At 39.4% G+C, this 144,179-nt stretch overlaps 4 protein-coding genes, 1 long non-coding RNA gene and 1 other non-coding gene across 11 annotated transcripts in view; 3 read left to right on the top strand and 3 right to left on the bottom strand.

Annotated features, from left to right (window-relative positions):
• mctp2b (multiple C2 domains, transmembrane 2b) overlaps nt 1–19,658 on the top strand; it is a 56,610-nt gene extending 36,952 nt beyond the window's left edge. For all 5 annotated transcript variants that reach the window (XM_088333867.1, XM_088333866.1, XM_088333865.1 and 2 more), the window contains 13 exons: nt 171–357; nt 3,401–3,494; nt 3,581–3,683; nt 5,248–5,350; nt 5,483–5,584; nt 5,666–5,740; nt 10,129–10,248; nt 15,745–15,858; nt 15,992–16,033; nt 16,096–16,205; nt 17,852–17,961; nt 18,069–18,166; nt 19,370–19,658. In XM_088333867.1, coding sequence (XP_088189993.1) covers nt 171–357; nt 3,401–3,494; nt 3,581–3,683; nt 5,248–5,350; nt 5,483–5,584; nt 5,666–5,740; nt 10,129–10,248; nt 15,745–15,858; nt 15,992–16,033; nt 16,096–16,205; nt 17,852–17,961; nt 18,069–18,166; nt 19,370–19,417 — 1,306 coding nt within the window. In that variant the 3' untranslated portion in view covers nt 19,418–19,658. The remainder of the gene's footprint in view (nt 1–170; nt 358–3,400; nt 3,495–3,580; nt 3,684–5,247; nt 5,351–5,482; nt 5,585–5,665; nt 5,741–10,128; nt 10,249–15,744; nt 15,859–15,991; nt 16,034–16,095; nt 16,206–17,851; nt 17,962–18,068; nt 18,167–19,369) is intronic.
• An 18,146-nt stretch (nt 19,659–37,804) lies between these two features.
• LOC148367069 (COUP transcription factor 2-like) lies at nt 37,805–57,476 on the bottom strand. The gene is made up of 3 exons (XM_088333873.1): nt 56,829–57,476; nt 48,908–49,420; nt 37,805–40,327 (listed from the first exon to the last, which is right to left on the bottom strand). Exons 1-3 carry the CDS (start codon nt 57,217–57,219, stop codon nt 40,053–40,055), a joined length of 1,179 nt encoding a protein of 392 aa, XP_088189999.1. The 5' UTR covers nt 57,220–57,476; the 3' UTR covers nt 37,805–40,052.
• A 13,402-nt stretch (nt 57,477–70,878) lies between these two features.
• On the bottom strand, nt 70,879–72,426 carry LOC148367068 (uncharacterized). Of its 2 annotated transcripts, none has more exons than XR_015850191.1 (3): nt 71,813–72,426; nt 71,065–71,250; nt 70,879–70,953 (listed from the first exon to the last, which is right to left on the bottom strand). It is a non-coding gene; the product is annotated as an uncharacterized LOC148367068 (long non-coding RNA). The 2 variants fall into 2 exon arrangements; XR_015850190.1 differs by having other exon boundaries at nt 71,065–71,232.
• A 1,833-nt stretch (nt 72,427–74,259) lies between these two features.
• On the bottom strand, nt 74,260–120,932 carry LOC148367066 (solute carrier organic anion transporter family member 3A1-like). Its single transcript, XM_088333862.1, has 10 exons — nt 120,482–120,932; nt 112,219–112,678; nt 97,136–97,234; nt 95,982–96,248; nt 94,303–94,467; nt 90,712–90,910; nt 87,477–87,612; nt 87,240–87,412; nt 84,318–84,382; nt 74,260–82,829 (listed from the first exon to the last, which is right to left on the bottom strand). The coding sequence occupies exons 1-10, from the start codon at nt 120,641–120,643 to the stop codon at nt 82,450–82,452; spliced, it is 2,106 nt and encodes a 701-aa protein (XP_088189988.1). The 5' UTR covers nt 120,644–120,932; the 3' UTR covers nt 74,260–82,449.
• Nucleotides 92,702–92,774, top strand: trnat-ugu (transfer RNA threonine (anticodon UGU)). Its single transcript has one exon. It is a non-coding gene; the product is annotated as a tRNA-Thr (tRNA).
• A 14,153-nt stretch (nt 120,933–135,085) lies between the features above and the next one.
• Nucleotides 135,086–140,948, top strand: LOC148367065 (guanylyl cyclase-activating protein 2-like). The gene is made up of 4 exons (XM_088333861.1): nt 135,086–135,377; nt 135,456–135,605; nt 139,793–139,901; nt 140,523–140,948. Exons 1-4 carry the CDS (start codon nt 135,180–135,182, stop codon nt 140,651–140,653), a joined length of 588 nt encoding a protein of 195 aa, XP_088189987.1. The 5' UTR covers nt 135,086–135,179; the 3' UTR covers nt 140,654–140,948.
• The last annotated feature ends 3,231 nt before the right edge of the window (nt 140,949–144,179 follow it).

Genomic DNA, 144,179 nt, shown 5'->3' with positions numbered 1-144,179 from the left:
GCCGCGTCCAAGCAACAGGTGAAGGGACCACGATACCAGGTACTGGTGAATTTGGAAAATAAGCTTTGAAACTGCTAAAAAAGTGCTTGAATTTGGCAGTAAAAAACTTTTATGAACCCTGATCGATGCATGCGGCAGCCACGCCTTGATTCCATTTCTCCCCCACACAGGTGTGAAGTGGATCTTTCCCAAGTGGCCCCAGAGGAGAGGCAGCTCTTCACGCTCACGCTAGACACAGGCCGAGGACGTCTCGTCTTCCTGGTCACCATCAGTTCCTGTAGCGGGGTTTCCATTTTGGACCTTTCTGCGGCACCCCTCGATGATACGGATGAGCGTCAGAACCAGCTAGACAACTATGTTAGTACTAATACTACCAGGCTTGTTTTATATCTGAGTGTTCGGACGGGTTCTCGAAATCCTAGAATATGTTTACATTTTATTGTTGCGTTTTCAAGGGTTGAGAAGTGCTTGAGTTTTGGATTTAAGTGCTTGTAAATGCTTAGAATCGTTGTCATGTTTCACATAGTCCGCTTAAAATTGACACACACTGCTATCTAGTAGCTTTGCCATTGCATTTCTACCTCATGATTAATGGCAGCTGGCATTAGTTTGTATGGCATGTCCTATGAAGCGTCATCACAGGTCACGCCCAAAAGAGGACTGGTGCATGCTACACCTAAACAAGGCACTACGAAATATGTATTTGCTAAATTGTTATGGGAAGAACTGCAACTGAAAATATAAGCTTCACATTACTGTCATTTTTACCCATTATACATTTGGGAAGAGTCCATCTATCCATTATTTGCATCGCTTATCTCTTATCCTCAATAGGGTAGCAGGGGTTAGGGTGGTAGGGGTGCCATATTTGAAAGAGTACGTCTCAAAAATATTTACACATCAATTTTCCAGATCCACAAATACTAAATTCACATTTTACTAAAGATTTAAAATTCATTTCTTAAAAAACGCTCACGCAAGATTAAAAATCCTATATGTAAATCACAGATTGATTTCTGGATCTGCAAAATTATAGATTCACACCGGATCTCTTCTTTAAATGGTACTTGAAAAATTTGCTTTGAAAGTCCTTTAAGTGCTTGAATTTGGCTGTATGAACCCTGATGTCTCAGGTTTTCTCCTTCTTGTGGCACATTTTTTTTAATTCCCTGTCTGTATTACATAGAGACCCCTTGTGGTGTAAAAATACTTTCATTCATTCATTATCTGCACCGCTTATCCTCAGTAGGGTCGCAGCTATCTTGGGGCAGGGGACACCCTGAACTGATTGCCAGCCAGTCGCAGGGCACATAGACAGACAACCACTCACTCGTTTTGGACCGGCCAATTAACCTGACATGCATGGTTTTGGAATGTGGGAGGAAACCATAGTGCCCGTAGGAAACCCACGCAAGCACAGGGAGAACATGCAAACTCCACACAGAAGGGTTCGATCTCATGACCTCAGAACTGTGTCGCAGACGCGCTAACCACTGCGCTGCCATGCTGCCAGTAAAAATACTTATTTTTTTTAAATAAAACACTATTTGAATAACAAGCAAAACACATGTACTCTCTTATGAATATAAATTCTTTAACGACTAAAAGACATGTTTGGTCACCATCTTACTACTACGGAAGCCAGAGCGACCAATTTGCAAAAATAGGTGGTGTTGTCAGCAGTTAACAGCCACTTACCTTCCACAGCCGAGCCTGGTATATGATGATCGCTGAGTCTTGTCGTTCAGGCATATTCCTTTTTTCCACTGTTTTATTCTCTAGTCATTTAAGCCCTTTGGATGCAGGCTATGGCTCACTGCTAGCTGTTTTGTTATTGATAGCTTCTCCTGCTTCATCATTTAGTGTCACTCGTTTCCCCCGCATGAGCTCTGCATGTGATGGACGCTGAGTTTTGTCACTCAGGCATCTTTAACGTTTTTCCACTGTTTCATGGCTTGCCACTCGCCACTATTGTTATTTTTTTTAGCCGCTTCTGCTTTGTCCTTCAGTGTCACTCACCTTACACAGACCTGAGCCTGGCATGTGACTGTTTCAGGCATTATTTTACCTTTTTTGCAGTCTTTTCTTCTAAAGATGGCTATGGCTCACCGCTAGCTGCTATTGTTAGCTGCTCCTGATTCTTCCTTCAGTGTCACTCGCCTTCCACAGCTGAGTCCTGGAGATCTGTGATCCAGGGTCTTGACAAAGTTTGCTTTTCATTTTTTCAATGGGCTTTTTTGTAGCTTCTCTCACTACCTACTAAAGTAAGATCAGCTCTGAACAATTCCAGCTATAAGCTCTCTCTAGCTGCTATGTGTCTCTATCACTTTCTCAGTTGATTGTTGTTGGTCACTGGGAACACCAGCTTTCATGTCCTGTAGCTGGCTAAAACTCATTGCAAGAAAATATGGAGGTGGATTTCCTCATTTTGACAAGTAGTTTTCTCGGTCTTCCGTAATGTTTTTATTTTAATGCACACGCTTCAGCGGTGAACTAATCCACATTCAATCTAATTAATGAGCACAATAAAAAAAAAAAAGTAATCTACCAAAAACAAAGACAAGCGCACGTGTTGAATCTTATTACATTCAAGTATTATATATTGTATAGCCCTTTAAACATAAAATGTCTCAAAGGCTATACAAATAAATGTGACTCGACTTTATAAGTTTATTCTAATTTTTTTTACAGAATAATTTCAAGATAATTTTCTACTGGCCATAAATTAATAAGGTCACGTAAAATAAGCCACAATTTCATGAAACTAACAAGAATGCACATAAAACCTCAAATGTAAAGTTTGGCAACGTCAAAGCTTTAATTTATTACAATGCCCGAAAAAATATTCACGTGCTGCCTCTACTCCATTTTTTGTAGGCCACCAGGTGGCAGCATGCTTTTGAAAACAAGGACAATTGGCGTGGCTAGATTTTTTTATCTGGTTAGTGCACAGTAGTTATATGACTCCTAATTTATGAGGATGACCTAAAATCTCGTACCAGGAATTATCCAATGTTTTGCTAAAATGTGCATAATTTCACGTAAAAATCTCCGTACTATATGGCCAATTTGAATGATTAATTTACAAAATGCTCCCTAAAACTTCAAAAAGGTGGTCGGAAAGATCATTAAAATGGCATAGGTATCGCAAATAAATTGATAGGTTATAGGTGTTTTTCAGATGCAAAGAAATAGCATCATTTTCCCAAATTGTATTTTGAAATAAATGCATAAAGTGGAATTATGTCACTAAATAAGGACGTTTTTTTTTAATGTTAACTTAAGAACTGTATAAAATATGGTACGCAAAGCAAAATATTCTTATTGACTTCTATACACAACCTTAACAATGGCTGATAATGTCCTATTCGCACTAGCATTGAGTATGTTGCCATTTCAGAGCCTACAGAGGTCCTTGAAGAATCTTAGCGATGTCGGTTTTCTTCAAGTCAAAGTCATCAAGGCCTGCGACCTGCTTTCCGCTGATCTGAACGGTAACTTTTGAACGTTTGTAGTAAGTGGAAAACTCATTGCTGAGAATTAATATTTTTTTTTTTTTTTTTTTTTTTGCTGTGCGTAGGCAAGAGCGACCCCTTCTGTGTCCTGGAGCTCTGCAATGACAGGCTGCAGTCGCACACTGTCTACAAAAGCCTCCAGCCTGAGTGGAACAAAGTCTTCACTTTGTCAGTGATTTCATTTTCCTACCAACACCATATGTGTTATGACATGTCCTCAAATGAATTACCCGATAGATTTATTTCCAAAAATATTTAGTTGATCCTCAAATACGACATTGATCCTTTCTGAGGGGGGACGGGGGGTTAAAGTGAAATTGCCGTACGGTGGGATAGAATGGTAGTTGTTGAATGCATTCTGAACCCCTGGTACCCCAGATGAAAAACATAAAAATAACTAAATAGTATATTGTAAGTAGTACTTATACATAATACACATGTATATGCTCAGATAACATTAGAAATACATTTTCATGTAAAGGAAACATTTTGTTAACCTTTGGTGTTACGTATGGGACAGCACGGTAGGGCAATGGTTAGCGCGTGTGCAGCACTGTTCTTAGGTCATGAGATCAAATCCAGCTACCAGCCTTCCTGTGTTTGCGTGGGTTCCCTCCCACATTCCAAAAACATGCATGTCAGGTTGATTGGCCGGTCTAAATTGTCCCTAGGTGTGAATGAGCGAGTGAGTTGTCCGTCTCTGTGTGCCCTGCGACTGGCTGGCATCCAATACAGGATGTCCTGATTTGTCACGATTGTTGACAATAGCGATTTTACAAGTTATGCGATTCGCTATCATTGATGATTTTGATTTAATTTTCTTTTCTTTCCTTAAAAACAAGCAACTTAAATCACATACTTTGGGGGCAATAAAGACCATGAATTATGTTGAAAGAGGGTAGGACAAAGAAAGAAAAAGGGGGAGAGGTAGAGAGCGTGAAAAACAAGATAAAAAGTCGTGAGAGGGGGGGGGGGGGGAGGAAGAAAGAAATCCAAAGAGAAATATAAAGACAGAAGGAGAGAAAAGGAAGCACGAAGGGTATGAAGAGAGAAAGAGAAAAAAGAGAAAGAGAAAAATAGAGACACAGAGAGTGAAAGAGACAGAGACAGAATGGGAGAAAGGGGGGAAAAAAGAAAGAATGGAGAAAAAAAAAGAAAGAAAAAGAGAGAGAGAGAAATAAATACAAGTACAGTGTCTTTGTGAGAAGCACCTGGCTTTGGCAACATCAAGTTGACATATTTCAACCTGCAGCTTGTTTTTCTCTTGCGCTTCTCCGAGTGTTGTCTCGAGGGCCGGATTCAATCCCTTAGCGGGCCTGATCTGGCCGCAGGTCGCCTGGTTGACACCTGTGCACTAGGGGATATGGCTCCGGTATATATATATATATATATATATATATATATATATTCAGTTACTTTATATTACACTGCAACCAAAGAACAAACCCATTTTACAAGATCAAGCAAATGAAAGTGCTGTGTAAATAACCACCTTACTAATATACTGTAATATTAAGAAGCGAATAAACTGTTTAGCCAATCAGAATACAAAAACACACAATGCACGATGCAAATCAGTGGTGGAGCGAGAACGTGAACCGCGTTAAAGCGAGGGTTTATTGTGTTAAGCTATAAAAATTGGAAAAAAAAAATGAAGATTTAGACATTGAAAAATGTTAAAAGTAATTTTAAAAGGAACTTCCAGTACAAATAATTTTTTGTGTGCTTTAAGTCCTATCCGAGACATCCACGAGGTCCTTCTGGTGACGGTCTTTGACGAGGATGGCGACAAAGCTCCGGATTTTCTCGGGAAAGTGGCCGTTCCTCTGCTCTCGGTACCGAGCCACCTCCCCGTCGCGTGTCGTGCAGAGACGCGATCCGACCCGACCGGCGGTCCGGTTCACGGCCCGGTCGGTCCGGCGCTCCCCTCCTGACCCTTATTTTTGTGTGATTGGTGCTGGATGTAGATCCGCAGCGGGCAGCAGATCAGCATGCCGTTGAAGAAGGAGGACCTGGGAGGCCTGACCAAAGGAAACATCACACTGGAGCTGGATATCCTTTACAATCCTGTGAGTCCAGCACGGCAACATTGGAAGTGCTTTCCATGGATACCCTCCTCTGAGTTGTTTTTCTTGATTTTTGTCATTTAGATTCGGGCTAGCATAAGAACATTCCAGCCCAGAGAGAGGCAATTCATGGAGGATAATCCCAAATTTTCTAAAAAGGTTTGAGACTCCATCTGAAACTGGCATATTTATAAATACTTGTATGCTTATAAAAGTGAAGACATAAATAACTCACGTAATAGCTTCATATACGACATAGATGCAATCTATTTATTTATGCATTTTATCATGTATCTTATTTTTTTCTGTATTATGTCACAACGAGGAAGCCTGAGCTTTTCACTTAATTGTTGATCCGGGTTGCACAAATCTCATTTAGTTTGACCCCCCCTCATTTTGTTGTGACAAAATACACGTCAAAATACATGACAAAATAAGACAAAGTACACATCAAAATATGCGCCAAAATACATTAAAATTTCAATCACAAAATGGTAAAATGCATGGATATACTCTAAATTAATGAATTCATCTACATATGTGATTTCATAGAAGTTCATTTTTATATAGAATTGTAGGTATTCATACATTTCTACATATGACAGGATGGGTAATTAGTTCTCTCCTGAAACTGTGTTTAGTAAATAAGGCTACATCAATTAATATAACAATATAGACGCTGCCAGACCGACGCACTAATTAGGTTCCGGACGATCGTTGGTAAATTGAATTTGTTCGTAAGTTGCTTCAGTGCTATATTTTGTATGTTTATTGTTTGTATAAGTATGTTTAAGGTTTGTATAAGTAACCTGTATTGTTTTGTACTAAAAAAAAAAACATTTCATAAAATAATATGCTCTATAAAGATTAAAAAAAAGTTACGTTTAACTTACTTTTGGAAGATGGGCTTCAAGAGGTCCTCCTCCGTGGTAAAAAGTGGCCCAAAAAAAGCGATCCGACCATTTTCTCAACCGCATCAAGCTTTCTTATTCCACTTTTGTTTCAAAAGAAGCGGCTCGCCTTTTCTTTACACTTAACACCAACCATATTGAATGGATGCACAAGATATTAAATAAAAACGTCCAAGTTCTTAGTGTGCTAGAGATACAGTGCAGTGTGTATACACACAAACCAGTAAGTAGAAGCCGGATTTCTTCTTCGGATGGACGCTGAGTGACCTCTCACAGCGCCACACGTTGGTAGCGGCGGAGGGAAGCACGACAGTACTGTCCTCTACTCGGAAAAAAGTTCACACAATACAAATTCTAACTAACAGCAATGTCTGGATATTTTTCAACATCCCGTAAAAAATGTTCGAATAGACCGTTTTGCGTAAGTCGAATGTTTGTAAGTAAGGGAGGGTCTGTACAGTAAACCCTCGTTTATTACTGGGGTTCCGTTCCAAAAAGAACCTGTGATACGTGATATCTGTTAAGATTTTTTTTTTTTTTTTTTAACAGTTGTTAAACAATTAAATACTATTAAACATTGAAACCAAAGAACAAACAAATAAAAGTACTGTGTACAGTATCATTAAACATTCATCTATCACCAACACCTTCTCTTTTCGTGACTGTTTAGCCAATTAGAATGTAGAACACAATGCATGATGAAAATCCATGAGCAGTAAGTAACACGTTTATAACATTTCTGTTTGGTTTTGGCCATCTTGTGAGAATGTTCAAGTCGCTAGAGGGCGCTTTGCTTAAAAAATGGCTGTTTTCATCAACAAGGTGTCCCAGAAAAATCGCCATCAAAATAACTTTTTATTCCCCCCCCAAAAAAAATCATCGTGTCAAAGTACAATATAATCATTAGTAAAATATAGTTTATTATGAAATACCTTGAAGTCACAGGATATATCCCTTTAAAAAAGTAGCGGAGCTGTCAAAATAAGGCAATTGTGTAGTTCTAGCTTCCTCTAGTGGCTATTTCTTTTGTGCAGCTTATTTGATTTCATACTGTTTGGCCAATCTTTGTATTTAAGGCTCCCATGAATAAAAATACTAGTATTTTTCATTTTATTACCCGAGTATCCCATGGACTGGTTCTAAAAGTAGCTCCCCATAATGAGTCATTGCGATTTACTTGGAGATTTTACCTATCACTTATTTTGGCCTGTTTTAAACCCACTTCTAAACATTACTACCTGGTAATAACATAATGGTAACATAATTACAAGATTGTAATAATTTATTTTAAAAATCCATATTTAATTGGTAGCTAATCAGTAACAAAACAATAGGTTTCTGGCATTATACTTTGCTCCTGTAGGACCAAAGCCAATTTATATCGGACTTCAAAACACCCAGTACAGTCGTACCTCTTCTTACGGATTGAAAAAGAGTAGCTTCGTAACCTGAAAACTTCGTAAGTGGAGACGTATTTTGAATGTTAATGCGCTAATCCGTTCCAAGCCCCGCAAAAGTACAGTGTGATATTCCGGGTATGAAATACATGTTCAAATTACCACACAATAAACATAAGATAGGCACATAATGTAAAAAAAAAAACAATGAATAGAGGAAATAATAAAATATATTCACTTCTTGTTTTGCCTCGCATTTCTTGAAAAACTGATCCAATGACGACTGCTTTTGCCAGCTAATGACAATCCATCGGAAATGCGCAAGGCAGACGTAGTGATAGCCCGACTTGTCAACACTTCTTCCGGGTGATTCCTTTCCACAAATTCCGAGACTTCATGGAATTTTGCGAAAACATCTTTGATTTGGGCTGCGTCCTCCTCGTCAACTCTGAACTGTGACAGTGACATGGAGAGCATGCTAGGATCATGCATGCGCACTGCATTGCCAGGTAGATTCTAAGTGATAGCCAGTTTGTTTACATTCGGGAAACTGACTTTGCATCCTGATACGCCTTTGTTACTAGAGGCAAGATTATCCCATTCAGATACTTTGTAGTCTGTACCTTTTGTATGTAAAGACATAGGGAGAGGTACCTCTGTATTTTCTTTCTTCATGCATTTCTTTGAACTATATTATGATTGTTATTACTAAATAGTGAGTTTTTTAATGATGAGAACCAATCCACAATATTTGAATGATTATTTTGTGTTATTTATCGTGCCATGATGTCTGAAAATGTTTTGCATCTGTAGAAATAACAATAGTACTTAGTCTGAATGGTCAAGAGCTCCCGAAGTCTCAATCAACTGTATATGAACTGTAAAGGAAAACGATACATTTGATCATAATGGGACATTATGCTCTGAAGGCCCAGTTCCAAAACTCATCAGTCGCCACTTGCTTATCCCAGACGAGTGGACCCGGTCCAAGTTTTTCCGGTACTTTGAATTGAGCATTAATGGTCGCCGACCGTGCCGTGTCCTGCCACGCGAGTTTGATATACAGTATGTTAGACAGGGTGGCGGATGGGGTGCCTGACTGTCTGTGCCCCCCACAAAAGGCTCATTGTTAGCAGACAATACGTCGCCCGCTAACGCCCAAATTGGCTTTCGTTGGACGTGACGTGCCGACCGCTTGTTTTCATGTGGGGAGAAATCAGGTCAGATTTCGGACGTGCATGACCGCGGTGAAGCCCGGATGCCAAAACCGGCTCACAGAAGCAGCTGGATGCTAATTTCCTGGCTTTGATGTTTATTTGGATTTTTTGACAATATTGAGAAAGTTGTTTTCACGTTGTCGTCCACTGTCGGGATATAATGTCTGATATTAAGCACAGGGTTAGTACGGGTGCTTGAAATCCTTGAATTTTAATATTGCCTTTTCAAAGATTGAAAAGTGCTTGAAATATGGGTGAAGTACTTGTAAACGCTTGATATCGATGCCATGCTTCTCAGCAGCCTGACTTGATGGACCAAGCATTAAATATAAGAAAAATTGTTTCTTAAAAAATGACGCTGATAGGACTCTTTCTGGTAGCTTCGCTTTGCCATTCCATTTCTTCTTCCCACATGATTAACGGCAGTTGGCATTAGTTTGAATGGCGTTGGCGCCCAAGAGGACAGGGGAAGAGACCAAGATGCCTGGTACTAGAGGAATTGGAACATTGGATCTAAAAGTGGTAATGAGATTAGGAATAGAAGATGGGAACATGTCATAAAATCCCCTAAACGATCCCTAAAAAGAAAAAAATCAGTAATTACAATACAAAAAAATACAGTATTTCACTCAGAGTTGTGAAGTCCAAGAACCACACGTAATTCTTTGGTGAACAAAGTAAAGGCATTTTGGGAGATGATTCAGCCGATAGCATTTCGGCATAGCTGTGACACAAACCAAAAGGAGGCAAGCATATGATATGAAGCTGCCCAGTTGACAGGCATCATACGTACTAACGCCGCAAAATGTAAAAGTTATACATATTTGGTCGCTCAAAATATTATGTTGTCAAAGAGTGGCCAAAAAATATCCTACTCTACCACCGTAAACCAAAAACGTCTCAAAGCGGGGTCGCTGTATCCCGGGGGTCTACTGTATTCCAATTTTTCCCGGCATTACAAAGCAGAGATTTATCATGGGAACCCTCTGGCAATTTGATGTGGTTTTGAATCTGTCTTCCAGGCGCTGGCCAGGAACGTCCAGCGGGTGCAGTTGCTCTATCGAGCCATCTCGTCCACCCTGCAGTACGTGAAGAGCTGCTTCCAGTGGGAGAGCGTCCAAAGGACCCTGCTGGCCTTTGCGGTCAGTTTGCAACTTTCAAATCAAAGTGAACTTGGAAATTTAGAATTTGCGTTTGGGACAACAAAAATATTCGCCTCGATTAGAGGAATAATGGTCAAGAGGTACTGAGATGCCGTGGAGCTTAGCACAGTGCAGTTAGTATTGAGATGGAATCAAGGTGAAGGAAGCATTTAGCTCCAACCCACGTGATTACCTTTGCACACTGCAAAAACAAATTGTTACCACTCGTTTTGGATATACATTTTAAAATATTGTATCAAATTTCTTCAATAAGATAATTCAAGTCATGTTTATTTGAATAGCCCTTAATCACAAAGAGTCTCAAAGGGCTTGACAATTTTTTTTTCTGTTTCTATTTCTTTCTCTTCATTTTCTCTATATTGTTCTCTCTTTTTACGTTTGCTCTTTTTCTTTTCTCTCTCCCTTTCTCTCATCTTTTTTTCCGTCTTTCTCATGCCATAATTTCACGACTCGCACCAGGTTATAAGGCATACCCCCACAAAAAATTTTTTTGTGTGCTATATTTTTCATACATAAGGCCCACCGGACTATAAGGCGCTACAGTGGGAACGTCAACAAAACAGTCAGATAGGTCAGTCAAACTTATTAACCCCTTAACATTCAGACAGCTCGCAAAGAAATACGTGTCTCAAGACACGGTATCTGTACGATGTCATCAATCACTCAAATGCGTCATTCCACATATCATTAGGAAGGTTAAACTGTTGGGATTCAAGAAACAACAACTATTCTTAGTTTCTATTTACTTTTTTTGCCGGCAACTGTCTGTACAGAAAAGCAAGAATTTCATTGTGCCGGGAAACTTTGTTCTTTATTGTGCATATGACAATAAACGATTTGAATTGAATTTAATAATAGACTGATCATAGAAACATCAAGATCAGTGTAAAACAATATAATGGGAAAATATTAAGCCATGGTAGCCCACCAAAGTCGTCTTGCAGCCATCACGTTCAATAATAATACGCAACCATGGTCCTCTTACATCTGTGAGTATAGTAAATCCAACCGTCTAAAATATGTACACACTCCAAAACATGCAATAATGCCGACAAATAAAAGAAAAAATCTGCAGAGAAGCATCAATGGACGTTGCTCGTTTCTAGCTGTCTGTTTAGCCCCATAATTCCTGTTTACAAATACAGACTAGTAAAAAAAAGTTTAGCAACCAAACGTGAATGACTTGACTTTACATCTTATCGGCCAATTGCAGGCTTTGTTTTGCCCCGCTTTAGCCTATGCGAGCCTGTAAATCCTTTACCTCCGAATAACTTCAGCCAATAGTGACCGATTCAAATGATGATTGACACATAGGTTAGGAAATGAAACGCCGGTATATGTATATCCCAACATACACCGCGGGCTACTTCGCCTATGGGGGGAAAGCTAGCTGGCTGCTGCTTGTCTTTGTTGTGAGACCTTGCGACTCAATATTGATCTATATATAAGGCGCACTGTATTATAAGGCGCATGGTCAGCTTGAAAAAAATTAAGGCTTTAGATGCGCCTTATAGTCGTGAAAATACGGTATTTGCTTCTTTTGCTCTGAAAAAACGTTCATTTTAAATATAACTATTGACAGTCGAATAATTATTGTAGTCATCAATGCGAACTGACTCTTCAGCCAATCAAAACACAGAACATAATGCACAATGCAAACCATTGAGGTGGCAAGAATGTGAAAAGTGAACCTTGTGTAAGCGAGGGTATACTGTACTACACAGGTCACTAGAATCGAGAAGGTAAAATCACCCTTAAAAATTAGCCAATTTAGCAAGAACGTGGTTGATAAATTGGCCAATTTTAAGAATAATTTCTTCCCATGTCAGAGCAAAATACCTAAAACGAGCAAAACTACCGAATGCTGGATAATACAAGGTTGCTTATTTTAAGTATTTGTTGACTCATTTAACTAGAAAACAATATAAAATAACGTTCAATTGAAAAGTTATGCTGAAACGAGCAATTTTAAGTTAAGGATATTAAGGTGAGATTATTATTTGAAAAATTTGAAATAACCTGGCTGTTTTTAAAGCATTGAAGGGAAATCGAAATGTTCCTAAATCATGCGATCTACAATACATATAATGATATTTTTCATTAATAATTTGAAAAAAATGAATATCTGTGAGCATGTTACAAAAAAATCTTGCCACATTGGCACAAGCACTAATTATTCTATTTTCTTTAATTATTCTATTTATAACTTTTCAAGATTAAAGCAAATCCTACCTAATTTTCCTAATAAAAGAGGAAAAATTAACTTAAAAAAAGGAAAACCTTTTTTACCAGCGTATTATGGATTGTTTTGCTCGTTTTAATCGATTTATTTCTTGTCGCTGTAATAATAATTTCTTAAAATTGTTAAATATTCTATAATATGCTGGATGTAATTATTCGTTTTATTTAAAATATTTTTTGGTTTTTATAGGCAAAAAAATACAATAAAGAAAAAAAATACTTAGGCTAAATCTTCTTTTACTTTTTGAATATTTTAATATTTTGTAGTGCAGTCTTGCGACCTTAGTGGTTCAGAGTCAGGATTAGAAATGATGCGGCTTCCTTTTTCATTTATTTTTTATTTTATTTTATAAAAGCTGTACAGAAAATCTAGAATGTTCCCAGATCCATTTTATCTGCACAAACCTTAAGGTGAGGGAATATTTTTTAATAGCCTTAAAATAAGATGCATCGTTTTATATATTACATTATTTTGCTAATTTGAATTAATATTTTCGACCAAAATCTAAAAGAAAAATTGAAACGCGATAAAACAAGCAATGTTAGATAAAAAAAATGTTGCCTGTTTTAAGTAAAAAACGTACTCATTTTACCAGAAAAGCAAGTTCAAATGTCTTAAAACTAGAAAGAATACATTGAAATAGCAAATGTTTCAACCAACAGGGTCGGTTTTGTTTTTCGCAGTTCCAAACAAACGCGGGTGGCCAATGTCAAGTCCGTGGGGATAATAACACACAGACAAGAGCGACCATCTGCTTTTATCTTCTCACACTAAAGGCCTCACCTTTTATTTCCTCCCTTCTTCTTTAATCCCTGGGATTAGCGCCCCGCTATGTCGTGCTTTCCTCCAGCATTAAATTGGGAAATCCCGCTGGTAGCGCCATTCGGTAGCCTCTTTCCTTCATTTTTTTTTCATGCTAGGATTGGGTTTCTAACTCATGAAACACGAGTCAATGATCACAACTTTCATCTGCCGGGATGCCGCAACAAGTGGAAACTATTGTTTGAGCCTGGCCTTCAAGGGGTTGTCAAGTTTTGAGTTGTACACTGCAAAATGAATAAATCTTACCCCAGTAGCACAGAAATATGCTCATTTTAAGTATAATATATTCTTATAAATTTTTATCTGTGTATTTGTGTTAAATGCCTTTGTATTTGTTCATTTTTTATGATTTCAATACATTCTATCTGGTTTCTCAAATCCAATAAAATCATCTTTAAAATAAGCAAAAGTATCTGTTCTTGTCAGAACCAGAACAGGAGGAGGACCCAGATGCGTAAAGTTTTCACACACGCTTTTACGGGAATGGGGCGGTCACGCGCGTGAACACAAACGCCAGTGATTCGGCGATCGCTGGGCGGAAGAAGTAAGACAGAATTCTGGCGTGGGAAAAAAAGGAAGCCAGGGGCAGACGAGATAGATCCCAGATACACTAGCAGATACCGAACAGGACGGGACAGACAGGATCGATACCGGACAGACGGGATTGATACCGAACAGGACGGGACAGACAGGATCGATACTTGAGACTGGAGTCATATCAGACAGGACGAGACAGACGGGATCGATACCGGATTTAGGGCGGCAGTAGCTCAGGAGGTAAAGCGATCGTTTTACATGCCGAAGTGTCCTTGGGTAAGACACTGAACCCCCAATACCCCCAATAAGCAGGTTATCGCCTTACATGGCTGCATAGATCACGGCCGCTATTGGGAAATGTGAAGCACAATGTAAAGCGCTTTGGGAAGTCATTGACTTGAAAAGCGCAATATAAATGCAGATCATTTCATTTCATACTGGAGACTGGAGTCCGATATCAGACAGGACGAGACAGACGGGATCGATACCAGACACTGGAGACTGGAGTCAGATATCAAACAGGACCAGATAGACGAGATCGATACCAGACACTGGAGACTGCAGTCAGATATGAAACAGGACGAGACAGACTGGATCGATACCAGACACTGGGGACTGGAGTCAGATATCAAACAGGACGAGATAGACGGGATCAATACCAGACACTGGAGACTGCATTCAGATATCAAACAAGACGAGACAGACTGGATCGATACCAGACACTGGGGACTGGAGTCAGATATCAAACAGGACGAGATAGACGGGATCGATACCGGACAGGAAACACAAGCAGGATGCCGGACAGAGTCAAAACACACATCTTGCGGGTGCAGAGGTTCATTGACGGACTGACAAGGGGTGAGTGAGAGCACTGAGCTTAAATAGGAGGGAAGCCAATCAGCCGCTGCTGGCGCCAAAAGGGCGGGGCCAAGTGAGGACAATGGGCAACTGTGACAGTTCTAGCACATTATTTTGTTCGTGTTGCTAATTTTAAGACATTTCTAGCAAGATTAGAACAAGTAATTAAACTAAGCAACAACAACAACAAATCTTCCAGCTACTAGCAAAGATCATTTGGTTTATTAAAAAGTTAATAAAAATCTTATTAAACCCAATTAAATATGATCATGTCTTAAAACTAAAATACACTTTACAATGGAGAAAATATTGCAGCATATTTTTTCTATATTATTCTGCTAATTAAAAAAATAGCGAGACTAGAAAAATGGGTATTAGCTACAAGCACAAATATTTTTTAATTTGATTTTATTCTAAGTAAAATAAACTTCTTATTTTACTAAAAAGCGAAGTCTTAAAGCTATACAAAAATACACTTTAGGAATACAGAAACCTTTTTTTCGAGTTATTTTTTTTGAAGATTTTGTTCACTTTAATCACTATTGTAATAGCGATTTTTAAAAGAATTTAAACAAGGAAACTTATATACTAGCTGTACTATAAAGCGTGCCTATTTTAACTACGTATAATTATCTTTACAAAAAAAAGATCTAATACCAAACATTTCTGCCACTGGGGTAGGATTTTTTTTTTTGCATTCTAAACGTTGAAACATTTGATTGAGGTTAGGCTGCCTTTCGGAAAAATCTCTTTTCTTTTAACATAAAGGAAAACAATAAACACAGAAAGATTTACTTGGGGCATGCATCTGATTTGACAAAACACATGTTTGATTAAGCCAATATTTTTTCCAAGGGATAAAGATTGCCAGGGTTTATTTATTTTCAAGTGGACTAGAAACCTGAACATTTCAGGGAATAAAATAACAAGTTCTGTACTTGGTCATCTGTTGCCAGGCAGAAGATTGGTCCATCATTGGTTGATTTCATATCACATATAATATGATGTGTGTGCAGGTTTTCTTATTTATGGTGTGGCACTGGGAGTTCTACATGTTGCCCCTCATCTTGGTCTTGCTCATCTTATGGAACTACGTTCAAATCTCCTCAGGATATGCCTCGCAAGACCTGGTGAGTTATCAAGTTGTTGTTTTTTCGTATTGTTGCTTGTGTTTGAACAAATGAGATGTTCGATGTAGACTGTCCTTCATGTGAACATAACGAATTAATTCACCTACATAACAGTTGCTTGTGTATTTTTCAGAGTAGTATGGATGTAGGCGATGAAGAGGAAGAAGATGAAAAGGTAAAAAATACTCATCTGCGGATGAAGGACCTCTCAATGATTCATTTGTGTCGCGGTATCAGGAGTCAGAGCGTCGCGGCCTAATGGAGAAGATCCACATGGTCCAGGACATCGTCATCAGCCTGCAGAACTTCCTGGATGAGGTGGCCAACTTTGGGGAGAGAATTAAAAAGTAAGAAAAATACAATTTTGGGAATTTATTTTCGAGTCCCTGAGACCGTAGTGAGGATAGTGGATGGATTAGAGTGAAAGTGAGTAATATTTCACCAATCGAAGTTGTTGTAGTGCAGAATGGAGCTAATGCATGTGATTTTGATTACATAAACCCGAATAATGACACAAAATTATGAGACCTTATTCTATATTTTCTCGTGCGAACAAGGATGAATTTCAGCAAGTGACAGGGCATGTAAATGTATGTTTTTCCCCGCAAGCAACAAAAAGACACAATGAGCTGTATTAACCCACACTGGCTAAAAAGAGCAAATACCTGGTGTTGGTCAGGGCTAGGATAAGTAGCTCGCTTAAAAGGCTAGCGGAATAAGTTACTTGAAAGATTTGTAAAAGATTGCAAAAGCATAACTGAATTTGGTAATGTTTATGACCCTGAGTCACAAAATTTAGCAATGTTCACTTTCAAAGACACCGAAAGACAAAGCAAGCTTTACACAGAGCAGCTAACACTAGTAATAGCGGCTTCTTGCAGTCCAAGTGGCTCACGTGAATGGCTAGAAGAGGAAACGGTGGTATAAAGCGCCAAATGCCCGAATCACGGGTCTTGGTGGCGATCACATGCAGGGCTCAGCTGTAGAAGGCAATTGACACTGATGGATAAGGCAGGAGCATCTCACAACATGTTGGCAGCTAATGGCATTCCATAGCCTCCAGCCAAGAGACTAATATGAGGGCTAAAGAAGAAAATGGTTGTTAAAAAAAAGGTAAAATGGAAAATACCCAAATAGCAGCACTGGGCAACCATCACCTGCAGGGCTCAGCAGGGGAAATTGAGTGACACTGAAGGATGAAATAGGAGCAGCTAATCATCACAGCTAGTGGCAAGTCAAACCCTCCAGCCAAGTGTCTAACATGAGTGGCTAGAGAAGTGAACGGAGGAGAAACAATTGCCAGATGGCTAAGATGGAAAACATTGGGGGAAAAAAGGTGAAATTCCCCAAATCATGCAGGGCTCAGCAGTAGAAAACAAGTAAGAGAGTAAGGAAGAAGCAGGAGTAGCTAACAAAAGCAGAGCTTGCAGCAAGCCATAGCCTTCAGCTCTGTGTCTTACATAAATGGCTAGAAAAGGAAACCACGAGGAAGAAAAGCGCCGGATGCCTGAATCGCAGTAATCGGCAATCGTCACATATTATTGTCCCTGTAATGTAAAACAAGGTGAGTGAAGCTGAAGGATGAAGCAGGAGCAGCTAACAATAACAATAGCTGCCATGTATGCTTTAAATGATCCCAGTCGCAAGCCATAGGCACCAGCCAACAGGCTAACTGTGGAGAAAAAAGTTGAAAATCCCGTAATAATAGAACTCTTTGACCATCACATGTAGGCTCAGCTTTAATCGGTACGCTACCATCCCAGGATGGTCATTCGGGCTTCCGTGGTCGAAAAACGGCGGCCAGACATATCAGCTTCTTCAAGTTGTGTGACAATTCCAAATTTCTAAACCTTCAAATTAATGTTTACGGCATTTCACATGTGTTTTGCTTATGACTTGAGTCGGTAGTGTTTTATCTAAACAAAGTATCTTAACACCACTAGGAGTCACTATAAAATGCACACTGAGGCTTTCACGTTCTTTTGTTTTTCAGCACGTTCAACTGGTCCGAGCCCTTCCTGTCCAGCCTGGCTCTGCTTGTGTTTGTCTTCGCCACCGTCATCACTTATTACATCCCGCTACGCTACATTGTCTTAATATGGGGTGAGAAGCACGCAGACGTTAAAAAAAAATACAGTTTGGAAAAAAAAATTACAGACGCCTTCTCGATAGTGATAACAAGCAGTCATTTTGTGTCTCTTTTTATCCAGGGATCAACAAATTCACCAAGCGATTGCGTAAACCTTTCGCCATTGACAACAACGAGCTGTTGGATTTCCTGAGCAGAGTGCCATCAGATGTACAGAAGGTAAACTTGACTTGGTTATTCACTTCATTTTTTAAATGTATATAAATTTCGTATATATTTATTAGTTGGGGCTGCTGATGCCAGGCCAACTCACCTGCCCACAGCTCAATATGCACGGAGACAATGAGTTATGCTTTTGTTGTGTTGTAGAATTATATCTATTATATCTAACTATCTTTCCTACTACTTCTGTTAAAATTTTGTCTCACCACCCTTAGTAGGGTTTTTGCAAAGCCCCAACGATATATATATCATTTGGCTCGACGGAATGAATGGACTCATTCAGAATAAATGGGCTCATTCTTTTTCATTCATTTGTTATTACTGTGTTTTTACAGTGCAGTAAGCGTTAATACAATGTTTTTGCTGAAGTTGTGATTTTGAGACTGTCCCTGAAGGCATTTCCTTATTTGTTTTGCAAGTCAGCATGTGTCCATGAATGCCACACATTGTTTTATTTACCAATAACCTGAATGAATAACTAAATGCTCGGACTAGATGCCTGCGTGAGACAGCCACAGCCCAGCCCCAACTGTCACGATAGCCAGACTTGTCAAACTTCTACGGGGACATTCCTTTCCACATATTTTGAGACTTCATGAAATTTTGCTAAAATGTCTTACATTTGGGCTGATTGAATGATGGCTGCCTTTTGCCAGAAACCCTCATTGTCTGTGAACTCTGAACTGTGACGGTGACACGGAGAGCATGCTGGAAACACGCATGCGCACTGGTTGCCAGGCAGTTTTGAAGCAATAGCAAGTTTGTTTACATTCATGAAACTCAGAGCGGCAAATAGCAGCGTGACCTGTACTGTATTTTGGATCTTATTACTAGAGGCAATATTTTCCTGCTCAGAAACTTTTATATTTATATTTAGAGACATTCGTAAGTAGAGGTACCACTGTACAGTATATATGCCTCATTTTTATGCAGGAAATGTTTTAATTTTCTAAAAACATTAATTCATCTAATTTAGTTCTTATCAAATCATACAATGCAGCTTAAAGTCACTGCAAAATAAACACATCAATTCTCTTCAACCTGCTTTAATTTTGAAAACAGCTCTTCTCTACTCGCTACACATTTTTTACTATAGGGAACAAACTGGATCGATACGTTTTTTTTTTGTCATTGATATTTTGATTTGGATTGTTGTTAAAGTTGTGCAGGGCATAATTATGTTTTTTTTAATGCTTTTAGGTCCAATACAGCGAGCCGAAAACAGTCAAGAAAAAGAAAACGACGTAAACCGACTGAGACTGAGGAGGCCACCACTATTTACTTTTTTAGATGATTTTATACAAATATTTTTATGTCTTTCTACTTTTGAATGTTTTTGAGTTGAGAGAAAAAAAAGATATCAAAGGGCAGACTCATTTTCTTTTCATTTTGTTGATGTTTATATATATATATATATATCTTGACATACTATGCACATTATTTATTATTGTCTGACATTCTTACAGCAATAAATGAACATGCACACTTGTTTTTTCCTTCACTTTTTTGTGGATATTAATGTTGACCTGAAGCAGTCAAAACTGAGCCATAATTTCTGATGCAGTTAAATTGGGCTAGTCTCCTAGCACTACCTTGTAAATATTTTTCCCATTCATCCTGACATTCTTTTCATCTCATTTTATCTTTTAAGTCTTTATTACATGTTTATCCTGAAGTTCCGTGTGTATACAATGCTCAAGTCAAATCTTTTTTTTTTTGGTTTAGTCTTTAATCACAAAAGTACGTCTCAATTACTGTAATGCACTACTCTCCAGTCTCCAAAAGTCCATAATCAAGAGCTTTAGCTGGTACAAAATGCTGCAGCCAGGCTTTTAACTAAGATAAGAAAGTTTGATCACATTACCTTCATTGGCTCCCTGTTAGCTTAAGATGTGATTTTAAGGTTCTGTCGGTAGTATACAAAATCCTGCATGGACTAGCTCCCTCACATCTTTCATATTTAATTTCCCCTTATGTTCCAGTCCGGAGCCTTTGCTCTGAAAATGTTTAAATCTAAGCTTAAAACACACTTCTACTCTATAGAATATGAATAACCTATATTTTTTGTTGACAATACCTGTTTATTATTTGTTATTGCAAGATCCATTGCAGCCTGGTCATCCTGAAAGGGGGATTACCTCATGTGCAGGCCTTTCTCAAGGTTTCTTCATGTTGAGGTTTTAGAGTTTTTCCCTGCCCTCATGCAGGTTTTAGATCAGTGGATGGTGTAAGAATAGTAAGTGGTTTGCAATAATCTGTGGTCTGTGCAGCCCTTTGAGACTCTTTGTGATTAAGAGCTATACAAATAAAGATGACTTGACTGCACAGACCCTGATCTGAAACAGACATGTGGGCAAAGAGAAACTCAAAACCTCAACATGAGGAAAATAAGAGGCCTTGAGAAGGGGGCAAGCAAGTGGTAATCCCCCTTCCAAGACGACAAGGCTGCAATAGATGTTGCATTTGCCAACAATACACAAAACATAGTCAACATCATTTAAAAAAAAAAAAACAGGAAATAGTGTCCAAAAAGTCCATGACAGCAACAACAAAGCTTTAGTTCCAGGTGCTGGTACACTCACTCGTCTTAATTTGTCCTTCTACCTCGTTTCACCACCAGCCGCAAACGACAGGAAAAGATAAGTATGAGGTCTGCATCAATCAAGCTACAGAATAGAAGTGTGGTTTAAGTCCAGATTCCAAAACTTTCACTGACGTAGCAGATCTCATCTCCGGAGGTAGAGCATTCCACAGCACTATGCTATTTGTGACAAACCAATCTTATTTAACGGATTCATCCAAAATACAGGTAGTTGTGAATACAGAGTTACAATATTATCTTCATGAAATCTATAGAGCAGGCTGGGAAAGGCTTCGTTGGTCTAGGCAAGACCGAGAGCCACAAGCCAGGAAACATGGCAAAACGAAGCTATAGTTCTCATTTTCCCTAACCCTCGTCTGAATGATGCGACAAAAAGGGATAGAAAGACTTTTCTGGGGAGGGGTTTATTTTCATTTCTGCCATGCGTTAGCACTACCTGCTGGCCAAATCGGTAACCATTAAATTAGATTCTGTATTAAATAAATGTAATATATATATACATATATATATATATATATATATATATATATATATATATATATACACCAGAGCCATATCGCCCTAGTGGGAGGTGGCTAGAGTCAAGAACACATTCCTGACTCTTTCTGGGAGATTGATACAGAGGAGGGGGTTCCCAGCCCCCCAGCTCAACCCAACTGATGTGTTGAGAGTCATTAGAAGCCCAAACCCTCCAATTCCAACCCCTAATGCCGAGCGCCACGCAGATAGGCAATGAGTACTAATGTTGCAAGTCTAGGTACGACTCGGCCGAGGCTTGAACCAGCAACCTCCCAGTGTTGGGACGGGCGCCCTACCCCGAAGGCCACCGAGCTGGTATAATTTAAAGCAGTTTATCCAACAATTGGTTACCCTAACTAGAGACATCATATTCACAATACAGTGGCATTATTTAAGGCAAATGACAAAAAGTGTGTAAGTGACAAAAAAGTCAACTTAAAAGGTTCATTTCCTGTCAATCATTTGAATCGGTCACTATTGCCGAAAGTTATTTGGAGGTAAGGGAGACGAGTCCTTTTAAGCATTTACAGGCTCGCATATGCTAAAGCTGGGCAAAACAAAGCCTGCAATTGGCCGAATAAAGATGTGAATCACACATTTGGTTGCTCTTCGTTTGGTTGCTCTTTTTTTACTACTGTAGCCTGTATTTGTAGACAGGAATTATGGGGCTAAACAAACAGCTACCAATAAGCAACATCCATCAATGCAGAAGCCTTTTGGCAGAGTTTTTCTTTTATTTGATGGCATTATTGCGCATTGTGGTATAAATATTTTACACGGTGGGATTTACTACACTCAGATGTAAAAGGACCATGGTTGCGCACAATTATTGAACGTGATGGCTGCAAGCAGACTTTGAGCTACCCCGGCTTTATATTTTGCCAGTATCTTGTTTCAGACTCATCTTGATGTTTCCGTGAGGAGTCCATTATTAAATTCAATTCGATTTAATTCAAAGTGCACAATGAAATTCCTACTTTGCTGTCCACACAGTTGCCATCGAAAAAGAAAATAGAAACTGAGAAATGGTTGTCATTTCTTGAATCCTAAGAGTTTAACCTTCCTAATGATATGTGGAATGACGCATTTGAGTGAATGACGACATCATACAGACAACGTATTTGATTCTTTGCGAGCAATCTGAATGTTAAGGAGTTAATAAGTTTGACTGAACTAACGGACTGTTTTGTTAACGTTCCCATTGTAGTGCCTTATAGTCCGGTGCGCCTTAGGTATGGAAAATATAAGACAAAAAACTTTTTGCGGGGTGCGCCTTATAGTAGTGAAAATATGGTACATTAGAAAGGCATCTCTACATACAAATGTTGCAGGTTACAAAGCTACTCCCAAAACCAATTTAATTTGTAAGTAGAGGTACCAGTGTAGACTAGTAGTCTGTGGTCCATACACCCTTGAGAGACTTTTTGTGATTAAGGCCTGTACAAATAAACATGACTTGACATACAAATAAAAACGATGAGTATTTACGATTTTAATTTAGTCTTTCAGTGCTTCAAAATACGTTTATCCTGATACGGCTGTCCGGCCTGAGAGGGTGGGACATTTCGGCACACCACCAGCCGTGTGTCGTTTACCCGATCACCGTTAATGATGCCCCATATACTTCTTAATGAACGAAATTGGGGGTTTTGGAGTCCCACGCAAAGGCACGTCCCGTCACGGTGACATGAAACGTTCCGATTCAAGAGCGCCCGAGGGTGCGAGTGTTTTGATTGACGTGCGTGTGCAAGAGAGAATATGTGAAAGGCTTGCAGCATAAAAGATTTGAAAAAAAGGGACTTGGGCCATCCTGCGGGTAGGCCCTGACCTTTCCCATATTCACGTTTGTTTTAATTGCCAATTGTGGAGGGAGAGGGTTGTTCTGGGTTCCCGTTCCTGCGTCCTTGATCCACTTTTCTGGAGCCGCGTGAAAGCCCTTTCATCTCCTTTCCCTGAGCGGCCATTTTGAGATGAGGGTCAACCACGGTACGGGGGGACGCCGGCTTTTTTTTTTTTCTTCTTTTCTGACACAGAAGCTGCTCCAATTCCCAGAAGAAGGCAAAGACCTCAGACAAAGACGGCCCTCTTTCCTCCCGCAGGATGAGACCGTCACTTGCAAGACCTCAAGGTCATCGTTGACGAGTCTCAGACAGCTTACACCCCCCCCACCCAAAGTGGCATTTGAAAGTGTTTCTCAAAGTACAAAAACAAAATAAAACAATCTCTTCTCACTGTTATTAATAAACAACAGCTTGCACATCCTGGCGTATATTTTGTCATTTCCAGTGACTCAACTATTATCCCTTGTTTATCGAAATTCATGGCGATTAGTCAAATGTGGGTATAGATTGTCTCCTCACAGGTACTGTTCATTTTCGGTGGAAAGAATGAAAAAAAGAAATAAAAAATAGCCACCTCGCGTGACACAAATTGGCTCTTTTGGCTCACACTCGCAGCAATACTTACGGCCATTCGACTTACGAAAACGGTAGATACGTAAAAAAAAATTGTCGAAGAATATCCGGATGTTGCTGTAAGTTATATTTTGTATTGTGTGCACCTTTTTTTGTGTACAGGATGTTTTTTAATATCTTGTGCATCCATTCTATATGTTTGGTATAAACTATAAAGATGAGGTGAACTGTTTCCTTTGAAATGAAAGTGGAATATGGAATCTTGATGCGCTTGAGAAAATGTTTGGAATTTTTTTTTTTTTTTAGTAAACTCTCTACCAAGGAGGAGGACCTCTTGAAGCTCATCTTCCAAAAGTAAGTTAAACTAAAATGTATCGGTCTTTATAGAATAATGTTATTTATTTTATGAAAGGTTTATTTTTGAGTACAAAACAATCCTGGTTACTTATACAAGCATGAAACATACGAAATATAGCACTGAAGCAACCTACGAACAAATTCAACTTACGAACGATCGTCCGGAAACTATTTCGTTCGTATGCAGGGCAGCGTCTGTATTCGACCGGAGATAATGGATCGGGGCTGTCCAGTTTCATAGAACGCAGCCAAAAGGGTGTAGTTCAATTTAGGCAGGCCACAATGTGACACTTCATCATTCCGAAACGCAAAAAAAATAATAATTGTCGACCGGGTATGATGGAACACTGCCACCACCGTGCATTTCATTTTAGGCATACCAGGATGGCAGGCCACCCGAAAATAGTGTTATCAACTAGTCGTCTACGCTCACTGCAAAATGGGATTGGAAATAGTGGAAAACGCCCATCTCTGTGAAATTCATTTTAGCCAGAGAAAAATTCAAGAAGAGACCCCCGGCCTGACTAAAATAAATCTGATCTGCAGGCCCCTGCTTTCAACAGTAGTCGTCTGGAGATAATGGATCACAGACACAACAGTGCATTTCATTTTAGGTGGGCAAGAACGGCATGCCTCTTGACAAAAGTGCCTTCTGGTGGTCACCGTTCCAGCAATATGTGACTGAGGATAATATATTCCAGCTGCACGACTGCAGTTTATTTTAGGCGGAAACTACAGCAAAAAAAAAGGCCCCATTCATGACAAAAGTGCGCTTTCTCCAGTCCCAGCTCGCAGCAATATGTGATCAGGGATAATGATTGTGGCCGCATTAGTGCAGTTCGATCTTAGGTCGAAATAAGGGCAAAATAGACCTGCCAGGCCTGACAAAAAATGCCCTCAAATGGCCCCTGCTTGCAGCAATATGCAATCAGGGATAATGGATCGCAGAATATTTTTCATTCTGTGATAGGCTGAAGCCATGAAATACGAAGCGCGAAGTAGCGAGGAAATACAGTCTTCCTTGAATCCATTTGATACATGGACTGAGCAACCCAAATAAATACATCACTGGACAATGTGACTGAGGAGCTTCTTTTATGTTTCATGTTGGCCCGTGTGATGAAAATTACTTTTAATGTGCAATTGCAATGGAAGCACTCTGTGTGTGCGTGTTTTGGCCTTTTTGTCGGATGAGTTTAGCTTCAGCATTAGTGAGTGCTGCATGGCTCATCAATTAAGTGCCGGTGATAACGTGATCTGATGATGCCGTGTTGGCATGACTCTGCCACACTTTATTTACAAAAGGGGACATGCTGTGAAAAAAATGCCGACTAGCAGGTCCTGTATACTAACCGCCACCTGGTCGTGAGTTGGCTCCAATGGTAGTAGGGGAAAATGCCGGCAGACCCAATCGTGTTGTGAGGTTCTGTTGAGGACATCTAGCAGACCGTTTCCAGTGGGAGTTTGATGCCGCCGAGGCTGTCCTTTGTCACCAATTCTCTTTATAACTTTTACGGAAATAATTTCTAGATGCAGCCTTGTCAGGGAACAGATCTGGTTTGGGAGCCTCATCATTGCATCTCTGCATAGCTTGTGGTGCTGTTGGCTTCCTCAAGCTGTGATCTTAAGCTCCTACTGGAGCGGTTCACAGCCAAGGGTGAAGAGGCCAGGGTGTAAAACAGCACTTCCAAATCCAAGACCATGGTTTTCAGCTGGAAAAGGGTGACCTGCATTTTCCAGGTTGGGGATGAAATCCTGCCCCAAGTGGAGGAGTTCAAGTATCTTGAGCGAGGGACGTTGTACCTGTCCATCATGGTCTAAGAATGAACTGAGCCGAAAGGCAAATCTCTCAATTTACTGATTGATCTATGTTCCCACCCTTACCTATGGTCATGAACTGTAGGTTATAAGCAAAAGAACAAGATCCAGGTTAGAAGTGGCTGAAATGAGTTTCCTCCTCAGAGTGGCTGGGCTATCCCTTAGAGATAGGGTGAGAAGCTCAATCAACCGGAAAGGACTCAGTGTAGAGCCGTTGCTCAACCGCATTAAGAGGGGCCAGTTTGGGTGGCTCGGGCATCTGAGAAGGATACCTGGGACAACCTAGGACACGCTGGAGAGACTAGGTCTCTAGGCTGGTCTGGGAACACCTTGGGATTGAATGAAGCGGCTGGGGAAAGGAAGGCCTGGGATTCCCTGCTGAAGCTGCTGCCCCCGCGACCTGACCCTGTACAAGCAGAAGACAATGGATGGTTGTAAATAAGTTATAAACTAAATTTAGGTTTTTACTTTAAGGCTAAGTTTTCAAAACTTAAATTTAAAATTACAACGTGGGTTCTAGTCTGAAATTAGACTTTCAAATTATAGGCCAAAATTTTGCTGTATCCTTGGACACCTCAGGTTTAAGGCCACAGTTATGGCACTTCCGTGGGTGCAGTACTGGCTCCACATGCAAAAAAACTGTGGTACCTGGGTAAAATGCTTACCCCTCCCCAAATTACACAGCCCAATAAAATTACAGCATCAAATCAGTGTCAGCATCACATGCCAACCCTGCCCATTCCATGGGATTGCAAATTTAAATGGAACTTGAACAAAATGTTGTAGTCTCCCAGTTCAAACCTCCACACCTGACTTTGACCTATACTGGCCAAAGGTCATGTCGTTAGCAATGACTAGCTTTGTTTGGGTTAGCTTTCTTGGTTAGGATTAGTCGATTTCCCTTGTTAATTTTTTTCATCTACATAACTTTCCAGGTTTTCCGTCTTACCACACACACCCAATAGACAACTTAAAGAACACCAAAAACCGGTCCTAGCGTAGTGCCAAACACATACACCTCGCCGTAATCTGTCTAGCACCGTAAAAGAGGGGTGGAAAACACCAGCAGAATTTTGTCGTTGAAAGGTACACCATGCCTGTCAAGATGGATGCCTCTGAGCTGAGCCAAAGGATGCCCCAAAGACCTGCACGACTGGACTTTCGCAGCCTGTGCCAGAAGGATCCACCAGCGACGAGCCACACAGGTGGACTGCAAAGGACCACGCCAGAAGGACGTGCCCAAGATACACCACCTGCAGGGCTGGACTGCCACAAACGGTGCCCAAAGCATGCAAACTGTGGGAATAAACCAGGAGGTCTTTGCCGCAGCTTGCAGAACTTCCTGGGAATTTCTGCAAGCTGTGCCAAAAGACCGTGCTCAACCGAAAGAGCTTCTTTTGCCAAAAAAGGGAGAATATGTAGAGATATTCTCTGACGGGATACATAAAACCCCCTCTTGTTCTTCCTGCTACAGAAACATCTCCCACTTTCATTACGTGCATAGGATCAAGGGCCACACCCTACCCTCATAAGACAACTCATTTTGTCGAACTGGTTGGGTTACTCTTGTTGATTGAATTACTGGACCCGACTGACAAAGTTTTCCCTGTAATTGAAAAAATCTATAGCGGTGTTCTTGTAAGGGAGGGGCGAATGGGGAAGGTCCGCCTTTCCACCCCTCTCCACGCTCTTAGATGGATACAAGTCACGCTATAAAAGGTGGATGCACCTGCCCCTCGTTTGCTTTCTGCTCAACGAGATGCCTGAGGGTCGGCCTTTGAAAACGTTCCACACCCTCTAAGGCTGCAGGGCCCACTTGGCAAAATCTTTAGATCACCTGTGGGCCCCCAAATACTCTGCCGCTGGCCAAGAAGTGACCCACAAACCCCTCATTAATCAGGGTAACTTGGTCACAAAATGGACAATATTCTGTCTGGTTTTGGGGTAGCTGTGAAGCTTAGTACGTTTTGGTCAGGAACATTTCTAAAGTTAGGCACAGCAATTCAAAATCCCTTATTTCAGCTAGGAAACTACAGTATTGCCATTTCTATTCAACCTCAATCACCCTTTTTTACCCACCCAATTCCTCTTTTATTAATTATAAACATGAAAGTTTTTTATTCTTTCGTTTGATTAAACTTTCCTTGTCATGTAAATAAAACATAGTTTGTTAGACTCAAACGCTGTGTGCATTATTTATTTGTGTATGTATATATTATTTTCCAACTGGACTGATCAATCATCATCCATATCTATTCCCTAAAAAAACGACAATTTTAAAGCTAAAATTACTTGCTGGCAAGATCAGCAACCTGCAAATTAGATTCTGAAACAAATATATATTAATTTAAAACAATTGTTTCTACATAGGTTGCAAATGATCATCCAGCTACAATTAGGGTTTTACTTTATGGATAGTGTTGCAAATTTGATTTTTTTTTTTAAACCTAATTTAGAGTTTTACATTAGGGTAAAGGTTTCAAATTTGAGGTTGAGAGTAAAGTTAGAGTTTTACTTCAGGATTAGGGTTATTAATTTTTTTTTTTCAACTAAGGTTAGGGTTTCATTTTAGTGGTAGGGTTGCAAATTGGAGTTTAAACTGAATTTATCGTTTGACATTTAACTTAAAGTTTTCAATAAATCTGGTTTTCAAACTGTGGTTTCAATGTTGGTATATTATAAGTTTGAAAAAACTGAATTCCTAAGTAGGGTTATAAAGTACAATTTTGACCAAGGTTGACAGCGGTCTAAACATGGTTTATGAGATTTTAAATGTTTTTTTCTACTGGATTCTGTTTTTTTTTTTGTGTGCGAGTTTTTACATGAGAGTTTAAATATTTCAAAATAAACCTGTAAATTGGGGTTAGCGAATGAAATTGGGGGTTTGACAAAGACTTTGGATGAACATTTATTTCAATGGAACTCGGTACAGAGATGACACAAATTTTCAGGGGCCACTGAAATATAGGATGATGTTAGGGGGGGTCACGGTGCCAATTGTGCACCTGTCAGCCAGCAGATGAAGTTGTCAGCCTCCTCCCAAAAACCCTCCCCGCCGTACCCTCAAAACTCCCCCAATTTGAAACACGTCGCCTTTCAAAGCGGGTAGGGCGCTCACGGTGTCCCTATAACCTACGCCCTTTCGCGCCTATTCATGCTTGAGGGTCCTCAGGGGCCCCAATCTCACACTCTCGCTGCTTGAGTGTGATGTCGCCCTGTGTTGTGTTTGAAGAAAATTGGATTTTATACTATTGAAAACAAAAATCAGAGACTTGTGGGAAAAAAAAAAAAGATATTAACTTTAAAGTGACGTCACTCAAAAACGGCAAATCCCACAGACGCATATAACCTATGTTATGTGATTTTAAGCAAATATTGAAATGTATTTCGTTTACTGCTTTATACAGGTTGAAGAGGGTATTACAATGCAGATTTATGAATAGGGTCATAAACTTGCCAATTATTATCATTTTGTAACCCGCCACCTGTCATAAAAATGTCAAAAGATAAATAAAAAATAAAATTGATGTCTGAAATTGTATGTATTACCAAAATTCCTGAAAATCCTTTATAAACTACAAATTATTTATGAGGAACAAAATTATGTTTTATGACTGCAATTATTTGCATTTCTGTTATTGTTTCATAAATTAGGGTAGTTTTATGACCCTTCATTTTAGTAATTAGCATAAATACAACGGGTCATACATCAATTACAATTCTGGAATTGTAGGCATTTCAGAAACCAATAGATTTAGTCAAAAATTTCATAACTCATTGGTATAAATGAGGGGTCATAAATCATTCATTATTCCAGAAATGTTAGGAATAACAAGAATGCATGTAATTACATAAATCTCTATTGTTCTTTTGACAGTATTATGACGGGTGGGAGCAGGACCGGCCCAAGCCTTCATAGGGCCCCAAGGAAAATCAGATTTGGGGCCCCCTATTACTTGAAAATTTCTATACTAACTAGAACTCATTCCATGACATGTTATATTGCTTTTTAAAAATATTTTAGAATCAAATTGTTATTTTAAATGACAACAATTAAACCCAAAAAGTAGATTAGGTCCCTGTTTTAAGCATTTCATTTGTTATTTAATTTTGTAGTATGACTGTAGGGTTGTTTTAAATATTTCTGAAGTCAGATTTTTATTGAAGTTCTGTAGTGTTATTGTAGTTTTATTGGTGTACTATTTTGTAGGATTACTGGACTAGTTTTAGGAAGTATTTCCATAGTAGTAGTATTTTAGTATTTCTGTAGTACTTTTGTTGTATTTCGTAAGTACATTTTTTTGTATATCTGTAGTATTTTTGTATTATTGCAGTCGTTTTATAATTTTAGTATTTTTGTAGTATTACTGTAGTATTATTTTTGTACCATTTCTGTTGTATTTCCATATAAAAATGTTTCTTGTACATCTGTAGTACAGTGTTACTGTAGTTTTATTTTTGTAGTATTTTTGTGATATTTCCATATCAGAAATTTTTTAATATCGCTTTGGGTGAAATTTGCAGTATTTCTGTTGTAAACCAATCGTAGTAGTATTATGTAGTAATATTTATCTAGGAGTTTTTTATATTTTAGTATCATGTATTGGTATTTCAGTAAAAGTATAATTGATTTATTTCAAAAGCAGTATTTTAGTAGTATTACATGGCTGCAATACAATGCCGCCATTGGGAAATGTGGAGCACATTGTAAAGCGCTTTGGGAAGTCATTGACTTGAAAAGCGCTATATAAATGCAAATCATTTCATTTCATTTTCATTGTGTAGTATTTTTGATGCATTTCTGTAAAATTATTTTTGAGTGGACACAAAGTGACATTAGGGACTATGTTGGCATCAAAAAAGTGAACAACCCTTGGGGGGCCCCTAGGGGCTGCAGTGCCCTAAGCAGCCGCTTAGCTCCCTTATACTTTGGGTCGGCTCTGGGTGGGAGGTTTTTGAAACAATGAAACTTGCCAGGTTTATGACCCCCTTTGACGAAAGCTGCATTGTTACTCTCCACTTGAATTCATATATGACACTATCGAATATAAACAGACGACTTGGTCACTTGACAACGTGATTGTAGGACTGATTTGCAGGCTTTCACGTCAATCAGACATTTCAATGCAATTAAGCTGTTTTCCCCCCAATTTGGTGTTTTGTGCATTGCAGAATCCAGCAATTTAGCTTGAGCGCGTTTGACTCTTCTTGCCCTGTGTGGTTATATAAGCGATTACACTCTTTCACGTTCTCTCTCCCCTTACATAAGCCGCCCAAATACAGACAGACGTCTCACTTCGCACGCGAGCATGCGACCGCGGACGTGCACACGCGCGCACACATGCAAATGTCATTTCACACTGAGTGAACAAAAAATGTCATTTTAAAAAGCCACAACAATATGATGGCTACATTATAATTTTAACCACTACAGTCAAAGCAATAATGATTATTATACAGAAAAAATATCAGTGTTAACATTTATAAAGGAAATAATAATAATTTAACACTGTATATAAGGACCATATATGGCTAACTCATATATGTTCACGGAGGTAGTTTTTAAATGTAGTGGAAAATTAACAGTATTAACGTGCATACATTAAAATAATAAGCAGTTTATTGTAATCATCTGAATCCATAAACCCAATTGTATGTACTGATACGCAGTAGGTGGTGCTGAAGCTAATGCCCGTCTGCCCTCGCACAAAAAATGTATTCCAGAAAAGTCTTGCATAATACTGTGTCACAATTGATTATATATATATATATATATCATGGATACTATTTACAAAAGTTGCACCCTTAACGCATACAATTTTCAATTTTTGATTTTTTTATTCAAATAATATTTTTAAAATAATCAGTGTTAATGCAATACTTAAAGAGTGCATTTTAACACAACCTCAAGAAAAATAGGGTCCTCGCTTACAGAATGTTAAAATAGGGCAGTTTATTTCATTGTAAATGGTTATATTGGAAAAGGGATTATTTCAATAATATTGCAGTACATGAAAATACAAAATAAATTGAATACATTTTGAGAATTAATTATATTTAAATATTTGGGAAATATAAAACAAAAATATTTATATTATACGAGACCATAACTTCCTCAGGGCTATTACCACCAAAAAAAGAACACAAGACTGTTAATAAAATCTTGCCTGTGTATACAAAAATGTAGAGTTATATTTTATATCTTGGTCTATATCAAAGCTGTTATAATATTTATTTATTTATTTTCAGTAATAATAATAATAAATGAATACAAAATTGATAACCTTTTAACCACAACTAGATTTGAATAATCATAAACTATAAATATACTGTAAATACAATGTTACTGTACAGTAAAAACCCAAAATAATTTTATTATGAGAGATTTTCTATTCCTGGGCCATGACCATCCTAAAAAAGCACACAAAACTGAAAAAAATATAATAAATAATCAAATGTGTATTCAGATTTTATTTCTCTACTTAAAGGTAAATACTTAAAAAACAATAACAATAACTATTATTAAAAGTTATGTGGGGGAAAAATAATGGAGATTTTGAACATAATAAAAATATACAAAAATAATACTTTAAGAGCAGTAAAAACCTTTATAATATTCACACAATATAATTCTAGATCTAGTTAGACAAATATATAAACATTCATTAGATGACAGTTTCTTCACCACCAGACTAAACAGGCACACAAGACTGTAAATATATACATCTAACAGTATATTCACTATGAATAGAATCATTTATAGTAATATTGTTCTCCACATTAGGTCTATATAAGAGCAATAACATTTATTATAATGAATAGTTTCAGTATGAAATTAAAATTTAAATAAAACATCAAAATAAAAAAAAATTATATTTAAACAACACATACAAAGCTAAACATGAATATACAATAAAAACTAAAATATTATTTACAAAAGAATAAGGACCATCGCCTTTATAGATGGCTTGGAAAAAGCAGTACGTCTTGCCTATGTACAGAAAATGTATATTCGCATTTTTGTTTCTCGACTCTTATTTTGAAAATGAAATTGTACAATTGTTATGATGCACTTTTTTAAAATTAATAATATTTACAAAGTATTGATTATAGACTGCCGGGCTATCCTTTATTATTGTATCTTATGAGGTCTTTTATTATGTTTATCCAGGAGTGCCACGTCTACTTTCGTTGCAAACACCGTTAGCTACGTTGTTAGCAATTATTTATCCTTGAGTGCCCAGTTTAATTTCGTCTTACACAACGTTAGCTACATTGTTAGGAATGAAAGAAATAGACAATTGTAACGCTGTAGCGACAATTGTATTAAAAAGAAAATTTACTCACGTTGCTTGGTTTTTGGGGGGATTCCGAGCGGTTAAATTGGAGGAATTCCAAACTTCCGATGCTCACGAGGTTAGAGGTCACTCGAGAGAGCGGGAGGTCGAAGTTCATAGCACAACAACAATATGGCGCCGGCCTGAGAGTGTTCGCACGTGTCACAGATTTCAAATCGTTAACGTCCAATTAAAAACGTGCACATTTCTCAACACCTCAGAAATAAGGGAATGCTTTCAAACTACAAAATGCATTAGTGGCATTTTTTGTCTTTCTTTTCTCAAATGAAATATATATATTTTTTCAAACAAATGAAAAACGGAACAGGTTTTATTATTTTTATGATAAAAATAAACTATATTAATAGTGGGTGTCTTATGCATGCTGTAATTCGAAACGGTGAACAATTCTTTCATTTTCAGTTTGTTATTGAAAAAAACTCTTTGACTTTAAAACATTTTTTAAAAACATTTTAATGATGTTTACTTTATACCTTTTATTCTTTGAAACAAGATAAATAAAGAAATGTTTTCTCCCGTGATATGTTTTCAAGAGGTGCAAATGTTCTCGTATTTTCTTTTTATTATTGAATTTTTTTGGGTCACTTTTTTTTAAAATAAATATTGTTTTACCATTTTTATTGATGTTAAGTATATTCATTTTAAAACCAAAATATGGATATTTGATGTTTTTCAGTGTGATTTATAATTTAATTTTCTTTTAAATATTGAAAATGTAACAATTTTGTTGACTACGTTTTTATACATTATTTTCTAACATTTGTGTCAACTTTTATTGTAATATTTTTTAATTTGAAAACAAAAAAAGGTTTTTCAAATGTGCCGTGTTTCAAGAGGTTCAGAACATTTTTTTTTTAATTTTTGTCGGATCACTTTTTTAAAATAACATATTTTTCAACACATTGATGTTTATTTATTGTTTGTTTATTTTATTACCTATTTATTTAAAACAAAAAAACGGAATCAGATATTTTAAATGTTTCCATGTGCTTTATTTTTCTTTTTTTGTTTTTTATTTTTATTTTCTATTTATTACTTAACTACAACAAAAGACATGTTGATTACTTTTGTATGAATTATTTTTCAACATTTGTATTTACTTTAATTTAAATATTTTCTTGATTTAAAAACCAAACAAAGTTTTTTTTCAGCGTGCTTTATTTTCGATAGGTGCAGAAATTATTCATATTTATTTTTCTTATTACTTTTTTAACAGGCACAATTGCCCAGCGTTGTTGGCTTGGTGTTGCCGGGCATTCTACTTGAGTGAGGTTGTTGGGGCCGTGGTTTGTTGAAAAAGCGGCAGGGAGCCTCCAGAGAGAGTGCCATAGAACAGTATGAATGCATGCAGCCCCGGAGATGCTATTACACGAAAGGAGATGTTTATTGATTTTGTTCGAATCAATTAGGGGTGACTTGACACGAAACCTAACTAAAAACACTCCCAGAGTCCTACTGTGTAAACATTCACAAAAATCGGTTCAGCCATACTACCATAAGTAGTATAGGCTACTTACACACACACACACACACACACACACACACACACACACACACACACACACACACACACACTCTCTCTCTCTCTCAAACACACGCGCGCGCAAATGGGGATTAAGTCACGTCAAGTCAAGTCATTTTTATTTGTATAGCCCTTCATCACAAAGAGTCTCAAAGGGCTGCACAGGTTATTGCAAACCACAGACTATTATTACAGACTATTATTACACTATCATTAACGTAATGGTCTAGATTAATTGATGTTTATTTTATTATTTTTATATTTGACAACAAAATAAATCGAAAACTTTTTTTTCTGTGCGCTTTATTTTCAATCGGTGCCAAATTTATTTCATTTTTCATGTAATATTGAACAAAAACAACATATAGATTAAAATATATATATTTTGATATATTTATTGAATGTACTACTTATATATTAAAACAAGACTAATTATTTTGTGTGTGTACTATATCTTAAGAGGTGTATAATCTATTGTATTTTCTTTTTACTATTAAACACAATTTTTTTTGTCAGATTACTTAAAAAATAGTTTAAATTGATGTCTAAGATTTCGGTTGTTAATTAAAATTTTTTTCTTCACACTTTAAACATTGTAAAACGTTATAGCCATTCACAAACGAGTAGAAGAGTAAATAAATAAACGCAACTTAAAACCTTTAAACTGCAAGAAAGGAATTTCCTTTTTACACTATACTTCGAATGAAAGGTAAATAAATAAATGAAAAACATTCCAAACTATTCATCAAAAGTCTTATGCAAAAAAAGACATACTATATTTATTCATTAATGTGCTGAGAAAAATGAAATATTAATAATCTTTAAGTTTCGAATTCAAATACAAAAGTAAGTCACTGCCTCTCTAACCTTAACTTGAAATAATACCTGTTTACAATGCGTTTCAATTTTCCAAGTTAATTTATTTGAAAAATAACGAAAAGTCAAAATTGAAAACGTATTTGTACTCATAATAAATTTGTAATGCCCCCAATGTGATGTTTTTAGTATAATGAATGTACGAAAAACATTTAAAAAAAAAAACAATACAATCGTAATGTATCCTCTTTCCGGCTTAAAAAAAAATCCAGTTTACTTTTTTTTTTTTTTGAACCAAATAAAAACCTGTTTTCTCCCTTATCCCTAATTTAAACCGTTACTTTAACGAAAACAAATATCTCACAAAATACAAAAACAAGCGGGGCTGACTTATGAGAAACGATCTGTTTGGCTCCGTTTCCTCCCTCCCCTGCCGTTTGATTGGCTGCTGTCAGGTTGATTGACACGTCAGAATGCAGTTCTTTCTCCAGACGTCCCCCTCCTCAGCAGCCGCACTCGTAGGCCCCCTGCGGTGCGTGTTGGCCCCTTTGTACCCGTGTCCTCATCGGGCCCCCACCAAGGCCCCTCCAGCCCCCGTAGTGGTCCCTCTGCGTCATTCTCCTCAGGCTAAGACGGAGTGACAAGGGCCCCCGGGGGGCCCTCATTAAGTTCCTCCAAGCAAAGAAGCAGTGTAACACACACACACACACACATACACACACACATACACACAGACACAAATATTTCTTTATAAATTAGATTTGTCGGAAAATTATTCAACAATTTAGAACATACGTTTCTAATATATGATGGAGCTTAACACACACCCAGAGTCATAGATAGATAGATAGATAGATAGATAGATAGATAGATAGATAGATAGATAGATAGATAGATAGATAGATAGATAGATAGATAGATAGATAGATAGATAGATAGATAGATAGATAGATAGATAGATAGATAGATAGATAGATAGATAGATGGATAGACCTCATAGAATAGTATGTTTTATTTAATTCAGAAATAAGAACATATTTTTTCTGAAGCAGGTTACTGATAAAAATATTAACATAATAATTGTTTTGTTTTAAGCCTTCAAAATGCAAGTAATGACCCAAAAATATTTGGGTATTATTACCTGGCCTGCATACACACATACAATACTTGACAGGTGTCAAAATCAGTCAAATACACTTTATTATCATTATTTGCTGTATAAATCTTCAGGTATAATTTAACACAGGAGAAATATGTTATCAAATGTGTTTTCACAGTACAACAGTGCCCGTTTACAATGTGAGCACACAACACTCGCACGCACATGCATGTAAACATACACACGTAAAGTAATGTCATTACTTTTTTCTTAAACCAATAAATTAGAATGACCAAAGAAAATTAATTTACACTTCAGTGTTTTTTTTCTCATTATTATTGTAGTTACTGTTCAATTTTCGCCCACATAGACTCCCAGGATATAAGGTGATTCTGCCTTATGGTGTTTTCACTCTCACCATGGAATATGTTTTTCTGCCCACTTTATGGTATTTCCCGACTATAACATTCCAATCTTCACAAGTGGAACTTATAAAATCACTTTCATTGATATTCCACCATCTCCCCACTTGGCGTCCGCTGACAAAGGCTACTGTACCTCATCAAATCATGTCATTTCAAATGTCAATACAATTTCATGTTTTCTCTAAATGCATTTTTATTTTGTAATTTTATGCAATCTTACATTAAACATGTACATTATAAACGAGTGGTACTGAGTATATATTGTTTTGTTATGTTAAGGTTTTTACCTGCAGGTACTGATGAGCTAATTACCATAGGTTCCTATACCCCGCTATACAGCAACTTCACTTTGGGATCCCCACCTCAGAGCAGATTAATGTCATATACTGGGGGTCTACTGTATATTTGTTTATGATAAACTCCAGTTCAAATGTTCCTGCACGTTTCTCGTGGATTTGACATCATGCACTCAACGTGTCCGTGGAGAAAAGTGCGTGCAGTTCTACGTTTTGGCCACACGTGGCAGTAGTGACTCATAATTCAATTAGTGTAAAATACAATACTGTATAACTTTTTATTTCATTGCATTTAAATCTATAGCAGGGAAATTTATATCACTTCAACAACACTTGTAAACAATTTAAATACGTTGTTTCTTAATGGTAGTATCACATGTCCTCGGGTCATCATGTAACCAAGACAAAAGACAGTTAAAAATTTGTTTATTTTACACACTGTTGCTGTAAAAATAAATACAAATTAACCTAAAAAAGCAGCATTCAATATATTTTTTTGTATTTTGTAACAAGAGCTTAAAATTACTGAAAACCTTATAAAAGTTGTTATTGCTGTTAGGAAAATACACCAAAGCAAGTTCTTCATCTGGGTATTGTTTTTGCCCTTTTTTTTTAAACAAAAACTACAACAATGTAAATAAAAACACGTTCATAAATAAATTAAAAAATATAAAAGTAATAAATGTGTGGTGATGTGCATTTCATTGCATATTAAAAATAGTAATGACATTACTCATAACTCAGTCGAGCTAATCGCTAACATCAGCATCAAGTTTGTGCGTCCTTTTTTACCTTATATTTGACTTAATAGAAATTGGTTCAGTCCACAACAGAAAAAAGTGCCACTTATGGAAAATAAAACACGAAACCACAAAAAAATTTCATGAAAAAGCCCTGCTGCCTTTTTGAAACGTTTTGAAAAAATGACGTTGAATACAAATATACACAAAAACAGGATGGAGGAGGGGCAATACGAATTTTACAACACTGCAAAAAATTTCCAGGAATCTCAAAAAGGAAAAGTTGAGACCTGATGGCGGATATTTTTCCTGCCCGTTTTCCGTGACTTGCATTAAAATCGCACATTAAATGCTAATTTGTGTTTTTCAAGTTTGTAAATTATGTTCTTGTCTGATATTTGGGAGATAAAACGACTATTTTCTTCTGGCAAGATTAACAGACGATATTGAAATACAGTTCTTTGACTTTTCTAATTTCTAATTTCTATTAACCAAGAGTTCTGACTCCAATTTGGGATTCAGAAAGTAGTCCAAAATCCGCATATAACCGAATATAATATATAATATAATCAGGCGCACCTTAAAACCCCAAATTAGCCAGGAATTTGAAAGTACATTTTTATAATTTGCTTCACCCTAGGTACTGATAAAATTGCAAATGCATCATCACAAATAAATGATACTGCATACGGTAGCTGTTCTGCCTTTGAGAAACATTGTTGTTGCTTTGGACAATAATTGTCAGTAACCACGAAAAGTATTGCGATTACTTATAGTGAAGTTTTGTACAAAATTACATACTCTAGTTGGAATTGTAGTCAAATGATGCTGCATGGTAAATGTTCTGCCTTTGAAAAACAGTGGTCTTTGAGTGACCTCTTGAGGTTAACATTTTAATTGGTTGTTGCTAAATTCATTTTAGCTGCGAAATTATATGTTAATTTATTTTATATGGAATACAATATTTTAATTTAAATGTATTTATTTTTGCAACCCCAATTTACTGTAGTCTCAATTCCATATATATGATAAATATATCACAAAGACCATTTTTGGGGTGGTGCACCTTATAATGTTAAAAATAAGATATGTTTTTAGCAATTAACTCCATTGAACATGTAGATCAGGAGTCACCATCATAGGGCAACATGTAGCCCAATAGCCGAGGAGCCAGTCCACATTCTGAAAATAGCTCAACAGGGATGGATCATTGTGATTTTCTAGAAAATCAGATTTTAACTCAGCATGAGAAATCATCAACATGATCAATGTGTTCAAATCAATTATTAATTCTTCCAAAAATCCTTGGTATTAGCCCATAGTTTATATATGTAAATAACTCAGAAGCCCTTATACAAGCTAGATGTTTTAGCGGTTGACTGAGCCTCTGTTAACCCTAGTCCTTGAGATAACATAAAAACATGGTAATAACATTGTAGTAACCAAGTTATAACTTGAAATTTAAGAATTACATATAAAACTAGTAGCTATTTGTGTTTGACAAAAGACGATTTTTGGAGGTGCGCCTTATAATTGAGTGCACCTTTTAGTGCTCAAAATACTGTACTTTCCTTTTTGCAGGATTCAAAAAGGAAAGTACAGTATTTTGTACTTTCCTACTGCCACCTAGTGATATGGATGACTATTACAGTTCCTCGCTGTCATGTAACATGGTTTCCCATCCAGTCTAGTAACTTTGTCCTCGGCGTGGACTTTATTTTTTTTCACCGTTTGAGTGTTTAACGTAGCGCGTTTCTATGATAAGATACTAATTTAAAAATAACATAAATTACCCTTTTATGGACACAAATTAGCATTTTATGTGCACGTTTTATTTATCCGCCCATATCCCACAAACTGTGCAAGTTAGTCCAGCTGGAACCTTTTTGTTTTTACCCCATGCCACAAGGGGGGGCGCTACTGCACGGGCACGTAAGGCCAGTTGAAACTTCCGCCCGACAGCAGCATGTCGCGAATGAGCGTTTCAATGGGCGTTTTTCCCACAAGACGAACAAAGAAGAGCTGCTCGATGACGGCCGACGATACCGAGCGCAGAGACGGCAAGCGCAGAAGCAGCCGCCCGAAGCGGCTGGGTTGGTTCGGATATTGGCTGCGGACATATTCCTCCAGTGCACATTGAGACTTCTCCTGGAGACCCTCTACGTGGGCTGCGTCCGAAAGCCCGCACGCGTCTGAAAAAGAAAAGGAATAGAGAGAAGAGCTAAAATCTGCCTTAAAAAACATTTTCCTGGGAATGTTGTTTGGAAAAGTTTAAATTCAGGAACTGCACTGCAGGAAAGAGGTCTAAATATAATGGACGCTAGAGCTCTTATTGATGATATATAGGAGTGGAGAGGTGTTGTGAAAGGATAGTGGGATTGTGGACGCGTTCTTAAGGATGGGCTGGGCACCCGTATGATGCAGTAAAGTGGAGTAAACCAGTGAAAGCTGTCGGGCCCTGCTGTTGAACAAAAGAGTGTGTTGTGTCACCCTGACCCGAGTGACATGGCCACTTTCTGATGTCCCATTTCATCTGGAGGGACGAAAGTATGACCAACTTGGGTGCCGAGGTGCCTAACTTGTTGTGGTGTTTGGGCAATTGGGTTGGCCATGGTTCAAAAAAAAATTGTGTGTTTTTTTTTTTTTGCTATCTATTTTACCAGCTCAGTAGCCTAGATGGTAGTGTGCCCGCTTTGAGACTGGGAGGTCGCTGGTTCGCGCCTCGGCCGAGTCATACCTAATTGGTATAATGGCGGCGCCCTCTGTTGGCTGCGGCTGCATCGACTCGCTACAACGGGTCAGGTGTATCGACATTTCGTTCTGTGTACATTGTTACAAAGAATGACAATACAAAGGAAATTATTATTATTATTATTATTTCCCTTTTATTTTTTTTGTTATTGTATGTGTGTGTCTTGCTGTCGGTCACCCCTCTTGAGGGATATGACCAAGGTAGATAGATAGATAAATTCAGGTAAAAATAGTGGTGTGGAATTTGAAGCTTTTTTTACTCTATGCTGCAATCTCCTGGCGGAAGTCATGATTGCAGCCTGATGAAAGGAATATAAAAGCAGATAAACTCAGTGGAAAATAAAACATAAGGGCTCTTTGAACTAATTGGACAATGTTGACACTTACTTAATAGAGAATATCTTTAATCTTCACCCCACGTTTGATGATTATATCTCTAATTTAACTCAAGAAACAAGTGAAAACATACACCCCCCCAAAAAAAAACAAATTGGATCCAACACATATTAACACACACACACACTCACACACACATAAGTTTTTACTTCCTCCCGATTTCATTCTTTGATTCAATTTCCTCCAAAGACTAAAACAGGGCAACGTGATTTCCTCTTTGTCTAGTCGATTTGAAGCGTCCAATCAAAATATGAGATCATCCCCAACTCGCCGCATCGGAGACTGGACGAGCATGTGACTTGTTCAGCGTCTCGCTAGCTGAACGGCGCGTGAGCTAGTGAGACGGCAAATCTGCAAGCTCCCGCCCTGATAAACATCCGGCTCGACCTCGTTTGACCCGTTCGCTCGGCACGCCACCGCCAAGATGGCCGCCGTCAAATGTAGGACACGGCGCCGCAACGTAGCATTACAGAAATGAATTTGAACCACTTCAAGTGCGTCTTAATTCAACAATAACAAGAGATACCATTCAAATATGCATAATAGGCAATAGCATAATAAAAATACATGTAGTGCACCATAAAAACACTCTTACTCTTTAAACAAGCCACAAAATTAGAAAATGTTATATTCAGTAATATTAAAAACATACCTTAGCGCAGACAAATATATCATTTCTAAATATAAACAAATAGTACTGAAAAGTTGCACTGTCCTTTAAGGAACACAGTGCGATATTTGACCATTAGATGCCACTGTGTTTTGTGAAAACTAGTGCTACAAAGCACAAGGAAGAATATAAACTATGAAGACTCAAGGTGTTTATTCAAAATCGATATTGTTTTTATACTTTAAAGAATTGAGTCTGTAATCTCTAGGAGGCACTAAATAATACACAATAATACAACGACCCTTTAACAACTGCATTCAATATCAATTCTCCCAGCACATTATTTGTGTTTTTTAGCATTAACTTGTCAGTTTTGGTATAAAGTATATACATACGTCATTGTAATATAGCAGAACAATGGTGGCCAACTCAAATGATACAAGGTGTAATTCTTACAGTTACTTTCATGCACATGATAAATAGAGTTATTATTTAAACTGCAATATAAAGGGAATTTGATTCAATAAAAATGATAATTTTTTCTTTAAATAATGAAGTTTTATAATACACGCTGTCCCTTTAAAGTAACGGTATGCAATAATTTGACGGTAGACTCTACGAGAGATACAAGCCCTAGCACAAAACTGTGTAGCATCAACCTTTATTCATCTATTTCCTCAGTGCTCATTTCAGTAAAACTCCATTCATCCATTTTGCCAGACAGGGCACATAGGAACAGTCAACTCACTCGCTCATTCATACCTAGGGACAATTTGAACCGGCCAATTAACCTAACATGCATGTTTTTTGGAATGTGGGAGGAAACCGGAGTGCCCGAAGGAAACCCACGCAAATACAGAGAGAACATGCAAACTCCACACAGGAGGTTCGATCTCATGACCTCAGAATTGTGCCGCAAACGCGCTAACCACTGCGTCACTGTGCTGCCCTTGGTAAAACTCCTATTTATTTATTTTTTTCTTGATGTATGATAAAGACGGGTGCACGTGGATGTTGCTTTAAAGTGATAGTATGCAAAAATTAACCACTAGAGGTTATTTAGTTTAGAAAGGAGCTGAAGCACATGCATTCAAAGACGTCACTACGGAAGCACGAAGGATACCACTTTGAAAAATCTGGAAGCCTTCTTACATATTTTCTTGCATGAGCTTGACGTTTAGCCTATGACATTAAAGCTGATGTTAATGCACGTGAGCCACAACAAAAAATGAGCGGGCAGGAAACATCTGGAGAGCCTGGAAAAATAAAATAGCTGAAGTTGGTACAAGCTGGTGTAAGTGGCTAACTTGAGTGTCAAGCAGAAAATGGCTAGTAAAAGAAGTTCGTGAAATGCGGGCAACACTGAGGACAGAAGCAAGCCTCATTCACACAGAGCAGCTGACAATAACAATAGCGGCTAGCGGCGAGCCAAAGCCTGCAGACGAGGGGCTAACATGAATGGTTAGAAAAGGAAAAGGTGGAAAAAAAGCATCACATGCGTGAATTACAGCACTCGGGCACCATCACATACTGGGCTCGGCTGTGGAAGGTGCAGTTATTGACATTGAAGCTTTATTACACAGAGAAGCTATCAAGTTGACGAACTAGTAACAGCTTGCAGCCATTTGACTAGAGAAGGAAACACTGGTAAAAAAGTGTCAGATGACCAAATGATAAGACTCAGCTAGCATCATATGTAGGGTTCAGCTGTGGAAGGTAAGCAGTGCACATGCAGGGCTCAGATAAGGAAGGTAAGAAGCGGTTAAGTGCTAAAAACACCGGGACAAGACACTGTAGCTTGGCAAAAATGGTCATTTGAGCTTCCGTAGTAATAAGTTGGTGTCCAAACATAAAAAATAGAACACGTATGAGACAGTACATGTATTTTTCCTTATTGTTTCAATCAATAGTATTTTATTTGAATGAATGAAGTATTTTTACAATACCAAGGGTTGCGTTTTAATGTATTTAATGCCAAGCCAGTGCTTTTCAACCAGTTTTCCAAGATCAACAATATATGGTCTATCAGTACAACGGATAAAAAAGGGCAAATGTAGAACAGAAATCGTAAAACAACCCACAAACCTAACGTTGTAGTACATCTTTAGCACTTTGTGATTTCAAACAACTTTTTAAAGTGCAATTTAGGAGACCAAAAAATGTAGCAATAATAAAAGACGCTGTATGAGTTAGATTCTCTTCCCACTCTCCATAATTGATGCAGTCGGTTCTGTTTTCCGTGACTGTAAGTGAAAAAAAAATGCGTGTATGTCTCTTTAAGAGCTGCCTCAATCGACCGGGTCAAGTGAGGTGACTGCTCCGACGCGACCTCTTACGTAAAATTCTGCCGCTTGTTGTGGATACCTCCTGTTTACATCGTTTAGTGCTTGCTGGGATTACAAGTCATCACTTTGAAATTTTAAATATATTATATAATAGCATCATCAAACAAAACAGGCATAATCACATTTTAAAGAGCTCTAAAAAAGTATTTGCCCCCTTCCTGATATCTGTGTTTTTTTGCACATTTATCACTCACAAATGTTTCAGATCATCAAACCAATTTTGATACCAAACAGGGACAACCCAAGAAATACAAAATGCAGCTTAGAAATGTCGATTCAATTTATTGAGGGACAAAAAAAAATCAAGACTGATCTGGCTTCATGTGAATAATTGTACCCTGAACTGAAAAGTGACTTGCGTCACCTCTGGAAACAAATTGTCAGAACCCGAACAGACGGAGGACCCAGACGCGTAACGTTTTCACACAAGCTTTATTTTACGGGATTGGGGCAGTCATGCATGCGCGTAAACACAAACGCCGGTGATGCGGCGGTCGCTGGGCAGAAGAAGTGAGACAGAGAAGTCAGAGGCAGACGAGATCGAAACCGGACAGGACGGATGGGATCGATACAGGACACACGAGCAGATACCGGACAGGACAGAATAGACGGGATTGATACTCGAGAGGGATAACTGACAGGACGGGATGGACGGGGCCGATACCAGAGCAAGATACCAGACGGGACAGATGGGATCAATACCAGATACTGGGGCAAGATACCTGACAGGATGAGACAAACAGGATCGATACCAGATACTGAAGACTGGAGCAAGATACCGGACAGGACGAGAGAGGCGGGATCGATACCGGATACTGGAGCAAGATACGAGGCACGTCGAGACAGACGGAATCGATACCGGATGATGGAGAATAGAGCACGGTACCGGACAGGACGAGACAGGCGAGATCGATACCGGATACTGGAGAACGATACCGGACAGGACGAGACAGGGGGGATCGACACAGAATACTGGAGATTGAAGCAAGATACCGGACAGGGCGAGACACGTGGGATCGATGCCAGATACTGGATACACGAGCAGGATACCGGACAGAGTCAAAAGACATGTCTTGCAAGTGCAGAAGTTCGTTGACGGACTGACAAGGAGTGAATGAGTGCACTTTAAATAGTTTAAATAGGAGGGAAGCCAATCAGGCAACGAGCCACAGCTGGGGCCAAACAGGCGGGCCCAAGTGAGGGCAATAGGCAACCGTGACAAATATAAAGTTTATGATAATAGGTAGAGAGTCTTTCACAAAGTTGAGGACGCATTTTAGCCCACTCTTCTTTGCAAAATTGTTTCAAATCAGCCACATTGGAAGGTTTTCTCGCACGGACTGCCAGGATCTCATTTGGATTTAAATCCAGACTTTCACTTGGCAACTCCAGAATCTTCATTTTGTTTTTGTTTATTTTAGCCATTTATAGGGGGGCTTGGTGTTGCGTTTTGATCATTGTCCTGCTGTATGATCCAAGAGTGATTGAGTTTGAGGGCTCAAACTGATGGCCAGAAGTTCTTCAGAATCTCATTGTAAACACGATAATTTATTATACCATCAACGACAGCAAGTTGTCCTGGTCCTGAAGCAGCAGAGCAGCCCCAGACCTTCACAATGCCAAAACTATGCTTTACGTTTGGCATCATGTTCTTTTTTTTCAAAAAACATATTACGCCAGATTTAACAAAAGTTGAATTTTCGACTCATCAGTCCACAGAATGTATTTCCTAAAGTTTTGAGGATAATCAAGATGCTTTATGGCAAATGTAAGACGATTCTTTATGCTCTTTTGTGACAGCAGGGTTTTTCACCTGGGAACCCTCCTATAGATGCCATTTTTGGCCAATGTGTGTGTTATGGTGAAGCCATGAACAGTAAATGGTCTGGTATTGAATGATTTGATGATCTGATTGAACGTTTTTTTTAAAAAGAGAATAATAATAATAAATAAAATAAATGTGTTACTACAATTACTCTGTACTTGAGTATTTTTTTTACCAAGTACTTTTTTACTTTTACTCAAGTAATTATTTGGATGACTACTTTTACTTGAGTAAAATGTTTGGCTCAGTAAACACCTCAGAATTGTAGGGGAAGCATTTCCTCCCCATAAATAAACCTAATGGTTTTTATTTAATTTATTTTTAACTAATGAGATAATTCAAGTATTCTTTGTATAATAAGTTTGATAAATCTATTATATTTATTAAAATAGTTCCAAATCATGCACAAGAATATTAATGTTTACCGTACACTAAAATAATTTCATATACAGAATAAACTGTCATCTCCTAAGCATTTTAAAGCATTAATTTAAGTATTTCAAAGGTAGTGTAAGTAAGGATTAAAAATGACGACTAGTAAATTAAATATTAAAAAAATAATTACTGCACGTTTCCACATTTTTTTCTACGAAATGAACACAAACCTAAATATTTCCAAATCAAATACAATAATGGGACATAAATTAGACATTGTGTAGTATTTAGCGCCTACTAGTGGCAAAAAAACGTATTTCTTAAAAAATAAATCAATATTGATTTAAAAAATAAGCAAAAATACATTAAATATCATGTAAGCGTGCATGTTTTAAAATAGTCCTAGGTTGAGAAATGTAACACAATTGTCAGCCAGCTTGCTGCTATTGGTACCCAAAAACTACAGAACTCGTGAAAGGCTGAGCAAAACAAATGAGAGGAGAAATCGTTCTTCTTGGTCACTTTGAGTGTCCGTACTTTGTATTCTTCCTTTTTGTTTTTACCACACATTTTTAGTTACATTACACAATACAGCGACATCTAGCAATCAAATACTACCCACTATCGCTTTAAGGAATTGTAGAGAGGGGACATAGCCAAGTTGTGCTACTACTACTTCCATAGAAAATCAAAATATATCGTAAGGGGGAACATAAATGCTTGGAATCTTTCTAAGAAATAGTGTCGGCTGATTTAATATTAAGAGTGACCAACTATCGTGTCTTTTTTCTATCGGTCCGATAGCTATCAGTGTCATAAGTATCATGCACCTATTTCAAACACAAGGAGATTTTGTTAGAATGAAAATAAACGCATGCAGTAAAAATTATGTAAAGAAATTAATAAATAAAAGAATCTTTAAGGATATTAGGATGGATTGGCAATACAGTAATCCCTTGCCATATCGCGGTTTACAGTTTTGCTGCCTTGTATTCTGCATTCTGATTGGGTAAAGAGTCGCCTGTCTTTTTTATGCCTGTGTCTGACTGCACGTCAATAACATTGGCGTCTAAGTTGTACATACATGTAAAGCAGCTTGACAAACCTAGCATACGTACGCGCAAATATTTTTCCATTTCGAGTGTAAGTAAAAGTGATTACGTCAACAAAACGCTCTGAAACCACAAAAGCCCAAAAGGCGTGGGAAGATGCTTTCTATTGCCAACAAATGTGGACCTCTGATTATAAAGAAGGTAAAGGCATTCTTATGCCACATTTCTGTGTTCCCACAAACGTCCAGATTAGGTTGAAGAAATGTCATCTGAAGTGAGGATTGATCATTTTTGACACTACAGTGCAATACAGATCATTTTTTAAATAGTGATTTAAATAAATAAACAAATAAATAAATAAATAAATAATAATGATAATAATAATAAATAATTAAAGTATTTAATTTGACAGTACAGAATTTATTTGTAGAGTTATAAAGTACACCTTTATGATTTGTTGGACGGATGCATGGGCCTCTAAACAGGGATTGTTCTTCGGTTCCAATATAAAAGTATTTGATAATAGTGCAAACTACAAGCCACTACTTTTTTCTTGCATTTCAAACACTTAGGCTTTAAATACGGTGATGCTTGTTCTTTTTTTTTTTTTCGGGAGACGAGTGGTTGGAACAGTGATGGTGGCAATTTCGGACAGACGCGGCCCCGGCGGGTTGCCTTGGCTAGCATCTAGCAGCTGGTTTATGACTGGTACGGATTAGAAAAAAAATCCTCACCGCTAATATTTTTCTGTGTACTTAAGACAGCAAGCGTACAAATATGCAGGATAAAGGTTCTTTGAGCTCAGTTGGGCATTGTTTACACATTGAATAGAGAGAATATTTAACTTTCAACTTTTTAAGGACACATCAAATGATGCCTGCCACCTTGAAGCCTGCAGCTTTAAATCCCGTGCAACTCGTACAATGACAAAATTAAGATTCTTTACTAAATTTGCGCATATAGTTTTTAATCAGGTGCGCTCTGTCCACCGGAATTTACCGTAAATATTTCTACTTTGTGAGATTTGACTATAGCAGGTCCTCTTTGGAATATAACCCAAGCGAAAAATGATGGATTATTGTATTCACATTTTATTAATTTAAAATTTTAAAATCTCATCTCATCTCATTAGCTGCACCGCTTTTCCTCAGTAGGGTCGCGGGGGTGCTGGAGCCCATCCCAGCAATCATCGGGCAGTGGGCAGGGGACATCCTGAACTGGTTGCCAGCCAATCGCAGGGCACACAGGGACGACAATTCGCTCGCTCATTCACACCTAAGGACAATTTGGACAGGCCAATACACCTGAAATGCATGTCTTTGGAATGTGAGAGGAAACCGTGCTGCCTAAATTTTAAAATGTTGTTAATTACTGCATTTTGGCACTCTTAGGCTTCCATAGGCGACGATGCAACATACCTGTGGTGAAAAGCACGACAGCCTTGAGGCAGGAGTACTCTGCGGAGTCCACGTGCAAGGCTTTGAGCTTCTCCACCTGCTCCTGGAAGATCCGAATATGGTCCATGAAGGCCACCACGCGCTCTGCCGACATGGGGGCAGCGTGGAGGCCGGCAGCGGCCAGCAGGGGCGCCACGTGGAGCGGCATCGAACACTGCGCCGCGTTGAGCACGAACAGTTCGCTCCAGGTGAGGCGCAGAAGGGCCACCTGGTCGCACACCTGCAGGTCGGGGAAGAAGGGGATATTGCGCGCCCACTCCACCGCGCTGAAGAGCATGCGCGCCGCCAACTCGCAGATGTTCTCGATGCCCACTGCGCCTCCGCCGCTAAAGCGCGAGGCGGCGTAAGGTTCGGCCCGCAGAAGAAGCGAAATGTAGCCCGACAGGTACGAGTGGCATTGCAGGGGTTCCCCGGTGCTCAGGGAGAACTGGCCGTGGAAGGGTTGCGCTACGGGGAGCCGGCCTCTCTGCACCGCTGGCAAGGAAAAAATGGAAAAAACGTCAACGAAATATACGTACCGCATACCTGTCAACCTGTACGTTTTTGCCATACAAAGTACGTTAATTATGCATTTTAAGACGTGTACGACGTATGAGAAAATCTGTACAGAAAAACGCAAATTTGTCAATTATGGGTACCATCCGGTATACACCGACTATCACGAAACGGCAAATCAATCAAGTTAAACGAGTTCGCCGCGGTAGCCTCTATCTCTATGTTTTTTTTCCGTTGCAAACGAAGGGAGCTGTTTGATGCTACTGTGCGCATGCTTCTGCCGCCACGGATTTTATGTGGTAGTTATGTAGTGAAAGGAAGTCCGTCTTTTTTTAGAGAACTGGCTTTTTCGGCTCAACTCATTAAAGAGAGACACAAACGGCTCACTTGCTTTGATGCGTTATATTACGAATTATCATGTTGTAAAAAGAAGTTAAGAAAAAAAAGCAAGTATAAAAGAATAAAAGGAAAAAAGATTGGATTGTGGTTATCCCTTTAATCAGTATATTACTAACAATAATTTAATGCAGAAAATGAATTAATAATTTCAATAAGAAAATGTATTATTCTACTTAATTATATTTGCATTTATTTTTTTCTTCTACAGTGAACGTCCAAGCTACTTAATTTTTGAACTTTTTTTATAATAAACCTCATTCATGTCGGGCAACTCAGTATCTCACAACAAAATGTGAATTAACAATATATATGATATAACGAAACACATGTACAATATAACATGTTAAACTACATAAATAAACACAATTGAAAAAAAATATGGTGTAAGATTATTTTGTATTTTGTAAGGGAAAATACAACATTTTGTAAGGGCATGGAGCCGTGGAGGTTGACAGGTATGGTACCGTCATAAAAAACATAACAGAAAAAAACACATAATCGAAGGGCGTGTGGTATATGAACAATTACACCAGAGGTGTCCAAACTTTAGAACAGAGTTCCTCAATTTGTAGGTCGGGACCAAAAATGTGGTTGCGGGGCTTTGTCTTGGCGAAATGATGCTATTAGATAAGAACGAAATAACTGAGTTTTTTTTAAGTCATTAAAAGTAGATGGTGAAAATTCACTTCAAAGCAGTGGCGTGACATTACATGTACTCAGGAGAGGCATATCAAATGAATGGCGGGGGGAACCATTATTACCCAGGTTTCATTATTTAAAACTATAGAAAGCTAGCTTTTCTATATGCCCTTTTTCCTCTGGTGTTTGGTCAATATGCATTGTTCCCATGGATTCTGTGTTGCTGACTTTAAATATGTTGAGTATATCAAAGGGTTAAATTGTTTTGTATTTTATCACAATTGTTTTGATCGATTTTCAAATATTTTAGTTAATGTTTTCAGTGTTTTTGAGGGATGTGTTTCACGATTAACTTTTTAAAAAACTGTTTAGTTTCTTTTTTTTTGTGGTTTATGTGTTGCTGCACTGAAAAGTCAATACTTTAAATGGACATATTGTTGTTTCACACAGGGATTCTGGTTGCTTGACTTTAAAGTTGCTTGGTATAAATAAAGGTCCAAAGTATGAATTATTTAAAAGTTCACCGGAGAGTGAAAACAATACATTTGATTACAATTTAGTAGAATAATACATTTAAAAAAAAAACATTAACTCATTTTGTGAAAAATATTACATTGCCCTTTGCTTATTTTTTCAGCTTTTTCATTGCTGTCTTTTTTTTCTTTTTCTTTTTTTGTGTGCTTTATTTTCCCTTCATTTTGTGCATATTGTTATTCAGGGTTCGTCTATACACCTTTTTAATAGCCAAATTCAAGCACCTTTTAAGGACTCCATTATCTGCGCCACTTATCCTCAGTAGGGTCGCAGGGTTGCAGGAGCCCATCTCAGCTATCTTTGGGCAGTGGGCAGGGTACACCCTGAACTGGTTGCCAGCCAGTCGCAGGGCACACAGAGACAGAAACCCATCATACGCTCATCATACCTATAGGGACAATTTGGAGTCACTGATTTACCTGCTACGCATGTTTTTGGGATGTGGAAGGATACTGGAGTCCCTAAAGGAAACCCACCCAAGCATGGGGAGAACATGCAAACTCCGCACAGAAAGGCAGGTAGCTGGGTTTACAATAATTCAGCAAGCATGCACAAACATCCATCTCAATATTTTTTGATTGTCTATCTTAATCCATAGAACACAAATAAATGCTTTTTTATACCTCAATTTAACAGGCACAGCAAAAGCTCTCTGTTTTTTATTTTATTTTTTAAATTTTTAAACTTCATCTTAAAGCACAACAGAATCTGTGTTTTTTTACTATAATTTACCGAGCTCGCCAAAATCCATCTTTTGGACTTATTTGTGTGTGAGAGTTGTTTTTATTTACTGCAATATACCTACAAAAATCCATGTTTTTATTATAACCAAAAAATATATAATAATGACAAAATACTCTACTATATTTAATACTGTCACGTTGTTGTTGTATTTTTCTTATTTATATCTTCAAGCACAACAAAATCCATGTTTTTGTTTTTTTAAGCTCATTAATCAAAATACACAAAAATAGTAATTCACCAAGCACACCATTTTTTTTTCAACACAAAAGCAAATTGCTTTGTGTTAGATTTTACTTTGAAAATTAATTGAAAAAAAATATTTTCTATTCGGGTGTCTCACTTTTTTCCCGGTATATGCTGCTAGCCGCTGAATACAATGCTGGGTGAGCTTCAAAGGACCCCTGGACCATATATTGGAGACTTCTGAACTTATGTAAAAGCAGTGAAATCCATTTAATTTGATCAACCTCATTTTGTTGGCTTAAAACGAAATCACAGTAGCTCCCAACAACCAATCACCACTCAGTTTATCACATGACCAAATGCAGGACGTTGGTGTCCTCCTCACGACCCCTGCTTCAACTGGAAGGCCACCAGTATTGCAGGTGAGCCAGCCCACCCATATCATAGCCTCTTCAACCTGCTGCTGTCAGGGACACGACTGTAGAGTCTAAGAAACCAGAACCAGCAGGCTTAAGGACAGCTTCTTCCATCTGGCTGTCAGGACTTTGAACTCTCTCACTGCCCTACTACCCTCCCACCCTTCTGCCTTCTGCCAAATCAATGCAAAACTGCTCTATTTGGGTTCTGGATATACTTTGCACATTTTTAAAATTCTAAGCATTATATATGTTTACATTTGTATATGCATAGTTTTTAGATTGTTGTTATTTGTATTGTGTTATTCAATATTTTCACACAGAAAGAGGAGATAATTTAATCTCTGCTGTATTTATGCACATATCATGAAGCTTAATGGCCTGGCGTTGCCGGGCTTGGCGTTGCCAGGCATTCTACTTGAAAGATGTTGTTGGGGCTGTGGTTTGTTGAAAAAGCGCCACTAGGACGTGCCAAAAAGTAGTATGAGTGCGTGCAGCTCCGGAGCCGCTTGTACACGAAAGTAAATATTTAGCGATTTTGTTGGTATTACATAGGGGTGCCTTGACACAAAACCTAGCTACATACACTCCGAGAGGCCTAATGTACTACTGTGTAAATTTTCACGAAAATTGGTACAGCCGTATCGGAGCTTATGAGACGCATACGAACACACACGAACACAAATCTGGATTTATACAGTAGTTATAGGCAAGACAGGCTATGTGGAACTAGAGTCTAGATTCCAGATAGATTTGACAATAATGATAAATGTTGAAGGACTCAGGTAAACGATAATTGAGGTATAGCGCTCGTCTTGGGATCAAGAGATCACAGGTTCGATTCCCGGCTCCTCCGTGTTATATGTCGAAGTGTCCTAGCATGGCTGCTATTGGTGTGTGAGTGTGTGTGTGAATGGGTAAGTGTGAAGCACATTGTAGAGCGCTTTGGGAAGTCTTCATTGACTTAAAAAGTGCTATTTAAATGCAGATCATTTACCATTTATTTATCCTTAACAGTGACGCCATTTTCAGGCGAGGGCATGTGGTCCCTTACGCTCCATGGGATAAAAATTAATCTGAAGAGTTAAAATTCATATGATAGTTGACAGCTGCCATAAAATCACACTTAATTAAGGAAAGTAGGATTAGCTGGATGTACAAAATAAAATAAAATGGAAATCAACGACTTAAAAGTCATAGATATATAAATATAAATACGCATCATTGTGCCACATACGTCCTCAACAAAGCAGGTATTCGCTATAAACTGACATTGAACTACGCCATAGAAGCCAAGTCCAGACGCGAAAAAGAGTGAGGAGCGGATTAAAGTGGGTTGTGGATCGCGTGCGAGTCTCACCGCCGTCATGCCAGAAGGGTTTTGCGCTTTGGAGAGCTGCTAAATTTAGGACTCTCTTCTGTCGTCCCGGTTGAGTTCAGGCAAATTCTGCCCCCTCACTCCCTCCACGAACGGGGAGACAGACCCACGTTGCCCCTCCTTCAAAAGCCCAAAAGTTTAGCTGCACCCAAACTTATTAAATGTCGTTTATTCTGGATTCGATTCGATTTGGTTTTGCTGATCTATTTGGAGGGCTATTTTGGACTTACACGATCCAGTTTGGATCTATCTATGTTTATTATACTACAATTTACGCACACACATACAAAAATATTTTTTAGATTTTTAATAAAAATGGTTTAATTAATTTACGAAGCAGACCCAATCTTTCTCATTTATAAACTAATTCAAATTCATTAAATTATTTTACCTGAAATTTAACAATTGGTTCGTTTGTGTAATTTACCAAGTACACAAAACCTTTTTTTAAAAGAAACTAGTTCTCTTAAAAATCCCAAAGTCCGTCTTTTTGTGTTTTAAACTGCTAATTACCAAAGTGACTTATTTTATGATGTGTGTGTAGTTTTTTTCTGTAGTTTGCATCCACACTAAAAAATGCTTTTTATTTTTTATTTCAAAAAAGTCAACTGCTCTTGAGCACACTAAAGTCTGCATTGATATCAACTGTAATTTGCCAATTTACGAATTAGTTTGGTGATTTGTTTGCTTTTTTACGTTTTTTATTTGTTTTTTTTCTAATTCACCAATCTTACTAAAGCTTGTTTTTCACGTTTTGATAAAAACGAAACTAGTTTTCTTGAGCACATTTTTAACTGTTATTCACTGAAAACTTTTGTGATTTGAGCTGTGATTTCTTTGGGTTTTTTTTCTTCCTTTTTTAAATTATCTTTTGTAATCTACCACAATTAACGTGTTTTTCATTCAGATTTTTTTAAAAAACCGTCGTTTATTGAGTACACAAAAATGTATTTTTTAAATAATAATTTAACAAACACACCAAAATTCCGTCTTTTTTGTATTCAATAATATGTTAGTGTTGATTAACAAGCACAAAATTATTCATATTTTTGGGTGAGTTTTCAAAAAAAATATTTTTTTGTCTAGCAACTCTTTTATTTCTTTGTTTATGGATTTTTTGATGACTTGTTTACGTTAGTTTGATTTGCATCCATACGATGATTAATGAATAGCGACATTATTAGCACAAACAAAAGCATAGTTGATTTGAGGATTTTTTCTCATGTTTTTTTTCAAATAACAGAGGTAATCATATAAGGTAACTTGTACTTTCAAACTGATGTTTAAACCTGTAAATATCAATGAAACCTACCGTTCATTCTTTCCTAAATTGTAATTTTTCAATACAATTTTCTGATTGCTGTCGCAAATCTCATTGTCCTACAGTTTAACTACTACGTTAGATTTCATAATTTTACCGTGAAATAAACCTGTTTGGTAGTTCAACCTGGAAAAAATAGCATATATGTTTATTTAGAGTGCTGATAAACATAAACGGACATATAAATAATGAACCAATGGTAACCCAATGCATCTATTATCGTCAGTAATTGTCTGCGATCACATGGTCATATTCTTAAGGCCTTCATTTCAACTCTAGAAGAATAGAATAGGCAAATTAAAACCAAATCGAATAAACTTACATTTTTTAATTATGTAAAATTGATTCATTCGTTAATCAAGATATTGTTACAAGTACATTTTGACCGAACTTTATTTGCAAAAAATGAGCCATGCAGGACTATAGTGCAAAAAAACATCTAGAAAAGGTTTTTGATTCAGACGGATTTGATTTGAGCATGTATGGGAGGGAGGTGTGCACAAGTGTGTAGTTTATATTTTTAATTAAAAACAAATAAACAAATAAGGGCACTATAAAGAATGTGAACGTCACAATTGCACACGAGTTTGTACATAACATTTTTTTACCGTTGAATGCAACAGAATATATAGTCCGAATGCCATTTAAAGAAATGTCCCTTTAGCTGCTATCTCAGATTATTTTCTAAATATTTTACAACAGCCGATTAATATGTGTCATAAACATTAGCATGTGTAATAATAGATTAATCGATAAGTGGAACAATAATAAATTCCCGCCAACCTCCAATGATTTTTTTATTTATTTTTGTCCAAAATGTGAACGGTGCACGTCTGAAATGCACATTTAGAGTTTTGGACTGGAGCAAACCGCTGCCTCTAGTAATAGCAAGTGTATTATAGTGTTGATGAGACTCCCTCAGGTCCCTCTCCATCATAGGGATTCACGTTTAGAATTTTGGACCAGACCCGTTGACTCTCATATCCTATACTTACCCTGTTTGTAAATATAAGCAGCATGTTTGAAAATACATTAGGTGATCAGCAAGTACCCACACAGGATGCAATTATTTGGGGGAGTTTTGACCAAAATATGGAAGGTCCGTTGCAGAAATTCACGTTTTGAGTTTGGGACAACCAAATAGTAAAGCTTCGAAAATTAGCATGTTGGGGAAGCAATGACCGACCACTAAATAGGACTATTATAAATTCCTGCAACAAAAAAAGGAGCAATTATGCTATAATGTATCATGTCATATCAGATACACTAAGCTCATAAATGAATGAATGAATGTTGCCCATTTTTTAAGATCAATTGCAGAAATTCACGTTAAATTTTGGACCAGAGCGTTGTCTCTTATCCATACTTTCCCTTGTTTATATTTAGAATTAGCATGTTTATTATTACATTAATCGATCAGTAAAGTATGAGTAGTATAGAAATCCCTGCCAGCATTCATTCATTTTTGAAATTGTGTCCAAAATATTGATAGTGAATTGCGAAAAGTCACGTTCAGAATTTGGGACCGAATAATGCAGTAATAGATCAGACAGTAATCAGGACCATGATAAATCCCTGCTATTGCATAAAATGATTTTGATTTTTTTTTCAAAATCTTAAAGGTGCATTGCAGAAATGTACAATGCCTCTGATATGTTTAAATACACGTGAATCGATCAACTATTATAGATCCCTGCTAACATGCACTCGTTAAATGGTAATTTTGAGAAAAATATGAGAGATGCACGAAGGGAATCGAACAGATTCTCGTACCTTCCCTCCGCATGCCCACTTTGAGGCACTTCTTTAGCCGGCAGTACTGGCACTGGTTGCGGTGGTGCTGGTCGACGGGACAGGTTCGCGTAGCCCTGCAAGTGTAGTTCAGATTTCTGCGCACGCTGCGCTTGAAGAAGCTTTTGCATCCCTCGCAGGTAAACTGCCCGTAATGTTTTCCGCTCGACTTGTCCCCGCAAACGATGCACTCAATGTGGGCGCTCGTTTGCTTGTCCGAAGATGAAGACGACGAGGACGATGAACTGTTGGCTTGGTTGGCGACGGGGGGCGCATCCAAAGCGCTCGCCGGTGCGTTCACGTGCACTGGCACTGGTAACACCGAGGAAGAGAGGGTCCCCTCTTCGGGGTTCCTCCACGCCACCATCGCCATGTCCAACTCCCCCACCAAGTCACTTTTTCCAAATCCTTTTGTTCTTGGCAAGAAACTCAAATTAGTATTATTATTTCATTCATGACATCCAGAGTGTGTAAGAAAAGAGCGTGCGTCAAGATCAACAAAATATCCGACAAAAAAACAAAAATAAATCCACTATCAGATCCTTCAAGTGATTACCCGGCTCTCCATGCGGGTGTTCCCCAACACGTCCCCCAAACGTCTGTTAATGAGATATAAGGCTCAGGCGCGGAAGTCTGATGAGGTCTGATGATGTTTTTGACTCCAAGAGTGAACAAGACGAAACGGGAGCGTCGTCATCAGTGACGTAGTTCAGAAGGCGGGGAAAAGTATGTGTTCATCATTCATTTGCGTGATATGACGCTCTCTTGTGGACACAAAGCAGAATACAGTGGTACCCTAACTGGTCCAGTAGCTCTCAGTTCGAATCGCTGGTATTACAGGCAAGTTTTCAAAAGATAAAATGATCAAAAACTAATTGGCCCGTTCCAGACCCCCCAAAAGCATCAAAGTTAACCCTAGATAACTATATGAAATGAAATGATCTGCATTTATATAGCGCTTTTCAAGTCAATGACTTCCCAAAGCGCTTTACATTGTGCTTCACATTTCCCAATAGCGGCCGTGATCTGTGCAGCCATGTAAGGCGTTAACCTGCTTATTGGGGGTAATTGTCTTACCCAAGGACACTTCGACATGTAACACGGACAAGCCGGGATTCAAACTGGGATCCCTTAATCCTAAAACGATCGCTCTACCTCCTGAGCTACCGCCGCCCCCCAAGTCACACATCTTTCTGATAATTAAAAACACATTTAAATTGTACTTATGAAAACACAGTAATACGATAAATAAGATATTAACAGGGCAGCACGGCGGCGTAATGGTTAGCGCGTCTGCGGCACAGTTCCGAGGTCATGAGATCAATCCCCCTGTGTGGAGTTTGCATGTTCTCCCCGGGCACTCTGGTTTCCTCCCACATTCCAAAAACATACATGTCAGGTTAATTGGCCGGTCCGAATTGTCCCTAGGTATGAATGAGCGAGCGAAATGTCCGTCTTTGTGTGCCCTGCGACAGGCTGGCAACCAGTTCAGGGTGTCCCTTGCCCACTGCCCGAAGATAGCTGACCCTACTGAGGATAAGCGGTGCAGATAATGGATGGATGGATGGAAGATATTAACAAACTAAAATGTAAGCACTTACTAGTCATCGTAACAAAGGTTTGCTTGCAGTGCAGAGGAAGGAGTGGGAGGGTCTTCTGCAAGCAAGGGTGACGGAGAAGAAATACTTGTCAAATTATTCGTGTTCCCCGTATTTTATATGGGAACATTAAAAAAAATAAAAATAATAATAATAAAAAAAAAAATCTCTGCCCTTGCCTTATCTCGGCTCTGATCCAGATCGTTCACTGGTAACAGATTACAAAGTAAATGTAACAGTATTCTACATGGTCTGTCTTGTTTGAGTAAATAGTTGCTGAGTTGTGTATTATCACCTAATAAGGAGGATTTGCCATCATTAATAATGAGGGCAATTGGTGGAGGTTGACAGGTATGAGATTAAGAGACTGATGATGCTATATCAAGCATTTACTTTATATCTAAAATTAAAGTTACTGTAACTTTAAATGATCGTACATTAAAAAAATATTAGAGCACATTTGTTTTCTGCCAGTAGTAGTTTGCATGCGCAAATTGGAGGAGCTGACGCTGGTGGTGAGCAGTCATGAACAGTGACCGATCTCGAGCTGTCTCTAGTGGTAGCCTCTGTGACTGTTCAAGAACTGTTTTTTCCTTCATATAGAGGGCAAGATTTTTGTTACAAATAAAACTCCCTATACCAAAATGTTAGTGTTAAGAGGAGCTCGTATAAAGATATACCACTGTAAATTTGGATGGGCCAAAATAAAATCATAAGAAACTACTGTAAATTCCAGACTATAGAGCGCACCTGATGATAAGCCGCACCCACCATATTTTAAGAGGAAAACCGTTTTTGTACTTACACAAGCCGCACCTGCATATAAGCCGCATTAAAAAATTGTAACACAAACACAAAATTGATCCAAAACCGACTTCAAGTCCCGCAGTTGAAACTCAATGTCCTTCATTGAAATACACAGTCCAAAAATCACAGCCGGCAAAATGAACGGAAAATGATATCGGTACTTAAGATTTAATGCAGACCTGGAGAGTCCGGGTACCTGTTGAAAGTAATCGAAGGAAAAAAAGTGTATATTTCCAAAGGTAAGGGTTGAAAAAAAATATATATCCACTATTGTCCGCCGCGACAACAAACAGGTCTCACTCACCTTTACCCCACTTCCCGTCAGCCTGTGTTTGCTCCGCCCCTCTTTTTTAATTCGCAAAACGTATCAGAGTAAGTGTCTCAAATAAATACAAATAAATACATTACAAAAATATACAGTTGCAAATACACATTATACATGGGTTACACATATTTACAAAGAAAGACGGTACGCCGAGAGAGTTTTCAAAGCTTTAATAAAAATAATAATATAACTTTCATCCCAAACGGTGCCCGTTAATGGTAGCAACACGCTAGCAACACGCTAGCAATACACTAGCAACACGCTCGCAACACAGTAAACGGGTCTGTTAAAAAAACATACGGCACTTGTAAAAATCACGGTAAGCCGTCCTCATTTTCCCCCTTAGAACTGAAGTCATCAAAGTCGTCTTCCTCAGCGTCGGAAAGAAACAGTGTCATATCGACGTCGTCCTACGCTTCCGCAGACTCACTCGTGCTGTCACTGTTGCTAGTGTGCCCTCCTCTCCGTCAAGCAGCAGACCGGCTTTTTGGAACCCGTTGGTGATGGTGGATTTTTTGATGCTGCCCTGCGCTGTCAGGATCCACTGGCAGACTTGCGAAAAAGTTGCCTTTCGCATGCGGCCAGTTTTAGTGAAGTTGCAGTCTTCCTCGGCGCATATATTCCACCGGTCTAAATCTTATCTTTTGTATTTTCGAGCGCCGCTGGCGGCCGTTGGAAAAATTACATAAATTGGCCGCATTACTGAATAAGCCGGAGGGTTCAAAGTTTGGGGAAAAAGTAGCGGCTTATAGTCCGTAATTTACGCTGTTCATGATCTATGAAGGAAAACACAGCAATTAAGTAAAAACTGGTTAAAAAGATGTTGAAAATGTGGATATTTTTTAAGGAATGCTTTAAGTCAAGTCCTGTTTATTTGTACAGGCCGTTTTCACAAGGAGTCTCAAAGGGCTGCACAGACCACATATTATTGCAAACCACAGACTATCTATACACCATCCCCTGATCTAAAACCTACATGAAGGCAAAGAAAAACTCAAAGCACCTCAGCATGAGGAAAATGGCCAGTATTGCAATTTCGATGTGATTTTTGACTATAAAAGGAAAGTGCATTTTCGTTGTAAGTTTTGTGAGTACTTACCTTTTGGATGGATGACCTACCAGTACATAGTTTCGTACAAACAGTCGATAATAAGTGGGGAAACAAATACTCATAGCATCATGTCACACACATGTTTGATGAGGAATATTTAGATTTTAACAGTGTTTGAACTTTTCTACTTTTGAAGATTCTAAAGAATAACTACCCATGTGGTCGTTTTTGATCACACTTATGCATCCAAGGGTTAATACTGGTAACATGCTTTAACCTACCTTCTTCCGTGAGACTGTTAAGAAGCAAACATGTGTCTGTATTATGTCACCAGTCACTGGTCCTTTTGGAGCCTCCGAATGGCAACTTTTGGAAACACCTAGGTATATCCTTGGGAAAGTGTGCAAGTTTTGTTGATTATTATTTAAGATTGACCTGGAACCAAGTAAGGCTTTAGGCATTTGTACCAGGTGTTCTCTAGCTAAGATTCCCATGCTACACTTATCTTGCATGTGATTGAAAAAACAAAATCAGTCGAGACTAAAAACCTACAATTTCTGTGTGTTCTAAATTAGATTACTAATGTTAGTTTCATTTTGGGGAAGTGTGTATCATTTGACCACTAGATGTCACTGTATTTTGTAGCGCAAGGCAGACGAGTAGTATACAAGAAAGGACGGGACAGACGGGAGCCAGAGTCAAAAAGTGCTTGCCTTTAATGTGCAGAGGTTCGCTGACGGACTGACCAGGAGTGAATATAGCACATGCCAAGAAACGAGCGGGCACAGGTGAGGGCTATGGGCAAATCATGACACAGTAGGGTCGCGGGGGGGCTGGAGCCCATCCCAGCTATCTTCGGGCAGTGGACACCCTAAACTGGTTGCCAGCCAGTCGCAGGGCACACAGAGACAGACAACTCCCTCGCTCATTCACACCTAGGGACAATTTCGACAAGGCAATTAACCTGACATGCATGTTTTTGGAATGTGGGAGAAGACCGGAGTGCCCGGAGGAAACCCACGCAAGCACGGGGAGAACATGCAAACTACACACAGAAAGGTTTGATTTCATGACCTCAGAACTGTGTCGCACATGCGCTAACAAAGATGTTAAAGACGACTTGGGTTACTGGACCCAAATTAGTAAAAGTAAACAAATGTGTTGGCCTGGAGAGGGATGGGGGCCACCAGGCTGTACTGGCCCAAGACACACCAAGGGAAATGGTGCCCCTATGACACTAGTAGTTAAGGGACCCATCCATCCATCCAACCAACCACAATAGTTACTTACTGACTAAATTGGGTCCATGTATAACATATAAACTAAACACAATCGGATTTTAGATGACAATTTTGCACTAAACCATGCCTAGAATAGACCAGGTTTAGTCCAAAATCTGACATCCACAATTTGTCACAAGCCAGAAACGGAGAGAGGACCCAGTAGCGTTTGTATACTCAGTTTTATTGATAAAGAGAGGGAGTAGTGCTTGCTTCCACGATCCGATGATCGACGGACACGGGTAGCAGGTGGCAGGAACTCGGAAATGGCACTTCCGTGTCGAGCGACGATAATTTTAGGCAGCACGGATACTGGTCGATAGCCGAGACGGGAGAGCAAGGGCGGTATCTAGTCCTGAAAAGAGATCGACAACAGGTATCAGGCAGGAAACAGGGCAAAACAGGTTGATGATCGGGATGGAAGAGCAGGGCATAGACAGGTCCAGAAACAGGTCGGCAACAGGTATCAGGCAGGAAAATGTTGGAAGGTATGGAGCTTGCCTAGCTGGGAGCATAGGTTCGCAAACGATCTGACAGATTCCTCTTGGAAGCCGGGGGTTGAAAAAGAGTCTTTGAACCAATCAGCGCTCAGGGCTGTTGGCGCCAATTAGGCAGTCACAGGTGTCCTGAATCAGCAATCATGACACAATTGAATCGAATCGTCTTTTTTTGTTATTAATATCCACGTTGTCAAACATTGTATCCAATGAAATTGGATAAAGAACTCCAGGGTAAACATGTAATAAAAACTTTTGAGAAGCAAAAAAAGATATATGACTGCCAGGATGAAAGTCATTAAAATATTTACAAAGTAGTGCTTAGAGATCGGCCAAAGTCATAATAATAGTGCAATGTTCGGAATGAAAAAAAGTAGTGCAATAAAGAGAAGTGCAATACCATTGAGCAGCAAAATAAAAACCCAAATAAGTCACAATGTACAACCAGTTTCAAACCTGCATCAATAAATCTAGCACTCTTCATTTTATTTTTACACGGTTATGAAGATGAAATCATCTTGTCCTCAGAAGACGCTTAGTGTGAATGTTAAGTTGTGTGCGAATGCTGTTTGACTCATTGGAGCAAAAGTCCTCGGGCTTTGCATACAGACATGTTGTCACACTCTGACACAAGGCAAATAGAGTCAAGGACATAAGGGGGGTACGAAAGAACTATTTAGGAGCGTGAGGACATGTGGATATTGTCACGAGTAGAACTGGGGGACGGGGGACTCGTAAAAGAAAAGGAGGAATAAAAGGGCAATCAAAGGTGATTAGTATAATGGAAGGAATTAGTATATAAATAAAATATTACACCAAGGTAAACTACGGCCCGCACGATTATTGATCCAGGCTGCCAAACAAAAATGGTAAAACCCAGGATACGACATCAATCCGTTCAGAAGTGGGGATCGCAAAGTGGAATTACAGTTTAACAGGTGATGGAAACCTTTTGTAATGTGTAAATAATGTGCCCGATAATCCGTCGACCTATAGTTTACTGTGCAATTTCCAAAATACCAAAACCCGGTTTAGCCTTCCACTGAACAGATACAGGACCCAATCGCGTGACGTTCTCACACAAGCCCTTCATTTAATGGGAAATGGGGAGTCATGCACGTTAGGAAGCCGGTCTGGCGTGGAAGGACAGGACGCCAGAGACCGACGAAATCAATAACTAATCAGGGTAACAAAAATAAACAGGAGTAACTGGACGGGAACCAAAACTGGAGAAACTAACCAACAGGACAAGAATAGACAGAAAACATAACTGGAACCCGAAATTAAACAGTACAAAAATAAACAGGAACAATACCGGACTGCAGATATCACAGGAAAACAGGACAGAACCCACGTCTTGTGGGGCAGAAGTTTATTGACAGGAAAACAGGACGGAATCCACGTCTTGTGGGGCAGAAGTTCGTTGACAGGAAAACAGAACAGAACCCACGTATTGTGGGGCAGACGTTCGTTGACAGGAAAACAGGACGGAACCCACATCTTGTGGGGCAGGTGTTTGTTGACGGGCTGACACTCAGAGAGCGCTGAGCTTTATATACACAGAAAGTCAATCTCTAAACAAGCCGCAGCTGGCACAACACGGGCGGGGCCAATTGGGCACCATTGCAACCGTGACACACACGGCCAGGGCCAATTGGGCACCACGGCAACGTGACACACACGGGTGTGGTCAAGTAGGCACCACGGCAACGTGACACAAACGGGCTCGTATGTCACAGTCATAAATCAAATGTTTGTTCTCTAATATTGTCGCAGTATTTTACATAGTCTTGCTGTGAGTAAATAGGTGCTAGTGGTGTTTGTAAATGGTAAATGTTCATCCTAGAAGGGGGACTACCACTCGTGAGGCCCCTTCTCAAGGTTTCTTATTTACCTCAGGCTGAGGGGTTTGAGTTTTTCCTTGCTCGTATGTTGGTTTAAGATCAGGGGATGCTGGAATAGTAACCTGTGCAGTCCTTTGAGACATTTTGTGTTTAAGAGCTATACAAATAAATGTGACTTGACTTGACTTGGATGTCAGTATATGATATTATTTCAGTATTTGAGGCGGTATGCAACATCTCTCTACAGGTTCCGACTTGAGCAGAGAGGATTTGTGGACCCGAAAGTTTGGGACCGATCGTCGGCGGTGACACGATGGGACAGGTGACGCCAAGGCCACTGGGCATGAGTGACATAGGTGATTTTTAAGGTCGCTTAGTGGCATTGATGGTGATTCGCCAAGAAAGATGGTCACGTGTTTGGCACGGAGGGGCAGTGCAGGTGCTACGGATCCAACTCTACTCTGCTGAAATGCCGCTTGAACAAGGGCATAGTGTTGATTATGTTACAATTGTCAGGTGAACATGAATTTTATATCCAAAATTCGTTTTTTTTTTCAGGAGTACATAATGTCGCTTTTAAAAAGACATTTTGGGAGATACACAGTATATAAAAATATGTAGGTGTATATCAGGAATCTCGACCCTTTTTCAAGGTGAAAGATATTTTTTGTTATAAAAGGCACCCAGTTTGATATGCATATCTAAAATAACAACTTATGTTATTACTATGTTGTTACTATGTTATTACGAGGTTAAATATTGGAAGTAGTGTTAAATAGACCCAATCAACGACTAAAACATATTTTTACTAGAAAATAACAATGACCGAGTAGCGTTGACCAGGTACATTATATATATATATATATATATATATATATATATATATATATATATATATATATATAAAATGATCTGTGTCCGTATCTGTCTCTTTGTCTCTTCATCTTTTCAATGCCTCTCTTTGTCCTTCACACTCTCTCTCTCTCTCTCTCTGAGCTTTAAATGGGAGCAGCCAACCAAGTACGACTTTCAAATATCGCGTCTAAAACACACTTCGGATGGAACTCATGTTTTGTGAGCAAGTGTTTTAGTTTTTATCTCGCACGCACTGTAACTGTGCCTGCATTTGCAAGTGAATTGTTCCCAAATTTAGAGCCCTGCCTGAAGAGTTGTCAAACAGCTAGCATCCATACCAAACTTGCGTGGGTCCCACTGACGTTTAACTTCCATATTAAAGGTTTTTATACATTTGACTATAAAGGATTTTATACGATTGACTACAAATTACATTTAATGCAATGAAGATTTTTACTGACTGTGCCTTTATTCAAAGAGCAGGGAAAGTTCAGGGCAGGCATAAGTGGTGGAAGATGTTGTTTACAGAAACTGGGCGTACTGCTGATAGCACATCAGCACATCCAGATGTTGTTGATGCAGAAAGGCCCGGCGTTGTTTTGAGAAGCCAGACATCAAGGCGCTCGTGGATGAGATTGTGAAGCCCCAGGGGCTTCCTTGGCTCGCCCATGGGATGAGCCGGCACACCATTATGCGGGGAGAAGATGGCCAATATGAAAAAGCTAAAGGACTTCAGAAAAAGGCTTCCCAGAGACTCCAACGTCAATTCAGCAGTCTCTTGTTTTACACTTAGTTCTAAAATTGTGAATAAATCCGCCCCGTGTGAAAATGTCGGCTTTCCTGATAATTTTTCTCTCAAGAAACGAGGCCGCATAAATTGTTGGGTGAATGTAGGCTGTGTTTGGTAAATGGAGTCAGATAACTGATACGAACAATTTGGTAAACGGTACATTTTGATAATCATTTCCCAACAATATTAAGTTGGGGGCCGCAAATTAGTCTTTATATACAGAGATTCCTCAGTTTTTGCGGTTAATGGGGAACCACCGCAAAGTAGCTTTGCACCTCAATAAAAGTCCCCAAGAGGCAATTAGACGTCATTACCAACTGAGAGTAAATGACTGTTACGTAATACCAACTAAAGATCTACAAATAATGACACAAAACGCATAAATGCAGCTGAATTAATGGTTTTATTGTCATGATACAAAATTAAAACAAAATTGGAGGGCTTCTCTTTTCCAGTGTAAGAATCTGAGAGCGGCTAGCTGGCTGTGCGCTAGCTTTGGGTGTCCTCGAATTGAGCTAAGTCTCTGTGATGATTAAAATACAAGAGTCCCGAATGTAGCGGTTTCCCACAAGTTGTAGCTTCAGGTATTCTGTTTTAAGGGGAATGGATGTGGCGTTGCTGAAATACAGGCTTGTGAGGGTTGCTACGTAGCTTAGCCATAGCATTAGCCCAGACCACCATCACCACTCTTTCCTTCTCCCGGACGTGGCCCCAGTTGTTTCTTGTTTCGATAAATCTACACGGAGCACATACTGGTGATCACCAATTATTTGCGCTCTTTTGACTTTCCCCAGAGTCAAGTCATGTTTATTTGTATAGACCTTAATCACAAAGAGTCTCAAAGGGCTGCACAGATCAAAACTATTGCAAACTATTATTACAGACTATTATGACACCATCCCCTCATCTAAAACCTACACGAGGGCAAATGATACACATATTATCAACATAAAGTATAGGTTATTTATATACTATAGAATAGAAGTGTGTTTTAAGCTTAGATTAAACATTTCTACAGAGGTCGCAGATTGAATCTCAGGGGGAAGAGCATTCCACAGCACCAGGGCCCGGATGCAGAACGCTCTCGAACCTGCGGATCTCTTCTTGGCTCTTGGGATCACTAGTAGACCAGCGTTTTCAGAGCGAAGGCTCTGGACTAGAACATAGGGGGAAATTAAATCTGAAAGATATGAGGGAGCAAGTCCATGCATGATTTTGTATACTACCAACAGAACCTTAAAATAACATCTTAAGCTAACAGGGAGCCAATGCAGGTTAGCTAAAATCGGGGTAATGTGATCAAACTTTCTTGTCTTAGTTAAAAATCTCGCTGCAGCATTTTGTACCAGCTGAAGGCTCTTGATTTTGGACTTCGGGAGACCGGAGAGTAGTGCATTACAGTAATCGAGACGTGAAGTAACAAACGCATGAATTATAATCCCCACATCTGACTGAAACAGCATAGAACGAATTTTAGCAATGTTGCGAAGATGGAAGAAAGTTGTTCTAGTAATATTCTTCATGTGTGTTTGAAAGGACAGATCGCGGTCAAATATGACACCTAAATTTTTAACTGAGTCACTCTGGGTGATATTACATTTCTCAATGTTCAAGAGCAGTTTTTGAGAACAAGACACGTCATTTAGATGGACCAATAACTAACATTTTGGTCTTTTCAGAGTTAAGACGCAAGAAGTTGAGTGACATCCTCTCTTTTATCTCAGTGGGGCAGGCCTCCAAATTTCTACAATTCAGTGTGGCAAATTAGCAATTTAGTGAGTTCGATTTAATTGATGAATTTCTTTTCAATCTACCGAGCTGCTAAAAGCTAGTTTGTTTTGGGAGGTAGTGCCTGCTCACTACTTGATTGACAGCATACATCAGCCTATCACAGCCGCAAACACAGACAGTCCCACCCACCCAAACACAGAGCACCCTCCTTAATATGTCCCCACTGTTTGCTGTCTCTCCGTACACAATGCACAATCCAATGATATCAATGAAAATAAATACAGTGGAACCTCGGTTCTCGACCATAATCCGTTCCAGAACCCTGTTCGAAAACCAATTTGTTTGATCACCGAAATCATTTTTCCCATTAAAAATAATGTAAATCGTTTTAATCCGTTCCAACACCTTGAATGTTCACCTTGAATGTTTAACGTAATCATAAAGCTAACACAGGCTAATCCTACATTCGCGTACATGAACGTGTAAAAATACAAAAATCAGGTCGTTTACAAGTTATTTAGCACCCGGGTCTCCACAACAAGTGGTGAGCAGTTCATTGCAAAGGGGGCTCCGTTCCAACACCCTGAATGTTGGGCTCCGTTCCAACACCCTGAATGTTTACCTTGAATATTTAACGTAAACTAAAGCTAACCCAGGCTAATCGTACGTTCACGTTATCGTGATCTTTTCCCTACGAAAGATTACGCTAACATGAACGTGTAAAAATAAAAAAAAAAAGGATAAAGAAAAGAATTATGAATAGGATTTCTTACCTCTGTTGTGGTCAGCAGAAGGCGCAGGAGGACAGTGGGGTATTCCCTAGCAAGATCAGACACTCGCACACCTCCTTCATATTTTGCTATTATTTCTTTCTTAAATGCAATAGTTGTACGCACTACTTTTCTTTTTTCACCTGTAGCAACTTTGCTGCTTGCACTTTCTTCGGAGGCATAATTAGGGGCTAAAACACTTTGTACACCTATATTAAAAGCGAAAGCAAAACCAAGCACGTCCGCACGCGATAACAGTTGGTCACGAAAAGAGCAATCTACACCCGTACGCCGCTCAACATCGCACCCTGCGTACGCACTCACGCATTACCGGCGTGCTAACTCCGATTTTTTGATCGAACAGCGAAGCAAGAATTTCTCGAAATTTTTGGTCGGACTCCGATTTGTACGAACTGAGAGGCGTTCGAAAACCAAGGTTCCACTGTATAATTAGTTTCAATTAAAAAAACGCAAAGGAACGAACCAGCTTTACCCAAAGCGTGAATAAGCAAGGGGTCTCTGTAATACACACGGGGGCTTCAATAACTGTTTACTTACACATGAGCATTGACAGCTTAGCCAATTAAAGTGACGGATGGAGTGTAGAAGGACACAAGGCGCCAAACCGCCGACCCCGCAACTGCATCTCTGATGACCATGTCGAAAATGTTAGCAGCCGCTAGGCGGTGCGTGACAGACTGCCAAGGTTAAGGCAGGGCAGTCAGCGGGTCGCTGAGGCCGCGACGCTCGAAAAGTGAAGACGAGTGGAAGACACATTTGTCTGTCAGATGCGTCTTGGGCGCCCAGTTCCGACTCAGTCAACCGGATAGCGACGTGACCTCAGAGTCGCTTGTGACATGGAATGGTGTGTCTTCCAAAGGGATGCATGGCAGCCGCGTCTGAAATACGTCACTGGCTCAACCGACTTCCAAGGCGTCTTTAGCCGAGCTTCAGTTGAGCGGAGATTTATAGCTGAAATAAGACCGTGGTAGAGAACAAGCGCTGCTGTAGTGTTATATATTCTTTCCATATTGCTTGGACAAATGTGTGCCACCACGCACATCCACAAAAACAAGGAGAAGAAAAACAGGAAGTCTTCTTCGAGTCGTTGGCATCCATCACTTTAATGGATTACCACCCCCTTTCTTTACAGAAATTTGTCTCTGTTCCACTCGTCAAATTACCGGATTAGCCAGCACACACCCAAAAAATGGTCTTTTGTCAAGTATTTTTCATACGTAAGGCACACCAGACTATAAGGTGCATTTAATTAACTATTAAGTTGCTTGGTATAAAAAGGTTCAAAGTTTAAATAAGGTAAAGGTTCCACTGGAGAGTACAAAATTGCTAACATAATTTCGTAAAATAAAAAAATAAATCAATTCGATTGGTGCATAATATTACATTATTATTGGTAATATACCCATCATAGACGCCCCAAAACCTGTCTTTCTTTGCTTTTAACTTGATGTTTTTCCCCCTGCTTTATTCTTCATTCTTCCTTTTTTCATGTTTTGTTTCCCTACATAGTTTTTTACCCCTTTGTTCTATTATTTTCCTCTTTTGTACTTGATTTTTCTTTTTTTTACCTTTTTCTTCTTATTCCTAGCGTTTTCCTTTTTCCCTTACTTTATTTCTTCTTTTTCCTGATTTTTTTCCTGTCTCCTTTACCCCATTTTCTTTTATTGTTTCCTCCTTTGTTCCTTTTTTTCTGAGCTTTTCTCCTTTTCTTGCTTTTTTCCTCTTTTTTTCCTGATTTTCCTTTTTAATTTAGTTTCTTTCTTTTGCTTCTTTTTAATTGTTGTCTTTCATTTCTTTTTTCGCTTTATTCCCCCCTCTTTTTAAGTCATTTTGTGCACAATGTTACATAATAATTGGTAATAAATGAATTGAAGCAAAAAAAGACAATCTGAAAAGTCGTTTAGTGAGCTGAGCCAGTTCTTGTCCATGGTTTCTTTCAAAAACTGATATTCATAATTCATAAATCCCGTATGACGTCACAACATCCGGGTGTTTTCCGACCTGGTGCCATTACTGATGTCATGTTATCGGCACTGGGTAGTGCCGAAGAGTCGACCCAAGATTACAAAGTAAAAATGGTCTTCTATTGTTGGATGAACGGTTGCTCAAATCGCACTGGCGGTTCAGTGAAGTTTAGACTTTACCAAATACCAGTCATAAGACTCCGCTTTCGTCCGAACAAGAGAAAAAGTTATGGGTAGCAAGGAAAAACAGGAAAGAAGCTCCTTCAAAATACGCATGGATTTGCTCAGAGCACTTTGTGTCAGGTAAGTATCTTAAAATTTGATGACATACGTTATATGTTTAGTGTTGTGTGTAATGGATCCGTCATATGTGATGGTAAAAAAGGTGCTTTCCGGTTGCCAAGTGGAAGTTACAAATGCTTTTGTGCTCTCTGTCATGGACCAGAACAGACTCTCGGATCCAATAGCGTTAGTTTCAGAGTTTTTATTTGAAAGAGTTGTTGGAGATGGCTTGTTGGTCGTCAGCCTCTTCGGGCAGAATGGCAGCTCCATGACGGATAGACGGAAGGTGCAGCTTAGCGGGTAAGTCGATGGCCGGGGCGGGAGAGTAGGTCGCAAAACGTGGAACGGAAACAGGTCAAAAACGGGAGGCAGGCATGACTCAGGCAAGAGAAGTCGTGGGTACCTTGTAGTCTGGAGAAACACTCAGGGATACGAAGAGTACACTCGAACGTCCATCTCTGGACGCAAACCGCTTAAGTGGAGAACGTCAGCCAATCAGGAAGTGCGCTCCAGCGTGCCAAACGATTACCCCAGGTGACTTCACTTAGGCAATCACGATACTCCCTTTGAACTGTAGAAGTAGCATTAGCTAAACAAGTAAAAGCACACAAAAATAATCTGTACAGATGCTCTACAGCTGTTAATAAAACTAATAATACCTGTCTTTGTTAAAAATAATATATATAATATTTAACAATTACATGCAGTTACATAACCTAACACATAAAAACCATTAATATGACACCACAAGAAAGCATCAAGGTTTTACCATGGCCTTACAAGTCATCAATTAAGCTAAAGAAGGATTTTACAAATAATTAACTTTATAACTTTGAAAATTATTGTTTGAAATTATTTCTTGTTATTTTTTTTGTACAAGTTCACCAAATTTGCACAGCAAAATAATCTAAAGCCCGTGGAACTGTGTTGATATTGTACACAATTATAATAAAAGGTGTATGTTGTGCCCAAATGAAGTGTTTGGACATCAAAAAGAGAAATCGTCACGTTGAAATTCATGTAACCTGCAGAAATCCTGAAGATTTATTTTAATATCAATAATATGCTAAGGCAATAGCACTGTACATGCAACACAAAGCGTTGCTACATACTTTAACCAGTTAGCAAACATGAAACGTTATGCTACTTACCTTTGCAATGATGACTACTTTTCCATTTATTGGCTTTGAACAAACGTCACAGACCCAGCCCTCGGCAAACTGATTGTAAGCCTCCAGCGATTTCCAGGCTCGAAACTGCTTGCACGTGTAAAAGCTTCTGGCCAGTACGAGATAACAGTACACATGATAGTACTGTATCGGAGGGAAATCTACATAATCGGTGTTGACTGTTTCTCTCCTTAATTCTTATGGGTCCATCGCAAGAATAACTGAAATTTTGGCATCATATCCTTCTCCGTCTGTTTTTGTGAGAGTATATTTATAATATGTATCACCTTGTCTTCTCATGATGGCTTTAAAAGTATTAGACACAAGATACAATTTGGTAAAGTGGTGTAAACATAGCTATTTGCCATCAAAGATGGCCGCTCCGGAGTGATCACGTGGTCTGTGGGAACCACGTACATTAAACGTAAAACAGGAAGTCCTACACGTGCCCTGAATTTAATCCATCCATTTTAAGACTGTTAAAAGACAAATATATATTTTAAGTCCTTTCACACTTATGAAAGGACACTAATATGACACAATAGATATTAGTATACTTTGTCTTACCCGTCTTTTCTCACCTAAAAGTAAGATGCTGTGCTGACGAAAAACAAATCAGGTGGCGTTCAAAAACCAAACTCATAATCTGAATTTTTATATCATCCAAGAAAAAAAATATGGCGTCTGAATGTTTGTTTTATTCTTGAATCAGTTATCAATTATTTGATGTTTAGGTACTGCTACTCCTTTACTATTAGGTTATTTTAAATGAGCTTGAGTTTAAAAAGAAAACAACCCACGGTGTATTAAAAGACAAAACCTGCAGTAGGAACTTCTATTAATACCAAGAACAAAAAAAGCATGTTTGTTTTAGTCATCAGTCATTTAACAAATATTTGAAGTTTATGTACTTCTTCATGATTCTGTTTTTTAATTAGCTTCCCTCGATAAAACGCTTATTGTATCGCATACCTGTCAACCTGTAAGTTTTTGCGATACAAAGTATGTTTATCATGCATTTAAGACATTTACGACGTACAATAAAATCTGCACGGAAAAACGCAAATTTGTCGATTATGGCTACCATCCGGTAAACACTGACTATCACGAAAAGGCAAATAGATCAAGTCAAACAAGTTCGCCGCTGTAGCCTCTATCTCGGCATTGTTTTTTTTTCGTTGCAAACAAAGCGAGCGGTTTGACGCTACTGTGCACATGATTCTGCCGCCTGGGTTTCATGTGGTAGTTGTGTGGTGAAACGAAATCCGTCTCTTTTTAGAAAACCGGCTTTTCGGCTCAACTCATTAAAGAGAGCCTGCTCTCAAACGGCTCACTTGCTTTTATGCATTATGTTACAAAGAAGTTAAGAAAAAAAGATTTTAATTCCTTGTACACTTAAGAATGGACATTGATACGACACAATTGATATAATTACACTTAATTTCACCCGTCTTTTCTTATAAACTAAAAGTAAAGGAGTGGGAGACGATTCATTTTGGGGTTATTTTTATGTGCAGCAATGACCTAGATGAAAACAAATCAGGTGGCGTTCAAAAACCAAACTCGTAGTCGGAATTTTAATTTATCAAAGAAAAAAATAGCGTCTGAATGTTTGTTTTATTCTTGAATAAGTTATCAAATATTTGATGTTTGAGTACTGGTACTTTTTTATTATTAGGTTTTTATAAATAAGCTTGAAATGACAGAAAAAAGCATAACAAAACCATTCACGACGTATTAAAAGACGAAACCTGCAGTTGGAACTTTTTGTTTTATTCATCCGTCATTTTCCAAATCTTCAACGTTTATGTGCTTCTTCATGATTATGTTTTTTAGAGAGTTTAACTCGATAAAACTAATTGAATGGCGAACATTGCTGAATGGGTGTTTAAGTGCAAGCGCTTGAGCAGCATTCTAGCTGTTCACCGCTAGATGACACTATTTTTTACACATTGAATTTAAGATAAGGTTGATGAATCCCTTAACCACTGGGGTCGTAGGGGCCCCATTTCATGTGGTGTGTCTTGGGCAGGTACAGACTGGTGGCGCCTATCCGGCTCCAGACCAACAAATAGTATAGTTTAAAAATAAAGATAATAATATTTATACTTTTTTTGCCCCCCAAAATTAATGTTGATTCTATGAACTTGAACTTATACAGTACAGTAAATATATAAGTTAGATAACATATAATGTGTAATATATGTTTATTTTTCTATTTTGACAAGACTATGAGACATTAAAACGGTAATACATTTTCAAGCATATTTTTAATATTAAAGAATAAACATCTTTTCCGAACGCAAATAAAAAGCCAAAAACTTCAATACCTTTGGAAAAATAGTTTGAATGCAAAAGTTTGGGATATTATCTGACCAATAACGAAGTAAACCAACCACGTATTATCTCGTAAAACAATCAAGCACGGGTGTCGTCATATTAAAAGCAAAAATAGTATATTTAATTTATATACAATGAACATACAATCATTGTAATCCTTTCCAAAGAATATACAGGACGTAAAGCTTTTTTAAAAAAATACAAATTCATGTAGCTGAAAAAAAAAGAAAATAAATTAACAGAAAAAGTGATACTGTATTTCTCTATTTCAGTTCCCCATCTGCATAAAACGCTCCTCATGAATTCTCTTAGCTGAAGGCAACATGCTGCCCTGTGCAGAAAAAACTTCTGCCGGCCTCTAATAAACCGTGCTGTTAATAAAGGTCGTTCCCAAGGTTAAAAAAGGTGACCTGCCATTGGTCTCCAAAATGCACGTTCAGGAATTGAAAAACAAACAGTTTATCGTCACACTTGAGGATGCCATTTCTGCAGAAGTGGTGTGCTATGAATGTATATGCGGGGGAAGAATGAAAGAAGAAACCAAACTTTGATGAATAATAAGGGGTTTTAAATACAAAATCAAATCAGTTGAGAAACGAAAAAGAAAGCAGATAGTGACTACAGCATTCCCTCACTCTTTCAAATTCCAAATGATATTTCTATCAGAAATTCTCTTTTTTGGAAATTCGGTTTAAGAAACGACATTTTAAACCAAAAAGAAAATGCAAATGCCATTTATGGTGAACATTATATAATTAAAGATGTTGCAGCCTTTTGGAGAAAAATATTGGAATAGAGTTTTGAAAGTCTTTGTCGTAGACAAATTCCATCTCATAAAACAACAACTAGATCATAAAAAGTTAATCATAAGAGTGCATCAATCACAATTTTCTGGGCTGATCACCCATCTCCATCCTTTTAATTGGTGGAAAAGATTTGTTTATAAAAATGTATGTATATTTTTATCATAATTTTAACATTCATGTATATTATAAACATTATTCAAAACAATTATAAATGTGTACAAAAATAGGAAAATGAATAATATTGCAAGATCGGTTTCATTCATAATTTGTTTCATAGTTAAAACAATTCTTTATCATTATATTTATAACATAAGTTATTTGAAAAAATAAAAAATAAATGAGAAAAATCATAAAATCTAAAGTGTAATGTTAATCTACATTATAATATTTATCTAAAATTCATCTTTATAATAATAAGTATTTGAAAAAAGTAAAAAAAACAAATAAGAAAACAAAATTCATAAAAAAGATGGGAAAATAAAACATATAATTTGTGTTATATTTTGATATTTATTTATCTTGTATGTACATTTATATTGATAATATATATTATTAAAATTACAAAGACAATACAATGAGAAGATCTGTTTAATTCAGGACCAGATTTTACACCACCCCAAAAATACAGAGCTCGATATAAAAATCAAAAATAAATATATTTAAAGAATTACAAAATAGATAATAAAGAACATCGGTTTAAAATTCAGATCATAATTTGAGTATTAATTGAGAGAATGATTTTTTTCAATAATTATACAAAAGAAAATGCATAATAAAATAATAATCGGTTTATAATTATTTGTTATATATATATATATATATATATATATATATATATATATATATATATATATATATATATATATATACCAAATAACATAAATATTATTAAAAACAAAAGTGTAAACTTTTTTTTTTCAACATATTTTAAAAATAATCCGATTTTTGCCCATCCCCCCAAAAATAAAAAAAATCGAGAAATCAGTGCTCCCCGAAATAAAAACTTGACGGCCTCAAAAAAGATTTTAATCTATAAAATAGCGAAGGAACACTGTATTCAAAGATGAGAGCTGGAAACATGAGCTAAATTATAAAAGTGACTTTTTTTTCAAGTAAAACATAAAAACATGAAGTCCATTTCGTGAATGGTTTCAAATGAGATGAGAAATGTGATACCACTCCGACCCAAAATCTCCGATCTGCGACTTCATAATCATTCGTGTGATTTCTAAAAGGCATTGCTGTTCTAAAGGTTACTTTTTCGCATCACAAGGCAAAAAACATTTTTGAAGTGCTATAAAGAAAAACGGCGCGGTATTCATCTTTTCCGGCCGTCGCCACGGCAACAAAGATGGAGCCGTGGAGGATTTTCCAGGCACGCTTAAGTCAGTTGCGCTCGTCCAGGAAAAGAGCAAAAGAGCAGGCCCGCTTGCTAGCTTGATGAATAGTTCTACCTAGCAACAGTGACGACATCCTACGTTCCGCTAGCACGGACACCAAAAAAGTGGCTTTTTGTGCGCGGAGAGGCTACATACAAGCTGGAAATTTTCATGACGTGTCACTTTGGCACTTTGTATGTACACAAACACGGACACAGATATGGTACATCTGATTTTTTTTTCATGAACTCATTCAATGCCACGAACGGCTATTGACGTCAAAGAAATGTTTTTGTCAGCGAATGACTTGAAGATGAAGTTATAACGATTGCTACGTGGACAAATCACGCTAGGTTGAAGGTGTCGTGGAACACAGCAGAACCTCTAATATTCAGTTTGAAGTATTCATTATTCTGGATAACCTCTTCAAAGGTTTTAGTACAGTAGACCCTTGGGATACGACATGAATCCATTCTAAAGGTGGGGAAAGCAAAGTGAAATTGCCCTGGTTCCCCCTGATAAAAACATCCATCCATCCACCTATTTTCTGCGTCGTGTTGTAGAATAGAAACTTGCATTTGTAGAATAGATTTGCATACATTTGTTCAGGAGACTTGCTGACATGTAGAAAGACTTGCTTACAGTTGGGGGAAATGTTGCTTACATTTCGGGAAGGTCTCGGCGGACGAACTAGTATAAACAATCCTCCTTAAGGGAGGACAAAAGAATCTGGCAAAGGGCAAACTGACCCAAACTTAAAAACATTTCCAAGAATTGATGATTACAGAATCCGTGGCATGTACACGTGAAAGGGACGGGCAACACCGTTTACACATGCTGTGTTGAAACTATAAAGACCCACGCTTATCTGAGATTCTCTGAGTTTTGTCTTGTTGAGATTGTTGCAACAATAAACAAGAGCTCCCTCTCACGCCATTGATTGCTGCATTCTCTGTGAGCGCGTATGAGACGAATTCTCGTTAATCATCATTTTCTTCAAAAGTAGCTTATCCTCAGTAGGGTTGCGGGGGAGCTGGAGCCCATCCCAGCTCTCTTCGGGCAGTGGGCAGGGGACACCTTGAACTGGTTACCAGCCTATCACAGGGCACACTGAGATAGACAATTAACTTGCTCATTAAGACTTAAGTACAATTTAGGAGCCAATCAACCTGACATGCATGTTTTTGGAATGCTGGAGGATATCGGAGTGTCCAGAGCAAACCCAAACAGGCACAGGGAGAACATGCAAACTCTGCATGGGGGGGCCGCAGTAGCTGGAATTAAACTCTGGACCTCCGCACCGTGGGTCTGCGCTCCAACCACCCAGCTGTCGTGCCAGCCATAAAAAACATCAATACAACACAATTGTAAAGAGTATATGTGCACTAGATTAGCTAAATCAATCTACATATAAAGTAAACTGTGGTTCAGTGTGACTGGAGCTGGTAGAGTGGAGTAGCAGATGGATGCAGTGGGGCGGGGTTGTCAGTAGATTAAAGTTAAAACTGATATTAAGAGTTCAACTTGTAAAGATTATCATGGTCTTGGAAGATTTCCTTGCTTTAATCTCCTTCTTATTTTTAGTTATAGTCCCGATCGCCGATTGTTCACGGCCATGCAACTCGGCAAGGTTAGGGTTCCGTGGGGCTTCTACAAATTTCTTTATAATCGCAGGCTTCGATTCCATGGTTAACATGTTTTCTGCTTTCTCCCTTTTGCGTCACTGCAAGCCTTGGACCCAAGGCATTAAATACAGTGCCAAAAAATACAGTACTGTATTGCCGATTCGCAATGTCTTTACAAAAAAGTATTGTGGGAGGTAGTTCAGCCAATAGTATATCGCCATTTTCACGATGCCGCCACGCAAACCAATAGCAGACCAGCCTTTTAAGACGTCGACCAATAGTAGATAAGAATCTAAAATAATTAGTTATTGATGTTGTATAGTGGAAAAATGCCGTAAAGAGGGCCTGAAAACATCTTATTCCACACTGTAAAATGACATCCCAAGCCCTGTATCCCAAGGGTATACTGTCTATTGAATTGATGTTTACATTTCATTCTATTTTTGCATCTACCTGTTTTTTGGAATGTCTTCGCCTGCTTTTAGATTTTAAACTGCATTTATAAAACTGGTTCACCATGCTTAGGTAGGGATTCTGAAAAAATTAAAAGGGATTATTTAGTTTTTTTCTTATTATTTACTTAATAATATTTCTGTATATACTATTACCCTTAACTTGTTATTTGAAACTGTGGTTCTTTATCTTGTAAGTTTTCTTGCAGCAGCAGGATGGCACTTTTTCGTTTTGTTGTGCATTTGACATTTTAAAATGAGAATGAATTCCATTTTATTTTATCTGATTTTGCTGTAATTGCTAGTTTAACGTTTTTCTTAAACTTCCACTTAATATTTCAACATTTTATTTCAGACTAAAACAGCCCCTATATGCATATACAGAATATGTTTAACTTCTATTCAGTGGCTTCAAGTAACAAACTGTGTGTGTTTTGGATTTCTCTTTGGCTTCTCATACAAGGAAGTGACATCACATTTAAAGCAGTGAATCCATCAACATCTGTGACCAGAGTTGTCTCCATTTTTAAATATCTATTATTACTTCCTGTTTAACATTTCCAAAACATCAAAATAATTGACCAAGTTATATTCTTTATTTTATACCAAAAATTCTAAGTTGGAATTTAGAGGTTCCACTGTCATGATATCTTCACCTGTGTTTATTTTCATCCATTTCTTATGTATAAATAATAAAGCGCTAGTAGAATCCACTAACGTTTGAACTAGGGATGCACAATAATTATGAGAATGGTAGTTATTGGTTTAAAAAATTTCAATAATTAGTCAGTATAATATTCAGGTAGACAAAACTATATGTTCGAAACAGTCCAAGCATTTGTGTTCCTTATCATAATATAATTTGATTTTGTAGAGAAGTCGAAGCACAAGTTGGATGTGTGTCCTCTTGACCTCTTCAAAAAAGAACTACGGAACCACTGAGACTCAAAGTGCCTAGACTGCAGTATTTTCTTATTTTTTTGCCCAGCCTTTCATGAGGTTTTTGGTTTTCCGGGTACCCATAGATGCAAGATGTCCGAGAGTTACATCTAGGTCAGGTTCTAAAGGCACATTTTTATAATAGTTCATGTATTTTTGCTTATTTTAAAATCATTACTTTTATTTTAGTTAATTACAAGTTTTTGTTTTATCACTGGCAGGCGCTAAACAATACAAATTGTCCCTTTAAAATGGACAGCTTATTGAAGTAAGATTGACAGTTGCCCGCACAGTCCGCTGACAAGTTCTTTTAATACTTATCGGAGACACGTTTACCAAAGCTGTGTGATGTTCTTGTAACTCTAAACAATTTAATTTTGAATGTGTTTATACATTTTTGCATGAATTAATTGGTTATCGGTCTGCAGAGGTAGCATTTTTTTGGCTATCGGTAAAAAATATATCGTGCATCCCTAGTTTGATCCTAAATGTGTCAAGTGTCATTTATTTGCTAATTATGTAGCTACAAATGAGAAATTGGACTAATCTAAACAATATCCTTAATGAATATTAAATATTGAATTATATAAAATCGTCTAATTAAAACATTTTCACAATAATACGTAATATATATTCTTATCTTTCTATATATATTATTTAAATATATCTGTGTTTTTCAACATATTTTTATTTTTTATATTATGCTTAAAAACATGAAACTTCTATATTGTATGACATTGATTTTTTAAATTTTCTTGGATTCCAGCTCAATCCAAAAATAATTGGGAAATCATTTTTGGGTTGGGCTGGAATCAAAATAATCTAATCTAAAATAAATAAACTGGATTTATTTTGATTACCGCTAACCAAATACATTTGTTTTGGGGCAGCTAAAACTGAGGAACTACATGCTTTTATTTGGACATTATATTGTAAGATACTTGGGTCAAGAATAACCCAAAATGATATCCTGGACCGATTCAAATGAATTGATATGATCAAACTTTCTGGGTTGTTTTGCACAAAAAGACTCAATCTTTAGGGTTTTCGTGACAAAATAACCCAGTTTTGGATTATTTTTTACTACACAAGACAAATTTTGGGTCGTTTTACATGGGTTGACGTAATTATCAGGGCAACATAAATAAAATAAATTCTGGGTTATTTTGTACAAAACAACTCGATGTTTAGGCATTTTCTAGACAAAATGTCCCAGTTTGGGGTTATTTTTTACAACAGGGGCCAAATGTTTGGGTTGTTTCACACAAACTGACAATTTTCTTGCATGGCAATGTAAAGAAAAAAAAACCTTTATGGGTTATTTTGTACAAAACAATTGGATCTTTAGGGTATTTCTTGACAAAATAATCAATTTTTGGGTTATTTCTTTTTACAACACGAGTAAAATTTGTGGGTTGTTTGAAAACAAATTGATGTAATTTTGGAGGAAACGTAAAGAAATAAAATGATTTCTGGGTTATCTTGTACAAAAAAAAATTCTGACAAAATGATCCATTTTTAAGGTATTTTTTTTTACTACCCAACCCACTTTTCTTCTATTTTTAAACAAACTCATATAATTAGGAGGACCAATGTGTAGAAAAAAAATCTCAATTTTTTTCTGTTTGAAAAATGTTTTTGGTAGTATTTCAGAAGGAATTTCCCTGTTAATAAAATGATTCAGTGTTTGGGGTACTTTTTATTTCGAACAACCAACCAACTTTTGGGTTTTTTTTCAAATATATTTTCATAATTTTGGGAGTAATGTGGAAAAACATGTTTGTTCAGTTTTTGTAAAGAAATGTTTTTTGAAGAAACTGTATAAAGAACGACCAATATTTGAATAAAATGATCCAATTTGGGGGGTATATTAGGCATATTCGACCAACTGTTTAGGCCTTTTTACACAATTTGACGTAATTTGGGGGAGCAGCCGAAAGAAAATAAAACAATATTTTTGGAGGGATTTTAAAAAGAGTTCTTAATAAAGGGATTTTATCGAGGGGTAATGTTATTTCTTCACAACACTACCCCCTGTTTGGGGTCGTTTTACACGAATTAATGTAATTTTGGTTGAGTCACTTAAGAAAAAAATCAATTGGTATAATTTTTTGAACCGAGTAATTATCTTGGGGGGATTTTCAAAAAGGATGATTCCATTTTTGGGTTGTTTTGCCAAATATACTTTTTTTCCTTTTCCAACCAAACTTATTTTAAAAAGTATTTGACCTTTTTTTTTTTTTTAAGAAATAAAATACATTTTACCAAATTTGGGGTGCTATTTGGGTCAGGAGGTTGGGTCATTCCAAATGTGGTTATTTTTGACCCAAATGTTTTTAGGGAGAGTAAGTGTTATTCTTTTAAGTTTGAAACAAAAGACGTAATTTATTTGAAATGTGTATGTCATTTTTGTAAGACGGAACGAACGACCAATCTATTATAAAAATTACTTCGATTTATGTGGCGTTTTTTAAATTTGACCCATATTTTTCCACCACGAATCTTGGTGGGAGTTAATTTAAACACATTAACCTCTAAAAAATAAATAAATAAAATGATTTGGTCCAAGCTTGACTAAAATTGGGTTAGTTTTGACCCAACTACTGATTGACTGCAGTAATTATCCTTGAGTTTGAAAAAGACGTTACGTTTGAAAAAGAAGACAAATTTAATTCCAAGTATGTCTGATCGTTTTGGTTAAAAAATACACAATTTTTGCTCACTTCTTTTGTACAAAATCATCATTTTGGGGAGGATTTTTGAAGGGACGACTAATCTTTTAATAAAATTTGATTTTGGGATTGTTTTGTTCAAAATGACCCACATTTTTTTACCCTAACCTAACTTGACCTAAAAAAAAGAACTTTTGGGCGGTCAATTAACTGAAGTATTATATCAGTCCAAGCCTGACCCAATTTAGCTCATTTTTGACTCAACTGCTTACTGACTGCAGCAGTTATCCTTTGACGTAAATGCTGTTAAGTTTGAAAACATAAAACAGAATTGATTTCAAGTATGTCCGTCCTTTAGGTAAAAAAACGAAAATTATTTTAGTGCAACCTTTGTGTTAGGGCCGGACTACATGACCGATTCCAAGTTATCGGACGGCTCTCGATCCTCCAGGTTAAAGACAAACTTTGTCCGGCTGGCGGCGTCAGAGTGGGCCGCTTCCTTGCCCAGGCGGTCCAGAGTCAGGTTGGAGGAGAAGAGCTCGGTGGGCGTCAGGTATCCTTCGCTGCAGGAGATGTACTTGCGGTAGTTGCGCCTCAAGCACTGCCAGGTGGTAGCGTAGAGCAGGAAGGCCGAGGTCTTGAGCGCGATGGCGATGCTGACGTAAAGATGGCGGTAGGCCACGTTGTCGTACAGCATGCAGGCGCCCTTCTCACCGCATACCGAGCTCCAGAACAGGCACGTGGAGTCGATGCCCATGCCGAAGATTAGTGGTGGTGGGATGAAACCTGGCGCGAGAAGCAGAAAATTACAAAAAAAAAATACAGATGCAACATCAGTATCGGGCTGGTAGTTACTGAACAAATCACGACCAAACAAAACGTAGTAGTTATTGGGGCGATCAAGAAAAAGACCCAGGACATAAATCATGTTGGCAATCCAAAAGAGTTACAACAAAAGACCGAACTGGATAAACCCAGAGTGGCTGAAAAGAGCGAACAGCTGGAGTTGGTCTGAGCTGGTGTAAGCGGCTTACTTAAGCCGATAGCGAGAGAAGCTACTAAAAAGGAAAGTATAAGATTGCAAGAGCAAACAGAATATGGCAAGCGTTGGGATCTCGAATCACTGAGTTTAGTGACATTTAACTGTGCAGTTCAACACTGAAGGGTGAAATAAGCTACATTGGCATAGAGCAACTAACAGAAACCATTGTGGCTAGCGGCGATCCATAGCTTGCAGTCAAGTGGCTAAGACTAGTGGCTAGAGAAGGAAACAGTGGGAGTGAAAAAGCTCTAGCTGTGCTGTAAAAGGAGTTTATCTACCTATTTAGGAGTGGATGAGCAGCACTGAAAATCAAAACATGGAGGAAGACTACCAATTGGACTTCACATCCAAGTGCTAATCTTCAGTCAATGAGATGTAATATCAAGTATGCGATAGATCACTACTAATGGTCCCTGTACCTTAAAATGGCATTTGGCTTCTACCCTCATTTACCCTGATTTCTTTTTTATTTTCAACAATTTTTTTCATTTTGTAATGTGATGTTTGCAAACGAGAAACAAAAAATACAAATACAAGTATGAGCCATCAAAGAAAAGCCAATACTAAGCCCTATTCCATAATTTATTTGGGCAAGCAAGGGTGAATTTCAGCCAGCAAAAGAAAATCCGATATTCAGTTACTTCAACATGAGAGCTGGTGTTAATCCTAGCTACGGACAACAATAGACAGAGTGAGGTGGACACAACTGAAGCAGCTGAAAAGGGCAACCACTGGAGTTGGTCAGAGCTGGTGTATTTTACTAACTTTATTGGCTAGCGGGAAAAGCTTATAAAAAGGCCAGCAAAAGAAAAAAGAGCAAAATGCCTGAATCACAGGACTTGGAAAGCATTACACGCAAGGCTTGGCAGTAGAAGCTAAAAGTATCACCGGGACCAGCTACCTTCACAAAATTGGCATTCGAGCTTCCATAGTAGTTAGCTGGTGGTCAAATATGTCGGCTTCTTCAAAGAGTGTCTCTTTTTATAATGTAATTGCGATTTTCAAGCCTACAAGTCTTTTAAAAAATAATGTTTAAGAGATATTACATGTGTTTTGGGGTTATCTTTTCAATCAGTAGTGTTTTATTTTGATGAGTGAAGCATTTCTACACTAATAGGGGTCATTATCTAACACACTCTTGGCTTTAAAGTGGATGTCGAGATTGTGCAGTACTTCAGTTGATAGTAGTTTGTGCTTAAGAACAATGAGACGTGTACTGTGTTGCATCTTACCAATAAGCCTCAGGAGCAGGAAAAGGACCCCAAGAGCGTAGGACTTCAGATCTGGACTCACCGTCCTAAAGGAGTCAAAAGATTAGCATAGTAGCAGTAGCGGTAGTTGGAGAACACAAAGTCCAAAGTCAAGCTGATATGCGACTGTATTATGCTTTGAGGATTTTTATGAATTACTCTTGTCAAGACAGTCAATGTAGAGGAGAAATGAAGAGAATGTAGAGCCATGGATGTAGTGTACAATTTAAATTAAGTAACTAAATATTTTTACCTTTTGCTCTGATAAAAAAAGAAACATAATAAATAAAATTAGCAAAGTTATTTGCCTGTGAAAATAAAACTGATTATAAAAAAATAATTAAGAACAATAACAATTATATTACCACTACTTGTCACGGTTGCCCATTGCCCTCACTTGGCCCCGCCCGGTTGGCGCTAGCTGCGGCTCATTGTCTGATTGGCTTCCCTCCTATTTAAACTGAGTGCTCTCACTCACTCCTTGACAGAACACCAACGAACCTCTGCACCCGCAAGACGTGTGTTTTGACTCTGTCCGGTATCGATCCATCTATCTTGTCCTGTTTGGTATCTGACTCCATTCCCCAGTGTCTGGTATCGATCCCATCTGTCTTGTCCTGTCCAGTATGTTGCTCCAGTCTCCTCTATCGACCCCGTCTGTCTTGTCCTGTCCGTTATATTGCTCCAGTCTCCAGTTGACGGTATCAATCCTGGCTATTCTGTCCTGTCCGGTAACAATCCTGTCCGTCCGGTATCTGCTTGTGTATCTAGTATCAATCTCGTTGGCCTCTGGCTTCCTGTTTTTCCACGCCGGACTTCTGTCTTACTTCTTCCGCCCAGTGAGCGCCGAATCACTGGCGTTTGTGTACACACGCTTGACTGCCCCCTCCCGTAAAATAAAGCTTGTGTGAAAACGTTATGTATCTCGGTCCCCCTCCTGTTCTGGTTCTGACGCTACTACTACTTGTACTAAAAATAATAATAATAATGATAATAATAATTCATAAAAATGTAATCAAATGATATTTATCTGGTAAATGTTTTGCGACATAAAATCAATTGTCACCAGAAACTATTATCTACCAAAATTATTTACCTTTATTACCTGCTGAGCAAATGATTTTCCAACAATATAACGCAACAACTACAGCAGACATCAGAAAATCTCATCATATCTCATTAGCTACACCGCTTATTCTCAGTAGGGTCGCGGGGGTGCTGGAGCCGATCCCAGCATTCATCGGGCAGTGGGCAGGGGACACCCTGAACTGGTTGCCAGCCAATCGCAGGGCACACAGGGACAGACAACTCACTCGCTCATTCACACCTAGGGACAATTTGGACCGGCCAATTAACCTGAAATGCATGTTTTTGGAATGTGGGAGGAAACCGGAGTGCCCGGAGGAAATGCACTCAAGCACGGGGAGGACATACAAACTCCGCACAGGAAGTCTGGAGCTGGATTTGAACCCACGCAGGAGGTTCCCAAGACTTTATTATTTAGCACTCCTAATGCTGAAATAATTTGTTGAAAACGATATTGATTCATATAAAAGGCATAAATACCTTACATGAAATATCATATAAAAATAATTGTAAATTAAATAATTTATTTATTTGACATTACGTGAGCCTCATCTAAATGCAGCTGGGCAAGGTATCTGCACTAGTAAATCTGAATTCTTCGAAAATGTCATGAAATCATGTCCGCCCCAAAAAATTATTAATAGAACAGTAGTATTAGTGGAAGCAATTCATGAGATGATCACAAATCAGACCTACTTTATCACACATATTTTTATTACCTTAAAAATAAGTCCAAGATTGGGTGCGCATTATATACGAACGACAGTAGTATTACTGTATTTGTGCAATGATTGATGAGTCGAAAAATATTGCTGACAACAATCGCAAAACATTACATGCAACGGGAATCGAACCCTGGTCAAGGCGTTGAGAGAGCCAAATTTCTACTACTGGACTTCCACTGATGTATATTGTTTATGAAAAAGCATTGGTCTTTATCTCATTATAATTCAAATTTTACTCACAGTACCAGAAATGAACATGAGAGAGTGGAAAGAACAGAAAGTCGTCCTGAATGATATAAATAAACGCAAAACAGCACGACGAGGGAAACAACTATTATGGTGTACGTGATACAAAAATAAAAGATCAGACCTTGAGGTTCTTAAAAATGCTGGCCCGGGGTAAAGTGACATATCCTGTAGTTTATTTTGTCAATAAATCATTTTAATCATGGCTGCACATATTCAAAAACATTTGTCATTTACAATGCTTAGTTTGAGCTGAGAAAAAGTGAAACTAAATGTTATGCAGACTTTTAATGAAGAATTAGGGCTGTGTGTTATGCACAAGTGCGCGTTACACACAAATAAATAAGGTTAATTAAAGTAATCCATTGTGGCTATGTGCAAATGATCTATTAGTCAAAAATATTGCATTAGTAAAAACTACAGTGTCAGAACAGGAGTCTCCAACCTTTTTTAACCTGAGAGCTACTTTTGGTTATCAATGAACGCAAAGGGCACCCAGTTTGATATCCATTTCTGAAATAACAATGTATCATGTAATTACCAGGTAATTATTGGTGGTAAGATTAAAAAGAATCAGACAACCACTAAAAAATATGTTACTGTAAAACTACTATGACCCAGCTTTGGTTAAATATTTTCAAAACATGTCAGGTGGCACCTCAGCTGCCCTTAGGGGGCACCTGGGTGCCCACCGGCACCAGGATGGAGACCCGTGGTCTCGAGTGCTTCAAGCATCAATTAACATAAAAAATAACACATTCAGTGCAAGTAAAATTACATGCACACAATTTAATACTTTGTCTTAGTTTTATCATGTAAAAAATGTGAATAAGGTCATAGTTCCGACCTGATGAGGATAATGACGGAGGGTGTCTGCGCCATGGCTCCGATCATGCTGCACAGGCAAATGACGCAGAGGAAGGTGAGAAAGGCCTCCTGGCACCCGGGACTCGGACACTTGCCCGGCAGAGCCACCGCCTCCTCGGCGCTGCCTGATATGCATGTGCACCCTGTCAGATTCTGACAAAAAGGTACAAAAATGTTTGTAAAAACAGTTGGCGTGGCTGTCCACTTGCTTTCTCACCGGTTTGGTGCAGCCGGCGAAGCAGGCGGAGAGGTAGGTGACGGCATTGGAGCCGCACACGGGGCTCACCGACGCCGTGTAACAGTTGCAGCTGCTGATGCAGGGAGACTCAGGTCGCTGCCAGTGCTGCAGTGTCCTGAAACATGTCATGGTACTTTACCTGGGTTTCATCAAACCCTATGGGTTCCGTGAGTCAGTTTCAGGGGTTCGGCGGAGCCTCAACCTCGGAGGTCAAGACACACTGACTCATCAAGTCCGGTGATGTTTATCTGTATTGTCATTAATCACAGGAAGTCTCAAAGGGCTATGCAGACTACAGCGGACTAAAAAGCCAATGAAACCACACCCGAGGAGAGGGATGGGTTGATAATATTTGAAACTGAAGGTCCAAGGATACCGAAAAGATATTTTACAAAAGCGAGCCCGGAAGTGAATCAAACAAGCAATGCAATGTAATGACTGGACAGCCCATCCCTGTTTGACACGTAACATATTTACATGGTCATTCCTATTCTTCTTATAGAAGAAGGCCAAAATGTCATAAAATGAATGAGAAGAATAAACTGGAATAATCTGTTATTTTGTGAGAGATGCTACAGTGTCAAACAGCATTTTGGGGTTATTTTTATGTGCAGCAATGACCTTAGCGAAACAGGCTGTTTTAGCAGAGTCAAGATCTGCTTTATACTTCAGCAAACTGTCGCATCAGGTCTGATGGAAATCCATACGCAATGACATGGCCATCCTTGGCTGCGTATAATCGCATGTCATAACTTGGCCAATCAGTGCTCCACAGAATTTAGAATTTAGCACACTCTGTGATCTAACGTGTAAATGTCATCAAAGCAAGTCTTGTAATTACTTTCTTCATATTGAAATCCATACTGACCATGTTGAGCAGAAAAAGAAAGTGGTCGGACGAATATGTGCGTTTGTATTCTCATGGATTACGGAGTTAGAGTCTATCTTCATGTTTGAAATGAAAGTTGAGCAACCCAAACCTCACACTGGCAAAACTAAAGGAAAAAGTTTTCTGTAATTAATTGTGAGTCCATGCACTTTGTTGGTTTAGTTCTGCACGGTTCGTTATGTGCAGCAGTAGAAAAACTTGAATTTGAAAAAGATTAATTAAATATTATTTAATACTGAAATAGGCTTTGATGAATGCGCATGTGAAATTGGTGTGGTTTGAAACCTCCAACAGGGTTAAGAATCACTGCTCTAAAAAGGCTTCTTAAATGAGAGGTCCGAGTGACCCTTGGGGCATAAAAGATACTTCAAGGGTTAACTTCAGATATTGTAATAGATCTTAAACAGTGACATTGAAGCAAAATCATTCCTCTTATTCCTTCTAATTACACTGCAGATTATTGAAAATATAAATATCCTTTATTATTTTCATGTTAAATACTTAAAATTTGTTACATATCATATTGTTATTATGATTTTTTTTAAATGTTAAAATGGGCCAAAATGTTTTTGGTCATTTTAAGAAGGATTATTTTTATTTCTTATATTTATACAATATTAAGAAATACGTCTTGTATTTTATTTTCAAATATTAGTTTTCCAGTCCATTTAGTTTAAATATATTCTTTAAATGAGCAAAATTATATACAGATCTTTTTATGTTATTTTGTAATAAAAATAATAATATACTAGTCTTGTATACCAGCTCAGTAGCCTAGATGGTAAGGCGCCCGCTTTGAGACTGGGAGGTCGGTGATTCGCGCCCCGGCCGAGTCATTCCTAAGACTTAAGAAGTGGTCGGCGGCGCCCTCTGTTGGCTGCGGCTGCATCGGCTCGCTACAACGGGTCAGGTGCAATCGACATTTCGTTCTGTGTACATTGTTACACAGAATGACAATACAAGGAAATTATTATTATTATTATTTATGTTGGAAATTAATTTTATTTTATATTTCAATTTAGTACAGAAATAACTCTTGGGTACTATATACTGTAGAAATGATTTAAATAATATAAAATGTGCAGAATTAACTCGTTAGCTCATTTTAATGATTGTTTTTTCATTTTACTCATTTTAATTTATTTGTCTTATGTTATTTATGTTTTTACTTAAAGATATATTAGAAAATAGGTGAAAAAAAATCTAAAATAAGAAATAAGTATTATTATTAATATTACAATATGCATTAATTTGTAATCATACAGATAAAAGTCAAATACATACTTATATACAGTAGAATTCTAAATAAAATGTGCGAATGTGCCTATTATCCGCCATATCTGACTGTATTGTTTTCCTCATTTTACTAAGAGTAAGAAATGATCGATAGTACTGAAAAATAATTATTGATACAAGCATAATTATCCGTGAATGAGAATTGATTTTATTTTTTTGACTGATTAGGATCCTTTAGGAAGCAAACATTAAGGGGGTACAACAATCACAATAGGCTGAAAAAAACCTGTCTACCTTAAAAGTACGTAAACCTTTTGCCTGGCCAAATTCAAGCCCTTTTTAAGGACTTTCACAACCAAGTTTCCAATCTCTCCAGTACCATTAAAAGAAAAAATCTGGTGCGAATCATGCATTTTGCAGAGCCTCAAACATACTGTACTGCAATTTAAATTCAGGTATGTGGTGTTAAATTTTGCGTGTGCTTTTATCAAGACGCATGATTTTTAGATCTTGAGAAATTTGTGAAAACAGTATATATGTTTGTTGAGACAAATCTCTCATACATATGTTAGGTAAAAACTAAGTTTCCATTTTCAGTTGCAGGAAGTTGTTCCCATCACAATTAAACACTGGGAAAGACTAACTTAGTTTTTTTGCACCATAACTTTTGCACCATTACACATTTTATAGTGCCTTGTTTGGGTGTAGAATGCACCGGTCCTCATAGCTTCCTAGGAAAATGCCGTACAAACTAATGCCAGCTGTAATCAATCACAAGGGAAGAAGACATGCAATGGCAAAGCGAAGCCACCAGAGAGCAGTGTCGGCGGGGTTTTTAAAACAGACTTGCTGAGAAACATCAAGCATTAAAAAGCATTTCACTCAAAAGTCAAGTAATTTTCTATCCTTGAAAATACAACATTAAAATTAAATAAAATTTCCATTACCCGTATGAACATTGATGCATACACAAATGATAAATTGCCTTTTCTACTTTTTCATCTTAGTAAAAATAACAACTATAATTGTAGCATGGCTTGTAGTGGTATAAATAACCTTAACAACACTGTTTTGTGGCCCAATACTCACTCGTTGCCGTAAGCGACCGTCACCCCGGCAACGGGTCCAGTGTCGCAGCCCAGGAAGAGGAAAGAGACGTAGCAGCCCGTTGATACCAAGTTGACACCCATGGCCATACGCACGGCACCAAGGGCCGAAAGGTTCAGCTTCTTCACCAAAAGTCCGCCCAGGAAGATGCCCAGGCAGGCGCACGGGATAGCCGTCATACCTGAAAATCACGTCCCGTTTAAACCCAGGAACTCAAGATAGACCCCTTTCCAGGTTTGTAAACAAGTGTGACACAGCTAAGCTGCGCGCGCATTGTCGAGGCACCACAGCGGAATTCATGTCAGTTTATACCGGCCAACTGACCGACTAACATCTTAAATAAACACACAGCATGTGCAAGCAGCAAGATAGCGACTTTATTTTTGTGATCAAAGACAACAACTAAAAAAGACAGATCTGCGCTATATACATTTTGAGAGTCGCTTTGTGGCGCTTTTGTGTGTGATTTGTTTTCCACCTCATACACGACGCTGATCCATATCGGATAATGCACGAGTGGAATACCTTTTTATGCAAGTTAAATGGAAGAAAATAGTGGCTCCATGGGATCAGTTCATATTGACAGTAGCTCAGTCCCCAAATAGGTTAAACTTTACAAGAATGAACTTTCCTTGACTCAAAACCACCTTAAATACATCTTCAGTCTATGTGGAATCAATATTAATAATGATGCTGTGAATGACAATTAATTAATAATTATTGAGGTGAAGGATTTGTAAACTTAAGGCTGCAATCATGATGCTAAGCCAGGAGATGGCAGTAGAGTAACACATCATCTGTGTTTGTTAGATTCCCTTGAAAAAAACTCTTCTTTTTTCATGTTTTTGGTGTTTTGTTCTGCCCAAAACGGGCCTGATAAAACTTAGATAAAGGCAGATAGGCGCAGTGAAAAATAAAACATAAAGGCTGTTTAAACTCAGTTGTATATTGTTAACGCATACTTAATAGAGACAATATTTAACTCAACTTTTTTGATAGTGTAAAGTAGGCACAAACACCTTTCATCCCCCGACAATTATCCTTACACTTACTTAGGCATCTGGCATTAAGGAATTACTTCTTAATAATGTCCTTGTTCCAGTCAGTTATTTAAATGGCTTGCAGCCAAAGGCTCCAATGGTGCTTTTGAAAAGTCCTGTTTTCTCTGGGAATTGCAAAAAAGGTGTGTTCCACAAAATTCTAATTTATGCACCCTTACACACAACAGTTCGGCATAGTGTTTCTTTTGTTAATTGTGACTCTAAAACTCAACTCAACATACAAATCTTCCCTCGCTCCATTCAAACTCGTACTGCTTCCCCAGGTGTTTTGGGTCAACAATGCGCACGCATCCTGTGCTTGAAAGGGGAGGAAAAGTGAATATTTTACATATTTGATTATATCTCTAATGTGATGATGAGATATGATTTATGATACTTAAAAGGCCTCTTATAAAATCTAAAGGCATGACAGAAATAATGTGAAAAGTGTTTGGGTTGTCAAGGGGACAGGACCAAGATAAGCCCTTTCCTGTCTGCTCTGTGAATTGTTTATCAAAGCTGTTGATTTTGGGGCGGCTGTAGCTCAGGAGGTAGAGCGATCGTTTTAGGATTAAGGGATCCCAGTTCGAATCCCGGCTTGTCCGTGTTACATGTCGAAGTGTCCTTGGGTAAGACACTGAAACCCCAATACCCCCAATAAGCAGGTTAGCGCCTTATATGGCTGCACAGATCACGGCCGCTATTAGGAAATGTGAAGCACAATGTAAAGCGCTTTGGGAAGTCATTGACTTGAAAAGCGCTATATAAATGCAGATCAAATGCAGATCATTGATTTTCATCTTTGGTGACCATGCATTTGATAACCAGTGGAAAACAAATATAATCATGGATGAATGAATTAATCCATCAATCAACCGACCGACCAACCACCCTATCAGTCGATCAAAAATTTGCCATTTGCACATTCACGAGGCCTCATAGCTCAGTGGTTAGAGCACTGGTCTTGTAAACCAGGGGTCGCGAGTTCAATTCTCGCTGGGGCCTTAAAAGAGCTTTTGTGAATTTCCCTACGGGGATGAATAAAGTTATCTATCTATCTATCTATATACACTTTGGCCGCTAGATGGTAGCATGACATTTTGTCGGACTTTTGCACCGGGTAGAAGAGAAAAAAACAAGTTATTCGATCACAGTAGCATGCTTACGTGTGCTCCGTCAATAGATTTTCTAATCCTTTAAAGTTTAAACCCTTTAGAAATCAAGGACTGTAAATTTGTTTTTGTATATTTTTTTTTTGTATTTCTGTATTGAAATATTTTGAGAGGTTCACTCTAATACTGTAATATGTTATGCTTGTTTGCCAGGATAAAAACGCCATACATTTTATCATCTCATCTCACCTCATTAGCTGCACCGCTTATCCTCAGTAGGGTCACGGGGATGCTGGAGCCCATCCCAGCAATCATCGGGCAGTGGGCAAGGGACACCCTGAACTGGTTGCCAGCCAATTGCAGGGCACACAGGGACAGAAACAGACAACTCGCTCGCTCATTCACACCTAGGAGTGCCTGCAGTGCCCGGAGGAAACCCACACAAGCACGGGGAGAACATACAAACTCCGCACAGTGAGTCCGGTAGCTGGATTTGAACCCACACAGGAGGTTCCCAAGACCTTAGAACTGTGCCACACACGCGCCCATGTTGTAGTTTTCTATGTAAGCTAAATATACTGTCTGACTGAAGTAGTTGGTAATTCATGTTTGTCCACATTGAGGTTTAATGTCAAACACTGATGCTAAAAATGTTTTTTTTCTTCTTTCTTTTTTTTTTTTACAGTTTTACTCTTTGTCATTTGTCATGATTGCTGATACAGGGCACCTGCGACTGCCTAATTGGCTTCAACAGCCCTGAACGCTGATTGGTTCATGGACTCTTTTTAAACCCCGGGCTTCCAAGAGGAAGCTGTCAGACCGTTTGCGAACCTATGCTCCCAGCTAGGCAAGCTCTGTACCTTTCGACATTTTCCTGCCCTGTTTTCTCCTACCTGATACCTGTTGCCGACATGTTTGTGGACCCGTTCCTGCCCTGCTCTTCCGACCATCGACCTGTTTTGCCCTGTTTCCTGCCTGATACCTGTTGCCGACCTCTTTTCTGGACTCGTTATAGCCCTTGCTCTACCGTCCCGGCTATCGACCAGTATTCCTGCTGCCTACGACTATCCTCGCTCGACACGGAAGTGCCACTTCCGCGTTCCTGCCACCTGCTACCCGCGTCCGTCGATCATCGGATAGTGGAAGCAAGCACTGCTCTCTCTCTTAATTAATAAAACTGTTTCTGGTTTGTGACAGTCATTTATTAAGAATGGTATTTTGAGACTTAATTAATGACGCAAGTACGCTCGTTTCCTGGCATTTGAAGAGAGTTTGGCTTGCTGTTTATCTGTGTTCAACACTTAATAAAGTTAAGCACATGTAGGAAACAGTACACAATCGATTAATCAATCAATCATGTTATGACTTATGCTGGAAAGGGGTCTATAGGTGACAACAGTTTAAACCAAAACTCCGCTTACCCAGCAGTTGATTGGCTGACGAAGTGGTGAGGTTAAACTGCTGCTCCAGGTATTTTCCCAGGAAAGCCGCAAAACCGGCCACCACTGCGATCTCCATGCATGCCGCCAATGTGATGCAGCTAAACACCGGATTGGACAGAAGGTGCCTTGTCACCCGAGGGATCACTGGGAAAAAAAAAAAAAAAACAGCGAAGCCTCGTTTATTGCGGGGGTTACGTTCCAAAAAGAACCAGAGGGATGCGAAATCGGTAGTAGAAACCTCACCATGTGATATTTTCACTTTATCATTTGGAATAAGATGTTTTTTTTGCCCTTTTTAATTGCATTTTCCTACATGATATAGACAACAAATTATTTTGCGTGTCAAAATGTTAAATTCGAACTTTGCATTGTTTGTCCATATGGCGAGTTACAGCTTCAAAATCCTGACTTGCTATCATTCAACGTCACATAAAATGATGGTCCACTATTGGTTTGTGTCGCAGCATCATGAAAATGCCGAAATTCAGTTGGCCCAACTACCTCCCACAATGCCTTTGTCGTTCTCTTTATCCAATTCAGAATCTCATGTGCTTGCAAGGTGGCAATGCAATACTGTGTTTTTGTACTGTATTTATTAACTATGGGTCCTAATACTTGCAGTGATGCTGAAATGAGAATCGAAAGCATAACCAGTGTAAGCTTGTAATTATCAAGAAATACAAAAAAGACCAATGAATCACTACAGCCCCTATGTTGCATGCCCGTAAACAATCGGCAATTAGGACTATCATTCAATTGGAAATGTAAAATAAAGAGATGGTTGAAACAAGCAAATCTTCTAACGGCACAACAATCCTCGCGGGTCAGAGTTTTGAAATCAGTTTAATTTTTAATATGCTGTTTTCTACCACCTCAGCATCCACCCGCTAACTCTTCTGTACCAGCTAAAGTCACGCCAAAGGTAGAAACAATATATCTTTTCCTTTACATGTACATTTTTTTATCATGATATCTAATTATACATAAGTATACTACATATAAGTAGAACCTACTATACACAATTTTATTATTTTAATGTTTTGTTTTTTTGTATCTGGGGGTTCGGAACTAATTAGCATTGGTTTCAGCAATATAGCAATTTCACTTTACAATCCTTTCCTCAGAACGGATTAATGTATTATCCCGGGGTGTATTGTATTATACATTGAAACCAAGGAACAAACCCTTTTTAAAGGCTCAAGTGTTCGTTTTACTAATAAAAGCACTGTGGACAGCAACATTTTTGAAGCTGAGAGCTACTTTTTGTTACTGATTGGCGCAAAGGGCTACCATTTTGATGTATACAGTTTTTCCAAAATAACAGTTAATGTTATAACTATGTTGTTACTATGTTATTACGAGATTGTAATAATTAGAAGTTAAATCCCCCAGTAAAACATTGTGTCAGTTAGAAATCTGATCCAAATTTCGGAACCTTTCCGCGGGCTACTCAGAAGTTTTTAGGGCGCTCCCTGGTGTATGGTGCCCGGAGACAATTAAGAGAAAATAAGAATAGAGAAGCTAATGCACGATGAAAAAACACAAAGCAGCAAGACCGTGAAAGGTGAACCACGTTCTAGCGGGGGATTACTGGACACCATAATTCAAAACACAGAATATCGACATTGATGGCGTTCAGAAAAATGCATCTAAGGCACCTCGGAGATGCTGGCACACAGAGAGGCCACTGTTCAAATCAAAGCCATGGATGCTGCCGAGAGATTTGTCCTGGTAGTCCAGGCTGAGAGGGGACGGCAACATGGCCTGCTCGCTCTCTGCCCCGCCGTCCAGGACTTGCTCATCCAGAGCCTGAGGGAATCCAAACATGAAGAGGGCGGACAGGAAGAGTAAGGCACCGCACAGGAGGAAGCCCGCCCACCAGGCCCCGATCCAGCGAGGGTCTTCTGGGGTGATGTCCAGCTTACCTGGACGGGAAAAAGGGTTTCAATGGTGAAAAAGAACTAGTGATTTACATTTTTAAAAAATGGCATGATAGTTTATGTATTTTTGCCCAATATTCAATTATTTTATTATTTTTTTTACTAAATTACATTCTTTTTGTATCACTAGGAGGCACTAGCTATTAAACACTGTCCCTTTAAGGCAGCAAAAAATCTAGGCCTATCTTGCCCTATGTGAAAAATTGATAATCTCCCCCATAACCGCATACAGGTTTTAAAATAACTAAATTGGGAAAACACAAATATAACAATATAATTTTAATAGGAAATTATAGGATACAAACAAAAAAATTCAAATAAAATTAGCAAAATCATCTGCTATATATTATTTTCCTCACTTTACTCAGATAAAAACTGGTTAAACTATAGAAAGAAAAAAAGAAAAACAACAATAACTAAAATAAAATTGACATTTTAAGAAATATATTTTTAATTTGAAAAAATATCAAAAAAATAAGATAATATGTTTACAAAAGACTAAAAAAGAAAAACATAAATATATTCAAATAGGAAATATAGAAATAAGTCAAATATACACTACAATAAAAATGGATTTAAAACTGCCAAAATTATCCGCCGTATCAATTAATTCTGAAAAACAGGTTAAAAAAACAGAAAAAATACGAACAATAATCATATCAATCAACATTACATCGAAGGATGTTGGAATGCTAGGAATGTCAGGAATGTATGTGTGAAATGTAGATATTTGAATTTAAAAAAGAAAAAAAAAGCTAATTTGCCTTGTGATAGAATGTTATCAATATCAATACAACTTTTTTGCAAGTTGTACACACATTTTTCATTATCTTATGAACTTAAGGAAATGTTTCAATTGGAAACAAACTCACTTGTGTCCATGAAGACTGCATCAACGTAGACTTTGGTACAGACAGAACCTAAGATGAAGCCACAAGCCGGGCCGAAAACTAAAGTGGAAAATAAAATACCTGCAAGACAAGAACAACAAGAATGCATTTTGCGTCAATGAACAGCAGATTAAATGATGTTTGAACCACATCATGTCCGTATAGCACACAAAATGAAAGGAAACATTTTATTGAGTGGTACAAACTCAATCCATCCATCCATTATCTGAACCGCTTATCCTCAGTAGGGTCGCGGGGGCGCTGGAGCCCATTCCAGCTATCTTCGGGCAGTGGACAGGGGACACCCTGAACTGGGTGCCAGGCAGTCGCAGGGCACAAAGGGACAGACAACCATTCACTCGCTCATTCGCACCTAGGGACAATTGGAACCTGTCAATTAACCTGACATGCATGTTTTTGGAATGTGGGAGGAACCCGGAGTTGCCCGAAGGAAACCCACGCAAGTATGGGAAGAACATGCAAACTCCAAGCGAGGAGACTGCTGTAGATGGACTTGAGCTCTGCACCGTGGGGCTACGCGCTAACCACCTAGCGGCCGTGCTGCCATGGTAAAACTCATCTTTTTGAATTTTTTGGGTAATAGTGCGACTGTCAAGGCAGCACCATCTCCCAGTAGGTGCCAACGTGGAAGGGGGTGGCTGCACTGCGCACAATTGCAACCAACAATTGCACCACTCACAGTTGACTCTCATCACGAACTCTTGAAGTGAGTCACTGCCCATATTTAGTCATGATTGTATAACGACTTCCTTTCCTAAATTGAGCTTTGTTTTGTAGACATATGTGTGCAGTGATATCGCATCAGTGTCAGTTTAGACAGAAACTTATACCTCTTTTCTACTACATGTTTCTAGCTCGCCCCGCAACGGATACGACGTACTTTTCCAAATCGCCTTTGCATTACAGTCATACCCAAGGTAGTGGTTTGGCGTCATCACCATGTACAGGCGACATACTCCCTCTTGTGGTCAAATTTGCAACTGACATTACATCAAATTGGTTTATTTTCCATCAAAAATTGTGACCATGAATATTTTTAAGTGTTACATATACAGCGCACATGGCCAGCACTGCAGGTGATTGGTTAGGCACGGTTCTGAGGTCATGGGATCAAATACGGCTAAGGGCCTTCCTGTGTGGAGTTTGCATGTCCTCCCCGGGCTTCCGTGGGTTTCCTCCGGGAACTCCGGTTTCCTCCCACATCCCAAAAACATGCATGTCAGGTTAATTGACAAGTTCCAATTGTCCCTAGGTGTGATTGAGCTAGTATGATCTATGTCTCTGTGTGCCCTGCGACTGGCTGACAACTAGGTCAGGGTGTCCCCTGCCCAGTGCCGGATGATAGCTGGGATGGGCTCCAGCACCCCCGCGACCCTACTGAGGATAAGCAGTGCAGATAATGGATGAATAATAATAATAATAATAATTTCCTTTGTATTGTCATTCTTTGTAACAATGTACACAGAACTAAATGTCGATACACCTGACCCGTTGTAGCGAGCCGATGCAGCCGCAGCCAACAGAGGGCGCCGCCATTTTACCAATGTTATAAGTCTTAGGTATGGATGGATATACGGCGTACACAATTTGAAATGATCAAAAAACGTATAAAATAGGGGGAAAACAATTTTGTTGGGGTGTAATGTAATTATTAATGTGTCTCTAGGGCCAGAAAATAATTTACAATCGGAATATGTGGTTATGAATGCATATAAAGTTTGTTAGGATGTTGTATTGCCTCGTTATTGTTCAGACAAGTGGACTTTTTTTAGATGCTCTTGACTATTTTTATGGTTCTAAAACAGTTTGGGCAGCAAAAGTATTCTATTTGCAGAAGAAGTATTTTTACTTTATCTTATTTTCGTACTGTTAAATGTTTTAGTATTGTACCTTTTACTTTATTTACACTTCACTTCACTACCATTACTTTGTGCAAATGGAAAGACATGTTCGTTTTAAGTGCAATATCCTAGTTGAGGATGTTTTTTCTTTCAGATGTGAATACTTTTTATTAGAGGTGAACACTTTATATTTTTCTATTTATCAGTCTTCACGTTATATATTTTCGCCAACTGTAGTCCAACCGTAAGTTCGTTGCAGCATTAAAATGATAAAAAAGATCATTCAGATTCTGAAACGGGCACAGTAGGACCTATGCTAAGATCTTGATGCAGTGTTCGGCTCTCTACTCCATTCGTAAATTACAGTATTGCCAAATAAACATTCCGTTGTGTAACTTGAAAGACACATTTTCATTATGGTTTATATTATAGGTTTTAGTATTTAAATTACCAGAACCTTTAAAAACAGTTCGACAACAAAAAAGGAAAACATCCATCCATCTACTGTCTGCACGGGGGTGGCTAGAGCCCGCTGCAGCTACCATCAGCTAGTGGTTGCCAGCCAGTCACAGGGTACACAGAAACATACAGAACAATCATTTACACGCTCAATTTGAATCCGCCAATCAACCTGCTGTGCATGTTCTTGGAATGTGGGAGGAAAACGGTGCGCCCGTAGAAAACATACACAGGCACAGGGAGAACATGCAAACCCCGCACGGGGAGGTCAGTAGCTGGGATTGAACCCTGGACCTCTGTATCGTGGAGCTGCCGTGCCTCACAAAGGAAAATATCTATATGTAAGAATACTTTTTCATGTTATCTTAACACATTAGTAGAATAGATTTGTGCACGGAAGAGTCTTTGCCTGGGTCTGCAGATGCATTCCTATCAGGTAAGGTTGCAAAGGTGAATGTCTCTTCTTGATTGTGCTGTGTAAAAGCCTGGAATGATGACAGATTTTATATAAATTTGCTTTTTGTTAGAACGATCCTTCCTCGCCCATTTCGGCACTAATCCAGATAGTCTCGTTCACTAGTAGCAGACCACAATTGCAGCCCTTTGAGACTCCTTGTGATTAAGAGCTATACAAATAAACAAGACGAGACTTGACTTGACTAGATTGCTATATTGCAGTGTTTTTCAACCAGTGTCTCGAGGCACACGAGTGTGCTGTTGTCTAGTGTACCGCAGAAAAAGTCCCAATTTTATCTTTGCAAAAAAGCATGCCATGGTTTTTTACCTCAAAATGACCAGGCAAATAAGTGGCAGCAGATTACTATTTTATATATAATCTGCTGAAGAAGCAGTACAACGATAAAAATGTATATAGTTTGAAATGATTTTTTTAAAGATTACAATTAAAAAACGAATAAGAGACAACATTTTGCACATAATTGTACTGATTTTAAATATGTCATTTCAATAAAAAACAAAAAACATAAAGTTGAAATATTGTAAAAAATATTAATCATCATCCTTATTTGAGCATGTCTACATTTGTTCCTGCTTCTCCGCATTTGGGTCCAGTCGCAAATCATAACAAATATTGTCAAAATATGAAAATGTGTTACTGCCCAGGCTTAGTTGTCATTGTATAAATGTCTTCATTTATTTAGCCACGATTATATTACTTCTTGATTAGTTGAGTAATGCTTTTTTTCTCGGTAGCCAGATGTGGCCTTGAGCATTTTCACATCAGTTCCTGCTACGACCGGTTCAGACAAAGGCTTGTTATGCAGTGGAAATTTCCAAAAAGTTTTGGTTTGGTTTCGTTTAGGTTTCGTTTCAGTTTCTGGTTCTCTGTTTTCGTATGAAATGACTGCAAGCATTTTTATCTTCACACTTGAGACCTGCTACACTACAGCCATATTCTGTAAATAAACCATTCAAAAGTCCTGTACGTTTCAACCTGTACTTTGACGACTAACATTCCCATTACCCAAAATAAAAAGAGGGATTTACAACAATATTCAACAAAGCACACACTAATTTTTCTGTATTATCCTTTGGACTCTTGGTCAATTTTAATACAAAATCATCTTTCCTTTTGAAGAAGATGTACCTATTTGAACTGTGTGTAATGGGCAGCTTTATTATTTATTCATCAACCTGCTGCACCTCCATCATAAATGATCAAAGAGGAAGTGTTCTCATGTTTCAAAATGTCTGACCGCAGTGAACCCACTCAAGCAATTGTTTGGACACAAAGAGCAGACCATTATTATGCCCACCAGAACCAACTAATGCGTGGGAAAACTTTTGTAATGCAGGAAGATGAAATGAAATGATTCACTCCATTTACATCATGTCATGTTCTGTACTTTGTGTTTTGGTGTTTTCAGTCGGATTTGTCACAAAGACTTTCAAGCGGGTGTAAAAAGGCCACTCACAGCTTCCACAGATTATCTGTTTCTGTTGCTGGTCTCCCTCCTGGACACTATGCCTCTCCTGATTGCTCATCACCATCAGGCCTTTTGTCTGGTGAATTCAGTATTTTTATTGTCCTGCCGTCATGGCAACTCCCGTCAACATGTTGGTATATATCCTGTGTTGTCTTTCTTTCAAATTTTGTTCAGTCAGACCTAGTCGGTGTCCCCGCATATTTTGCGTTTTCTCACTTTTCATTTTTGTTTAGTTAGTGTAGGAACATATCTTATGTTGTGTTCTTTCATGTTTTTGTTTGGTTAGATTTAAGTTTTGTTCTGTTAGAGTTAGAGAGTGTCTCAAAGTCTGTGTCGTCCCACATATTGTTTGGTTAGAGTTAGCGCTCCAAGATAACCTGTATTGTCCATCCTTTTTATTTTTGTTCAGTTAGTTTGTGTTGCAAGAAATACTGTGTTGTCTTCCTTTCATGTTTTATTCAGTTGCATATATTTAGTGCAAGTTTTGTTCAGTCGCTAGTTAGTGTCCCAATGTAGTGTGCCTTGTCTTACTTTTTGTTTTTCTGTTCACTGAAGAGTCAGTGTCTCATCATATCCTTCAATGTTTTGTTCAGTTATAGTTAGTTGTTGTACCAACATATCCTGCGTTTTCTAATTTTCAAGTTTCGTTAGTGCAAACATTGTTCAGTAAAAGTTCGTTAGTGTCCCAACATGTTCTGCTTTTTTGTTCAAACATACCCTGCAATGTCTTTCTTTCAAGTTTTTGTACAATCAGAGTTAGTGTTCCAAAATATCCTACATGTGTTTTCTTTCAAGTTTTGTTCAGTTAAAACTAAACATTTGCACATTTTATTGGGTTAGAGCTAGTAAGTGTTCATGAAGAAGGCCCGACTTTTTTGTTTTATATCCTGCCTTAATCCGTACATGAAATAAGAAGTTTCTTAGACGTTTAACCATGGAATATTTTGCTCAATTAGCCCCTTTTTCAGGGATTATGTGTCATTGACTAAGTATAAAAAACATTAACATTTTTATGTTTTCAATATTATTTTACATCTGTACATATATTAAATTATGGTTCTTGTGTGTTTAATTCAATGTTTTTTACACAACAAATGAAAAGTATATACTTGTATTACATAGTTTGTGTGTTGTTGCACTGAATAGACAAAATTGACAAAACATTCTGAGTTGCTTCAAGTTGACATTAAAGTTGCTTGGTATAAAAAAAGATCTGTCTTTTTTTATTTTCTTATTTCCATGTTTTTGTGTCTGCATTTATAGGAATTGCATCTTCAGTCAACCAGGAATCTGACGAAATGAAAGCAAACAAAACTGTATTGAATGTTGCTGCTGCTGGTCAGAGTCCTCATACTCTATCTCTAAAACGATCAATTCTCAGACTTTAAAAATGGCCCTTTTCGAGAAATATTTGCATTGCATTAACAAATATGTATGGATTGGTCAATAATTTTGATGTAATTATAATTACCTAATCTATTTACAGCCAATCAACGAGCAAACTATTAAAGTAACACATTAAAAATGTGCGTAAAAACACATACATAATACAGAACTCATTCAAAAGCAATTTGGTAATGGACATTAATGGGAATTACAACATAATATGTTGGTTTCCATTATTTTTTTCTCATAAAACTGCAAAGCCAAATGCACACAATTAAAGGTCCCATTAACCGTATTAAATGTCCTTTTTAGATGCACAGCACTATAAAATCTATACGAGCACTTTGAGACCGACATCAATTTCTCATTGACGTTGCGGCAATGTCCGCGGATGGGAGAGGCAATCAGTGGAATATGACACCGGAAGAATCAACATCGGCATTTATGAGGACATTGGAAAACCCATTAGAAGGAAACGGCACAGCAAATCAACCACGACATAATACACTTACCACCAAAATACGTCATGAGTTTATATATGTATGTTTTTTCCTCAAAGTTATCCATCCATCCATTTTCAGCACCACTTATCCTCAGTAGGGTAGCAGGGGTACTGGAGCCCATCCCAGCAATCATCGGGCAGTGGGCAGGGGACACCCTGCCCTTTTTGCCAGCCAGTTGCAGGGCACACAGGGACAGACAACTCACTCACTCATTCACACCTAGGGACAATTTGGACCGGCCAATTAACATGACATGTTTTTGGAATGCGGGAAGGGAACCAGAGTAACCAGAGGAAATCCACGCAGGTACAGGGAGAACATGCAAACTCCACACGGGGAGGTTGCAGTGGCTGGACTTAAACCCTTGAAACTCTGCACCAGCTGCCGTGCTGCCCTCAATGTCATTAACATGCTTATTTTCCCAGTATTTTAAAGGAGACATATCCTTCAAAATAAAATGTCTCAATTTTCTAGCCATATATTAAAATACCAATACAAATATGAAACACAGACAATATGGTGTTATGTTCCAATCACCCTTCTATAAGAATTCAAACACATTTTTTGATCGCTCCTATCTCGCAAAAAAGGCTGGATTCAGTAAAAATCATTCACTATATATTTTTTAAATTTTTCAATAATACAAGAGTCGCGACCAGAACAGAATCAGGACCCAAACGCGTAGCGTTAACCACAAGTTTATTGATAGAAAGAGGAAGGGCAGCGCCTGCGATCCTGTGCTTGCGGGAAGCAAGCCGCTCACGCAATCGAATCGTGATCGAAAACGGAAGAGGATCTTCCGAAGCTGGAGATGGTGGTGTCAAGGACGGAAAAACAGGTCGATAGCTGGGACAGGAGAGCAAAAACATTGTTGGGATCAAAATCAGGTCGGAGCCAGAAACAAACGGGGAGATCAGGAACAGACGGGTGAAAAAAACGGGTGCAAAAACGAGACAGGCGGAAGTCAGGGTCAAGATGCTTGCCTTGTAACAACAGAGGTTCGCTGACGGACTGACAACAGGAGAGTGACAGGACTGGACTTAAAAAAGGACAGGGAATCAGGTAGCCCGCATTGGCTGGCGCCAAACGAGCGGGCACAGGTGATCCAAATCAGTAATCATGACAACAAGCACTACAGCCATACACTTATCGTTTTAGATTGAAGCTCATTTGAAAAAATGCATTGTAAAGAATAAGACAAACATCGTGGCAGCACAGCGGCGCAGTGGTTAGCGCGTGTGCAGCACAGTTCTAAGGTCTTGGGAACCTCCTGTGTGGGTTCAAATCCAGCTACCAGACTTCCTGTGCGGAGTTTGTATGTTCTCCCTGTGCTTAAGTGGGTTTCCCCCGGGCACTCCGGTTTCCTCCCACATTCCAAAGACATGCATTTCAGGTGGATTGGCCGGTCCAAATTGTCCCTAGGTGTGAGAGCGAGCGAGTTGTCTGTCCCTGTGTGCCCTGCATTTGGCTGGCAACCAGTTCATGGTGTTCCCTGCCCACTGCCCGATGATTGCTGGGATGGGCTCCAGCACCCCCGCGACCCTACTGAGGATAAGCGGTGCAGCTAATGAGATGAGATGAGAAGACAAACATCCGGGAAAAAAAGAAAAGCAAATATTAAGAAGCAAGAGCTCTTGCTCTTAAAATCTTTTACTAGTTTCTTGTCCTTGAATGCACCGCCAGACCACTGGTCGGTCTGCCTAGGTGAGGCATAGTTAATCGATGGGCTTACTTTCAGATGAGAATCCTCCACCAAAAATAGCTCATGAGTTAATTTTTTATAATGATTAAAAATAAGATATGTTACAAGAAAAAAGCCTTGCAGTTGTATCAAATGTAAGATACAATCATTTTATTCCTATAATATTGATGTACATTACGGCCATTTGTATAGAAACTGGTGCAAATGTGAGGAAGAAGCACATTTTCTTTGAATTTGACATTTCGATCTAAAGTGTTTTTATTCGTGTTTTTCGGCAGAAACCACTGTGTTTTGTTCCGTTACAGGTTGTTTGTGTTCCAACACATTCTGCATTTCCTTGCTTTCGTGTAGTTTTGTTCACTTTTATCTGGTGATTGTGCCGGCATTGTATTTCATGGGACTCTTGTTTCTGTGTACGTGTTGCAATGTTTCCTGTGTCATCTTTCTTTATTCTTTTTTTCTGTTAGAGCTGATTGGTGTTGGAGCTATATTGTAGTTGTTCTATCCACATGTGTGTGTGTTCCCTGTGCCTTTTTGATTTAATGTTTTTTTCACTTCAAAGTTAGTTTGTATTTCAAGATTTCCTAGGTCTTTTTAATTTAATGTTTCATTCTTCTAGATCTAGTTGGCGTTTTAACATATCCTGCATTGTATTTCTTTCATGTTTTTTATTGTATAAATTACTGTTCCTGTCACGACCAGCACACAGGGTAGACCCAATCCGTTTTTCACAATTTTATTGAAAGAAAGAGGAAGGGCAACGCCCACGATCCGATGCTGGCTGGACGCGGCAAGCACGTCGCTCTCGCAAGCGGATTGTGATCCGAATATGGAAGTGGATCTTCCGTAGCGGGCGATGGCGGTGTCAGGGACGGAAAAACAGGTCGATATTCGTGACAGGAGAGCAAAAAGGTGGTCGGGGTCGGAAGCGAGTCGTAAGCCAGAATGGGAGCGCAGACGTGGCCGGGATCAAAAACAGGTCGTGAGTCGGGACGGGAGAGCAGAGGTGGTCAGGATTAAAACGGGTCGTAGCTGGAGATAAACGGGAGCTAAAGTGGGACAGGCGAGAGTCAGGGTCCAAAAAGGGTTGCCCTGTATGACGGAGATTCACAGACGGACTGATAACAGGGGATTAACAGGACTGGGTTTAAAAAGGGACAGGGAGCCAATCAGAGCCCACAGCTGTTGGCGCCAAATGATCTGGCACAGGTGATTCACATCGGTAATCATGACAGTTCCAACATATCCTGCGTTGTCTTCCTTTGTAAGATCTGGTTTGTGTTAGGATATTATGTTATTGTTCTATCCACATGTGATTTTTTTCACTGCATCTTTGAGCTTTTGAGTTTTGTTCATTTGAAACATGTGGCTATTCAACCATGTACTAAGTCTTCTTTCATGTATCAATCATTTAGAACAACTAAGGGTTTCAACATTATGGGATGCAGGATTACAGGCATGTAAGTGTAGCATGTGTATTCTGAAGATCCTTGTAAAATTTGTTTTTCTGTTTCTGTAGACTAGAATACCAGAGCATTTTCTGCAAATAAATCCTTTAGTTTGAGTCCACGTTCGTAGAATCTGCTTCTCAACTTGACAGTTGTGCCACTGAGAACAAAAGCATCTGAGCTACAGCAGTTGTCTCATCTCATCTCATCACATCAGCCGTACCGCTTATCCTCATTAGGGTCGCGGGGGGGCTGGAGCCCATCTCAGCCATCTCCGGGCAGTGGGCAGGGGACACCCTGAACTGGTTGCCAGCCAATCGCAGGGCACACAGGGACAGACAACTCATTCGCTCATTCACACCTAGGGACAATTTGGACCGGCCATTTCACCTGAAATGCATGTTTTTGGAACGTGGGAGGAAACCGGAGTGCCCGGAGGAAACCCACGCAAGCACGGGGAGAACATACAAACTTCGCACAGGAAGTCTGGAGCTGGATTTGAACCCACGACAGGTTCCCATGACATGAACTGTGCCACACAAGCGCTAACCACTGCGCCGCCGTGCTGCCCTACAGCAGTTGTATTGAGTCCAAAATATTTTTTGTTGTCAGTGCAGTTTATCATTATTTTTACATGACTTATGGTTGTGCAGCTTTGCTGATATTTAGCCTGGCTAACAGGTGGGACAATTTATATTTCCTATAGATCACTCCTGGCTTTTCCTTCGCAGAGGTGGTCAGACATTTGGAAGTGACAGCTTGACAGATTGTCCACTTGAATAAATAAGAAAGGGGAAGGAAGGTCAACACAAAGAAGAGCCCACTGGGAGTTCTGTGACGTGAGAGATTGCAAAAGGACAAATCACAGTAGGAAGATAATCCCTTACTTTTTAGAAAATGTTGGAAAGGGAAAGAGACAAACTGAATATGGGAGAAAAAACACTACACGACAGCAAATCTAAAACTGCTCCAAGTGGAGCTGCTTTATTAGATGGAAAGGTTAGCATTAGCTACCAGTGTAAGCTTCTGATAAGCAGCACTTACTTGATTGCGTATTGACGTGTTGGAGGAAATCACATTACAAAAACACCTGGAAACTGCTTCAAGTGAGAAGTGAAATAGCAGTGAGAGAAATCTTCAGCCCAGTCAGCCCAGTTTGTTATTCATTAGAACCCTTAGGAAACGTAGAACAACTGCATTGTGTCCTGCACTGGTCTTATTGTGTAACAAGAATCACATAAGAATGAGGCAACAGTCATTATTTCACACCGAATACTGGCAAAGGTGCACCATTGAAAAGCCAGACCGGGCCAAGCCGTTGTGGTACCGAGTGCTGAGTCAGTGGTGGGCTCTGCCTGGGCGCAATCACTCCAATGGAGTGCAAACATTTTGCTGCAGTGGCCTCGCAGCGCTTCATTACGCGCATTACAGTCGGGAAACAGGAGAAGTTGAGATGCTGTGGCTGTCTTTTCCAACAGTAAACAATACTATGGCCTAGCATCCTCCAATGCAACTGCTAGAATGCACATTTTTATATGATCCATTTTAAATATATAATTTTAAATGAAGAAATAAATACATTGACAAACTAGACTGTATTCAAAGGTGGCTTTAAGAAAGGCTGAAGGATTTAAGATTGGGAGACGAAATGTGTTAGTTGTCTGGACGGTCACAGCCAATGACAACAATCAATAATCCAATAACAATACAGCTAGCAAACAACAGCTTTTATTTTGTCCTTGGATCTTGGATTTACAGTCGCATCTATAAGGGAGCTAACTAGGACAATATTCTAAAGATAAAGCTAATTTGAGCAACACGGAGAAAGGTTGGTAGTTATATGTAAGAGGAATATTTTTATGCAATATGCAAAGCATGGCAGGACAGAATAAGGGGGGAGGGAGGAGAAAAGGAGGACAAAGGAAAGACGAAAATAAGGATGGCACAATAAATCAGAGAAAAAAATCGGCTAAAGAAAAAAAAAGGAAATTGTGATGGAAATTTGAAAGTATAATTTGCAGCAAAGCCATGGAGGTAGGAAAGAGAGAGGGGGAAAGAGGTAGGAAAGAGGGTGGAGAGAAGGAATTAAGGAAGGAAGGAAGGAAGGAAGGAAGGAAGGAAGGAAGGAAGGAAGGAAGGAAGGAAGGAAGGAAGGAAGGAAGGAAGGAAGGAAGGAAGGAAGGAAGGAAGGAAGGAAGGAAGGAGGAGAGAAAGAAAGAAGGCAGGCAAGTAGGATGGAAGAAAAGGAGACCGGTTGTATAAAAGAGATAAAGTATGCAGGAAGATGGAAAGAAGGATGGAAGATTGGAATAAAGCAAAAAAAGTAAAGAAATCCCTTCCTCGCTTACGAGGAAAGAAGAATGGAAGGAAGAGGTGTAGCCATAAAGAACAGTTGCCACGAAAGAAGATGGAACAGAGGAATAAAGGATAAAAGCAAAAAAGAAGCAAGGAAGGAAGGAAGAAAGGAAGGGAGCAAGGATGTAAGGCACTTAGAAAGCAAGGAAGGAAGAAGGAACAAAGGAAGGAGGGACAAACGGAATGATTGAAGACAGCAAGAAAGAATGAAGGGAGGAAACAAGGAAGGAATGAATATGCAAGTAAGGAAGAAAAGGAGGAAGAAAGAACAAATGAATGAGGGATGAAAGCAAAGAAAGAAGCAAATAAGGGGACAAGTACAAAAAAAAAACAAGACAAGGACGCAATGCAGTGAAGATGGACAAAGGAATAAAGGAGCAAAGGATGCAAGAAAAGAAGGAGTGAAAAAAAGGCAAGAAGTATAGAAGGAAGAAAGAAAACAAATACCGTTTGGGTGACAATGAAATGAACAGCAACTTTTCATTCCAACTGGTGACTTGAGAGCCAATAAGAACACGACAAGAAGAACAAATCTGTTGAGAAGATTTATGGATGCGGTTGTCCCTCTTTGATAAAGACGCGGACACGCCGTCGGCCAAGGTGCATTGTGGACGCCACAACCCCGCCTTTTTCCTCCATGGCTAAGTACTAAGTAGTTGCCAGAGCGCTCCCAATGGACTAAATACCGCTCGGAGAACGCATCGATCGGTCGGTCGCCCGCGGGCTGCCTTCTCTTCTCGCCACCAAGTATCGGCGCTTAATATTTAATGGTAGGCTGCCCTGTTTGCTAAACAACTTCTAACTGCTTCTGTGTCACTATGCATTATTCACAAGGTTAGCTTTCACGCTACAACGTCTCGGGGCTCACACGTATACGAAAACCACGACAAGCGATTGTTAAAAAAATGGAGATAGAATAGGCGATTACCAAGCTGGTTACCGAGATATTATTATGTACACGTTTACGGGTTACGACGTCCCCTGTTTACGATATTTCCACGATATGATATTGTCATGATTATATGCTTCACCTGTCCCCGCTCCTTTGGCGCCAACTGCCTAGGACTCTGATTGGCTCTCTGTCCCTATTTAAACCCAGTCCTATCTGTCCCCTGTTGTGAGTCCGTCTGCAAACCTCAGTTACCTCTAGGCAAGCTTTTCGACCCTGACTCACTCCTGTTTCTGCTCCCGTCTGTTTCCCGGCTTCAACCTGTTTTTTGATCTTCACGTCCACTCTCCTCTCCTGGTTTTCGACTCGTTGCTGATCCCGACTACGTTTTTTGCTCTCCTGTCCTGGCTACTGACCCGTTTTTTCCGTTCCCGACAACGCCATCGCTCGCCACGGAACTGCGATTTCCGCGTTCAGAGCGACCTGCTTCATGCGACCAACGATCACCGGATCGTGTGTGCAATCCTTTCCTTTCCTCCCAATAAAACTGAGAGAAACGTAACGCAAGTGGGTCCTGTCTCCGTTCTGGTCTTGACAGATATGAAATACCATGTTTTTTGGCCCCTCTTTACAGCATTTTCCCCGCTTTATGACATCGACTTTAAAGTCATGTCAAGTTTGTTTGGCCCTTAATCACAAGTTCTCAAACTGTTTTGCATGGCAAAAACCATACTAAATTCAAACTCCTCGGTGTTTGTGCACATTACTGCGAGTTACGTCTCCAAGCTACATGTCTGATATTGGTTGACGTCATATAAGATGCTGGTCAGCTGTTGGTTTGTGTTAGAGCGTCACAAAGAAGCCGAAAAGCTATTGGCTGAACTCCTTCCCACGATTACCTTCTCTCTCTCCGTTTAGCATCTTGCGTGCTTCACGAAGACATAATGTATTGCGATACTATACTGTATTTATGGGTTCTAAGACTTGTGCGGATGCTAAAGGGAGCAGCAAAAACATGGTAACCGTGGAAATGATGCTTGCGATAATTAATAACTACAAAGAAGGTGCACCAATCATTACCTATGCCAAGTTGCATGGCTGTAACCATTCCACGATCAGGACTGTTTTTAAAAATAAGGAGGCGATAAAAGGAGGGAAATAAGTCCTAGAAAGGAAGTTGTAAAATCAGTTTTAAATTTCATCCTTTGTTGTTTCCCAATCCTGCATCCACCCGCTACTCTTATGTACCATCTCAAGTCACGTCACACCAAAAGTAAACAAAATTTTTTTTTTTTCTTTACATGTGTATTTATTTATAATATAATTTAATCATATGCATGCATATTACATATAAGTATTACTTAATACTATTCTGTACCAATTTATATTCAATTTTAATGTTTTTACCTGGGGTACAGGGTGTTGGAACACATTATCTAAATACCATACTGTAGGTTTCCATCCCTGCTACATGACAATTTCTCCTTACGATCTGCACATCAGAACTAATTTATGTCCTATTCAAGGGTTTTATTGTATATTGCATTCACTTTGTACAAAAATTGAATGAACTAATCACTTCATTGGCTAAGATATAAACTGATTGACTGATCGAATACTCATGCAGTAAACAGATGCTGCAAAAAAAATTACAGGCCACTAAAGAGTGGAACAAAATAAAAAACAGAGATGTCGGCTGAGTAAAGAAAGTTTGCAACATTGTGCTTGGCTTTTATTTCTTTTTCTGTTCTCTTATTGTCCATTGTGTCCCTCTAAGAAGAAGAAAAACATCCTCACTTTCTGTCTGCCTCTGCTCTGTTGCCTTAGCAACTTTGGCAGACAGGATGTCTGTGTGTGTCTGTCTGGTTGTGTATGTTCTTCCTGGAATAAAATGGATAATATACCTAGCTTATGATTAGCTCTCTCTCTCTCTCTCTCTCTCTCTCTCTCTCTCTCTCTCTCTCTCTCTCTCTCTCTCTCTCTTTCTCTCTCTCTGTCTGTCCGTCTGTCCGTCTGTCCGTCTGTCCGTCCGTCCGTCCGTCCGACTGTCCAACTGACCATCTGTCTGTCTCTCTGTCTCTCTGTCTCTCTGTCATATTTAGGCACTCAACCAATCACATTTCAACGATTATTTGTTGCTAGGCTTAGAAATCTACTTGGAGCCATAATATCAGTCTTGGTAAAATCTGTTATTTTAGCCAACCAAATTCCAAGCTGACGTCCGAAGGCTAGCTAGAGGTTTAACAAACTATGACTGGCTGGTGGCTAGGAATCAGTAATCCTCGAACGCCACAGTCTGACCCAGAGAAAAGGGCTGGCGGCGAGGGCCAGCCCTCTAAATTCAGGTCTCTGCCACCCCAGTCTTCACGAGTAAATTTTACTTTCAAGAGCAGGCTAATCCAGCCGCTTCGTTCGCGGAGGTCACGTCACTAATACAGTATGGAGATAAAAGTGTAGACGTAAAATCTGCACACCACTGGAGTCTACTGTTCTGTGAACTTCTGGTGTATCTTACCTATATACAGAGAAGAGTCCTTCCTGTGGACATGATCATCTATGTAGGCGACCCCCAAAGGTTGAACAGGCGTGGCGCCGATGCCCAGCAGCACCTGAGCGCCGATCAGCAGCAGGTACATCATGTTTGTGTTGGCCCGATCGCCACATTTGTACGCCGAGTCCTTGTTGTCCGAACGCGAGCTGTTGGAACAAACGTCTCTGCCGTCCTCGGCGTGCCACGAGTCCCCAGCGTCGTATTCGTACTGGTGGGTGAGGAATTCAGGCAGGGCGGACAAGAGCGCCCCTAGTGCCATCACGATGCCACCGCAGCCGATGAGCCGCGGCCGGTGCGCTTTGGCGCCAAAGTAGCTGACGAAAAGGATGAGGGCCAGGTTGCCGATTTCAAAGCTGCTGGCGATGACACCAACGTCCGCGCTCTGCAGGTTAAAGCGCCTCTCCAGCGTGGTCAGGACGCTCACCTGGTGGGAAAACGAGGATTGTAACTTTCAGGTTATGTACCTTCTGTACGATCATGTTCTGTTTTGACGCTCTCAGTTCTTACAGAGGTCATCCTGGAAGGGGATTACCACATGAGCGGTCCCTTCTCAAGGTTTCTTCATTTTCCTCATGTTGAGGTTTTTGAGTTTTTCCTTGCCCTCATGTTGGTTTCAGATCAGGGGATGGTGTAATAATAGTCTGAAATAATAGTCTGTGGTTTGCAATAACCTGTGCAGCCCTTTGAGACTCTTTGTGATTAAGGGCTATACAAATAAAAATAACTTGACTTGACTTCTTTTTTAAGGTCTTAAATGTTTGAGGTCACAAAGAGTTCTGTTCCCAAACGGTGGTTTATCTATGGTTTACACACTTTTTTGTTGTTGTTTTGATGCCACTTGTTTATTTTTGTTCTATAGCTTATGAATGACCTATTTTTCATGTTGTCGATGTCCGTTTATTACCTCATGTGCAGTCTCTTATCAAGGTTTCTTCATTTTCTTCATGCGGTTTTGAGGTTTTCCTTGCCCTCATGTAGGTTTTAGATCAGGGCCTGGTGTAATAATAGTCTGTAGTTTGCAACGGCTGGTACTGATTGCTGGGATGGGCTCGAGGCTATGGTCTGTGCAGCCCTTTGAGACTCCTTGTGATTAAAGGTTATACAAATAAACATGACTTGACTTGACTTTTGTCTGTTGCTTGGGTTTTGTTATCAAAGGGATATTATTTAACGCCTCCCAATGGTAACAAAAAACCTTCTCCCCTTTCAGGTCTTGTTCAGATAGAACTAGTTGGTATGCCAACATAACCTTCTCTGTATTATTTCAATGTTTTGTTCTGTTGGAGTTGTTTGGGGAAATTATGAAGTTGTGAGTACGTTTCCAATTGGTCCTCTTACTTTCGTGTTATTTTTCAGGTAGAACTAGTCACACATCAGAAACTACAGAGGCAACAACCTGGCGACTGTTGGGGCTGCGGATTTTAACCAGTTATTTGCCCGCTTTGAAGCTGGAAGGCCAACAGCAGTCACACCACACCCACCAACAACCAGCAGCAACACACTTACACTTCAAGAGCATGAAGTAAGACGTGTGCTGAGAACCGTAAACCCCAGGAAGGCAGCTGGCCCAGATAGAGTACGAGGGAGGGTACTCAGAGACTGTGCTGAACTGCTGGCTCGGGTCTTCACCACCATCTTTAACCAGTCCCTGTCACAGGCTACCATCCCACCCTGCTTCAAAACCTCCACCATCATTCCCATTCCCAAGAAGTCAGCAGTGGAAAGCCTCAACGAGCCTCAACGACTACAGGCCTGTTGCACTTACGCCTGTGATTATGAAGTGCTTTGAGAGGTTGGTGTCCCAGCACATCAAGGACTCCCTACCACCCACACTGGACCCTCATCAGCACACAGAGACAGAAAATTCATTAGCTCATTCACACCTACTAACAATTTGGACCGGCCAATTAACCTGAGATGCATGTTTCTTTTTGGAATGTGGGAGCAAACCGGAGTGCTCAGAAGAAACCCAAACAGCGCATGGGGAGAACATGCAAACTCCGCACAGGAAGGCTGGTGGCTAGATTCGGATAGAGGACCTCAGAACTGCACAAAATAGATTTCTATACTGGATGCAAATTCTTTGTGCCTTACAGATCAATTAAATTTCCCAAAAATTTAAATAAAAAGTTGTTTCGGTAATATTTCCACGAGTGAAACATTTCATGCTGTGCATTTGTTGCTTTCATACACTTTCCGGACAAATTTCAACATGTTACCTAGTGCCCGCATGGTGTTTAAGATCAGGTAATGGTGTAATTGTAATCCTGTGCAGTCCTTTGAGACATTTTTGTGATTAAGGGCTATATAAATAAATGTGACTTGACTTGACTTGACAAGCAAACCTCTCGATCTACCGGTCGATCTACGTTCCTACCCTCACCTATGGTCATGAACTCTTGGTTATGACCGATAGAACACAATCCCGGATACAAGTGGCCGAAATGAGTTTCCTCCGCAGGGTGTCTGGGTTTTCCCTTAAGAGATAAGGTGAGAAGCTCAGTCATCCGGGAGGGACTCTGTGTAGAGCCACTGCTCCTCCGCATTGAGAGGAGCCAGTTGAGGTGGCTCGGGCATCTGATAGGGATGCCTCCTGGACGCCTCCCTCGGGAGGTGTTTCGGGCATGTCCGACTGGCAGCAGGCCACGGTGACAACCCAGGACACGCTGGAGAGACTATGTCTCTCGGCTGGCTTGGGAACGCCTCGGGATCCCATCGGATGAGCTGGAGGAGGTGGCTGGGGATAAGGCCCTCTGGGCTTCGCTTTTAAGGCTGCTGCCCCCGCGACCCGACTCCAAATAAGCGGAAGATAATGGATGGATGGATGGATGGCATTCGTTAGCAAGATAAAGCACAATAACACTTACCAGCTAAGCAGAACTGACTTTGATAAGCTTTCAGATAAGCATTAGGGTATGGGTATACTTTATTTACAATACAGTGGTACAGGTTCTGTGGACTGAAGTCAGGCAGACTGGAGTACTTGTGTGAATATGTCTGGAGGAAGCCTGTATTGCTTGGTAGATAGCATTAGCAATGCTATCTTCAGTTATTTTAAATAGCGCCCTCTGTTCTTTCGGACTAGGTGAGACACCTCATCCGAAAATATTCGTTTGAGTATTTATTGCCAATGGTGTTGAATAGTATAGCTGTTTTTGTTGTTGTCTACTGTTTACTGGTCTTGTCTTCTGTTTACTACAGGTTACTACCGTCCATCATGGGGTCATCACTCGATTAGGTCACTGGTATGCAAAGGGTTTATATGAGGCTATTCACAGCTGCCACAGCTTTATCAGATTATAGTTTCTAAGTCTTGTTTCCTCCTGTGCACTATGTGTCAAGACCTGGCACTCAATTTCCCCCTTAGAGGGTGCCAACTGGAAGGAAGTGCCGGAGAGCGCCCACCTGCACCTAATTAGTGTTCACACCTGCACTTTGTCATTGCAGCTCCTTGTATTGATTGGCAGTGACACCAGATGTTGTCGGGTCATTGCTGTCTTTGTCATGTCAGGTTTGGTTTATTTTATGTTTAGACGCTTTGTTAGTTGTCTGAAGACCACTAGTTTGTTTTTGCTTGTTATTTTGTACCAGGGTTTTGTAATCAAACATTGTCCTTTTCTGAGCCTGCCTGCCTTAGACCCTGCTACCTCGCATATTGAGCCCCACCAGAATCGTAGCACTATGTCTTTCCTGATTGCTCAACATGAGAGTATATGTTATGCGACATGTGAGTTTCATGTTTTGTACGGTAAGAACTAGTTATTAATCCAACATATGGTGCATAAACTTTTGTTCAGTTAGATCTAGTAAATATGCTTGCGTTATTTTTAATGGTGCTTGCTGTCATGGCACTCTTGTTGTTGTCCTGCGCATGTGTCGAGATGTTATGTGTTTTTCTTGTTTTGTTTTGTTAGAGCTTAATGGTGTTGAAAAACAACAAATATGTCCCCTGCGCCCTCTTTATTCGGTTTTGTTCAGTTAGGACTAAATAGTATTCAAACGGCATCTTACTTTCATGTTTTGTTCCAGTAGAGCCAGTTTGGGTTCCAACATATCCCACGCCGTCTCTTTCATGTTCTGTCATTTAGATCTAGTTTTTCAATATTATGAAGGGATGTGCAGTGTTACAGTATCTTTGACGTTTTGAATTCTGAAAATTCCAGTAAGTTTCGTTGTTCTGTTCTTTGGCTGCGGCTGCATCGGCTCGCTATAGTTTAACTGTACGGGTCCGGTGTATTGACATTTTGTTCTGTGTCCATGGTTACAAAGAATGACAATAAAAGTAAATTCTTCTTCTTCTTCTCCTTCTAAACTATTCGATACTGATCAATTTTCAGAAAGTACATTTTTTTCATCTTGTTGGTGATAGGAATGAGTGAAGAGGTGTTGTAAAAGGATAGTGGGATGTTTAGACGTGTTCTAAGGGATGGGCAGGGCACCTGTATAATGCGGCAGGGGTAAACCAGTGAAAGCTGTCGGGCCCTGCTGCTGAACAGAAGAGTGTGCTGTGTCACCCTGAACCAAGTGACACGACTACTCTCGTGTCCCGTTTCATCTGGAGGGACGAAAGCAAAACCAACTTAGGTGCCTAGGTGCTTAACTTGGTGTTTGGGCATTTGGGTTGACCGTGGTCGAAAAAAATTTCTGTGTGTTTTTTGCTGCTTTTTCCCTTTTTTTATTTTCTGTTTTTGTATGGGTCTGTCTTGCTGTTGGTCACCCCTCTCGATGGATATGACCAGGGTAGAAATCCCTATTTGTGTCTACCTTCCTGGGATCTTCTTGGTGATGTTATTTCATTTAAAAAGTAATCTTTTAGCCTGATGAAAAGAAAACCACTGCTCCCCTTTGAGGGCCTTCAGGCAGTCTGAATTTTTAAACATTGACAGAACAAAGAAGCAACAACAAAAGTGTCTGCCCCTGAAAGCCAGATAGGCTATAAACACAGTCAGCATTTAATATAATCTAGAAAATAGTTTGGAAGGTTAAAAAAAGAAGTGCACTTTTGATTTCGGCAACGTTTAAGGACAAAGAATATGGCTCCAAAATGATAATGCATTTTCTATTGATGTCCCGAAGTAAGTGAGCACCGAGGCAACCGCTCAATCAAATATTTGCTATTTATTTTTTTCAAAGAAGAGAACTGGCGCTTACCCCTCATTTTTTGGACCTCAACTAATAATTAAATACTGACAGAAGTAAAAACCACACAAACCAAAAGAAAACACTGGCAAAGAATCACAGGGTGTGCACACACTGAAAAAATGAATTATGAATCATTTCTCTTTCACAGAACAAAACATTTGGGAGATAACGCCAAACATGAGACAGTCGCTCTTGCTCTTGTTTGACCTCAAAGACAAATCCCTCTTTTGAAAGTATCCACCAGTGGCCTGAATTTCAGAAATAGTGCTAAATCGTTTTAGAGCATTCGTTTGTCTCTTATAAATACGCAGTATGAAACCTCCCCTGCCTCCAGCCCCGGCCAGAAAGCTAAAACATGAGTAGTCCTCGATATTTCGACAGTGACTTGCAAGTTTATTTTTCCTGGGGTTTTTTTCGGAGGGAAGTCTGCTGTTCAATTTAAATTTTTCAAATTCTAGGGGGAAAATGTTAAATATATAAAAGCCAACTTTTAGGTGATATATATATATATATATATATATATATATATACTGTATATATATATAGGGGCAGCACGGCGATGCGGTGGTTAGCACGTGTGCGGCACAGTTCTGAGGTCATGGGTTCGTGCTCTCCTGGGTTTCCTCCGGGCACTTCGGTTTCCTTCCACATTCCAAAAACGTGCATATCGGGTTGATTGGCCGGTCCAAATTGTCCCTAGGTGTGAATAAGCAAGCGACTTGTCTGTCCCTGTGTGCCCTGCGACTGGCTGGCAACCAGTTTAGGGTGTCCCCTGCCCACTGCCTGGAGATGGCTGGGATGGGCTTCAGCACCCCTGCAACCCTACTGAGGATAAGTGGTGCAGATAATGCAAGTTCTAGGCCGGATATCTAAAACTGTCATGTTGTGAACTTTCTATAATGTCATTTTTTGTGTCTTAGCACATTCAGTGGAAATTTTTCCCTCTGATGTCTTAAGATATGATGTATCAAATACCTCTTGGGAGTATATAAAGGGCACTCATAGCTTCTAAAGCTTTGTTGAATTAAGTCAAGTCATGTTTATTCGTCTCGCCCTTAATAATAAAGAGAGTAAACCACGGACTATTATGACACCATCCCCTGATCTAAAACCTACATGAGGGCAAATAATACACAGATATTGTCAACATAAAATATAGGTTATTCATATGCTATAGTATAGAAGTGTGTTTATAGCTTAAATTTAAACATTTCCACTGAGGTTGCAGATTGAATCTCAGGGGGAAGAGTATTCACTGCACCGGGGCCTGAATGGAGACCGCTCTCGAACCGGCGGATCTCTTCTTGGCTCTTGGAATCACTACTAGACCAGCATTCATTGTTAAATCATTGAATTATTGTTTCTATCTTGTTACTTTGTTTTCTCCTGGTCATTATGTCTCTTCTGATTGTTTTTTGGGGTTAATTCAGTATTTTTATGGTTTTGCCGTCATGGCCCTTCCGTTGTAGTTTTATCATCATTTGGGTTTATGTTGTCTTAATGTCTTGTTCGGTTAGAGATATTTATTTTGTGTCATCCTTCTTTTATGTTTTGTTCTGTTAGTGCTCGTTGGTGTTGGGACATGATGTGGATGTTCTATCCACAGATAAGTATATTCTCTGCATCCTCTTCTTTTCGTATTTAGTTCGGTTAGTAGAACCAGTTGGTACTTTGCCATATCATACGTCTTACCCTTTTAAGTTTTATCAATTTAGATCTAGTAAGGGAGACGTTAAGTATAGCAAGGATTTGTAATTGAGTTTGTAGTTTGGAGTAATTTTAAAGTCTTTCAATTTCGAGGATTCCTGTAAATATTGTTCTGATCAGGTACACTACCCGATAACAATTAAACTGGAAGCTAGTTGTTGCTGTCAACTGGACTTTTTCATGATTTATTTTTCATTATTTTGTACTTGTAGTAGTACTTGTACTAAATGTTGATGTTGACTGTGTATTGTCTGTTGAGGGCCATTACCGCATGTGCAATCCCTTTTCAGTTTTCTTTTTTAATTTTCCTTTTTTTGTGTGTGTGTATCTAGTTTTCACATCAGGTTGTTGGTAGTATACAAAATCATGCATAGACATGCTCCCTCATATCTTTTAGATTTAATTTCCCCCTTCGCTCTAAAAATGCTGGTCTGCTAGTGATCCCAAGAGCCAAGAAGAGATCCGCAGGTTCGAGAGCGTTCTCCATCCGGGCACCGGTGCTGTGGAATGCTCTTCCCTCTGTGCAACCTCAGTGGAAATGTTTAAAACTAAGCTTAAAACACACTTCTATTCTATAGCATATGAATAACCTAAATTTTATGTTGACAATATAAGGGGATGGTATCATAATAGTCTGTAGTTTGCAATCGTCTTTGATCTGTGCAGCCCTTTGAGACTCTTTGTGATTAAGGGCTATAAAACTAAACATGACTTGACTTGAGATGTCCTTTAAAAAGTTTAAAATTAATTATGTGCTCCATTTACAATGGGTTAACAATGCCCAACTGAGTTAGAGTTTGTACGCTTTATTTATCACTGTGCCTACCTGCTTTTATCCTACATTTAGCAAAGCAGTTTGGGGCGGAACACCTTAGTAAGGAGGCGGGGGTGGTGCTGGAGAGTGTTCGTCCTCACGGATTTAGTTTTTCTTTTTATTTGTTAGTCTAGTAAAAAAATGGTGAAAGTAAGAAAAGTCCTTCTCCAAGCAGAGTGCAATGTAATGATGACATGAGCCAAGAGAGGGGAGCATTGAGTAAAACAGTTCCATATTCCATGCTCCTTTAAGTCAATCTATTCTATACGATGGGTAATATTATAAATTGCATTTTTGTTTCCCCTGCTCACCCTTGTTATCGGCAAACCCACAGTTGCTGCTTCTCCCCGCGACATCCTAGAACGGGATGGCAGCTTGTGAACCCCGTGCAAGGGAAACAACAACAAACTCGACGTGCGAGATCTGCGATGCGAATGCTGCAAAGGCCTCGATCGTCTCCCGGCTCGCTAATGACTCGATCGCGCGGCCTTGTCTGCGCGTTTGAAGGACGCGCACATAACACAAGCGACGATGAAAACGACAACCGAGGAAGACGTCTCTCACCAAATAAGCGCCCACCGTCCCCTGCGCCAGCATGAGCGCGCATTCCGACACCAGAAAGATCTTGATGTTGGAAAAACACGAAGTCTTCTTCTGGCTGACGTCGTCCTGCTCCGGGTCGTCGTGGCCGATGCGCTCGCTGCAAATCTGATTTTTCACCTGCATCTCTGCGAGCAGCCTCGGGGGCGATCGTCAGCGGGGCCGGCCGGCGATCATCCGGCGGACCACTGGGAGGTGGTGCAGGGGGCGCAGGCGCGAGGAGGTCTCCCCCAGGCTATGGTCGGCGATGAGGAGCAGTCGGCATCCTTCGCGTCAGCGATGCCGTCTAATGATGTCTACCCGTCATCCGCAACGTTACAACATCGCCATCCGCGCATCACCGGCGGCGACTGGTCAGGCCGGCTCCGTGCTGCATCCTCCAGGCTGCCAAAGTATGACAACGCTCCGCCCTCTCGTCGACACGTGCTCAGCGCCTTTGCTTCTCCTCCTCCTCCTTTTTGCCGTCGTCATCGTTGCCGTTTTACCAGACTGGATGCTCTCCATCTTCCTGACCGTATTTTCATGCAGGCCGAGCAGAAAAATAAAGATGGACACATTATTAAGCACTGCTTACACAACAATGGGATCTATTTTATGTTATACAATTATAATTTTTTTTTATAAAAAGCTGCAAATGGAATCTATATAGCAATCTAAGTAGTTATTTGAATATCTATCCATCCATTCAGCCATTCATCTTTTTTATTCATCCATACATCCAATTATATTAACCATTGATTTATATAGCCACCTATCTACTTTGCATCCATCCACCCATTTATCTACCCCTCCATTAATCCATCTACCCTTCCATGCATCCACTCAAGGAGTTAGCTACCCATCCATCCATCTATAAAATTATCTATCATCCCTCGTTTTTCAAGCAATAAATCATTAGCTTTCCATCCATCCATCCATCCATCCATTTATTTAGCCATGCACCCAATCGTCTAGCCACTCATCTACAATTATAACCATCCATTCATCCAACCATCCATCCATCCATCTATCCATCCAATCATCTAGCATCTATTGATTTATCTAGCCATTAATCTATAGCTTGCCATCCATCCATTCTTCCATCCATCCATCCACCATCCATTGATTTATCTAGCCATCAATCTACAGCTTTTAGCCAGCCATCCATCCATCCATCCATCCATCCATCCATCCATCCATCCATCCATCCATCATTTTGAAAACCACACTTTTTAAATTGTTTTTAATCAATGTTCTCAACTGTAAGCTCTCAATTGTTTGTTTAGTTAAATAAACAATACCAACATAAAAATATCAAACCCTAATTTCTTTAACATACTACATTTCCGGGTGGCACAGCAGAAAGTGGTTAACATGTCTGCCGCATAGTACTGAGTTCCCGGGTTCAAATCCAGCTGCCGGCCAAAAACATGAATGGTATATTGATTGGCAGGTCCAAATTGTCCTTAGATAGGAGTGTGTGTGTAACTGGCTGGCAACCAGCTCAGGATGTCCTCTGCCCACGCCAGCATCCCTGCAAACCTATGGTGCAGCAAACAGATGGATGGAAAATACAATGTATGTTTTATTTTAACAAATCTGTCATTATTTTTAATAAACCATTGCACATATTTTATTGAAGTATGCTGTATCAAAGTGCATTTGACGTACAATCATAGCAATTCCATTCTTTTGTCAGTTTCCAGGACTTTGCAGGGGTGAAAAGCAGCCCATTAATTCTTAATCCGGATTGTCGACTAGATACGGCCAAATTTCTTTGTGAGTGTAAATTTGCATTTGCCTTCTTTGTATTACATGATAATCTCGAATTTCGTTTTAATGGTCATCATGTTTTGGCTCCTCCCTTAACCATCACTTGGCAGTCTTGGGACCTTTAACAGGATAAATCAAACTTTGCTACAGCAGATTCTGAACTACACAAGGAAAGAAAGCATTGTGGCAGGAAGTGTTTTCAATATCACATCTGCATTTTAATGCCAATGTGACTCAAACGAATAGCAGACCAGCGTCGTAAATGATGTCAAAAAATAGCAGATAGGCATTTTAATGACATATGTGTCAAGAAATTAATGCATTCACAAATGTTGGATTCTGTACGTTTTTCCGCCACGAGAACTTTTTCTTGTTGATGGTGGGGTTCATGTCATAACGAGGAGCTGAAAAAACATTGTACACGTTATATGGTACATGGTAAATTAGCGAGCCCATAACCCGAGGGTCTACTGTACAAATATGGGACTTGTCGAGGGAATAATGAAGGCTATTAAGCAAAGTACCATTACCACAAATGTCAATGCTGCGGTTACAAATCAATCGTCAATAGCAACATCAATTTGTTCTCCAATACAACATAAAATGAAGTTAGTCATGCGGGAGAAATGAAAATGACAGCAAAAGGAGGCATCGACAGCAGTCAGCGGCATGCAAAAATCCTCTGTCATCAGCCTGAAATATTGTGCACTCATTGCCAAGGTCATTCAACATATTCCCCAACCCCCTACCTCCCAACCAGAATTTGGCTCACAATATTTAGCCCGTTGAGACGCTCCATCAGGACCAATTCGATAGCATCTGAAGCAGCACAATCCGTCACGCAAACTGCCGACTCAGCAGGGAGATCATCCGTTTCTCACAAACTCGCCGAGCACACCAGTGATTTAGAATCAACAATAAAGCCTGCTGACGTGGCACAAAGCATCTGAGGACATTGCTTTAGAACAAGTGTTATTCACACAGAAAAGAAGGGATTATGCGGCAAGTGCACGAAAGATTCAGGTGCTTCATGACAAGAGAGGCGTGGATTATCTTAGATTATGTGATCGTTTTTGTGTCAGGGAGTTTTAAGAGAGTATTTTGAACAGATGTGTTATGATTTGTGGAGGCAGACCTGAGTGTAGACACACAACCTGAATGAGTTTTTTGGGGTGCAAGGTAAATGGACAAAAGGTGCTCCGCACATGGTAGTGGAGAGAAGCAGGTAAGAAAAAGTACAGAATAGATAGACTATAGTTATACTCTGGCAGAGGATCAGGAACATCAAAGGCAAACAACAATCCCAAGAGCTTTTGCGGTCGGCACAGTCCTTAAATACTGGGTTCTGATTAGAGTCAGGTGGAGTGATGAGAAACAGCTATCGGATCCAGTTTATCTGCGTGTTAGTACCCTCTGGAGAATGGTGGCGTACTGAATCCTAATCAGATTGTTGCTTTGACGACTCATCCATTTGTTATTGTCAAAGAGGGCCTCTGTCCATGAGAGGAATTCATTTCTATAGTACTTTTAACCAGTCACTAAAGACTTCTCAAAGTGCTTTACAATGTACTTCACAATTACGCAATTCACACACACACACACACACACACACACACACACACACACACACACACACACACACACACACACACACACACACACACACACACACACAGGATAGCGGAGTCAGCTATACAAGCTTACCTGCTTATTGGGGGCATTAAGGGTTCAATGTCTTGCCCAAGGACTCTTTGATATTTGGAAAGTCTATCTATGGTCGTATCTTTCTGCTTTATTCACTATCAACTAGCTTTCTCTGCATGGTGGTTGGGCTCTCCCTTGGAGATTAGGTGAGAAGTGTTAGTGTCTTGCATACCTTCCACCACAAGAGGGCCTCAACTAGCATTTTGAAATGGGTACAAGTGTGTCCAATTCTTACACATCCGTGCCAAATCATCCTGAACACCTTAAATTAACATTTTTGTTCAGCAATCTCTGTCGGCTCATTTTGAGTTCTCCTGTCATTCTCCTTGTGTCATTTTTACCATCACCCCAGGTTTGTTTATTTCTGTTTTTTTTGTTGCTTTCCTAATTGCATTTTCTGGTTCCAGATTTTGGTTTTGGTTTGGGAATTCTATTTGTTGCTTTGTGGCCATTTGTTTGTTGGGTACTTTGGTCCTGATTTTGTTTATAAATACCGTACGTGTTTTGAGCACCTTTGCCTGCAGTCCCTGCCTCCCCCACGTGGGTTCATTATCAAATCATAACAAGAAGCTCGGTCATCCGGGATGGACTCAGCATAGGGCCGCTGCTCCTCCACATTGAGAGGAGCCAGTTAGATAGATAGATAGATAGATAGATAGATAGATACTTTATTCATCCCCGAAGGGAAATTCACATTTCCAGCAGCATCCCTGAGCTGAGAACAGTACAATAATAAAGCCAAAAGAATACAATATACAAATACCCAGTGTGACGTGCAAATGCCCACCGTAGCGTGTTATATAGAGTAACTAAATAGTGCTACACAGAATACATATTGCAGTAAGATTCGGTAATATCCAATGTAGGTGGTGTGGTTTAATGTGGGCCTTTACTCTGCCGGGTGGAGTTAAAGAGCCTCATGGCATGAGGAAGAAAAGATCTCTTCAGTCTGTCCGTAGTACAAGACAGTGACAGCAGTCATGTAACGGGTGTAATAATAACTTTTGTTTTATTGAAATTCCTGCTGAAATATGTGTATAGTTTTTGGTAAATGTCCTGCAATGATGAGTCACAACATTAGCTTTTTCTGCTGGCTTTGATCTCTTTGATCTCTTTGTAGTTATCTCTGGTAAGACTAACAACAAAGCATATCAAAGAGCTTTCTTTTCACTTTACAGAAAATACATTTTAGAATATCACAATACATTTTTACATCTTTACATTTTAACAAGATACTTTTAACAAGAGATCGTATAGTGGATTTTTTACGTTTACAATAAATTCAACATGTTTTTCTTTAGTCTGAATTTTAACCAACATCATCCTTTTTTAATGTATATGTGTAGGTCTGGACAAATTCTACACATTCTCCCTTGATGGTTACAGGAACCGGGTGAGTTCTGGTTCTCCTGAAGTCCACCACCATCTCTCTGGTCTTGGTGGTGTTTAGGTGCAGGTGGTTTGCGTCGCTCCATCTGACAAAGTCCTGAATCAATTTCCTGTACTCCTCCTCCTGCCCGTTTCTGATACATCCCACGATCGCAGTGTCGTCGGCAAACTTTTGCACATGGCAGGACTCAGAGTTGTACTTAAAGTCCGATGTATATAGAGTGAATAGGAACAGAGAGAGAACGGTCCCCTGCGGAGATCCTGTGCTGCTAACCACAGTGTCCGATGTACAGCCCCCCTGTTTCACATACTGGGGTCTGCCTGTCAGGTAGTCAGTAATCCATTCTACAAGGTGTGAGCTAACTCCCATCTCTGTCAGTTTCCTACTCAGTAGCAGAGGCTGTATGGTATTGAAGGCACTGGAGAAGTCCAAAAATGTAATCCTCAGAGCCCCCTTTGCCCTATCCAGGTGAGAGAGGATCGGTGTAACATGTATACTATAGCATCCTCCACTCCCACCTTCTCCTGGTAAGCAAATTGCAGTGGGTCGATGGCGTGACGGACCTGTAGCCTCAGGTGGTGCAGCAGCAGCCGCTCCATGGTCTTCATCACATGTGATGTCAGGGCGACCGGCCTGCAGTCGTTGAGTTCCTCAGGTTTTGATTTCTTTGGGACTGGGATGATACAGGATGTTTTCCACAGCTGAGGGACCCTCCCCTGTTCAAGGCTCAGGTTGAAGATGCGCTGTAGAGGGTCTCCCAGCTCAGACGCACAGACTTTCAGCAGTCGGGGGGATACTCCATCCGGACCAGCTGCCTTGCTGGTTCGTAGCCTTCTCAGCTCTCCACACACCTGGGCTGAAGTTATTTTTAGTGGGGGGATGTCTTCCATGCTAGTGTCCAGAGGGGGAGGGGGAAGGACAGCTGCATTACTCAGGGGTGAGGATGAGGCGGAGTGGTCAAACCTGTTGAAAAAGTTGTTCAACTGGTTGACTCGCCCCACATCTATATCCAAAGCCACACCCTGCTTGGTGCTGCAGCCAGTAATTGTTTTCATTTCTTCCCACACCTCCTTCATGTTGTTGTTCTGCAGCTTTTTCTCCAACTTCCTCCTGTACTGCTCCTTCCCTTTCCGGAGCTGGACTTTGAGCTCCTTCTGTACTCGTTTTAGCTCCTGATGATCACCATTTTTAAAGGCCCTCTTCTTTTGGTTCAGAAGGCACTTGATGTCGCTCGTGATCCAGGGCTTGTTGTTGGCATAGCAGCGTACAGTCTTTATAGGAACAACATTGTCCATGCAGAACTTAATGTAGTCTGTAGTGCAGTTTGCCATCTCCTCAATGTCCCCACTGCTGGACCCTAGCAGGACATCCCAGTCCGTACATCCAAAGCAGTCTCTCAGAGCCTGCTCTGCCTCGGTGGACCATTTTCTAAATGAGCGTGTGGTTGTTAGTAGCCTCCTCACTTTTGGTTTGTACTGTGGTTTAAGCAGAATGAGGTTGTGGTCACTTTTCCAAGGGCAGGCAGTGGTTTAGCACTGTATGCATTTTTGATATTCGCATACAGAAGGTCAATAGTCCTATTTCCCCTGGTCTTGCAGTTCACATACTGGACGAAAGAGGGCAGTGTCTTATCAAGAGTCACGTGGTTGAAGTCCCCAGAGATTAACATTGCAGCCTCCGGGTGTTGGGTTTGAAGTTTTGCCACCGCGGAGTGGATGACGTCACACGCTACTTCTGCATCAGCGCGCGGTGGTATGTAAACAATGACAGCAATGGCGTGTCCGAACTCTCTGGGCATGTAATAGGGACGAAGACTTACAGCCAAAAGTTCGACATCACGGCAGCAGATAGAAAGCTTTGTTTTTACATGCCCGGGGTTACACCACCTTGTGTTCACGTAGATAGCCAGTCCCCCTCCTTTGCGCTTCCCACTGACTTTTGTCCCTCTGTCAGCCCGAACAGCGCAGAAGCCGTTGAGGTAGTATTGGACAAGGATGCCACCTTGGGATGTGTTCCGGGCATGTCCCATCTGCAGGAGGCCCCAGGAACGACCCAGGACATGCTAGAGAGACTGCATCTCTAGGCTGGCCTGAGAACACCTCAGGATCCTGTTGGATGAGCTGGATGAAGTCGCTGGGGATTTAGGGAGGGTTGGCTTACCTGCTGAGGCTTCTGCCCCCTGCGACCCAACACCGGAAAAGCGCAAGAAAATGTATTGATGGATGAAACTCTCGATTTTCAACTTGCAGATTACACAAGGCTCTTTCTTAGAGATAAAAAACGAGTTTCTTGTGCAATAAGTAAGATTAATAGGTTTTCCTCAGCTGCCGGGTTATGCGTAAACCTAGGGCCAGAATGGGCCCTTTTTTCAGCCTGGGCGTTTTATACCCAAATCTTGCCCACTTAGTAATAGAGGAGGAATTTCAATGAATGGAAAAGCAGCAAGCTCTTATGATGCATTTTTAATGTCATTGTCATTGTTTATAGACATGGGAATTTTCTATTCAGTGTAAATCAGCATGAAGGGCTCCAAAAATTCCAGGCGGTGAGCTCTATAGCCAGGTTTTCACACATTTTAAAGCAATAAAGGTCCCCTCAAATGCAACCCGAGTAAAGGAAAGGGTCAACAGGAACTTATTTGCCAGCCCAATGACATAGTAGGAATCTGTGAGGAAGTTATATGAGGAGAGGTCCTGCTGTTTTCTTCTCTTTCATATCTTTTTATTTTCATTTTTATTCAGTTGGTTTTTTTCACCTTGTTAAATGAATAAAATCAACAAAAACATTCTGAAGAGGTTTTTGGGAGCCGAAAGAGACGGCAAATTTTAATGAGCTCAGCAGAAAGATTCTCATTTTGAAACAGACGGAATTCCCATCACTAAGATCTTATTTGAGTGAGAGGAGCTATCCGGTTAATGCTTTTCTAAATTCTGCAAACACAACCTGTGACACACAGATGACAGGCAAAAATTGCAAGATAAGTGAAATTACTGGGGCAGCACGGCGGCGCAGTGGTTAGCGCATGTGCGGCACAGTTCATGTCTTGGGAACCTCCTGCGTGGGTTCAAATCCAGCTCCAGACTTCCTGTGCGGAGTTTGTATGTTCTCCCCGTGCTTGCGTGGGTTTCCTCCAGGCACTCCGGTTTCCTCCCACATTCCAAAAACATGCATTTCAGGTGAATTGGCCGGTCCAAATTGTCCCTAGGTGTGAATGAGCGAGTGAGTTGTCTGTCCCCGTGTGCCCTGCGATTGGCTGGCAACCAGTTCAGGGTGTCCCCTGCCCACTGCCCGATGACTGCTGGGATGGGCTCCAGCACCCCTGCAACCCTACTGAGGATAAGCGGTGCAGCTGATGAGAAGTGAAATTAATGATAACAGTCCTTATTTTAACACGTTTCTTTTTCCGTTTTTTTCCGGCTCCGCGCCAACTAGAACCTGACTCATATCATTTGCGCTCTTCTGTGTTCATTTTACAGAAAGGAAGAGTGGTGGTGGGCCCAACCAAGTTAAAATTTGTGAGGAAAGAATTACCTCACGTGGTAAAACCTACGCCATCTGCTACGATGCTGGGGTTGCACTGAATGTGACGAAATAGATGACTAGAGAATAAATGCATGAGTGAGGTTAAAAAAAATTCTCATCCAGCTAACTCTAACTCCACCTTGACATAAGCTGGCCCTTCGGGAAATATCTCGTCCTTCCTGATTAGTCACTTCGGCATTGCTTGAATCTCAGTAAATATGAAATAATGCCTATCAAGGAATGTCCAGTCACCTCTGTCTGTAATATTCCTGCACTATCCGAACTTGTTTACCTAAGGGTTACAAAAACTAAAGACCCGCAAAAAAGAACTGCTTTGAACTCCAATCCAATCGTTGAAAAAACAAAGAGAAAATGAAATCAGTGGATGCAGGACCTCCCTCTCAGAGATAGAGTTCTCCTGTCCAAGGTGGAAGGGATTTCTTGGCTAACGTCTCTCACTCTGTTTTTGGCAGAAATTGACTAGCTGCTTTGCAATTTTGTGTGGAAAAATAAAACTCATCACATCACTGATGACTATGCAAAGGGAGGTTTTCAAATGATTGATTTTGGAACTTTAGATAAGTCATTTTAAATCAATTGGGTCTTACGCTTTATTAAAAATGCGGATTCTACCTGCAACACCATACGCCTTCATAATTTGTCTAAACTGGGTGGCATAAAATTCTTCTTGGCTTATAATTAAATTATTGATAAAATCCAAATAAAAATGTCAGCCTTCCCCCGCTAGGCCTTCCTTTCTTAGTCTATCATTTTCAAACATTATTTCTCTCCTCATAAGTATTGTATAGGGAACAATCAAGACATCTTATTTATTGTCAGAAACCAGAAACGGAGACAGGACCCACTTGCATTCGTTTTTTCTCAGTTTTATTTAGAAGGAGGAAAAGGCTTCCACCCACGATCCGGTGATCGTCGGTCACGGGTAGCAGATCACTGGGAACGCGGAAGTGGCACTTCCGTGGAGAGGGAAGGCAGTGTCGAGAGTGGGGGAAGAACAGGCCAATGGCCGGGACGGTGGAGCAAAAACGTAATTGAGTTCAGAAAAGGGGTCAGAGCCGGGAATCAAACAGGAATCAGGAGAGGAGAAAGTCAGGGCTTGCCTAGCAGGAGCTGAGGTTCAAGGGCGGACTGACAACGGGTGACAGGAAGACGGGGGTTTGAAAAGAGATAAGCAGCCAATCAGCGTCCGAGGCAGTTGGCGGCAAAGGAGCAGACTCAGGTGCCCCGCATCAGTAATCATGACAATTTATGCAAAAAGCCCTTTGTATTCAACAGTGGTTTGGCAGCAATATTAAAATGGTTTCCCAGTTAATTAACAGGAACACATGTAATACATTTATTGTGACACTACCCCCTTGGTCCCAAAATTTTGGTCTGATAAGATTGACTAATAAGATTGACAATGAGCTCAAATTATTTTGGAAAGGTGTGAAAATTAAGGTGAAATTTAACTCAAAACCAAATAAACTTTTTTGTCAATCTAATTATCGTCCGCGACAACGTTCGCAAAAACACCAATGCCCCTCGGCCGTTACACTCTGGAAGGCTCCTTTCGCCCGCCAGCGAATGGAGAATGAAAGTTGACCTCAAAAGGCAGTTGCTGTTCCCCAGGGAGCTCGCCGAAACATCATTGCGGCCAGACATTGTGCTGTGGTCTGTAGCCAGCAAGGCGGTCCTCCTGGTTGAGCTCACTGTCCCTTGGGAGGAAGGAATGGAGGCAGCATATGAGAGGAAACGGGCGAAGTACGAAGACCTGGCAGACGAGTGCAGGAAGGCGGGCTGGAAAACTACAGTATGCCCAGTGGAGGTGGGGTGCAGGGGTTTTGTGGGCTCATCAACCTCACGCCTGATCTGAGACCTTATATGCACAGGAGCTTGCAGCCGGAGAGCAACTAAAGAGCTCTCAGAAGAGGCGGAAAAGGGCAGCTTCTGGCTGTGGAAGAATGATAGGAGCTGGGGCTCTTCACGCAACACCTAGGGCATCAATGGGGTTAGCAGAGAGATTTCCCAGCCATCGCTCTGCCACCGGGAGATGTCCTGGGGTTAAAGGAGTGAAACATCAATGACCGGTGGTCCCCAGCTGATGACCCAGTGAGGCCTGAGTGTTCAGGGCACACGAGCATTCCAAAGGCGCCGGAAGAGGCGTGTCAGGCAGAAATACCCAACAGGAAGACTACCATCCTGTATTTCCATTTGTTTTAGCTAATTTTTACATCCATAAGTGCAAAATCACGCTCAGAAAATATCACTTTTCAAAATAAAACAATATGTTTTGTCCATCAAGCTTTACCCCGACATAAAGGTCATTAGAACTTACGTAAAAATGTTGGTATTTTTGTATAACTTATGTTTTTTCCCCCGGCATGTTTATTTATTTTTCCCTGCATTTGTTTTGTTGTACATTTGGATATATAGTTACGCAACCCTGAAATGCAATTTTTGTACGGAAGTGTGCATGCGTTTTGTTCAAAAAAGCATTTGAAAAATTATACATATATATAAACACAAACACACACACACACACACACACACACACACACACACACACACACATTACACAAATGGGGACATGCGTTATGGTTTTATACATAGTATAAACAACTGTAGATGAGCAATGATTTTGAGATAAGTTTATTAAAACACAATCAATACAAATACAGTACATTGAATGAAACAACATATGTTATAAGTGGGGAAATGAACATAAACATGAAAGAAAACTAGGTCTCAAAACTATTCGGATGCAGTAAAAGTTGTACAACTACTTTATTAAGCTGCAGTTTGAGACGTGGATTGGAGCAAAAGGTTTCTTTCTGTTGTAGTATAACAAAATTACCGGTAGATGGTGATGTTGTTCTCGGTAACGAATGACAGGCCAGCTGATCTCTCTCTCTTTCTCATAGTCTTTAATCAATTAATCAAACAATTCATACTTTTATTAAATTATTTCTATAATGAAAATAAAGTTATATACAAAATACAGGTAATGTATTGCCGACAATGCCAGCAGGCTAAATTATTTTCAGAACTCAATGGAACTGTTTAAATCCAGGCTTAAAACACACTTATTTTCTATAGGTTATTGAATGACCAATATTTCATGTTGACAATGTATGTGTATTGTTTGTTATTGCAATATCCGTTGTAGCCTGGTCATCCTGGAAGGGGGATTATCTCATGTGTGGCCCCTTCTCAAGGTTTCTTTTTTTCCTCATGTTGAGGTTTTTGAGTTTTTCCCCCCTTGTGTTGGTTTTAGATCAGGGGATGGTGTAGTAATAGTCTGTGGTTTGCAATCATCTGTCTGTAGAGTGCTTTGAGACTCTTTGTGATTAAGAGCTATACAAATAAACATGACTTGACTTGAGTTCACAAACTCACAAGAAAAATCAGTGATCAAAGAACACGAAAAGGAAAAAGAGAAAAACAACGGTCTATTTTCAAGGAGTTACCTAAAATTTCCGTTTTGAAAGAATTTAAATGAGAAGCATCGATTCAACATTACCCTTATTTAAGCTTGACCTTCCTTGTGATCATCCCATTGTACTGTTCTTAAAAAGGATTTGTCTCCTTTGCCTCGTGCCATTTAATTAAAAGAGAGTGATACACCAATTCCAAATGAGGATCTTATGCTCTTATCTTCTTTTACTCGTCCACAGCACTTTTAAATCAGTACAATGTCAATGCAGTTGAGCGCTACTTTTTTTTTACTTATTAGTGCGAAGAGCTACTAGTTGTAGATGTATTTCTTTAATATTAACTTATGTTATTACTGTGTTGTCACTCTGTTATTATTATGTTATTACCAGGTTGTAATTAGTAGCAATAGGGTTAAAATAGGCTAATTCAACCTTAAAACATCTTCTTTGAACGAGGGCGGTGAGTGATTACCATACATAAATGATTGGCTAATTTTTAAATATGGGAATGATTGAGCAGCACGGCAGCACAATGGTTAGCGCGTGTGTGGCACAGTTCAGAGGTCATGGGCTCGAACCTTCCTGTGTGGAGTTTGCATGTTCTCCCATTGCTTGCTTGGGTTTACTCCGGGGACTCCAGTTTCCTTCCAAAAACATGCAGGTTAAAACATGCAGGTTAATTGGCCGGTCCAAATTGGCCCTAGGTGTGAATGAGTGAGTGAGTTGTCTGTCTCTGTGTGCTCTGCGACTGGCTGGGTGTCCCCTGCCCACTGCCCGAAGATAGGTGGGATGGGATACAGCACCCCCGCGACAGATAATGGAGGAATGGGAATAATTGATCATGCATTTAGACATAATCGTGTCAATGATTCCACATGCCAGCAAGAAATCAAATCACCTAGAAAATAAAAATGACACATCCCTGGTTAGCTATTTCCAGGAAAAAAAATCCAAGAGCTACTCATATGTTCTTAAGTATCTACCTGGTGCTCGCAGATACCATGTTTTTGACCCTTGATGAAGACTATGTAATATTTAAAAAGAACACTTCCTTTTGTGGTCTGGAACATTTGAATTAACCGATTCAGATTTTTAATTTGAAAATCTCAATGCCAATCAAATTTTGTTGGTAAAAAAAATCATTATGTTGTGGTACAAATAACAATCATTTATGACAGGGGTCACATTCCAAAAAGAACCTGTCATAGGCGAAATCTGTGAAGTTTAAATAGTGTAATAAGTGAAGTTGTAATATAGCTAATGCGTTCTGAACCCCAGGTACCCAAGATAGAAACATTGAAATAACAAAATCATATAGTAATACACATGCATGTTATTAGATAACATTAAAAATAAATATACACGTAACGGACAACAGCAATGTAATTTACCATTGGTGAGACGAGACATGAGCTGGTCGAGCGAAGTAGCAGATGGATGCATTGAGAGGTGACGGCGACAGCAGATTGGAAATTAAGTCGATTTTGAAATTCCTAATTGCAATGATTGTCATGCCCTTAGAAATTTTCCTTGTTTTAATATAATAGCCTCCTTATTTTTTTTTTATAGTCCAGATCCCCGATTGGTCACGGCTACATTCGTGATTGGTGTGCCTTCTTTGTAATTTTTTAAGTTAACAAGATTCTGGATCTTTATTAAGAGAAAAGCAGTCTGGGAGGTAGTCCAGCCATCATCGTGTTAATATTTTTATGATGAAGTGACGCCAAAAATAGGAGACTATGACATCGACCGAGAGCAGATTGGAATCTTGGAGATGTAATTCTATAAGGAACAAACACTGCCAAATTTCAATTCGATAAGTTTCCACACTGTTAAGTGAAGATGTCTCAAGGCAATGTCTCCGTATCTTGGAGGGTACTTGTTTAACCAATCAGTGTCACGGTTGCCATGGCGCCCAATTGGCCCCGCCCGTGTGGTGCCAGCTGCGGCTCGGCGACAGATTGGCTTTCCTTCTATTTAAGTTAAGTGTTCTCACTCTCTGTATGTCAGTCCGTCAACAAACCTCTGTCCCACAAGACGTGGGTTCTGACTCGGTCCTTGTCCCTGTTGGTATTTCCTGTATGGTATTGTTCCCGTCTATTTTTGTCCAGTTTATTATTCTCTTCAGTTTTTGTTCCTGTCTAGTTTGTCCTATTTAATTTCGATATCCTGTTTCAATATAATTCCTGTCTTTTCCGTTATGTCCTGTATCGACCCCATCTGTTCGATATCTGCTCGGGCAATTGGTGTCGATCTCGTCGGTCTCTGGCTTCCTGTCTTTCCACGCCAGGCTGCTGCATAACGTGCATGACTCCCCATTTCCCGTAAATAAAAGGCTTGTGTGAGAACGTCACGCGTTTGGGTCCTGATCCTGTTCTGGTTCATGACAATCAGAATGCAGAACACAATGCATGACTACGATCTGTAAAACAGCGGGACCGGTGAAAGGTGAACCGCATCATAGCGAGAAATTGCTGTACAATTTTAAAAAGAAAAAACTAGCAAACGAACTGTTTTAGAAGTTGAAAATAATAACATTTAATTATTTACAATATAAGAAATCAAGAGGGGATTCCGAGGAATTCTGTTTTCCCCAAGAAAAACCTGTGCGATTGACCAACTCTATTACTCAATTTGAGGTAAAACCTAGTGAGAGAGCGAGAGGAAACCCCGAGCAAGGTAATCCAGTCTTTAATCCCCAGCCCGCACTAATCACCTGTCTCAAACGTAAACAAGATCTTTAGGATTCCACGGGCTTATGGATCACCCAGGTCAATAAGACGGACATTTCTAGTCTGGATACTCTAGGATGGAGTTCATACCAACAGGCTAAAGGCCTGTTAAAACACAAAGGAAAATGGGACAAGCGCAGCAAACGGAGAACGCAGAAAAAATTGATGTCAAAGCTCTCCAGGATATGTATAAGAAATTTGTTACGGAGTGCCCCAGCGGACTACTTTTTCTGCATGAATTCAAGCGTTTCTTTGGCGTGGACCCAACCGGCGAAGCCTCGGATTATGCAGAGAACATGTTTCGTGCTTTTGACACCAATGGGGTGAGATTTTTGGAATTCATGCGAGTAATGCTAGTTAAGATGAGGCCGATTAAATATTTTAGAATATTTTACTTTCAGGACAATACCATAGATTTCCTAGAGTTTGTAGCTGCTCTCAATCTTGTTTTCCGGGGTGACATGGAGCATAAACTGCGCTGGTCGTTCAAGGTGTATGACAAAGACAACAACGGCTATGTCGACAGGGATGAGCTTCGGTCGATAATTCAAGTAAGTTAATTGCATTTCCTATGTAAAAAAAAATGTATAGTTTCATTTATTTGTTTTTATTTTTGCTGAATTTTCCAGCTAGTGTCAGTGTAATAATTTGCACTATTTGTCTGATGTCCTTACAGCTTTGGCCAGTCTACAAACACTGGCTTGTGAATATTGCCAATCTATCCTAATATTATTTCACATTAATTTATTTTCTTTATCTTTTAAGCTTTTATCGCATGTTCATCCTGGACTGCCAAGTCAAATCTCATTGTAAACAATAAACACTACCTTTTCTGTCACGACCAGCACACAGGGTAGACCCAATCGCGTAAGGGTTTCTTACAATTTTATTGAAAGAAAGAGGAAGGGCAGCTCCCGCGATCCGATGCTCGCTGGACGCGGGAAGCAAGTCGCTCTCGGAATCGGATTGTGATCCGAATACGAATCTTCCGTAGCGGGCGATGGCTGTGTCAGGGACGGAAAAACAGGTCGATAGCCAGGACAGGAGAGCGAGACCGTGGTCGGGGTCAGAATCGGATCCCAAGCCGGGACGGAAGAGCAGACGTGGTCGGGATCAAAAACGGGTCGTAAGTCGAGAAAGGAGAGCAGACATGGTCGGGATCAAAACAGGTCGTAGCCGGAAACAATGGGAGCAGAAATGGGACAGGCGGGAGTCAGGGTCGAAAAAGACTTGCCTTATATAAACAGAGGTTCGCAGACGGACTGACAACTGGGGATTGACAAGACTCGGTTTAAATAGGGACAAGGAGCCAATCAGAACCTGCAGGGGTTGGCGCCAAATGAGTGGGCACAGGTGAATCATATTGGTAATCATGAGATTTTCATCAATGACAATCAAAACAATCATACAATACAATACAATATAGTACAATACAATACTATACTCTACTATATTATACTATACTATACCACGGTACATTTCATTACATTATATATATATTTTTTTTATTCTACTCTATACCCAAAAGTTGTAAAAACAGAGCCTCTTAATAATTATTTCAAATGTAAAATATTTGTAAGCGATGTAAATAACTAAATAAATAAATGCAAGCTTTGTGATTTAATGTTTCCTACTGGTTTAGAATGTAGTTGCCTTTCATTTGAGCAGGACAAACTGTTGAAAATATATATAGTATAAGGGAAAAAAGAAGAACATTATATTTACATTGTATAGATGAGAATGTTTACACTGCATAAAATAAAATTTTAACCCCTTGGAAGAATATTTTGGTTATACAATATTAAGTGGATTTTTTTAGCATTCTATTTTTTTCTTGTTTCTTAGATAAAACAATAAGAATAATCTTTAAAATTAGATAAACTATTTTATCTAGCACGTGGTAGATTCTTATCCTCGTTTAAAGAAAACTTTTTCTTGGCGTAATCCACAAGATAATTTTGATTACACTATGTGTAGTTTTTCTGTCACGCTTGCCATAGCGCCCAATTGGTCCCAGCCGTGTGGTGCCAGGTTCTGTCATGGTTGCCACGGCGCCCAATTGGCCCAGGCCATGGACACCGGCTGAGACGCGTTGACAGATTGCTCCTTGGGAGTACTTAAACGCGGTCTTTTGAGCCGTTAGTTGTCAGTGCGTCTGTGAAACTTCTGCGAAACTTCTGCAAGACTCCTTTTAAACTCTGTGTGAAATGCCTAATTCTGTGAATTGGCCTGTGTTTGATTCTGTTTTATTTTTGGCCTGATCTGTTTGATTTTGACAACTCTTTTGTTCGGATGTCAATCCACTTCCGCAACCATTGATCCCCGGATCGAGTGTGCGCGCATTCCTCCTCTCCCTAATAAACTGTGAGTATGTTACGCGATTGGGTTCTCCATTCCTGTTTCCTGTCCTGGTTCGTGACATTTTCTTATTCCTCCAAAACAAACAACAAAAATAATAATTGAAATAAATGTAAGTTATTTTATGTATCACATTGTAGATTATTTTACTCCATCCATATGCACTGCTTATCCTCATTAGGGTCGCGGGGGTGCTGGAGCCCATCCAAGCTATCTTCGGGCAGTGGGCAGGGGACTGGTTCCCAGCCAATCGCAGGGCACACAGGGACAGACAACTCGCTCACTGATTCACACCTAGGCACAATTTGGTCTGGCCATTTAACCTGACATGCATGTTTTTGGAATGTGGGAAGAAAACCGGAAACTGTACCACGCAAGTGCGGGAAGAACATGCAAACTCCACACAGGAGGTTAAAGGTTCAGAACTGTGCTGGACACGCGCTAACCACTGCGCCGCCGTGCTGCCATTATTTTACTAATTTTAATATACAGTATATTTCCCTTAAGTACGATATTAAATGACATAATTTTCCTTCATTAAAGTGTGTTTTTTTTAAATATTATTATATCTAGTTTCTTAAATAAAACGAGAAAAATATTCATGGGAATAGGATAAATTATTTTGCCCATTTAAAGAAATATTTTCCTCTTGAAAGCTCCAGTTGCTACCAAAAAGATGATGTTGCGTGTTATTAGGATATATTCTCCTATTTTACCAGAAAATAAAGTAGAACTATCTTAAAACTAGAAAAATATGTCTGAATACCAAGTACTGGTTGTTCATAATGAACCGAACACAAAAGCAAGAAGACACAGATACATACACCGAGTGGATTGAACAATTCCATAATAACAGAACGAAAAATGGTAGTAAGACAGCACAGAATACAGTGGGGCAAATGAGTATATAGTCAACATCTAATAGCCCAAGTTCTCCCACTAGAAAATATCACAGAGGCTTGTCAACATGGGTAAACCTCAACCATGAGAGGCAGAATACGGGGAAAAAAAAACAGAAAATCAGATTGATTGTTTGTTTTTTAAAGAATTTATTTGGAAATCATGGTGGATTTTTTTGTTGTTCAATACTAAAATTCAATGCTTTGTTATATACCCTTATTGGCAAGAACAGAAGCCAAACGTTATCTGTAAATATTCACAAACTTTTCACACACTGTTGCCGGTATTTTGGGCCATTCCTCCATGCATATCTCCTTTAGGAGTGTTGTTTTGGGACTGTCCTTCGGAATTGAACTTCTCCACAGATTGTCTATGGGGTTGAGATCTGGAGACTGGCTAGGCAACTTCAGGACCTTGAAATGCTTCTGTTACCATGGCATCTTCAATGCACTTGCTGCACTCAAAATCTCTCCAAACATAGCCCCGTTCATTCTTTCCTTTACACATATCAGTTGTCCCAGTCCCCTTTGCCGAAAAACATTCCCGGAGCATGATGCCTCCACCGCCATGCTTCACATTGGGTATGGTATTTTTTAGGTGCAAGTCAGTATTCTTTCTCCTACAGACCCGATAACCTGTATTTCTACCCCAAAAAAATCTATTTAGTTTTCATCTGACCATAACACAATCAAAATGCTCTCTAGCAAACCGCAGACAGGCCTGGACATGTAATGGCTTCGGCAGGGGGACACGTCTGGAAGTGCAGGACTTAAGGTCCCAGGCGGCCCAATGTGTTAATGATAGTAGCCTTTGTTACTGTGATCCCCGCTCTATGTAAGTCATTCACTAGGTCTTCTCGTGTGATTCTCGGATTTTTGCTCACCATTCTTGTTATCGTTTTGACACCACTGGGTGAGATCTTACATGGAGTTCAAGATCAAGGGAGATTATCAATGGTCTTACTTGTCTTCTATTTACTACTAATTGCTCTCATAGCACACCAAACATTAAACCTATTGCAGATTCAGTCTTCCCAGCCTGGTGCAGGTCTACAATTTTGTCTCTGGTGTCCTGAACACCTCTTTGGTCTAGGCTGTTGGGGAGTTTGGAGTGTGACTGACTGAGGTTTTGGACAATTGTCTTTTATACCGACAATGAGTTAGGTAACAAGTTAAACTTTATTAAACCTTGTTACACCTCATAAGTTAGACCTCTTTGACAGACAGAAATATTGCTTATTTATGCCTGTGTACATAAATGTTTTTATACAAAACTTAAGTTGTATTGTAGTGTTATTTTTTTTTATGTGTGAAAAAAAAACGTTTGCATTATATATGGTGCAGTCTCGCTGCCAATGTAATCTTACCAACGCAAAAATCGTCCAGCTGTTATTTTGTGTACTTAACATTTTGGGTTGATTCATTAGCAAAATAAAAAATTTGACTTGATTGTTTGCATCATGTTGTATTTGTCTTTACAGAGCATTTACCGTGTTAAGAAAGGCACAAAAGTGGACACAAATGAATCTCAATATACAGTAGATGACACCGTAGATCGAATACTGCAGGCTGTTGATAGCGATGGGGATGGTAAGTGGACAACACAGTTGGTGTGTTTATATGCAAGCAAAAATCCAACTGGAAACAGAATTTTGAAAGTATTTAAATTATGCAAATCCATGTAAATGAGCAACATAATCCAATTTAGGTTTTAGCCTGATTGTGAAATTTCTGATTGCAATGGTTGGGTAAGCCTTTTTATTTCAAAAACGCTCATGTGTGTATAAATATTCGGATTCTGATTGTGAGCAAGCAAAGACAAATGATCATCCAAACTTCGGTCTATTGCTGGATAAAAATCTTGATTTTACGAGACATTTCATTTTTATTTTCTATCCCCCACAGTGAAAATGCTACAGTAATAGACATCAATATATATTCTAAAAATTGCCTCCATCTTTTGAAGGGCAGAGGAAAGTATTTTGTTTGTATTTGTGTAGTTTGTCCTCTTAAACATTATACTCACGAACGCTATGTATACAGGGTATTTGTTTGTCTCTGGGCATTTAAACGACTCATCCAGATGCTTCAGAAATACATTATTTAGTTTCCAATGAGATTATTCCTCGCATATAAACATAGTCAATGCACCATCCATAATGACACGTTTGAAGCATACGACTTAATGTGTATCTGTAATTTATTTTTCAGGTTGCATCAATATGGAAGAATTCATTCGAGGAGCACAGCAGGATCCCTGGGTTCTGAATATGTTGAAGTTGGACATAAATCCTGCATTATGGGTTCTTGAACAACAGAGGAGAAAGAGTGCAAACTTCTGAATGTGGCAAATTTCACTTTTTTAGGCCTTTATGAAATTGAGTATGTGAGACCAAAGCCGCCAGGCCGAGGTTTTAGCCAAGACTTTCTGTCATTGGTTGAAGCATTAAAGCCTTGCTCAGAGTCGGTACTCCGATTCATTGCAGGGTTCTGTTGGGTTTAGGTCAAGCCTCTATTAAATCTAGTCAAGTTAGTCCATGCCTAGCTCTTTCCCGGGCCTCTCTTGGTGCATGGAACTGACGGGGGCTTATCCACATACTGTACTATCTTTTTATTAAAAATCACTGTTTTGCCTCATTTACGTATGCTTTTTTGTAAGAATGGTTAAAAATAAAATTTTAAAAAACTACAACACCGCTAAACCTTGAGAAAAGCCTTCAGAGAAAAATTAAGCTGTTGTTGAGGCAAAATTGGATTTACGTCATTGGATTAAGAGGCAAGTGTCACTTCAGTTCAGATGTAAGTGAAGGAAGGTGAGCTAATGCTTTTGCAAATACATGTCTATATCTCTCCAAGACTGCAAAAAAATCTGTTTTTGTGGACATAGTTACATGCAAGTGGACACAATTTGTCTCACTGGAACTTTAATTGTGTCTAAGTCTAAGCAAGAAACACTTAAACAATAATCCAGACGTTTATTATATATGACATAGAATCGGTGCCCAAACAGAAAAATCTCAGGGAAAGGCTTTTCCCTGGGCCTTGTTCATTCGAGAACAACAAAGACAGCATAAATCAAATCTGCTTTACACAAGTAGGGATAGCTACATAACACACTTGCACGCTCTCTACGATTTGCTGCTTTCCTGGCATTTTGTTGGTAAGGTTTGAAGCACATTAACATGATCATAACACTTTCATTCTCAGTTGTTCAACAAAAAAATGTGTAACGTGACTTTGAAGTTTTCGTACGAATAAAGTTTTATTCTTGATTTGTTGTGTTTTTATGTTGTAAATGGATGTGTACTAAATTTTGGGGCAGATAAACTGTTTGGAAAATAGAAGAGGTATTCTTTGAAAGATTTCGTCCTCAATCTTTTTTCAATTATGATAACAAATTAAAAAATCAATAATGAGATAAATTCCACATTCTTAATCCAGAATGGTGCAAAGAAAATCATCAAAATGTATTTCCTGTGGTAATTGGATTTGAGAATATAGCTATCGTTTTTGTTTGACACAATCGTGTCAGAAATATCGATCCATCCATTTTCTTCCGCTTATCCAGGGTCGGGTCGCGGGGGCAGCAGCCTCAGCAGGAAAGCGCAGACCTCCCTATCCACAGCCACTTCATCCAGCTTAGCCAACGGGATCCTGAGGCGTTCCCGGGACAGCCTACAGACGAATTCTTATTAGCGTGTCGTGGGTTCTGGGGCCTCCTGCCGGTGGGACATGCCCGGAACACCTCACGAGGGAATCATCATTGCCCCACTAAGCTTCTCACCATATCTCTGAGGGAGAGCCCAGCCACCCAGTGGAGGAAACTCAATTCAGACGCTTTTTCCTGAATCTTGTTCTCTCAATAATGACCCACAGTTCATGACCATAGTTGAGAGTAGTAATATAGATGACCAGTAAATTGAGAGCTTCGCCTTTTGTCTCAGCTCATTTTTTACCACGACAGACCGATCCACATGACACTAGACGCTTCATGAAAAAGAACATGGGTGCACAATTTCCCTCGCCCCGACGCAGATTACCGGGGCCCCACTCAGGAACCAGGCTCGAAAGTGGGGTCTGCTGGCACAGTCTAAAGCACAGGTGTCAAACAGGCGGCCCGCGGGGCAGATCAGGCCGACTAAGGGATTGAATCCGGCCCGCGAGACAACACTCAGAGAAGCACAAGAGAAAAACAAGCGGCAGGTTGAAATATGTCAACATGATGTTGCCAAAGCCAGGTGCCTCTCACAAAGACAGACACTGTACTTGTATTTATCTCTCTCTCTCTCTTTCTTTCCACCCCTTTTCTCCCACTCTGTCTCTGTCACTCTCCGTGTCTCTCTTTTTCTCTTCCTTTATTGCTCTTTGTCTCTTTCTCTCTCTGCGTCTTTTAACTTCTTTTGCTCTAACTTCCTTTTTTCTCTTTCTCTCTTCCTACCCTCTGTGCTTTCTTTTCTCTTTTCTCTCCTTCTGTCTTTCTATTTCTCTTTGGATTTCATTCTTCCTCTCCCTTTTTTTCGCCTCTCTCTCACAACTTTTTATCTCTTTTGTTTCTCACGCTCTCTCCCTCCCTCTCTTTTTCTTTCTTTTTCCTGCCCTCTCTCCTTTTCCCTCCCTCTTTCTCTTATTTCTTTATCTCTCTTTTTCTTTCTCTTTAATCTACTAGTCCGGCCTCCGACAGAATGTTTGTTCAATCGTGTGGCCCCCGAGTTAAAAAGAGTTTGACAACCCTGGTCTAAAGGGACAACGTGGATCCCCTTACCATGGGCTCACCACCTGTGGAAGGGGCCAAAGGGGTCGAATATGTAGAGAGCCGCGTAGAAGTCAAAGGAGGGTCTCATTACATTTGAGACAGTCCAGTGAATCCAACCGTGTAAAATCTTGACTCCAAAACACACGATACTGCAGAAAGATTTTTTTTTTAAAAAATACGCCTAAAAGCATTTTTGAATCGTTTGACAGTTCTCGTTGTAATTTCTTTTTCACCCCATAATTTCGTTTTAAAAGTAAACAAACTCAGAACATGATTTCCATGATTTGGCTGTTAGCCTCTGACCTTTCAATTGACACCACTCTCAGCCAATTGCGTGTTTTTTTCACGGTCCTTATCCTGCGTTAGCCTGTATTGAGAAAATGAGTACCTACTTTGGCTACAAAGGTCTTGAGCCAGTAGTGACAGATTCTAATGATGATTGACACATTGGTTAGCCAATAAAATTCCCATATTTATGAAGTGAATTCAGATCAGAGCAGAAAATAAACGTGGGTAATGCAACTTGGAAACAATTTTTACGGGTGATTATCACACGCAAGTATGCACAATAAGTAATTGAAAAAAAAATTCAAGCGAGAATAAAAACCTTCTATTTCTGTATGTTCCAACTTGATAACTCAATGTTTGTATCGCTTGCAGAGATTATTTCAAAATTTCAGAGTGTTACTATTCAAAGTAGACCAAAAACCCTCCATATTCTCCAAACGGTTCAAGAACACCATTTACTTTGAGTACGTCTTAAATTGGGATTTTTGGCGAATTTTACAAGATTGTTGAGGGATTAAAAACCTAAAAAACATGCGCTTGTTTAAAATCGGAGGTGACCAAATTTTACCAAAACCAAAATCGAATGCTTCATTGGAGCGGTTTATTCACACATGAAATACATAGTTTTGAGTCAGAATAAAGAAGCCGTATCCAAAAATCTTTGCAGGGGAGTCAAAAGTAGGCACTACACCGGAAGACTCGTCAACAGCTGCTGACGTTATGTTTTGCCGTTTCATCGCAGAGCACAACATGCCTCCAACAGTTGCCGATCACTTCACAAGGCTTATGAAAAATATGTTTCCCAGTCACAAGGCTGCAAAGGTTTG

Source organism: Urocampus carinirostris, chromosome 4 (assembly GCF_059441175.1).
Source record: "Urocampus carinirostris isolate Australia breed hairy pipefish chromosome 4, RoL_Ucar_1.0, whole genome shotgun sequence".
Taxonomy (NCBI): domain Eukaryota; kingdom Metazoa; phylum Chordata; class Actinopteri; order Syngnathiformes; family Syngnathidae; genus Urocampus; species Urocampus carinirostris.
Note: the sequence above shows the minus strand (reverse complement) of the source record. Positions and strands in the feature narration are given on the sequence as shown.

What these genes read in the sequence shown, in the direction of transcription:
- LOC148367069 (XM_088333873.1), bottom strand. Translation starts at nt 57,219, where the DNA reads ATGGCGATGGTGGCGTGGAGGAACCCCGAAGAGGGGACCCTCTCTTCC. An exon ending in AGTGGGCATGCGGAGGGAAG is followed by an intron (nt 49,421 to 56,828) that starts GTACGAGAATCT and finishes TTTCCTTGCCAG; the next exon opens with CGGTGCAGAGAGGCCGGCTC. An exon ending in TGTCGTGCTTTTCACCACAG is followed by an intron (nt 40,328 to 48,907) that starts GTATGTTGCATC and finishes TTTCTTTTTCAG; the next exon opens with ACGCGTGCGGGCTTTCGGAC.
- LOC148367066 (XM_088333862.1), bottom strand. Translation starts at nt 120,643, where the DNA reads ATGCAGGTGAAAAATCAGATTTGCAGCGAGCGCATCGGCCACGACGAC. An exon ending in GGACTCTTCTCTGTATATAG is followed by an intron (nt 97,235 to 112,218) that starts GTAAGATACACC and finishes CTTGTCTTGCAG; the next exon opens with GTATTTTATTTTCCACTTTA. An exon ending in ACGGTCGCTTACGGCAACGA is followed by an intron (nt 87,613 to 90,711) that starts GTGAGTATTGGG and finishes GACATGTTTCAG; the next exon opens with GACACTGCAGCACTGGCAGC.
- LOC148367065 (XM_088333861.1), top strand. Translation starts at nt 135,180, where the DNA reads ATGGGACAAGCGCAGCAAACGGAGAACGCAGAAAAAATTGATGTCAAA. An exon ending in AGCTTCGGTCGATAATTCAA is followed by an intron (nt 135,606 to 139,792) that starts GTAAGTTAATTG and finishes TTGTCTTTACAG; the next exon opens with AGCATTTACCGTGTTAAGAA. An exon ending in TGTTGATAGCGATGGGGATG is followed by an intron (nt 139,902 to 140,522) that starts GTAAGTGGACAA and finishes TTTATTTTTCAG; the next exon opens with GTTGCATCAATATGGAAGAA.